The 144,179-nt window shown below is 38.8% G+C and overlaps 2 protein-coding genes across 5 annotated transcripts; one reads left to right on the top strand and one right to left on the bottom strand.

The window, feature by feature from the left end:
• Positions 1 to 37,914: 37,914 nt before the first annotated feature.
• Positions 37,915 to 126,949, bottom strand: LOC124288543 (dual 3',5'-cyclic-AMP and -GMP phosphodiesterase 11A-like). Of its 4 annotated transcripts, none has more exons than XM_046725087.1 (20): positions 126,026 to 126,949; positions 73,726 to 73,884; positions 71,238 to 71,327; positions 69,298 to 69,447; positions 66,586 to 66,647; positions 63,505 to 63,561; positions 61,253 to 61,367; positions 57,989 to 58,064; positions 57,404 to 57,471; positions 56,689 to 56,781; positions 55,712 to 55,762; positions 55,195 to 55,341; positions 52,672 to 52,779; positions 49,593 to 49,702; positions 49,018 to 49,108; positions 48,370 to 48,470; positions 45,415 to 45,559; positions 41,677 to 41,751; positions 40,339 to 40,422; positions 37,915 to 39,875 (listed from the first exon to the last, which is right to left on the bottom strand). In XM_046725087.1, exons 1-20 carry the CDS (start codon positions 126,833 to 126,835, stop codon positions 39,750 to 39,752), a joined length of 2,718 nt encoding a protein of 905 aa, XP_046581043.1. In that variant the 5' UTR covers positions 126,836 to 126,949; the 3' UTR covers positions 37,915 to 39,749. The 4 variants fall into 4 exon arrangements, with proteins under 4 accessions (XP_046581043.1, XP_046581045.1, XP_046581046.1 ...); XM_046725089.1 differs by having other exon boundaries at positions 69,310 to 69,447; XM_046725090.1 differs by lacking the exon at positions 63,505 to 63,561.
• Positions 83,096 to 84,642, top strand: LOC124288544. Its single transcript, XM_046725092.1, has 2 exons — positions 83,096 to 83,146; positions 83,888 to 84,642. The coding sequence occupies exon 2, from the start codon at positions 84,155 to 84,157 to the stop codon at positions 84,491 to 84,493; it is 339 nt and encodes a 112-aa protein (XP_046581048.1). The 5' UTR covers positions 83,096 to 83,146; positions 83,888 to 84,154; the 3' UTR covers positions 84,494 to 84,642.
• Positions 126,950 to 144,179: the final 17,230 nt, after the last annotated feature.

The following is a 144,179-nucleotide window of genomic DNA, read 5'->3' as shown; positions in this document are numbered from 1 at the left end:
TTTAAGATGAAGTTTTTATTAATTTGACACATTTAGGTTTCTAACGATGTAAAATATCAAAAGAACTGGGACGCCAGTATAACTGTGAGAACGAAGTTTTTTTATTGCGATGAAAAAAATAATTTCATAAAAATCGAAATATGACTTTAAAGCACTGTATACAAAACAATGTTCATTATTTCACCCACTTTCAGTTGCTTCAAGTTGACATTTAAAGACATGTGTCTCTTTCATGTCTATTTCAACCACCAGCAATACATTTTCAGACAAAAAGATGCAAGAGAAAGGATTATATAAAGAGGCCTCGTTATGATCGGAAGCTCATTATCTAACGGAAACCAAAATGGATGTTCAAGTCACTGCAAAATATAGAACCTCAAATGCTTGTTGCAAATGCAGAGGTTTATATAAAGGTCACTTATCAAAACATATCTCTGATGACAATCGTTTGTAAATTAATTACAGTTAAACTGTTTTGATGTTGACAGTCACCTGGAAGAATTATAAAAACATGCATATCCTTTAGTGTGAGGGCAACCTAAGCCACGAAGAAATTTGTAAAATGAACTCATTTTCAAATATGTATATAATTCTTAAAAATAAGTTTAAAAATTGGAGTGTTTAATTGTGTGATCTGTAATCATATTAATATTAATGTAAGATAAACCTTTGGAGAGGAAACATCAAATTATGTCCTCGTTCAGGTCTTCATACTTCCCTATATTCCCATCAACATGTACTGAAACATCACAGTGATTGGTGAAACAATACGTGGTTTGGACGCCATGAAATATACATGCATAAATCATCACGACAGGACTTGATGTCCGTGATCATGAGGATATTGCTCGAGCAACACGCAATGGCGACTCACACACTATTAAACGCTGCTAAGAGTTTGTCATATGTTTTCAGATACTCAATAAAATGTAACTTAAGTTAGAGATGCGTGTTAAGTTAGAGACCATACTCGTAAAATCTTGTCGGTTCCTGTTGGCAGTTCCTATTCACTAACCAACAAATACTCATATATTCTCCTTGAAATAACATACATCCAGTAACAATATCCAAATACTTGAAGATAAATTTGGATTGACCGTGCAGAAAACAACTCTGTTTCTTTCCTCTACTTGTTCTGAAACGAAAACGGAAGACGTTATGTTAGCCGGATAAGTGTACGATCCATTTATCTTGCACGTATCGACAAGCACGCCACTGTCAAAACGATTTACTTTCGGATCGCCGGTATTTCGAGACCTGGCCAAGTGGATAACGCTGACAGTTTCAAGATAATCACACGTATTCTCCTCTATTCACAACACACGCGTCGTATGCGCAGCTTCGTAAGCCTACAGTAGGGGATTTTCTTGACAGAAATTTCCGAGCTCATTTCTTGCTAAGATATGTAACATTTTACAAAAAGGCTGATAATGATTTAGAATCCTTTGCGTTTGTTCGTGTTTCCAGTTGGGTTGGACCTAGTTCCGGCGCCATGGCAGTTCTTTTGGGTAATTTGAAACTATTATCGACAGAGCTTTACACTGGATCCAACATCATCAATGTCCTTCAGAGATGGCTTTGTCTTTAGTAACGTTGATTCACTGTATTCTCTCTCTCCCTCTATCTCTCCCTCTGAGTATGTGTGTGCGTGCGTGAGCACGCGTGTGTGTGTGTGTGTTTGCCACGTGCATATGAAATGCATAAATATGGGAGATAGAGATATGGCACAGGTAGGTAAATTATAGATGCTGTCGGAGGCGATCGTCTCAGAGATTTTGTCATACAAAGCAAGACGGGCATCTGAGATGTAGGTAACTGTAAGAGACATTTGTTTCTAGTTATAGCGTTATGATAATAATAATTCTGAACACATTACAACCTGTAGTGATGTATGACAGTAGATTTGGGTAAGATTGGATATTTTCAGTAATGCTTAATACCATCAAGACTTGTCAAACAGCAATTCACTCTTCCAAACATACTGCGTATCCCAATGGGGATCTGAGGAGGTCTGTCTCACTCCTCTTGAAGCGCCTGGCGAAGTTCAGCCATAACTGACAAGCCTATTCAGTCCAAGATCTGTTCAATGGGGGAAAGGTTGTGGTCATGGCATTCTGTGGATGTATTCTTCAAACTCCGTTAGTCATATTGATGTTCAACGCCTATCAAGGAACTAAAAAGCTCACCAGGAATCATCTGAAAATATGAAACATAACCGGCGAATATTACCCTAATTTCGAGGTATTGTACGCCCAAATGTCCTTTTGCAATGTATAGATTTCTAAGGGGCGACACAACATCGTCGAGCTCAGGGATCAGCTGCATGTGGACAGTTTCTGACTAAATGAAAGTTTGCAGCAATTTGATTTCTTAGATACTGGATTCGAATGAATCGATCCTGTCGTGTGGAGCCGATTGTCAACATTCTGGATTTTTTTTGTATTGCTAATTGCGTGATGTACTGACCAAGCCAATAGCCCGCAGACGTGGCAGGGACGGTGGGGTAGCCTTGTGGCTAAAGCGTTCGCTCGTCACGCCAAAGACACGGGTTCGATTCCCTACATGGGCACAATGTGTGAAGTACATTTCTGGTGTTCCCAGCCTTGATAGTGCTGGAATATTGCTCAAAACGGCTCAATTTGAAATCAATCAAAGGATGGTAAGCGGGATCTTCAAGATGGACAGAAAGGATGGTCAACAGAAATTAATCGTCCTTGAAAGTGCCAAAATCGGGAATACCACCTTACGCCTGAGTGTGAAGCTTCTGCGTGTGGCAAGTGCAAATCATGGGAAATGTTGAGGTGTTACGTTTTGCAGACATACATTCTTGCAAAGAATGACTTTCGTCTATACTTAACTCTGTTCTAGTAATTGCTAGAATTTATATTTCAAGATCCCTTACTTTTTGGAAGAGTATATTATACCCAGAATAATTAATTTGCCTAAACTTGCAAACAATGTGGACCCTCTATTTCCGTTTCATCTTGTGACCTTTAAAATGCCTTAACAAAACTCTACCAGTTCTTACGTTCACAACAAATTTAAGAATTTGGTTTTTGAAATCGATCCTTAAAAACATGAACTCTGATCATTTTCCTTACGTCATGTCTAATTTCCTTTTCTCCTCCTTTTAGAGTTTCTTCTTACTTCTCAAGGCCTGTCCATTTCCAGCATTCACTGATAGTTCATTATAGCCAGACGTTCAATTCCCCAGATACGCCTTCCTGTGTCGCCACAGAGGATATGTAAGGTTCCACAGATAAAAGAGGTGAACCCCGTAACATCAGTCCCTTTCAACACTTCATACGTGTCAAGTAACCTTATAATATGGATTAGATGATTAGTGACGCTGTGCTGGATTAGGCCGGACATATTCTCTCACAATGCGGGAAAAAGCTGCACGGTCTTCAAAAACCCAGCATGATATATTTCTCAGAAACTTCTTTGAAAGTGTACTTGTGACCCGATAGGCGCCTTTAGAGATAAGAGAAACAGCACGTTGGCTGTGTGCTTTAATGTTGTCAAATAGTTTCTTTCATCAAAGTTGATATTTTTTTAAACATTTCATATAAATATTGATCATGACAATATACTACAGATCAATCTCTCAAGGAGGAGCTTGTCACGACTCAGAAAAGATATGTGAACTGTGCAAGCCACTCAACGTCGATAAATCCTCGAATAACAATGGTAAAGCTTTGAACTATAAATATATCCCTCTTTTGGTTATGGGAATGTCTTTTGTCACTTTCAGTTTATTATGATTTAAAACAGAATATTTAAGTGTCAAAGTTTGGACATAAAACAGAATGAAAACATGAAAATGGAGCCACATTGAAAACATGCTTGGGAAAATAATAAGAAATGTTTCAAGATTTTCTTTGGAGGAAATTGTGCAAATGGATCAATATGGATCAATATTCAACATTGGTCTTGGCTTAAATTACACAGAGATATTAAAGTTAGATGGAAATATGGACATATGTGAAGGAAACGATTTCGACATTACGAGAGGAGCATTCACTGTGAAGAAGGCAATGATTAAAATTTAAACTCTTCACGAGTCCATGTTTTTACTTTGTGCGATATTTTTGATTTACCATATATACATTATTAAGTGTGAAAATTATTACAGTGTTAATGATGCATGATGCACGAATAACACACTATACAGGAAGTAAATAATTGTCACAAAGCCCATTCCATAATCAGTAAATATCTACTGCAAAGTAGTACAACTATATCATAGGCATGTATTTCATGAATCTCTGTCATATAGTGGCGAAAGGATAAGCGTAATCTGCCCCACCGGTGGCACCCTTATAAACACATGCAAAGGCAAGTCAGCTGTTCTGACGCAATGTGAGTTTATTGCTTGAAACCGTATCTTACCAGATCTTTCAAAAGGCAATCATATTGGCCGGTAACGTATATCTTATACATAATCATAAATATATTACACAACTTACTTGTGAAGATCTAGGTCAATCAGGGGGTCAGAAAACGACGATCGTTGGTTTGAATCCCAGAGCTCGCAACTTGGTTTGTGTACACCATACCAAGGGGGGTTCCAAGGAGGCGGTAGACGATTTATGTCGTTGGGCTGCCATGCAGCAGCATGCTGAGTTAACGATATATAACTGACACATTGGGACTGTTCAAAGCTGCATAACAACAAACTCACTCACTCACTTCTGAGTAAAAGATGAAACCATTTGTTGATATTTATTGTCCATACAAAAGGTGGATGTTGCCAATGAACATTACCCAAACTCAGGGAAGTGAAAATGTGTATGATAATAATTGAGTGAATGTATGGTACATGTTGTCTTTAGCAATATTCCCTCAATATCACGACGAGGACACCAGAAATGGGCTTCACACATGATGCTTCTATGGTGAAAAGAACCCAGGCCTTCGGTGTGACGAGCGAACGCTTTAACCACTAGGCTACCCCACCGCCCCGGTACGCATTGATGATGCTGTAAGACTTTAACCTTATTCTTAACATATTTTATTCATGAAGAAGTGAAACAAATGCCGACTGCAATCACTCATACATATCTGAACATACGAAACTTCAGCATAACAGCTGCTCGGTCATATTCTTTTGAAAGCTATACGCATACCGCTTTTCATAGATGCATGCAAGCAATACATGTATACACACATTTGAATTTTAATGAGACAGCTCTTGAATTTCCAAAAAGGGAAAAAAAGTATTTGAATGAAATAATAATTTTTTGGATGTAAATCTCCTTACCATAAAACATTTGAATGAAATACTAGCAGTGTATCATAAATCACATTTTTCTCAGGACAAAGAGATATATGTATGGACGTCCAATGGGCTTCTACATGCTTATAATCCGGTCTGATAATCGATTTACATGCTTATAATGAGGTCCGATATATAATCCACACTGTTTTCCGCATTGTGTTGTACACGTTGCAGCAGTTTTCTCAACAATACTCCAAAACAGTAAAGTATTTGAAATGTACCCCAAAAGCTATGCAGTCATTCAGTGAGTTTTGTCCATCACTGCAGAGATACCCTTATGAATATGGCATCAATACCCATACAGATATCTGAGATGTGACCGGCTGAAAATGAAATCTTGCACGTTGCAACTGTATATAAGATAGTGTATTACCCCAAAACCTATACAACCTTACAACTCATAAAGGACTAATTTGACCAAAATATGGAACGAAATAACTTTAGTAGTTATGGAGACACTTTAGTATTTGAGACCTTTGAGAGACAATTATATTCCTTTGATGATACCGGACGTTTACTATCCATATGCCCATAAAAAGTATGTATTCATTATCATATGTGATGAAATACAACATTTATTTGAAAATAAAAAATGAATATTTAATACCATACTTTTCGGGTTCAAATCATGAGTATGTTTTTACGCCGCATTTGTCAATATTCAGTCATCATCACAGCAGATGACACAAAATTTGGAATAATGTACTCCTGAACATAGTATGGGTCTTCCTCGTGAGGAGCGAAGACTTTAATCATGGAGTTGCCTCCGACGTATTATGAAGATCCACTACGATATTCACACTAAGAACATTACTCATATCTTTGAAGAATGACTCATATCCTCCATATCCATGTGTGATCCAACAACAGATGAATTTAATCTACTCACGTCATATCACATATGTACCTTTCCTTTAATGTTCATATGGATTGTGAAATGCAAGCATTCGGAAAACTCAAACTCAGTATATGACATTTTGATACATCAGAGGTCGACTTCTCACAAATCACAGATCCTTCATGTTTGAACTTCAAGCGCGCTTTGTTTGAAGTATTAGTAACATATCGTGTTGAAAGGCATGTGCCAAAACAGGAAAACAAGAATAAAGAAAATCATTCCTTTCAATGTGCACGCTGTATCACGCGTCTGCCTCGACCTGTATTTAGTACTTGTCTTCATTTCCCACAACCGGGGTAAAAATAGATGCCCAGCAATTATGTTTTTCGTAAGAAGGGTCTAACTGAATTGGATGATCAGCCTCGTTGACTTGGCTGATGCATCTCATCGCATGCCAAGTATTTCCCAGCGTACCCTGTTTGCAAGAACCCCGTCTACCATTTCTTGGAACATCGGGCCCAACCTAGCCAAATGCTGAAACAGACAGATCGCAGATATATTGAACAAGTTATAATCTGCCTCAGCAACCATCAAATGAACTTTTTTACAAGAGAGAAAAATCAAACAAAATACACTTCTTTGAAATGGGCGTATACATTAAAAGCGACAAAAAATGGTATATGCCACAAAAAATCTCTGTTAAAAGCAGAATCAATTGTACGATTCCAACTATATCATGGGCATGTATGTATGAATCTCTATAAAATAGTGATGATATTGGGTGTTTCTATAATAAAGCTAAATCCTCAATGAAATACAACGTCACGTTTTAACATAACCAATCACACTGCATAAAATATAACAGTTTCATTGAGGTCACTAATGTTTTTACTTCTGCCTATAGATTCTTTTAGAAATACAGTCAAAATAAGTTACAGTTGTTGTTTTAGTATCAATTTTTGATAGTGATAAAGTCTGAATAATTGACAAGAAACAAATAATAACAAAGTCATATATTCATTATATTTAAACGGTGTAGAATCTTAAAGGGGAATACTAGTCAATTGCAATAATTTGCTGGGTGAAAGATAAAGTCATCAGTAACATGTACTCCAATTGTTAATTCAAACATATGGTTATTTATGTTTTAATCGCGAAAATAGTGTCTGTTATCTGAGCTTCGGCCATTATGCATATTCCGCTGGAACTCACGTGACCTTTCCGCGCGTGATCATGACGTCATAATGCCAAACACCCAGCGCTATAGTAATACAAATCGTGTTGTTTTTGTAAATGGTACGATGTACTGTATTGCGTTGCCTTGGGATGCACGGCATCATCGAACAATGGAAAGAGCCACCATTTCTTCCGTTTTCCAAGTAAAAAGACAGATTTAGGCAGGGGAAATGTTCCGATGGAGTCGTGCGCATATAAAAGCGACATACACACATGGGGTATGAAAATCTAAAAGCAAGGCTGAAGAAGGAAGCAGTACCCACGACATTCATTTATACTACATCATTCCATGTTACAAGTTACTATCATTGGTATTATTTAACATAGATTAAATCAGGTCCGATTGTGATGAAATACCCCAGCAAATTTGATCAAATCGCCCGGGATTTCTGGCCAAATTGCCTCATGGTGATAGTCAAAATGCCCAATTTATATAAAAGGATTAAATATATAAAAGGATTAAATATATGCCATACATGCATAGTTTCAACTTTGATATTATATTCTTCATATAAAAGTTATATATATTATATATATAGTTATGAGTTTACTAATGGAACATTTATTAGAAATGTTGCTTCCTAATTACCTCTATGACAAGTTTTGTTTTCGTTCGTATTCTCCTTTAATGGCAATCGTTTGTATAGAATTACAATTGAAAAGTAATAAACTATAAGTTACTTATTCAGTTTATTAAATAATAGATATATCAAAGATTTCCTTACATGTAATTTAATACAATTACGTAGAAGATTAATGTGTTTGCAGATTAAATATAATATTACATACATGCATACATACATACATACATACATACATACATACATACATACATACATACATACATACATACATACATACATACATACATACATACATACATACATACATACATACATACATACATACATTAATTAGCTATAATGAGTGAAACAATTATTGACACATCTGTAGATATTCTTACTCGCGCACGTGCTTGTGTATTTATAGCACAAGCCAGAATTTTATCCACTTTAATACAGAGCACAAGACAGGGTAAGAACAAGTACTATTTTGACGTCTTTTGGACTAAAACAACAACACCAGGCAGAGGAAAATGTATTGATGTTTTTATCGATAAGGAAACAGAATTCCCTTTTAAGTGTGTTAGTATATGATAACGTTGTTTTCATAGCACTTCAATAATCAATGTTTGAAATCTGGAGCCAACGATATAATACATTATATAATACTACTGTCATTGTACACGTTTGAAAGACACTTGAATAGGCAACATCAACAAATATTTACCCTTTAGATCTGTCTCAAAATTAAACATCCACAAACAAACACACCGCGAACGTAATTCCATAAATCGAACGTGTATCCGAGCTGTAATGGCACAATGCTACAGTAAGGAAACTGATCCTTCTTCGGCCAGTGACATAATCCATTTGTTGAACGTTTCCAAGAACACCAACGAAGGAATTACATCGTCCGTTATTACTGTCAGTGAGTATAAAATTGAATACAGCTGATCGCTTGTATTCGCATGTCAATGTAATGAAAACAAGATAACCTATTTTTTACCCTTCACATTCCAGTATCTATTCGCACTATTCATATTTATTACAAGAACACACTGACCTCAAACAGAATGGGACATTGACATAATATGATTTGAGAAATTGGTTACCAGACCCATGATCACGATTACTTTTTTTGTCAACGAAAATACATCATACCGGTATAAAGTGGATTGAAAGGAAAATCATAAGGTAATGAACAGTGAAATGTATGTTTCAGAATCATATGATTTACATGAGTGAGTGAGCTGGCTTTAATGCCGCTTTGTACAACATCCCAGTTGTATCATGGCCTGACAGCTTGATGTGAGTTGAAAGCATGACGCGATGAAGGTCTTGAACATTTGCCACTTTGGTAAAACCAACAACCGTGGGTAAGCAGGTCACAAACCTTGGAACACAATCGGGCTTCCCAGTATTCCCATATTCCCACGATCATAGGTTTCTGACATTCCCAAGGAAAGCAACTGCCGCATTAGACGATTGGATCAACTAAGTCTGAGCAAGGACCTTTCCAGCTTAGTCTAATCCAGAAGATAATGAAAAGATCCCAAACAGTTACACAATATTATGAAAGGCGCGCTTTTGCCTCGGTCATCTAATATTTAATATCACAGTACAAGAAGACCCGCACTTGCAGCAAGATGAAAATTAGCATCACTTTGTCGTTATAATTGCATTGTTATTTTATCTGTAGTGCTACTGAATTTCTTCCTCTGATGCTATATTATTGCCATTGTAAATCCTTTTAAGTGACTTGTATTGATCTGTAAACTTTGTTGCATTTAGATCATAGTAGATAATTATATGATATTTCGTTGATTTCCTTATTGTTTCATCTTGGGAATCAACAGATAACAAACGGACCCCAGTCCGTACTGAACGGTCAGTGATAACGTTTGTTTGCTTGGGTGTTGTTTAACACCGAACTCAGTAATATTCCAATTATATTCCAGCAAATAAACGTGTCTGAACTTGGCAATCCTGTGACTGACATCGTCATCATTGATCTACACCACTGGAATACGATGACATGCATCAGCCGCGTCAGCGAGTCTGACTACCCGATAACGGTAAGCACCTTATATCTTGGACGTTAGACATCCTTTACCATACACTTATGATAAAAAAGTTTTTGACAAAAGGTTCCTTCAAGGGAAGAACAAAATACATGCGTTATTTATTGTTTATTTCTTGATCTCAGTTCTATTCTTGTGAAAGAGATCTGCTCACAAACTTCTAAAGTTATTGACACCTTAGAATATTGATCCAGAATATTATCCTTTGATGGCGATGATTGGAATTGACGCTATTTGACAACGTTATAGAATCGATTGTGTTAATGGCTACTTTGATATAAATGTTATCTACTTACATCTGACATTTTAAGCATCGATTAATCATTCAAACATATATGACAGGTTCGCGACAGCCATATTATATAACAGAACGCAAACAGACGGATGGGTGGTCCACCGTCCAGTGATCCTCTTCTGCTTTGACATTGTAATACGTTTTTCTTGGAAATGTATACTTCTCCTCTTTTACGTAAGGATAATATTATATCATCGTTAGCAAAACAATCAAATACAAAATATAAATAGTGTCAAACAATTCATATAGTGAGTTTACACTAACGCCACCGTACAGTAATTCAGTTTTATAATGGCTTAATGTGGATGGAAAGTCATGAGTTGCTCAGAAGTCTACATCTTGATTTGGTGCTAATGAACCTAAGAACATAATTCGAGATTCCTACCCACTATGATAGGTTTCTAGCCGTCTCAGGGACGCAAAGACGAAATGCAATGCCATAGCTGATTAGGACATACTTGCCCATGAAAGCAAAGGAAGGTGTTTGCTCGATTCAATATATTTATCAATGCCTTACTTCACAACTATAACTGGCGCTGGTAGTGCCTTAGAGCATTTCTCACCTAGAACATGGTACGCCTGGCAGAGAATCCGAGTTAGAATAGACCCCCGTACCCCATTTGTGTCCTACGCGCGACTTCAATTGGGTATTGTAAAGCAAAGTAACCTGCATGATTCCGTGTCATTATACGGCGACATCATGGGGCGTTTGATATGCTGCTAAACACTGGTTTTAAGATCAATCAATTTCAGACGACTGACTAAAATGATTAAATAAGAAGTTTACAAATTTACTTCAAGACAATTTTAAGTCCGGCACATCAAACTTCGACACAATGGTGTTTGACTGCATCTACGTTAACATTACAATATTTCAGTCTGGGGAACAAAACAACATGGAAACATGACACTGAAGTGCAAATTGTTCTCTTCATTCACATTTGCCATAGAACTTTGGTTTCGATGAAGTTTGTAACGTACCCTTCTCTGAACATCCCAGGGCTTGGAAATGGCGGCGATATCACAGCATGTCATCAGTATGCTCCGTAATATTTCCTTAGATTCTCTGTTATCCCAGGCTTGGTCACCTTTGTTCACCATAGTGAAGAATTTGTCCCGCACCCTCCTGTGAAGCAGACACAGGGGTTAGTTGATCATACACTGAGATTACGACATGGACCTTTGGTAACGACATCATTGTTAAGATTGTAAGATAATAACAGATAGATGCTCTGACACATGGCTTGTATGTGACCTCACATCACATTAACTTCTTTGAGAGACATTTAGAAGTTGGATCAATAAGGAAGAATGGCAATATATGGATGAACAACTTCTCGCTGTAATGAAGAATTGGTTCATCCATATATTGTCATCCTGCCTCACATGACTTTATATTACTTATGCAGAAGCTGACAGGTTACGGTCTTTCCAATGTACATAATACAGCGTCGTTGTGCTCTCATTCTCAAGAGTCCACAAGACTAATATAGCTTTACCTTGGAGTGATTCAGTCAGGATTTTGTCAGGTGACATTTTGAATTGTCTCCTTGCAACCATGGAGGAGAGGAATCAAGAGTGTTCAGTTGATGATAAATGGGGAAGTTTTAATCCTTTCACCATTTGTTATTTGTGTTTTTTCATTGTCGATAAACAGGTTACAGCAAAAACAAAAATGTTTAGCAAACTAGGTAAGATGTTTAATCGTGTAAGATGTAACAGTGTAATGAGTTTGAAATCGGGAATGAGCGGTTCTTATGTATGTTTCAACGATTTAAGGCCTTCGTTCAGTTCTGTAACTTAGATATACACATCATCCTATTCCAGTGTTGTAGTCAGTGCAAAGTGGATATCACAAGTGCCGCTGCTAGCTTTGTCATAATGATATACTTTTCGAATAATATATTTGACTGGAATATGAATGTTTTTACCTTCGTTAATTTCAGCATTTTCTTTACAAAACACAATAGATCATGGCAATACGATACTATGTTTCGTTTCTCGTTTCCCCGTGTATGCAACAACATGTAAAAAGAATTCAGAATGTAAACTTTAATCATTATAGCCATGCTTTGATAGTATCATTTGTAAATCTCTGGCGCCGATACTCCTTTCTCATCATGTTGTGGAGCACAGTCACATGTACAGGTCATAATGTGATATAATACCCCAGCAGGCGGAAGCTCATTATGCGTCGACGAGACGTATGCCTCTGAGCAGACCACCTGTTTTCTTTTACCGTAATAAATTGGATGGCTGGAAATAAGGGTTTGAGGAACTTATATGACAGCGTCTCCTGTATTCGCAGAAACCTATCCGCCACAGAGCAGTTCAATGCAGACTCATTAGGAAAGACACATGAAATGTGCACATGATATGATTGGACGTAATGTCAGAACTCGTCCTCTGTAGGCAAACTATACTAAAGGTTATGCCCGTCTGGCAGTTACCGTAATGGTCAGTGGTCTAATTAAGGTTAGGAGGATCTGATGATAGATGGAGGATGTCATTGATTTAAATGTGACTTCAACAGGGACAGAACGTCCCTTTTAACATGGCCTTGTCACTTGATTTTCAGTCAACGTGATAATCAATGCTGCCAGGGTTATCGACTTTGAGATTCAGATTTCAGGTCAATGGGCGTATATAAAGTTTTCAAAGAAATTACTCAGAAACTCTTTGTCTCCTAATACTGATAATATAATTTTAAAATGGGTGTTACATTATGTAGTATGGTAATCAATATGGGAGGCAACTCATGTAGGCTTAAGAATGAACTTTACTACATCAAGGGTTATCTCCCCTGGTGTAGCAGACAGCTTCCTTTGTTCACTCGGCAGATTTGACAGCAGAAGAGAAACGAAAGCAGGTTCTAGATGATTTTAAAAGGAAGTGACTAATGCAAAAGAGTCAGCTGGTAGACATGACATTCCTCTGTCTACAGTATACGGAACTTTAAAGAATATTCAGTCAGGAGTTTGGACTGAGCACAAGACAGGGACAGGGAAGAACCACCACCTACTTTAAACACTGGTAATCCAGCGTCCTGCAGTTATCGAGGTACTTAGGAGGTGAAGAACCACTGATGTCTATCAGTGGTATACGTACTTCAGTATCACATTGGATACCATGGACGTTAAGTATATATGTGCATCTTAGTGCAGTGAATAGGTGCGTGATTTAGTAATATCGTGTTATGTCTCTTTCAGCAACATACCATCAGGCGGACTCCACGCACTGTATCCATGTGTTGAGTCGAATATGCACAATGGCGCAATGAGCAATCACTTTAACAAGTTGGCTACCCTTTAATTTCTAATAGCAAAGCTGCATGAGGATTCTGACATGCACACGTGCATGTGTGGCATTCCCGACAGTCACATACCTACAATGGAGTTGATAAAACTCTTTCCAAATCCATAAGAAATCTCTGCTAAAAGCAGAGTCGCTTATCAGTTGTGACTATATCATGAGTATATATTTGTTTCAGCAGTATTGCATCTGTACGATGTTGTTTGTGAACAAATCGAGTCTGCACCAGACAAATATGAATATCAATATAAAACTGATCTTTATTAGTATCCTTGCGGCTTCGAAGGTACTGAATCCCTTGCCAGTGACATCCGTTCATCTGTCACTCATTCCATTTCTGTCCGGGATGTGACAACCTCAATCACGTTTATTGTTACCATGTAATTATTCCAGAGCAACATGTCTTATTCTTGCTTGATAAATGTGTTAGTAGAATCTACACCGAAAAGTCGTTTCTGTTGTAATAAGGAAGTTGTTTATCCAGAAAAAAACATTTCAAGGCCTTGTTCTTGCCACGTCTAGTTCTGTTCATAATTGGATACAAAGGAAAAACACTCTTTGATTTCGAATGTATTCATTATTTGTTTGAAGATATGTAATTGGTAAAAAGGGATGATGACGTTATGTGACAGATGGTAACTCAAGGTTAACCTGTCTAAGGCATGGTAGTTTGTCTAAGATGAAGTTTTTATTAATTTGACACATTTAGGTTTCTAACGATTTAAAATATCAAAGAATTGGGACGTCATTATTACTGTGAGAATGAAGTTTTTCTATAACGATGAAAATAATAATTTCAAAATGATCGAAACATGACTTTAAAGAACTGTATACAACATTTTCTTGGGTTCATTATTTCACCCACCTTAAGTTGCTTCAAGATGACATTTAAAAACACTTGTCCCTTTCATGTTTATTTCCACCATCAGAAAAAAAAGATGCAAGAGAAGGTATTATATGAAGAGGCCTCATTAAAATCGCCAGCTCATGATCTAACGGAAACCGAAATGGATGTTCAAGTCACTGCAAAACATGGAACTTCAAATGCTTGTTGCAAATGCAGACGGTTTTACAATTGAAAGGTCACTTATCAAAACATATCTCTGATGACAATGACTTGTTCAAACTATCTGACATATTTTATGAAGGGACTATTGTTTGTAAATTAATTACAGTTAAACTGTTTTGATGTTGACAGTCACCTGGATGATTTACAATTTTGTCGGAAAACCATGCATATCCTATAGTGTGAGGGCAACCTAAGCCACGAAGAAAGTGGCGAAATGAACTCATTTTCAAATATGTATATCATTCATAAAAAATACGTAAAATGGTGTATACTGGAGTGTTTAATTGTGTGATCTATAATCATATTAATATTAACGTAAGTAAAACCTTTGGAGAGAAAAATTTAATCATTCCCTCGTTCAGGTCTTCATACTTCCCTATATTCCCATCAACATGTACTGAAACATCACAGTGATTGGTGAAACAATACATTGTTTGGACGCCATTAAATATACATGCATAAATCATCACGACGCAATAGCGACTCACACACTTTTAAACGCTGCGAAGAGTTTGTTATATGTTTTCAGCTTCTCAAAAAAAAAATGTTTTGTGTAAGTACAAGAGCAGGGATGTAATTTAAGTTAGAGATGCATGTAAAGTAAGAGACCATACTCGTAAAGTCTTGTCGGTTCGTGATGGCAATTGCAGTTCACTAACCAACAAATACTCATATATTCTCCTTATCCAATGACAATATCCAAATACATGAAGATACATTTGGATTGACCGTGCAGAAACCAACTCTGTTTCTTTCCTCTACTTGTTCTAAAACGAAAGACGTTGTATTAGCCGGATGAGTGTACGATCCATTTATCTTGCACGTATCGACAAGCACGCCACTGTCAAAACGATTTACTTTTGGATCGCCGGTATTCCGAGACCTGGCCTAGTGGATAACGCTGACATTTTGAAGATAATCACACGTATTCTCCTCTATTCACGACACACGCGTCGCATGCGCTGCTTCGTAAGCCTACAATAGGGGATTTTCTTGACAGCAATTTCCGAGCTCATTTCTTGCTAAGATATGTAACATTTTGCAAAAAGGCTGATAATGATTCTAGAATCCTTTGCGTTTGTTCGTGTTTCGAGTGGCGTTGGACCTAGTTCCGGCGCCATGGCAGTTCTTTTGGGTAATTTGAAACTATTATTGAGAGAGCTTTACACTGGATCCAACATCATCAATGTCCTCCAGAGATGGCTTTGTCATTCGTAACGTAGATGCACCGTATTCTCTCTCTCTCTCCCACTCTCTCTCTCCCTCTATGTGTGGGTTAGTGAGTGAGTGTGAGTGCGAGTGAGTGAGTGAGTGTGAGTGAGTGAGTGAGTGTGAGTGAGTGAGTGAGTGAGTGAGTGTGTGTGTGTGTGTGTGTGTATGTGTGCGCGCGTGCGCGTGCGTGCGTGTGACATTCAATAAATATGGGAAATAGTGACATGGCATTTTATAGATGCCGCCAGAGGCGATCGTTTCAAAGATTTTGGCATACAGAACATGACGGGCAGCTGAGATGTAGGTAACTGTAAGAGATATTTTTTTCTAGTCATAGTGTTATGATAATAATAATTCTGAACACATTACAACCTGTAGTGATGTATGACAGTAGATTGTGGTAAGATTGGATATTTTCAGTAATGCTTAATACCATCACGATTTGTCAAACAGCCATCCACTCTTCCAAACATACTGCGTATCCCAAAGGGGATCTGAGGAAGTCTGTCTCACTTCTCTTGAAGCGCCTGGCCAAGTTCAGTCATAACTCACAGGCCTTTTACGTCCAAGATCTGTTCAATGGGGGGAAGGTTGTGGTCATGGCATTCTGTGGATGTATTCTTCAAACTCCGCCAGTCATGTTGATGTTCAACGCATATCAAGGAAGTTAAAAGTGTACCAGGAATCACCTGAAAATATGAAACTTAACCGGCGAATATTACTCTAATTTCGAGGTATTGTACACCATATGTCCTTTTGCAATATGAAGATTTGTAATGGGCGACACAACATCGTCGAGCGCAGGGATGAGTTGCATGTGGACAATTTCTGACTAGAAGGTCTGCAGCAATTTGATTCGACGTTTGAGATCGATTTCTTAGATACTGGATTCGGATCAATCGATCATGTCAACATTCTGGGTTTGTTTGTATTGTTAATCGCATGATGACCAAGCCAATAGCCCGTGAAGCGTTCGCTCGTCACGCCGAAGACCCGTGTTCGATTACCGGGTAAAATGTGTAAAGTCCATTTCTCGTGTCCCCCGCCGTGATAGTGCTCAAATATTGTTCAAAACGGCGTAAAACCAAACTCACTCCGTGCGTGGCAGACGCGAAATCGCTCTTTCATAGTGCACTGAGAACACATAGTACACTTCTGCGTGCGGCAAGTGCAAACCCTAGGAAATGTTCTGTCTTACGTTTTACAGACACACGTTCTTGCAAAGAATGACTTTTGTCTATACTTAACTCTGTTCTAGTAATTGCTAGAATTTATATTTCAAGATCCCTTACTTTTTGGAAGAGTATATTATACCCAGAATAATTAATTTGCCTAAACTTGCAAACGATGTGGACCCTCTATTTCCGTTTCATCTTGTGACCTTTAAAACGCCTTAACAAAACTCTACCAGTTCTTACGTTCACAACAAATTTAAGGATTTGGTTTTTGAAATCAATCCTTAAAAACATGAACTCTGATCTTTTCCTTACGTCATGTCTAATTTCCTTTCCTCCTCCTTTTTAGAGTTTCTTCTTACTTCGCAAGGTCTGTCCATTCCAGCATTCACTGATACAGTTCATTATAGCCAGACGTTCAATTCCCCAGATACGCCTTCCGTGTCGCCACAGAGGATATGTAAGGTTCCACAGATAAAAGAGGAGAACCCCGTAGCATCAGTCTCTTTCAACACTTCATGCGTGTCAAGTAACCTTATAATATGGATTAGATGATTAGTGACGCTGTGCCGAATTAGGTCGGACATATTCTCTCACAATGCGGAAAAAAACTGCACGGTCTTCAAAACCCAGCATGATATATTTCTCAGAAACATCTTTGAAAGTGTTCTTGTGACCCGACTGGCACCTTTAGAGATAAGAGAAACAGCACGCTGGCTGTGTGCTTTAATGTTGTCAAATAGTTTCTTTCATCAAAGTTGATATTTTTTTTAAACATTTCATATAAATATTGATCATGACAATATACTACAGATCAATCTTTCAAGGAGGAACTTGTCATGACATATGTGAACTGTGCAAGACACTCAACGTCGATAAATCGTAGAACGACAATGGTAAAGCTTTGAACTTTCAAGACATCCTCCTTTTGGTTATAGAAATGTCTTTTTGTCCCTTTCAGTTATTATGATTTAAAACAGAAAATTTAAATGTCAAAGTTTGGACATAAAAGAGCATGAAAACATGATAATGGAGCCACATTAAACACATGCATGGGGAAATGATAACAAATGTTTCAAGATTTTCTTTGGAGGAATAGTACAAATGGATCAATATGGATCAATATTCAACATTGTTCTTGGCTTAAATTACACAGAGACATTAAAGTAAGATGGAAATATGGACATATGTGAAGGAAACGTTTTCGGCATGCATGCAAGCAATACATGTATAAACACATTTGAATTGTGATGAGACATCTCTTGAACCTCAAAAACAGGGAAAAAGCATTTGAATGAAATAATAGTTGTTTGGTTGTAAGTCTCCTTACCATAAACCATTTGAATGAAATAAGAATTGTTTGTATGTGATACTAGCATTTCTCTCCTTTTACAAGCTTATAATCCGGTCTGATAATCCACACTGTTTTCCGCATTTTGTTGTACACGTTGCAGCAGTTGTCTCAACAATACCCCTAAACGGTAAAATATTTGAACTGTACCCCAAACGCTTTACAGTCATTCTGTGAGTTTGGTCCGTCACTGCAGAGAAACTCATTAATACCTATACAGATATGTTTCTTAATATCTGAGATGTGGGAGGCCTAAAATGAAATCTTGCACCTTGCAACGGTTAATAAGACGGTTCAAATCATGATTATTGTTTTACGCCGCTTTTATCAATATTCAAATATCATCACAGATCAAAATCACGAACATTGCTCATATCTTCGAGAAATGACTTATATCATCCATATTCATGTGCAATAGAACAACAGCTCAATTAAATCAACTCGTGTCATATCACATATATACCTTTCCTTTACAGTTCATATGGATAGTGAAATGCAAGCATTCGGAAAACTCCAACTCAGAATATGACATTTGGTACATCAGAGGTCTACTTCTCACAAGTCACAGATCCTTCATGTTCGAACTTCAAGTGCGCTTCGTATGGAGTATTCGCAATAATCGTGTTCAAAGGCATGTAAACAAATACGAAAAATTAGCAAGAAAATCATTCTTTTCAATGTGCACATAGCATCATGTTTCGGCATCGACCTGTATTTAGCACTTGTCTACATTTCTCCCCATGAAGATAGGGATTAAAATTGGTGTACAGCAATTCTGTTTATCGTAAGAAGGGATCAGTTGATCAGCCTCGCTGAGAGACAATAAACAACAAGAAAACAAACATCTCCAATTTGAAGTAGGTTTGTAGGCCCCATGACAGTTCCCACGATGTAAAGAAGTGATTAGAATGTTCGTATTTAAGTCTTACATTTCCGTTGATGAAAATCACTCGGTGTTCCGCTCACTTTGTGAAGCAGAACACTGGTCCTTGAAATCTAGTTCCGCATCACGAAGGATAATGGCAGTGACTGAGTGCGTAAGCGATTACTCTCCAGTTTCCAATATTGCCGTCTTTGACAAACATTCAGCATCAAGGATTTTCCAGCGTGCCCTGTTTGCAAAGAACCCCGTCTACCAATTCTTGGCACATCGGGTCCATCCTAACCCAATGCTGAAATAGACAGATCGCAGATATATTGAACAAGGTTTAACCTGCACTAGCAACCATTAAAATTAACTGTATATAAGTGAGAAAAATCGAGCAAATCACACTTCTGTGAAAAGAGCGAATGCATTAAAAGCGACGAAAAAAGTGCAATGCCACAAACAAATTTGTGTTAAAATCCATTGTAGGATTCCGATCGACTCTATCATGAACGTGACATTGTATTTAGGAGACTCATCTGACTGTAGATTTTTGCAGGAACAGAGCCAAAAAAAATTACAGCTGTTTTAATAAATTATTATTAATGTTTGATAAAGATAAATTTGAATAATTAACACGAATGAAAGAATAGGATATATTTAACATATTTACACTTCAATGACTCTCGTTTGAATAGATTCACAATTAAACAGCAAAAAACTTTAAGTTACTTATTGACTTTGGAAAATGAAGTTTAAATAATCGATAAACCATTTTAATAAAATTACGTAGAAGATTATTGTGTCTGCAGATTCACCTTTCACTTGATAAATGAGCACGAACTGGCTTTGAAATGTGAGAATAAAAAGATCTTGTAATCCACAAAAAGTGTCATGTATTATATTGGTCCAACTTCAAAATGCCTTTCAAGAACTTCAAGCACAATTTAAGACCAATACCTTATACAGGGGAAGGCAAATTCCGTCAATCCAGCCTAGCTGCAGCTTGGCAATCTCATCTTGTTTTACTCTGTCCATGCATGCCTTAAATGTAGAACTAAGATGATCTCGTTGTAAGAAATTGTACAGTACAACCAGAAATTATTGAGAATTGAAAGATTGTAAATTGTTTATTTTTTTCACTCATTTCTCACGTATTAAATGTGAATATTAGCAGAACATAACTCCAGATTCAAAGACAGGTAAACAGTTAGTATTTTGTCAAGTCACCATGGGCAGCAATGCAGGCTTCAATGCGGCGGGGCATACTACGGATCAAAGAAGTTAGAAAGTCGTGTTCCATGCTGTTCCAATATCGGACCACCTCTTCTTTCATTTCAGCAATATTTGTCAGATTTTTCTTATTGACACTTTCCTTGGATTTAGGTCAGGGCTATAGCTTGGCCAATCTAATACTGTCATATTTTGGGTCCGAAACCAGGCCTGTGAAAGCTTTGAACGATGTTTTGGGTCGTTGTCCTGCTGGAAAATCCAAAAATTTCCATAGAACACGTGAGCAGATGGAAGTAAATGTCCTTCGAGAATATCTGTGTAGTGCTCACTGTTCATATTCCCTTCAAATACACAGAGGGGCGTTGCCCCTAACACAGATATGCCACCCCACACGTTCAATTTCGGACTGTACATTGGGCACTGATACAAAGGTTTTTCAGTTTGTTTGGTCCAGAATTTCAGTGTATCCCTAGGAAGCAGCAACACAGAACTTTCATCTGAGAAAATCACATTGTCCCAGTTAAAATTTCTATACTGTAAGCACCAGTTCAACCTTCGCTCCTTTTGTTCAGGTTTCATGATCGGTGATGGAATTCCTCGACTTTTCTACCAACCCATTGCATGCAGCTCAGTTCTAATTGTCTCCTTACAGACGGCCACAGTTCCTCTATCAGTCATATCCAGCCTTAAGTTTTCTAAACTCCTTTCTTTTGTTTTTAGAAACAAGAATACCAAGCCGCCTCCTGTCACCGACAGTCAATTTTCTGGGCCTACCTGCGCCTCCCTGGTGCTCAATGCCATATCCATTTGCAATTTCCTCTTCTCTAATCATCCATACTGAGGATCACTGAAAATGTCGTCTGCTAGCAAGTAAACAAAGGGGGATAACTCTTCACAAACTAATGAAACAGGTTTAACGGAGTTGTCTCTCTTGAATGAAACCAAGCACTTGATAGCTGGTCAGGGTTGTTTATACTAGAAATCCAATTAAACATAATCCTACAATTCTCAATAATTTCTGGTCATACTATACATTTCTTTGTCACTGATAAGCCTTGTGGTTCCTTTGTTATTGATTCACAGTAAATCGAAAAGGAAAACATACATACATACATACATACACACACACACACACATACACACACACACACACACACACACACACACACACACACTCTCTCTCTCTCTCACACACACACACAGAGACACATACATACATACATACATACATACATACATACATACATACATACATACATACATACATACATACATACATACATACATACATACATACATACATACATACATACATACATACATACATACACACACACACATACATATACACGCTGTACTCACTCCGAGACGACCAGTCTATATGTTATCCCTTTAATACCAAGCACAAGACAGGGTAAGAACAAGTACTATTTTGACGTCTCTTTGACTAAAGCAACAACACCAGGCAGAAGAAAATGTATTGATTTTTTCATCGATAAGGAAACAGAATTGCAAATTATATAACCTAGCTACCTGTTGTGACAGTTCAATGGTAATTATCAAATATGCTTTCTACCTGTGGCTGTATTTTGAGTTCATTCCGCTCTTTGTCTCCTTGGTCAAAGAATTCTGTCATCACAAGTTCCGCATTCTGTTGGAAAGAAAATAAGAAGCTGTACAGACACATAAACGCATAATCAATCATTTCACAAGAATCCAACTAAAGCACATCTAATAAGATTCGACCCAAAACGAGACTTTGCAATGGTCCGATGCATAAATGAACAAAACACCTTAATATAAAGTGAAAATTTTGGAAATTATTACAAATCAATGAATATGCCTTTCAAAGCGTGTCAGTATATGATAGTTGTTTTCATAGCACTTCAATAATCATGTTTGAGAGATACTTGAAAATACACTATCAACAAATATTTACCCTTTATATCTGTCTTAACATTAAACATCCAATAACAAACACACTGCGCATGTAATTCCATAAATCGAACGTGTATCCGAGCTGTAATGACACAATACTACAGTGATCCTTCTTCGGCCAGTGACATAACCCATTAGTTGAACGTTTCCAAGAACACCAACGAAGGAATTACATCGTCCATTATTACTGTCAGTAAGTTTGAAATTGAATTACAGCTGGCCGCTTTTATTTGTTTGTGGCATGTCAGTGTAATGAAAACAAGATAATCTAAGTTTTACCCATCACATGTAAGTATATATGCGCGCCATTCATTTATGTATATATTACAAGAACATACTGACCTCAAACTGAATGGAACATTGACATAACATCCTTTGAAAAATTGGTTACCAGACCCATGATCACGATTACTTTATTCTTAAATATATCATGCCGGTATCAATTGGATTGAAAGCAAAATCATAATGTAATGAACTGTAAAATGTATGCTTCAGAATCATATTATTTTAGTTATTGAGTGAGATGGCTTTGATGTACAACATCCCAGTTATATCATTGTGTGTTAGCTTGATGTGGGTAGAAAGCATGACGCGATGAAGGTCTTCAACATTTATCATCCAAAACTGTGTTCCACAGGAGATATCGCTTGTGTGAGATCAGACGATATCTCCTAGTATAGGAGATATTGTTTTGACAGTAGATTTTGCACAATGCCCTGACAATGCCATGACGTCATGAACTTGATGTCACGGGTCGTAGATGACCATTATATCTTGGACGTTAGACATACATTATTTGTACACTTACGCTTAAAATATTTTTGACAAAAGGTTCCTTTAGGGGAAGAACAGATTTGTGGAGCCGTGATGAGATTTTACGGTGTGCCTGTGGCAGATCCGACCACTTAGGAACTACTCTCTTTGATTCAAGTCCCAAGGATACATTTCCCACTTCAACCCTGTGAATTACACAACATTTTGAAAATGTCAAATCGTTTTAGAGAGAATTATTGAAATTTACTCTCATAGGTATCATTGTCCTCCTTCAATACGTGTATTCGCGTTATTTATTGGTTATTTCTTCTTCTCATTGTTATGCTTGTGATAGAGATATGCTCGCAAACTTATAAATTCATCGACATTTTGGAATATAGATCCACACGGTGTATCCTTTCATATAAATGTTATGTACTTACATCTGACATTTTAAGCATCGATTAATCATTCAAAAATATATGAGAGGTTCGCGACAGCCATAACATGTAACAGAACGCGAACAGACAGAGAGATGGTCCACCGTCTAGTGATGCTTTCCTTATTCGACATTGCAGTAAGTTTTTTGTTGGAAATGAATACTTCTCCCCTTTTATGTAAGGATAATACCTCATCGTTAGCAAAACAATCAGGTTATGGTGCTAGAAAAGGCATTTACAGAGAATTCTGTCGAACTCCCAGCTAAAATCCCCATCAAATTATTGCTATCGTAAAGTGATACAGGTTTTGAATCCCACTAGTATCTAATTTTCATTCAATTTCCAACAGAAATGAGTGAGAAAAGGACTATTAACTTCACATGTAGAAATTTCAAACAGCGGCTAGTAATGGCTGACGGTATTTTGCTCAGTTTAATTGACATTTAGGGGGCCTAATCGAATTTAGGCTCAAGAACAATTCGGTGTGTCATTGTTGTTCGAACAAGTGTGTAAATTTTTATCTTCACTGGTTTCTGAGAAGAAGATGTACACGACGCATGACGCACGACAGCACGACGGACGCTGGAAGACAGACGCTGTAGAAACAGACTGCGACATAAGCTCGCTTGACTTTCGGACAGGTGAGATAATGATAGGGAAACAATGCATACAGTGAGTTTAGACTAACGCCACCTTACGGTAATTCAGTTTTATAATGGATTAATTTGGATGGAAAGTCAGAAGTGGTGCAGACGTTTACGTCTTTGTTGAACATTTAATGACTCTCTGGGGGCAACTTGTGACCCGTGAAATGTGCACGCACCACCATCTCATTTACCAACAATATGTGTAATTATTGTTATATCTACAACATCTGATATTTGACATGACTCCATCACTAACAAATGTCAACATCAAGTTTCCCCTATTGTTCTTCCTGTGCCATTAATATACTCATGCCAATAATGGTTGTCACCTCCTTCAATTTATTTTTATTGGAGAGGGGGTGTGGGTGTGGGGTGTGTGTGGGGTTGGTGTGGGGAGGTGGGTGACAACCATTATTGGCATGAGTATATAATAGTTACACCCATATCGATGATGTCATCGCACCCGATTTCAACAATTTCAACTCCGTTTTCACCACTTCACATTTATGTCAACATAGTCTCCTATTGTATCCTACTGATCACGAGAATACAGGTGCATTTACGATTAATTAAGTTGTCCGCACAAGGTAATAATATTAGAATGTGTATGTGTATGGGGTGCGTTCAACGCATCTTTGGATTCTGTTCCACTGCGTGTCAGCTTGAGTGATGCTGGTCTTAGACATTTACCATTTTCTCGCAACCCACGGGTATGGTGCTGACCAACCTGGAAACATAATCAGGGAGAACCTGGATATGAACCAACAATCAGAGCTTTCACGTGTACCAAAGGGACGCAACTTTGCATAACGAATCACGACACCTTTGACGATTGAGCCATCCGTGCCCGAATAGTGTGTAAAGATGGTTTTACGCCCCTTTAGCACTATTCCAGCAATATCACGGGGCACCAGAAATGGGCTTTGAACACACATTACACCCGTGTAGGAAATCAAAACCGGGTTTTGGCGTGAGGAGAGAACGCATTAACAATTAGACTACCACACCGACCCGTGCCCGAATAACTTAAGATTAATTATGTTTTAGGCATATTGTGGAAAGACATGTGAGGGAAAGAAAATGAATCGGCCGACAAGTCATGACCGACTAAATGAAACAAAGTTTTTTCTCAGTTACACAGATTCGAGGCATTCTAACAAATGGTTGTTTACAATTTCTGCATCGTTATGTTCGAAGAGATTGAAAACTAACCAAGCAGCCAAAGTCCTGGTTGGTTGGTGGTCTGGTTTGTTGTTTAACGTCGCACTTAGCAATATTCCAGCTATATGTCGGCGGTCCTCAAATAATCGAGTCTGGATCAGACAATCCAGTGATCAACAACACGGCATCGATCTACTTAATTGGGATACGATGACAGGTGTCAACCAAGTCAGCTATCCTGACCACCCTATCCCGTTAGTCGTCCCTTACGACAAGCATGGGTTACTGAAGACCAATTCTTCACGGGTATGTACGCATTGAGCTGTACACATGTACATGTACGTAGCCGTCTGTGTTTTCGGTATTTCGAACACCGTGTTATATGGATACAAACCACTACATCACATAACTATTTACAACAAATTGAGAAGGGTGCAGAATGTTTCTGCTATTTTCTGTTGGCAAATATTGCACATTATGTATTTCTGATATTAATACACACATTCGCTCGGAACTCTGGACCTTTTTGGATTTGTAATAATCTCCACATAGACCCGAATGTGTGCAGAAAAATCCCCTGCTCATCATCTGCTGAAACTATCACAAGAAAACCAAGATGCCTGTCATGACGACGTTAATAGACAGGGTGCTTTAGCAATATTCAGAACCGTTTCTCGAAACGAACGAAATTAATTGAAGAAAGTTCCTCAAATCGCGGTATTATAGTGTTATTTCTTGGTGTAAATTGAATGTGACATTACTGATCTTACAAAAACACAATATCTAAAATATCGATCTGGGTCTCCTTTCACGAAGCAACCTTTACTAAGATTAACCTTAACTCCCATTCTTCAACATTGCATTAAGGTTACCTTAGAGACTTACGATCATCTTAGTGCTTTGTGAAAGGAGGCCCTGGACCATTTCTTATCTTCCCTGATCATATTCCCAGTGATCTGTATGAGTGGTCATGTCGTTATTCAAATTGCAATCAGTGTGCGTATTCTTGTCAGTCTTCAGCCCAGGTCGTCCAGGCCACTTGCTCTTCAGCAACGTCATCTTCAATTTCTGCCTTGTCGGTTCCTCTGGAACAAATGGCAGACGGTTGTTAGGGTGGCTGAAAATGTCATCTTAATTGGCAGGTCTTGAAGTGTAATACGACACATCTACACAGATGCGACAGTCTCAAGGCGTCATTAGCTATGACCAAAATTAAGATACCATACTTTCTTCAAACAAGCAGGTTTGATGTTTTGATATGTAATTGGTTATTTCCATGTTTGCCGAAATTACATGCAATTAAATGTTGCAATATTGCCAAGACCCTTGCATAAACGTCGTGTTTATAGTATTGATTTGCCTTTCAGTGATTTGGCGTTCTGTTAATGGAGAACTTGTGTTGTTTAATTGTTGCTTGCATGTGTTTTCAGAATTAACAGCGCATGTTACCTATGTTGTCTACAGCACATGCCATGCTTCACGGGAAGTACATGAGTAATAAGAAAAGACAATTTATAATCACATAAATTTTGAGTTATTTGTGGCTGTGTTGTTGGCAGAAATATTTAAGATTTATCTTGGCGACCTGTAAATAACTAGTCCAGGTTACTCGACAGCTTGATCTACGTTCTGTGCCACTGATATCTATGTTAACATGATTCTGTTTAATAAATCTGATTTATATTACTGTGTAGTGCAGGATATGCTACCTTTCATATTTTCGCTAACACATGGAGTTTTAACTATTTGACAACGATTCCTAAAGCTGGTTATGATGTAGTTGGGATTGTACAACGGAATAGTAATAGATATTGCTTGTCTTGATTATGGAATGGGTTAGTAATGGTATATATGGTATGATCCGTTTTCCCCTTGTCCATGTGATCTTCACGTTCGATCATCATGTAGATTCGATTCCCCAAGCAGAAAAACGTACAATTTGGCTTTCGACGCCAACATGGAGCCATTATGTCTGTATTCACGCTCATGGAAAGTATTCAATTTTATATGCATAGAGATTCTGCTGTTTTCTCTGCCTTTCTTGACAACGAAAAAGCCTTTGACAGAATCTGGCACGATGGATTGTTTTATAAATTACATGAAATTGGTATAAGTGGTAATACCTGGAATCTTTTATATCACTGTTATACTCATAGCGAATCCTTTGTTTGTTACCAGGTTGAGAGATCAGACAAATATTGTGTCAAGCAAGGTGTTGGCCAAGGAAGAGTTATTTCAGCTTGGTTCTTCCTTATTTTTATAAATGACCTTATCACTGCTCTCAGAGAAGCCAGTTGTGGTATTTGTGTATACGGTATGCATGTTCCTGCAGTCTTGCTTGCTGACGATACCACGCTTATTAGTGCATCACCTAAAGGTTTACAATCATCATTAGACATCGTGTCGTCATATGCCTCCAAATGGCGTTTGACCTACAACCCAGCTAAAAGTACCATAGTCTTCAGCAAAAGAAAATCCGTATATTCTAACTTCCAGTATCGCCTTGGTGATACGCCTATCCCCCAGTCTGAATCAACTACCTACGGAGGTGTTCTCCTAACTGATAATCTCCCAACAAAAACAAGAATCGTTAGGTATTGTCAGAAAGCAAGACAAAACATAAATTCCCTAAGATCTGCGGGACTTCATCACTCTCAACTCCACCCATTCACATGCGTCAAAATCTGGGTGAGAATTATACTTACAACAAGCCTCTATGGCTGTGAAATATTACCTAACATTAGAGGTCAACAAGCCGATGCACTTGAACTTACACAACGATATTTTGCTCGTATTGTGCAGGGGCTTGATAAAAGATCACCAACAGACTCTACTATTGCAAATTTGGGATTGTGGACACTCATTGGTTACATCGACAAATGTAAACTCATTTTTCTTGGACGTCTATGCAAAATCTCTTGTAATAATTTTGCCAAAAACATATTTTGTGCAGCAATAACCACATCTACAAAACCCCCTTCAATCTGTGATGATCTGCTATCAGTACTCTACAAAGATAATTTACATGCACACATAGAAAAATATATTAAAGAAGGTGTATTCCCTCCAAAGTACGAATGCCGAAAAATTGTAAATACATCCGTACATAGCTATGAAGAACACAGATGGGTTATGCAAACCTCAAGTAATACAAACATGACGCTTTATGCACGGGTCCATTCCAAGTTAAACTATCATATCCTCTGGCAATTGGCATACTTGCATCCCAATTATAAATCTGCCCTCCAAATATGTATTAAAATCCCATCACGTGGCAAAATATCTAAAGAATGTAACCTTTGCAACAAATATACTTACGATTATGATTTTCATATACTCCTACACTGTGAACAACTTCACACTGAGAAAAACGAATTTTTTTGTGTTTATAATTGACATTCTTGATGTGGAAACCTATGTTGCCTTTGAATCACAGGATGAACTCGATATGCTCTCTTTTCTATTTGGAGGTGAAACTGTTTTTAATGATAATTAAATGTTGATCAAAGGACATGGGAAACAATCATTTTACGATTTTCTTTATACATTTACCGAATAAGACGACATCTCCTACAATGTTACACTGATTGATCTCTGCAGATTTATAATGATGTATGTCCACTTTCGGAAGTTTCTTGTATAAATTAATTGTATACACTTATACATGTATGTTCTTATGTAAATTGTAGCTTTAGGTATTCATCTTGATTAATATAATTGTATATACATCTATATCAATTTTGTAACTTTGCCCCCCTTTCTTGTATCTATCTGTATATAATATGTTTGATCTTCGGATGATCGTCTGGAGGAAATAAAGACTCTCTCAAGAGAGCACATTAGATGTAAACGTTTGCAGATGGGATCGAATCAACATTACATAAAGACAACATAAGGACGTCGGATTAAGAGGCAGATCTTGTGCGGTCTAATAATGCTTGTTATAGGGTATAATAGAGGGCACAGGGCTAGTTTTAATGATAGACACCAGAGACGATTTCGATTTTCCAATAGTGAATGTTTCCTTCGTGTCTAGCAGTGCACAATTATCGCTCGCTCATGTTTGGTTTTGCTTTATTAGTTTTGAGAAATGCGTTTTCTTTAAATGTCACAGAAGGACACAGTTTGCTGAAATCTGAGATCGTGAATGTTTCACTGTGAAATATTGGTGAAGTCCTCCCTGAAACGTACTGGTGAACATGTATAGGAATTTGATAATTTGACAGTTGTTCTTTGATAAGACTCTTACACTATTTAAACACTAGTACATGTACCTTACTACGCGTGAAGATGCGGGTTACAATTAGTCTTCAGCAACCCATGCTTCTCGTTAGCCTGGACTAACGAGATAAGGTGGTTATTCTCACTGACTTGGTTGACACATCATCGTATCCCAATTGCATAAAACGATATTCATGATACTGATCACTGGCTCGTCTGGTCCAGACTCGAATCATATAGCTGGGATATATATAGTTCGGCGTTAAACAAACAAACTAGCACTTTACGTCTTTGACAGTCATTGAGCGAAGGCAAGAATTTATGGATGTCAGCTTCTTTATTTAATAGACACACCGTTTCGGAGTATATTCTTATTCTTTCATCACCTGATGAAACGCCCATCAATCAATTTAAAAGAAGTTGACATCCATAACTTCTTGCCTTTATGTGTATCACTTCTAAATACCGTTCACAGAGTCATTGAGTCATTTTTAGTTATCCAGTGTCATGGAACTGTGCTTTTGAGTTCACTGTGTCATCAAATTAGAATAAAGTAACACTGAGAACAAAGCTCACAGTTTTGCTATCAGCAGCTAAATGTAACTTAATAACACGCGATATAAAAGATTAGTCCGCTATCAACTATGAGAAGGATCACGGATTAACCATTAGGAAATATACAATCAGTATGATGAGTCAGCAAAGACAGCTGGCAGCTGATCGGATGTGACAAATTTCACGCGGGAGAACTAAACACCCCATAGAGTGAGAAGCGTAGACTGTTTTACGTATGAACCAGCAACTCGAGGGAACAACCAATCCCAAAGAGACCCCGTCTGGTTTAAAAGCGTTAACCATTTGCAGTATTGATAACATTTGTTTCATTTTTGTTTCAAAATATAACACAACTGCAACGTCACATCGCTGTTTGTTTTGTCAGCGAACCAAGAGCAACACTTATCCTTTCAGCACGCCTTCAAGCCGTTATTGTACAGTCCGTGTATATACCATATATACTATCCCAAAAAAGAAACGCATAGGGGTTTTGTATTTCTAAAAAATCTGTTAATTACCTATTGTATTCAGACAATCGTCAAAATATGTAACAAAAGTGTTGATAAGATGATTTTACACAATTGCACAAGTAAAAAATCGACTTTACCTGAAAATGTTGATTTTGATGAGATTTCCTTCTTCTACACTGATGTAAAATTCATGTACTAAAGTCTAATTGTAGACGAGTTAAAAATGTTTGAAAATACAACATTTTCGCAACGGATTTCTGGGTTGTGCGTTTCTTTTTTTGCAATAGTATATATTATCAGTATCCCCATCATATCTGGAGATTCATACGGTGCAATACATTGAAAGTTGAACATATCTATTCAAATCTTAAAACACGAACTCCGAATATCACAAATTGTGAATAAGAAAGTTTTCTTTTGCATTACAATGTGTCATTAAGGCAGTGGGCACTCATCCATTTGACACATCATAATTCATCTGGATGTAACTTTTATGAGTTCTTTATCAGTAGTTGTCAATGAATACACAGTTCATTATGGATCAACGATTGCCCATTCACGTTGATAAAGTAAAAGACAATACTTTTGCATCAATCTTTCCTTGTTATTATCGTTTGAATTAATATATAACCGCGCACCTGTTCCTCGTCCCAATGAAGTTTCAAGGATTCGATATGTTAAGACAGACGGTGATTTTCACAAAGATGTAACGTGTTCGTCTAAGCCAATATTAATGCAGATAGTTTATTTAGTATTCCATCTCGTTGAGACTAGCACTCTCTGCTATCCGTATCTTGCATTATATCTCAATAATATATTTTGCTGAAAATGTCTTTTAGTAAATAATTCATAAATACAAACAGCCACAAGAGGTTGCGTTCCTTCGTTATGTCATGATCCGCTGAACACAGGTTTGAAGCCAAGTGGGGCTTTGATCATGAGTATCGTCATTAGTTTGAGATCCCCACACAAGTGCAATAGTGCCTACCCTGTGCTATACTGTATGTGCAGTGTCAGATAACCAACCAGCACTTCTCTGTAAATGCCTTGAGTGATAGCTGCCCTATTTGCAAACACCTGGTGTCATCTTTAATTTGTAATTCACAGAATTTTCAGAACTATTTATGCCTCTTGCGCCTAACTGAATCTGTTTCTAATACTCGACTCGATTTGTATGTCCCTTTGACTTTTCATTTTTAGTTGGGCACTCCTCTCACAAGACCTACCGTGACACACGAATTAAGGTTGTCTTCGGTATTTACTAAATGTCAACACCAATCACACCACTCGGTGTGTGTCATATAATAGGGTGGGGAAATTGTTAGAAGCACTTATGATTGAAGTACTCATTTTAGACAAACGAGAAAAACATTTCAAGGCCTTGTAATGACATGGCACTGTCTCCATTAGAACGCCTGAGGAGCCACCAACCTTTGGCACTTTAAATAGGGATGATCCGGCATCCTGCATTTATGGACATATTCGATATGGGAATTTGATACATTAGGTATTATGAATGTGTATCTAACTGCTAAGTAAGTGAGTGATTTAGTAAGTACCATTTTACGTCTCTTTCAGCTACATACCATCAGTAAGACTCAACGCACTGTATCCATGTGTTGAGTCGAATCCGCACCATCGGCGTAACGAGCAAACGCTTTAACAACTTGGCTACCCTTTAGCTTCTAATAGCAAAGCTGCATGATGATTTTAATATAAACATATACATGTGTGGCAATCCCAACAGTCACAAAGCTACGACGACGCTAAACACAATAGAAGCGACAAAACCCTTTCCAAATCCATAAACAAATCTCTATTGTCACTTGTGACTATATCTTGAGTACATATTTGTTTCAGCAGTATTACAGCTGTACGATGTTGTTTGTGAACAAATCGAGTCTGGACCAGACAAATAACGTGACTATGAAACATAAGTGATACTGCGTACCGGAAGAACGTCACATCTCTATGTAATAAGAAACTGATCGGTCGTAGTATCCTTGCGGCTTCGTAGGTACTGAATCCCTTGCTAGTGACATCCGTTCATCTGTCACTCATTCCATTTCTGTCTGGGATGTGACAACCTCAATCACGTTTATTGTTACTATGTAATTATTCTATAACAGCATGTCTTATTCTTGTTTGATAAATGTGTTAGTAGAATCTACGCCGAAAAGTCGTTTCTGTTGTAATATGGAAGTTCCTTATCCAGAAAATAACATTTCAAGGCCTTGAAAGACTTCTTACCACGTTTAGTTCTGTTCATAATTCAATACTAAGGAATAACACTCTTTCATAAAGATCGATATATGACCAAACAACGGTATACAACACTTTCGTTGGTTCATTATTTCACCCGCCTTCAGTTGCTTCAAGATGACATTTAAAAACACTTGTCCCTTTCATGTTTATTTCCACCACCAGCAATACGTTTTCAGGAAAAAAGATGCATGAGAAGGGATCATATAAAGAGGCATCGTTAAGATCGGCAGCTCATTATCTAACGGAAACCAAAATGGATGTTCAAGTTACTGCAAAATGTGGAACCTCAAATGCAGAGGTATTTACAAAGGTCACTTATCAAAACATATCTCGGTTGGCAAACTTGTTCAAACTATCTGAAATATTTTATGAAGGGACTATTGTATGTAAATTAATTACAGTTAAACTGTTTTGATGTTGACAGTCACCTGGATGATTTACAATTTTGTCGGAAAAAGATGTATAACCTTTAGTATGAGGGGAACTTAGCCATGAAGATATTGATGAAAAAAACTTTAAATAAATATTTTCAAATGTGTATATAATCCATAAAAAATAAGTAATATGGCGTATACTGGAGTGTTTAATTGTGTGATCTATAATCATATTCATATTAATGTAAGTCAAACCTTTGGAGAGAAAAATTAATCATTCCCTCTTTCAGGGCTTTATAATTCCTTTTATTCCCATCAGCGGGTACTGAAACATCCAAGTGATTGGTGAAACAATACGTGGTTTGGACGCCATGAAATAGCGAAGAACCATGCATATATATGCATAAATCATCACGACAGGACTTGATGTCCGTGATCATGAGGATATTGCCCGAGCAACACGCAATGGCGACTCACACACTATTAGACGCTGCTAAAGGTTTGCTATAGTTTTTCAGAAAGTCAAAAAAGCGTTTTGTCAAAGAACAAGAACAGGTATGTAATTTAAGTTTGAGATGCGTGTTAACTTAGAGGACATACATTGTCGGCAATTCCTTTCACTGACCAACAAATACTCATATATTCACCTTGAATTAACCCACATCCAGTAACAATATCCAAATACTTGCAGATGCATTTGGATTGACCGTGCAGAAACCAAATCTGTTTCTTTCCTCCACACGCGTCGTATGCGCTGCATCGTAAGCCTATAATAGGGGATTTTCTTGACAGCAATTTCCGAGCACATTTCTTGCTAAAATATGTAACATTTGACAAAAAGATAATGATTCTAGAATCCTTTGCGTTTGTTCGTGTTTCCAGTGGCGTTGGACCTAGTTCCGGCGCCTTGGCAGTTTCTTTGGGTAAATTGAAACTATTATTGAGAGAGCTTTACACTGGATCCAACATCATCAATGTCCTTCAGAGGTGGCTTTGACATCAGTAACGTTGATACACTGCATCCTCTCTCCCTCCCCTCTCTATCTGTCATTCGTAACGATTCTGACATCATCAATGTCCTTCAGAGATGGCTTTGTCATTCGTAACGTTGATACACTGTATTCTCTCTCTCCCTCTCCCTCTGTGTGTGCGACTATGTGTGTGCATGCGTGCGTGCGTGCGTGCGTGCGTATGTATGTGTCTTTGTCACGTGCATATGAAATCCACGAATATGGCAGATACTGATATGGTACAGTTAGGTAAATTATGGATGCCGTCAGAGGCGATCGTCTCAAAGATTTTGGCATACAGAGCATCTGAGAAGTAGGTAACTGTAAGAGATATTGGTTTCTAGTCATAGCGTTATGATAATAATAATGTAATTCTGAACACATTACAACCTGTAGTGATGTATGACAGTAGATTGGGGTAAGATTGGATATATTTTCAGTAATGCTTAATACCATCAAGATTTGTTTAACAGTCATTCACTCTTCCAAACATACTGTGTATCCCATTGGGAATCTGAGGAGCTCTGTCTCACTCCTCTTGAAGCGCCCGGCTAAGTTCAGCCATGATTCACAAGCCTGTCAAGTCTAAGATCTGTTCAATGGGGGAAAGGTTGTGGTCATGGCATTCTGTGGATGTATTCTTCAAACTCATATGATGTTCAACGCCTATCAAGGAAGTGACAAGTGCACCAGGAATCATCTGAAAACATGAAACATAACCGGCGAATATTACCCTAATTTCGAGGTATTGTACACCATATGTCCTTTTGCAATTTGAAGATTTGTAATGGGCGACACAACATCGTCGAACACAGGGATGAGTTGCATGTGGACAGTTTCTGACTAAATGAAAGTTTGCAGCAATTTGATTCGACGTTTAGATCGATTTCTTAGATACTGGATTTGTATCAAACGATCATGTCGAGTGGAGCCGATTCTCAACATTCTGTATTTGTGTGTGTATTGTTAATCGCAAGATGTACTGGCCAAACCAATAGCCCGTAGACGTTCCATGCGTGGTAGGGGCGGTGGGGTAGCCTTGTGGTTAAATCGTTCTCTCGTCACGCCGAAGACCCGGGATCGAATCCCCATATGGGTGAATTGTGTGAAGTCCATTTCTAGTGTCTCCCGCCGTGATATTGCTGAAATATTGCTCAAAACGGCGTAAAACGAAACTTAATCACTCACTCCATGTGTGGCAGATGCGAAATCGCTCTTTCATAGTACACTAAGAACGATTGAAATCAAACAAGGAATGGTAAGCAGAATCGCAAAGATGGACAGAAATGATGGTCAACTGAATTAATCGTCCTTGAAAGTTCCAAAATCAGGAATGACTCCCGTGTGTGAAGCTTCTGCGTGCAGCAAGTGCAAACCATAGGAAATGTTTGGGTGAAAAGAAAGCTTTACTTAACCCTGTTCTAGTAATTGCTAGAATTTATATTTTAAGATCGATTACTCTTTGGGAGAGTATATTATGCCCAGAGTAATTAATTTACCTAAACATGCAAACAACGTGGAGCCTCTATTTCCGTTTCATCTTGTGACTTTTAAAATGCCTTAACAAAATACTACCAGTTCTTACGTTCACAACAAATTTAAGGATTTGGTTTTTGAAATCGATCCTTAAAAACATGAACTCTGATCTTTTCCTTACGTCATGTCTAATTTCCTTTCCTCCTCCTTTTTTAGAGTTTCTTTTTACTTCGCAAGGCCTGTCCATTTCCAGCATTCACTGATACAGTTCATTATAGCCAGACGTTCAATTCCCCAGATACGCCCTCCATGTCGCCACAGAGGATATGTAAGGTTCCAAAAATAAAAGAGGAGAACCCCTTAACATTAGTCCCTTTCAACACTTCATACGTGTGAAGTAACCTTATAATATGGATTAGATGATTAGTGACGCTGTGCTGAATTAGGCCGGACATATTCTCTCACAATGCGGAAAAAAGCTGCACGGTCTTCAAAAACCCAGCATGATATATTTTTCAGAAACATCTTTGAAAGTGTTCTTGTGACCCGATAGGCGCCTTTAGAGATAAGAGAACAGCACGTTGGCTGTGTGCTTTAATGTTGTCAAATATTTTCTTTCTCTCAAAGTTGTTATTTTTTTTAAACATTTCACATAAATATTGATCATGACAATATAGTACAGATCAATCTCTCAAGGAGGAACTTGTCATGACTCAGAAAAGATATGTGAACTGTGCAAGACACTCAACGTCGATAAATCGTAGAACGACAATGGTAAAGCTTTGAACTTTCAAGACATCCTCCTTTTTGTCACTTCCAGTTTATTATGATTTAAAACAGAATATTTAAATGTCCAGGTTTGGACATAGAATAGCATGAAAACATAAAAATTGAGCCACATTGAAAACATGCCTGGGGAAATAGTAACAAATGTTTCAAGATTTTCTTTTGGGGAAACTGTGCAAATGGATCAATATGGATCAATATCCAACATTGTTCTTGGCTTAAATTACACAGAGACATTAAAGTTAGATGGAAATATGGACATATGCGAAGGAAACGTTTTCGACATTACGAGAGGAGCATTCACTGTGAAGAAGGCAATGATTTAAATATAAACTCTATTCACGACTCCATGTTTTACTTTGTGCGATATTTTTGATTTATCATATATACATTATCAAGTGCGAAAATTATTACAGTGTTAATGATGCATGATGCACGAATAACACACTATACAGGAAGTAAATAATTGTCACAAAGCCCATTCAATAAACAGTAAATATCTACTGCAAAGTAGTACAACTAAATCATGGGCATGTATTTCATGAATCTCTGTCATATAGTGGCGAAAGGATAAGCGTATTCTGCCCCACCAGTGGCACCCTTATAAACACATGCAAAGGCAAGTCAACTATTCTGACGCAATGTGAGTTTATTGCTTGAATCCGTATCTTACCAGATCTGTCAAAAGGCAATTGCTTGAAACCGTATCGTAGCAGATCTGTCAAAAGGCAATCATATTGGCTGGTAACGTATATCTCATACATAATCATAAATATATTATCCAGCTTATATTATACATCTAGGTCCACCAGGCGCCAGAAAACGACGATCGTTGGTTTGAATCCCAGATTTCGAAACTTGGTTTGTCTACACCATACCAAGGGGGTTCCAAGGAGGCGGTAGACGATTTATATCGTTGGGCTGTCATGCAGCGTCATGCTGATTTAACGATATATAACTGACACATTGCGACTGTTCAAAGCCGCATGACAACAAACTCACTCACTCACTTCTGAGTAAAAGATGAAACCATTTGTTGATATTTATTGTCCATACAAAAGGTGGATGTTGCCAATGAAGATTACCCAAACTCAGGGAAGTGAATATGTGCATGATAATAATTGAGTGAGCGTATGGTTTCATGTTGTCTTTAGCAATATTCCCTCAACAGGAAATGGGCTTCACACATAGTGCTCCTGTGGTGAAACGAACCCAGGCCTTCGGTGTGACGAGCGAACGCTTTAACCACTAGGCTGCCTCACCGCCCCTGTACACATTGATGACGCTGTAAGACTTTAACCTTATTCTTAACATATTTTATTCATGAAGAAACGAAACAAATGCCGACTGCAATCACTCATACATGTCTGAACATACAAAACTTCAGCATAACAGCTCCTTGGTCATATTCTTTTGAAATGCTAAATGCATACCTCTTTTCATAGATGCATGCAAGCAATACATGTATAAACACATTTGAATTGTAATGAGACAACTCTTGAATCTCCAAAAAGGGACAAAACATTTGAATGAAATATAATTGTTTGGTTGTAAGTCTCCTTACCATAAAACATTTGAATGAAATAAGTTTTATTTGTATGTGATACTAGCAGTGCATTATATCACATATTTTCTCAGGACAAAGAGATATATGTATGGGCGTCCAATGGGATTTCTCTTCTTTTACATGCTTACAATCCGGTCTGATAATCAATTTACATGCTTATAATCAGGTCTTATAATCCACACTGTTTTCCGCATTTTGTTGTACACGTTGCAGCAGTTGTCTCAACAATACCCCAAACAGTAAAATATTTGAAAGGTACCCCAAAAATTTTACAGTCATTCAGTGAGTTTTGTCCATCACTGCAGAGATACCCTTATGAATATGCCATCAATACCCATACAAATATGTGTCTTAATATCTGAGATGTGACTGGCTGAAAATGAAATCTTGCACCTTGCAACGGTTAAGATAATGTATTACCTGAAAACCTAAACAACCTTACAACTCATAAATGAATTAATTTGAATTGAATAAGGAAAAAACACATAGTAGTTATGGAGACACCTTAGTATTTGAGACTTTTGAGAGACAATTCTATTCCTTTGTTAATACCGGACATTTACTATCCATATGAGCCTAAAAAGTATGCATTCATTACCATAATTATATGAATGAATGTGTTATACTATACTTTTCGGGTTCAAATCATCATTATTGTTTTACGCCGCCTTTATCAATATTCAAATATCATCACAGCAGGGGACACAAAATCCTCGTGAGGAGTGAAGACTTTAACCATGGAGTTGCCTCTGAAGTATCATCACGAACATTGCTCATATCTTCGGGAAATGACTTGTAGCATCCATATTCATGTGTGATATAACAACAGGTGAATTTTATCAACTCACATCATATCACATATGTACCTTTCCTTTAATGTTCATATGGATAGTGAAATGCAAGCATTCGGAAAACTCCAACTCAGTATATGACATTTAGATACATCAGAGGTCGACTTCTCACAAATCACAGATCCTTCATGTTTGAACTTCAAGCGCGCTTCGTATGAAGTATTCGCAATAATCGTGTTCAAAGGCATGTAATAAAATACGAAAAAAAAATCAATAAAATCATTCTTTTCAATGTGCACATAGTATCATGAGTCCGCATCGATCTGTATTTAGCACTTGTCTTCATTTCTCCCCATGAAGATAGGGATTAGAATTGGTGTACAACAATTCTGTTTATCGTAAGAAGGGATCAGTTGATCAGCCTCGCTGACTTGGTTGATGCATGTCATCGCATGCCAGTTGCGTAGATCGATGCTCATGATGTCAATCACAGGATGATCAGTTCCAGACCGGATTTATTTACAGACCGCCGTCACACAGCTGGAATATTGGCGTGAGGCAATAAACAACATGAAAACAAACATCTCCAATTTGAAGTAGGTTTGTAGGCCCCATGACAGTTGCCACGATGTAAAGAAGTGATTAGAATGTTCGTATTTAAGTGTTACATTTCCGTTGACGAAAATCACTCGGTGTTCCGCTCACTTTGTGAAGCAGAACACTGGTCCTTGAAATCCAGTTCCTCATCACGAAGGATAATGGCAACGACTGAGTGCATAAGCGATTACACTCCAGTTTCCAATATTGCTGTCTTTGACAAACGTTCAGCATCAAGTATTTCCCAGCGTGCCCTGTTTCCAAGAACCCCGTCTACCATCTCTTGGAACATCGGGTCCATCCTAGCCAAATGCTGAAATAGACAGATCGCAGATATATTGAGAAAGGTTTAACCTGCATCAGCAAGCATTAAAATTAACTAAATACAAGTGGGAGAAATCAAACAAATTACACTTCTGTGAAAAGGGCTAATGCATTAAAAGCGACGAAAAAATGTCCAATGACACAAACAAATCTCTGTTAAGAGCAGAATCCATTGTACGATTCCGACTATATCATGAACATGACATTGTATTTATGAGACTCTATAAAACAGTGATGATATTGGGTGTTTATATAATAAAGCTAAAACCTCTGTCAAATAAAATGTCTGCAGATTAAATATATATATTTTTCACTTGATGAATGAGCAAGAATTGGCTTTGAAATGTAAGAATAAAAAGAAGTTGTAATCCACAAAATGTGTCATGTATTCATGTTGGCCCAACTTCAAAATGTCTTTTAAGAATTTCAAGCACAGTTTGCAAGACCAATACCTTATACAGGGGAAGGCAAATTCCGTCAATCCAGCCTAGCTGCAGCTTGGCAATCTCATCTTGTTTTTCTCTGTCCATGCATGCCTTAAACATAGAAATAAGATGATCTCGTTGTAAGAAATTCATATTTCTTTGTCACCGATAAGCCGTGTGGTTCCTTTGCTATTGATTCACAGTAAACAAAGAACTTTAACAAATGGAAAAGGAAAACTCTCCACGGAACGTATTCAGGCGTTGTTGTCAAATAACATGGCAGTTCCATCTAGTTAATGTCAAATAGATGTTTCGTATAAGAAATTCATTTTCTCATTCACCATACGGGATAATGATGTCATTTGAAAATGTGAGTATTGAATATTCTGTTTCACCTAAAACTGATTACTATCCATTTGAAACGTTTTCTCCTAATGCTCAAGTGACTGTTACAAACATACATAGATGCATGCATGCATGCATGCATACATACATACATACATACATACATACATACATACATACATACATACATACATACATACATACATACATACATACATACACACACACATACATACATATATATATACATCCAAAACATACATACATACATATATACATACATACATACAAACATACAAACAAACATACATACATACATACATACATACAAACACACATACATACAAACATGCATGCATGCAAGCAAATAATACATACATACATGCATGCATACATACATACATACATAATACAAACAAACAAACATACATACATACATACATACATACATACATACATACATACATACATACATACATACATACATACATACATACATACATACATACATACATACATATATACATTAATAAGCTATAATTAGTGAAACAATTATTGACACATCTGTAGATATTCTTACTCGCGCACGTGCTTGTGTATGTATAGCACAAACCAGAATGTTATCCACTTTAATACAGAGCACAAGACAGGGTAAGAACAAGTACTATTTTGACGTCTTTTTAACTAAAACAACAACACCAGGCAGAGGAAATGTATTGATCTTTTTTGTCGATAAGGAAACAGAATTGCAAATTATATAACCTAGATATCTGTTGTGACGCTTCAAGGTTAATTATCAAATATGCATTCTACTAGTCTCTCGTACAGACACTGAAGCAAATATATCCAAGAAAGCCCACACAAGTCTAGAAAATGTGTCAAGTCTAGATTTCCACCGCTTCAGGAAAATGAAGAAAATCTCAGAGCTCCTTTTCATTATATTTTATTTTATTTTACTATGAACTTTTTTTCAGTAAAATATGTTCATTTCAGAGACTAGTTGTTAGTCTAGCATTCTACCTGTGGCTGTATTTTGAGTTCATTGCGCTCTTTGTCTCCTTGGTCAAAGAATTCTGTCATCACAAGTTCCGCATTCTGTTGGAAAGAAAATAAGAAGCTGTACAGACACATAAACGCATAATCAGTCATTTTACAAGAATCCAACTAAAGCACATCTAATTAGATTCTAACCAGAACAAGGCATTGTAATGTTCCCATGGGTAAATGCAAAAAACAACTTAATTTATGGGGCCATTGTGCCAATATTACAAATCAATGAATATGCCTTTCAAAGTGTGTCGGTATATGATAGTTGTTTTCATAGCAGTTCAGTAATCAATGTTTGAAATCTGGAGCAAACGATATGAAACAGTATATAATAATGTTTGCACATGTTTGAGAGACACTTGAATAGGTATTGTAAACCAAAAGTCACCGAGTTCTTTAATCGGATTGGTTGAAAAACATGATCGAATGGTATTCAATTCGCGGAAAATTCAAGACTATTCGCTCCGTATTGACACGTACAAATTAGAGGATAAACAATTGGGAGACAAACATTGGGAAAACAAATTAGTAGGTAAAATGACGATGCAACAATACCATTGTGTGCGATATTATTGTGATGATATATTATCATCTGTAGTGCCACTGAATTTATTTTGTAACGCTTTATCACTGCCATTGTAAATCCTTTGAAGTGACTTGTATTGATCTATAAACTTCGTTACATTTAGTTTATAGTAGACAAGTATATCACATTTCGTTGATGTGGGTTGGTTTCGGAGAAATATATTTTACCAACTGATTTTCTTATTGTTTCATTTTGGAATCAACAAGTAACAAACGGAACCCAGTCCGTTTTGAACAGTCAGTGATAACATTTCTTTCCTTGGGTGTTCTTAAACTCCGGCGCATCCGATTATATTCAAGCAATTAATCGTGTCTGAGTCAGACAATCCAGTGATTGACATCATCAACATCGATCTACACAATTGAATACGATAACATGTATCACCCAAGTCAGCGAGTCTGACTACGGTAACGGTAAGCGCCTTTTAGGACAAGCGGATCTTCACAGGTCTTTTACGGATCTTCACACATCTTTTGTGGATCTTCACGGTGGTTAGTGACCGTTAGTGATCTTGGACGTTAGGCATACTTTATCCGTACACTTACGCTAAAAAGATTTTTTTGACAAAAGGTTCCTTCAGGGGAAGAACAAATTTGTGGAGCTGATATCTGAACACTGATGAAGGCTTTGTACGTTTTATGTGGTGAGCATAAATGGTATAAATCTGTTCTTCCATGATGAGATTTTACAGTGTGCCTGTGGCAGATCCGACCACTTAGGAACTACTCTCTTTGATTCAAGTCCCAAGGATACATTTCCCACTTCAACCCGGTGAATTACACAACATTTTGAAAATGTCAAATCGTTTTAGAGAGAATTATTGACATTTACTCTCATAGGTATCGTGGTCTTCCTTCAAGACGTGTTCAACTCGTGTATTCGCGTTATTTTTATTTATTTTTTCTTGATCTCATTTTTATTCTTATGAAAGAGATATGCTCACACACTTATAAATTCATCGACATTTTAGAATATAGATCCTCGCGGTGTATCCTTCAATATAAATATTATCCTTTGATGACGATGATTGGAATTGACGTTATTGACAAAATCGATTGTGTTAATGGCTCCTTTGATATAAATGTTATCTACTTACATCTGACATTTTAAGTATCGATTAATCGTTCAAACACATATGAGAGGTTCGCGACAGCCATAACATGTAAAATAACGCGAACAGAGAGAGAGAGAAAGAGATGGTCCATCGTCTAGTGATCCTTTCTTGCTTCGACATTGCAAAAGAAGCTTTCTTGGAAATTTATACTTCTCCTCTTTTACGTAAAGGTAGTATATCATCGTTAGCAATACAATCAAATGCAATATATAAATATTGTCGTGGGCAATGTAGCTCACCTACATATGTTGTAAATAGTTCCGATAATCACCGGAGGACACGTAAACAGATTTACAGTGATATATTTTCCGTAGAAATACCAGGGACCAAATAAACACAAACAGAAAAATGCTTGTGAAAAATAGTTTTATCATAAAACGAAACATACGGGTTTAGCTGCCTCGATCTGTAAATTGAAAAGGAGAGAGTGGGTGAGTGAGTTGGGTTTAAGCTTCTAGCTATATCATGGTGTGTCGTTATATAGCGAAAACCCGGAGAGATGTGAGCAGGTGTCCACCGTTTATTACAACGAGGACAGCATTTAAAAATGGACGATATACGTTTTAAAAACACATTACTTTTATACCACAATTTGGTCCCAGTTCTTACTCAAATGAATAAGTGATGGCAACTTAAAATATCGTGAAAAGAGAAGAGTACTTGTTGATCCCCTGCACTAACTACACTTATATTCAATTGTATTACGTTTCGCATAGAAATGGTTGAATAATGACCCTACGAAGATCAGTATAATGTGTTTAAAATGCCTTGGTAATGTCCCAAAGTATTTTTTTTCGAGCTGAATTTGAACATCTTGCAAAATGCAGGTACTTTCTGCGGTAGATGTGAAGCATGTGAAGTTTTAGCATTCTAAGAGTTCTGATGAGCTGGTTTTTATAGTGCCGGGAATTGCGTTTCTAGAGAATTCAGTCGAACTCCAAGCTAAAACTCCCCTCAAAGTTGTGCTAACGTACAGTAATAAAGGTTTTGTGAGTCCCTAAAATATGCCATTTTCATTCGCTTTTCAATAAAGTTATTGACGAAAGGCCTATCAACTTCACATTTACATATTTCAAAACAACGGCTAGTAACGGTTGAGGGTATTGTGCTAAATTTAATTGATATTTTTGCGGCATAATCGAATTTTAGCCTCAAGAACAAGTCGGTGTGTCATTATTGTTGGAAACAAGTGTGTAAAGCTTTATCGTCATTGGTTTCTGAGAAGAAGATGTACACGATACCCGAAGGACTATGGAAGACACTGTATAAACAGACATACATAAGCTCATAAGCTCATCTGACTTTGGGATAAGTGAGATATTAATAGACAAAACATTCATACGGTGAGTTTAGACTAACGCCACCTTACAACAATTAAATTTGATAGTGGCTTAATTGGGATTGAAAGTCAGAAGTGGTGCAGAGACGTTTCCCTCTTTGGTGAACCACTCGCACACGGGTGTGGTACTGTTGAACCTAAGAACAGGCGTTTCTTGGCCGTCTCAGGCACGCAAAGACGAAATGCAATACCTTAGCTGACTGGGACATCCTTGCTCACGAAATCGAAAGGAAGATGTTTCCTCAAATCAATAGATTTATCAATGTCTTACTTCACAGCAATGACTGGCTCTAGTAGTACTTAGACCAACCAGGTCCCCATTTGTGCCCAACGCGCGACTTAAATTGGGCCTTGTAAAGAAGCAATGTAGCCTGTATGATTCCGAGTCATCGTACGGCGACATCATGGGACGTTTAATATGTCGCCAACCATTGGTTTTAAGACCAACACTCGATTTCAGGCAACTGACTAAAATGACTAAATGAGAAGTTTGCAAATTTACAAACTCACTTCAAGTCCGCACAGTGGTGTTTGACTGCATCTACGTTAACATTACAATATTTCAGTCTATAGAACAAAACAACATGGAAACATAACACTGAAGTGCAAATTGTTCTCTTCATTCACATTTGCTATTATAGAACTTTGGTTTCGATGAAGTTCGTAACGTACCCTTCTCTGAACATCCCAGGGCTTGGAAATGGCAGCGATATCACAGCATGTCATCAGTATGCTCCGTAATATTTCCTTAGATTCTCTGTCATCCCAGGCTTGGTCACCTTGGTTCACCATAGTGAAGAATTTGTCCCGCACCCTCCTGTGAAGCAGACACAGAGGTTGCTTAATAATACATTGAGATTACGACATGGACCTGTTATAACGACAACATTGCCAAGGTTGTAAGATTATAGCAGACAGATGCTCTGACACATGGCTTGGATGTAACCTCCCATCACTTTAACTTCTTTGAGAGACATTTAGAAGTTGGATCAATATGGAAGGATGACAATATATGGATAAACAACTTCTTTATTACAGTGAGAGCGACGTTTCGGTGTAGGTTCTAACACCCTTATCATTATGCTTATTTAATAACGGTGTTGGAACCTACACCGAAACGTTGCTCTCACTGTAATACAGACGTTGTTCATCCATACATTGTCATCATTCCTCGCATCACTTATGTAGAAGCTGACAGGTTACAGTCTTTTCAATGTACATAATTAAGTGTCGTGCAGCCCTCGTTCTCTGACTTCTCAAGACCAATATAGCTTTCATTTGGAGTGAGCCAGTCAGGATTGTGTTAGGTGACATTTTGAATTGTCTCCTTGTAACCATGGAGGAGAGGACTCAAGAATGTCCAGTTGATGATAAATGAGGAAGGACTTTTCTCTTTTCTCCATTTGTTATGCTTGTTATTTTCTGTTGCTAACGGGTTACAACAAAAGCTGCAACCTATTTTGTAAACTTGGTAAGATGTTTAATTGTGTAAAACGGAGTAATGAGTTTGACAATGGGAATGATCGGTCCTTGTTAAAGTTCTTGTCTTATGTATGTCAACGATTTATGGCCTTCGTTGTGTAACTTCGATATACACGTCATGAAATTCCATTGTTATGATAACATATATATTTATATAGCGCTAGTTCCACATCACTGAGGGACATGCTCAAAGCGCATCAAGACAGACAACAGTAAAGACAATTAGTGGTAGAATTGGAAGAGGTATTGTTTTAGTCCAGATCTAAACACAGATAGCGTTGGTGCCCTCTTGAAGTTCAGTGGGAGAGAGTTCCATTATGAAGCAACTGCATGAGAGAAGGATCGAGCACCAAAAGTGTTGAAGTCAGTGCAAAGTGGAATCACAAGAGACGCTGCTCGCCTTTTCGTAATTATATAATTTTAAAATAACATATTTGACTGTGATATGAATGTTCATCCTTCGTCATTTTCAGCATTTCATCTATTGTGCAAATGCCGTCGATGACAATCCGATGCTACGTTTCCGCAAGCTTTCGTATCTCGTTACCCCCTTGTATGCAACACTTGTGACAAGTGTGCAAGGTATAGGTTTGCTACGTTTAAACATTCATAATTCAGAATCAAAATGTGAACTTTAATCATTATATCCATGGTTCGATAGTATCATTTGCAAATCTCTGGCGCCGATACTATGTTTCGTTTCTCGTTTTCCCGTGTATGCAACATGTTAAAAGTGTTTGCACCTTTTAAACATTCCTAATTCAGAATGTGAACTTTAATCATTATAGCCATGCTTTGATAGTATCATTTCAAAATCTCTGGCGCCGGTACTCCTTTCTTATCATGTTTTGGAAAACAGTCAAATGGACACATCATAATGTGATATAATACCCCAGCAGGCGGAGGCCCATTATGCGTCGACGAGACGTATGCCTCTGAGCAGACCACCTGTTTGCTTTTACCGTAATAAATTGGATGGCTGGAAATAAGGATTTGAGGAACTTATATGATAGCATCTCCTGTATTCGCAGAAACCTATCCGCCACAGAGCAGTTCAATGCAGACTCATTAGGAAAGGCAAAAGAAATGTGCACATGATATGATTGGACGTTATGTCTTCCTGTCAGAACCCTTCCTCTGTAGGCAAACTATACTAAAGGTTGTGTCTGCCTGGCAGTTACCGTAATGGTCAGTGGTTTAATTAAGGTTAGGAGGATCTGATGATAGATGGAGGATGTCATTAATTTAGATGTGACTTCAACCGGGACAGAACGTCCCTTTTAACATGGCCTTTCCACCAAAGGATTTTCAGTCACTTTGATTACCATGATAATCAATGTTGCCAGGGTTATCGACTTTTAGGTTCAGTTTTCAGGTCACTGGGCGCAAGGAGTATATATTTAACTTCAGTTATTTAGCGATGGATTCGGTCATTTATAATACTAGACATTCACATTTGTGATAACAAACTGAAAAAAATTTTGTGCACTCACATACATATACATATAAACATTTTTGCACAGGCAGCTCCACTAACTCACAGGTACAACACACACACACACACACACACACACACACATGTGGACAAGGCGTGATTTCGTTGACACTTATGGTAACATATGAGCTTTGGATTTTCAGTAGCCCATTACCTGAGCTTCCAAATATTACACTCTGCATGTTTTTAGCAATATGTATTTTTGGGGACAGAGTGGAGTAGTCGAATGGTTCACCCACAGGATACCAATTGAACAGCCTAAGCTGATTTAGATCGCTGCGAACAGAGACAGTCAGGTTCAGATTGAAATTTCTTATGACTATGGAAATGTTGACTTTCAAAGTATTCCAGTTTTACATCACCAGAGGGTATTAATGTCAGTTTATTTTTGGTGCCCTCTTTGTGTTATTGCAAAAACTTTGCTTAAACCGACATGACATCATACTCGCTCATCTATCCAAATTACGCGATTTCAACTCAGAAACATATGCCATACACGTTAATGTGAAACGTCGTAAATGTCACATTTACGTGACACTGTACATATCCCAGACACGCCATCCTGCTCGGTGTACTTTTCGAGACATTGTATAATGAATCTACAACAGGCTGTCTGTCAGCGTGTCACTCTCGGCGGGCAATATACTCACTGTATATGGAGGGACAGATCTGTGGCTAGGATTGCATGCTTCAGAATATTAACGACTTCGCTGTATTCTTCTGAACTAAAGTTGGAAAAAATGTTATGACCCTGAAAGGTAAGGACAAAACATGAAATACAACAATACTTGCATTACGTATTGTATTTGTGACGAAGTAGATTCTATTTTATTCTATTTCTGGTGTATTTTATGGGGATAGCCCGATGCAAGATATGGGGAATTTTGGTGCAAAACGCCTGAATGTTTGTTTGTCTGCAATATTCGATCCTACCTTTGAACGTATATACCTTGGCACAAAATGGAAGTAGGGTGGGTAAAGCTTTAGTTATTAACGTGTGAATCCCAATGGGTACAATGAGCACAAACGATGACACCCATTTCAGATGACCCTTAGTGGCTAATAGCGGCGTAAAACAATACTCATTCACTCACTGTAACTGGAGGTTAGACAGTGGAATTAGGTCATCCGTAAAGGCTCAAACAGTTCCAAATGAAATCACCAGTGTACATTTGACACATTACTCTGTATGAAGCACAGGAAGTTTCAGATGTCGCGAAAGAACCAACTCGATACATACAACTTCATGTACGCATTTGAGCATGATGTGATAACCATTTGTTTAAAATAGAACTTACATCGCTGTTGAGGATCATGATGGCGTGGTTGAAGTGGTGGTGCTCCAACGTTGCCTTTGTTCCATACAGTTGGGCCAAGGCAGAACTCGATCTGGTAACACATATAACAATTGCAATAATGAAATAAAAAATCTCTATTTTTACACCAGAACGCTATAATGCTAAATTTGATGTTCATACATTCCTTCGGATTCTCACGTAACAAACATTGAGTGTCATCATGCAACTCATGAATATTTTGTAATTTGTCGAACATTAAAACAGCGTCATAATTCGTTACAGACCGATAAGAGTTCGGTTAGCTTTGCATATGTTACTGTGAAAAAGATAACGTTCTACTAAAGAATAATGTTCAACTAAGCATGACGTTTATGCAAACTGAACTGTTGTAATGTCGCAGAACATGATACTCATTTAATGTGCTGCATGCATCAGACCAAGTTACTTACAAAGTGCCATGTGGAAGAAAATGCTTCCGTCGAGAATCAACATAAATGTACGTATACTTTCTGCGCGAAGACCGTCAGTCCATTGTTTAATGATTTTATGAATGATGCTACTACAAACTAACTTACTTCTGTTGGAAAGCATTATTCGTTCCTCTGTGGTCCAGATCGTGGCACAGACAGGCCACAATCAGAGCAAGACACTCCTTGTCACTCAGGTTCTTACGGATGTTGCATTTCTGATAGAAAAAGTTTCATGTTGTGAATACGATCTTTAAAGTCTGACTGTTCATTTCCCCAAATACGGTATATCCCAGAAATAACACGTCCAACGAAAGTACGTACGCGTTACATATACATATTACAAAATTTAGTTTTAGTTCATACAAGTTACATCTAAGGTCAGTTGGAGGTGCTGAAAAGGTGAAGCCCTTGAAGTGATAAAGTGAGATTGTTTGATGTGTTTATTGAAAGACGATACAATCACGGGATATCATGGTATCATTCATTGTGACGTAATAGGCCAGACAATGAACTTTGACATTTAATAAGGAGTAACGACAAAATCTTCTACAGTTTACAGAGAACAAAAAAGAGGTTCTGATTACCCAAAATCAATAATATTTTCTACGAAATCATTCTATTTTAGCCACCTTCAACCATTGCCAAATAGCACACATTCGGGTTGGCGTTTTGTTATCTCAAAATATGCTTCTTTCTCGTCAAAAAAGCATTTTGAACATATTTCCCAGGGCAGAAACGAAATCAGACCATCAATAAAGAGCAGTTACAAAGAAACACGGCAAACCTCTTAATCGTTTTTTTAGAACTTCTTAAATTGAATCCTCAACTTCGTTCAAAGTGTGTTTATTGACACTCTCGGAAATGTCAAGATAATCGTTACAACACTTTAATCCGCACTTGCTGACACTTTTCGTCAATATTCCAATCGCCTTTTACCTCGCCGTTAATACTATTGACCAAAGGCTTTACAACCTGAGGTTATATTTTGTGCTTAATTATTTTCCGTCGTCGGCCGTTTATATGGCTGAAATAACACATTATTCATACATAAACTGGCTTCTACTTTCACCCATTCATTTGACTGGATGAGTTTAAACTGAGGGGATTACTTTATAAACAATCTATATATTGATACGTCACTTGCGTCACCCAGCGTTTCAAATGGAATTGCACTTTTGGAATCGATCTTTGAGTTTGCAGGGTACTTGAAACATCATATCCTTGGAATATAAATTTATATACATGGCAATAACCAGTCTCACTGATCTGTCGACACACATTCTGCTTCTATGACAAAGCGTTCGCGATAAGGGTAAAACACATTTCAAATATGTAGAAATGTAACGATCAATAATTAAAATTGCGTACAATATGACATATAATGAAAATACATGAAAAGGTTCAGTCCTCGTGTCATTACTTCTAAATCAATGTTAATTAATTAATTGCTAATTTCATGCAACATGCACGTAAAATTGAGTACTACGACCATTAGATGTCTTCACAGATTTAATTTCAAAATAACTTCATTTCTTTAGAGGTTACTATATATACTCTCCCAAAAAAGAAACGCATCATGAAAAAAGCAATTTCATGCAGCAATGAATTAAAACGTGATTCATTTTACAAAAGGTTTTGCTCTGTTTATGAGTCCTGTAGTGATTATGTTTTGAAACATCACAACAAAACGCACCATCCGTAAAATACCTGTATTTAACAGCATGATTTTCAATTTCGGCGTGTAGTGTCACATAATACACAATTCACATGCGATGCACGTGAAAGTTTGGGATCAGAGAGTCTCAATGATGGGTATAAAAGGTTGATCGCTGTCTGTCGATTATTCACTGTATTTGGAACATTGTTGACGAACGCAAAATGCCACGTCTAAGTGAAGCCAACCCTCATATCGCCATTGGTTTGCTTGAAGCTGGACAGTATCAACGTGCAGTTGCCCGACGCATGAATGTTCACCAAAGCACCATTTCACGGCTCTGGGAGATATATCGCCGGCAGAATGCGGTAGCAGATGCCCCTCGTAGTGGGTGACCTCGAGCGACCACTGCGGCGCAGGATCGCTACATCCGGGTACATCACCAGCGTCATCGAACAGCTACGGCGACCAGTACCGCTCGACAAATACCCGGATTGAGGAGGCTTTCTGCACAGACCGTCAGGAACAGGTTGAGAGAGGCTGGTTTACGTGCCAGAAGAGCTTATTTTAGCCCTGTGCTTCGACAACAACTTCGTCGACATCGAGTTCAATGGTGCACCAACGTTCAGGCCTGGAACCTACCGAATTGGCGTAGAATCTGGTTCAGTGATGAATTACGATTTCTATTGGAACGACGCGATGGAAGAATGCGGGTGTACAGACGTCGACGTGAACGTTTCGCCGACGCTTGCGTTCCCCAGGTGGACAGATTCGGCCGGGGAAGTGTTATGATGTGGGGAGCGATCACCTGCCGTAGATCACAATGCCAGGCCCCACACAGCACGTCACACTAGAGACTTCCTCCAGAACCACAACATCAATGTGCTCCCCTGGCCTCAAGATCACCGGAATTAAACCCGATCGAACATCTGTGGGATGCCCTGGACAGACGGGTGCGACGCCGTAACCCTCAGCCCCAGACACTTCAGCAACTCGCACAGGCACTACAGGCAGAGTGGGCTGCGATTGGGCAACACGAGATTCTGAGACTTATTCGTTCGATGCCTAGGCGATGCCGTGCAGTTCTGGATGCCCACGGTGGTCACACGAGGTATTGACTTCAGCGCCACCACACGTCTCCATGTGACACTCAAACTGACTTTCCTCGAGTTGGTGCCAAAGACGGATAAGTCTTCATTCCCAGCGTGCAATTTCGATATAATTCATTAACTCATAAAGCCTACAAGATGTTTCAAAATAAACATAAAAATCCAGTTGAAATTCCTATATGCGTTTCTTTTTTGGGAGAGTATATAAATCACAGTTACTCTTTTCCCTTACATACACATTCATAAACAGGTTTGATAAAGTACTTATAGATTATTAATGGGGCGTTTATTCAATTCATGATTCAGTTCCATCCTTCAGTTCACAGACTGCGCTCTTACATGTATTGCTGCGAGCAACGTAAAAACTGATTCACTCGCTCTCTCCTTTGTTCCCTTGGTACTACTCAGCTGTTCTACTTACACTCATTAACGCAAACATAACCTGGCACACATTAAATGCATGCCTCCAGTTGTGGTAGGCCACCACCCTGTAGTTCTTCTTCACAGTCAGCAGCCAACGGTACAGTGTCTGGCGAACACAAGAAACATGACGGTTACTTCACAGAAAAACGTCAATCCGCATCGTCCTTATCTGACAGGCCCATAATGGTGTATAAATGTTCTGAAAGAGAGGTTGTCCATTTCATGTCAAATACATATTTTTCTTCCTCTGACCTGCTTTTGTTATTTGCATTTATTTGACAGAATGGTTTGTTAGATGCGAATGTAATATAACCCGTGAAGATCCGCATTATAATCGATCTTCAGTAACCCATGCTTGTCGTAAGAGGAAACTAACACGATCGAGTGGTCAGGCTCGCTGACTTGGTTAACACATGTCATCGTGTCCCAATTGCGTAGATCGATGCTCATGCTGTTGATCACTGGATTGTCTGGTCCAGACTCGGTTATTTACAGACCGACGCCATATAGCTGGAATATTGCTTAGTGCGGCGTAAAATAAAACTCGCTCACTCTCTAGATGCGAATCACATTTATATCACACAGTACGTCAGCACAGGGAGTATTTTCTCGACAGTATTCTGTGGAACAAGACGAACAAATTACAGCTGAACATCGTCTGGAGCCAGCTAGATATCCTTGGCCGCCGGGTCATTCCGGGACTCACGCTTGTTCCAGTTCCATAGCAAGTACATGCATTAATATATCATGTCTATTCTAGACATGCACTAAGGACTTAATGCTACGTTCCCTACTGTATTACACTATACATTATTTATCTGTTTGACTGCAACATTTATAAAAGGCACACTCATATCAATGTGAAACAATTAATTCTGCCATATTAGTCACTAAGATATTTATATCATTACGACTCAATGCAACATTCAGATAACACAGGCTTTATGCGGAGGAATGGAGGATGGTGCCATCAAATCGAATTTTCCCGCCTATTAGTAAGCTACTTTTCAAATGGTAATAAATATTTCGAAACTTGTTACTAACGTTTTAGTGGCCATGTGAGTATTGGTAAAAAAGGCACATTTAGCATTCACATAAGCATTCACATTTACCCAGTTTGATACACTAAACTGTGTTTGAAACTGTTTCAAAGTGTTTCAAACGGGGACAAAACATTGCTTGATTGATAATGGGGTTTGACGAGCGAAACATCGTATTCACGTTTATAAAGGAGTTGAATTTTCAAAGTAACATAATTCTTAGCTACCATGCAGAGGTTGGATATTGCACAAATGGTCCAAGTGATTGGATTCAATCTTTATGTCTATGGGGTTGAGCATAGTTTGTTTGTTCATTGAATTTCTGTACGTTGTCCACAATATTTATCTGCTATAAATCAGTATTCTTCAATCGCGGCTTCCTTGCATGGAAACTCGTCTCCCTATCGATGAAAGCTACGTGCCATAAATCAATCAAAATGGGCGTGAAATTTCAAAAGCTTCGGTGAGTATCCTTCAGGAATATTTTACCCACCTTGTGTCTACACAACTACTCAGGATACAATCAACATCGTTCAGTAATACTGTATATCAGCTTACGTGGCGTAAAAACATCTGTAATATATATGATCTGTCAGAGAAATGTACGTTGGAATTAGTCCCACGAGTTGACAGTGCTTTCAGCTCTGCCCATTTGTGCTTAGACGGAACCCAGTTGTAAATATGTCAACGACAATGGGAGCTGCTATGGGGCTGGTCCCGGAATATTACGAGTTGGTCACGAATGATATCTTAGCTGGAGCAATGATTACTTTGTATTCAGTGCTATTTGTGCGACATGGGGGATGGAACGATGGCGACCTTTAGCTGTAGACTTTTAGAAGCACAACCTTGAACAATAAGCTGTGAAGCCAAATGACGTAGCAACACATGAATGACATGGTGGGTGTGCGTTTGGTTTGTAAAGTTTAAAATGTCAACGGTTCTGCAAACATAACTATTAAAGCAAAGTCATGCTTTGGATGTTTCGAAAAACAAGGCTACATTCCAATTCTTTTAAATGTAATATTTTTCCAAATCCTCTTTTTTCATAAAGCGAACTTGTATTTTGTGACATGTGACATGTTTTATTTGACATTTATGACTGTAGAATGCGACGCAATTATTTTTTTCGGAATCGCTGATAACATTTAAAAGCAAAATAACGCTCTGTAATCTCGAAAATGTCATGTCATTGTAACTGCTGTGTAAGTAGGCTTAGAATTTCCTTTCGTGTCAAGATCTCATTACACAGAAATGCACAGTATGCAAAATCTTTAAGTGTTTCATAATATGGACTATATAAAAATAATTTAAGATCGATATAAATATGGGAGGCTCATTGTTGTATTGTTCATGGAGGCAGAAGCAAGAGTTTGACACATGCAAAAGCTTGCTGCATTATGGGCGGAGTCGATACAGACATCAACAACGTATGTCACGTTTACGACAAACGACAATGGGCGGTGCGCAGTGGGTCTTACATCGTATTCCATCCGGAACTTCCGGATCAGCCCAAGGTCATGGAACATCCGCACAGCTGCCAGTACCATCTCATCCCGGTTGAGGGAGAAGTCATTGAAGTTTAGATCCCCAAGCCGCCATTCAAATTCCTCTGGTATTTTCTGTGCCTTATTAGTACATAAAACATATTTTAATTGAGTCATCAAATTGCATTTGTATTCGAACATATTGGCGTTTAATATTTCTTTCCAGATGTATCTACATCAATACTCAACGATGTGTAAGACTTAAGTAAGTGAGTGAGTATAGTTTTACGCCGGTTTCAGCAATATTCCAGCAATATCACGGCGGGGGACACCGCAAATGGGCTTCACATATTGTACCAATGAAAGGAATCGAACCGGGGTCTTCGGCGTGACGAACGAACGCTTTAACCACAAGGCTACCCCATCGCGGACAAATTGTTACATCGCTGAACACTGTCGCAGTTTAGTGTTAAATATATTCACTCATGTTCTTGCAACTATAATTACTTACTTTGATTTCAGTGACTTCATCTGATGATACGCCAGCATGGTAGGACAATGTCTGAAAGCCAAATAGGCGGGGTAAACGTTTACAAGTCAACACAGCACATTCAATAACAAAATAAAAAATGAATATTTAAATAGAACAATATCCAAGGCCTGTAAGTGTTGTAATCGTGCTACAACATTGTTACATACGTCAATGAATCAGTGTATACACGAGGGGGGATATTCTGCATTATTCCCATTTTATATCATTACAAATGTCATAATGGTATTTGGGTCCGCGAGAACAAATTGACATTAAATTGACAAATTCTGTTTGACAATTGTTAGCACACACGTGTCATTTTAAATTGTACCATGTCATGGCAGAATATATACATGCTTATACACTTCTTCCCAGAGTGGTTTTACTGTTAAAGGAATCAGTACAGCATCTGACACCTTTTGCTTAATCTCTCACAAAAGTAAAACAGAATTTAACTTGTCAGAACTCAATAAAGACGTCACCGTAATATTTCATAAAGTGAGATAAGAAATAGACAACACTCGAACTTCATTCTCATATGTCTGTCAAGTATAGAACAACTGCTTCTGAAGCGCCAGATCATTAACAGTTACAATACGATACCATCTAGATTTGTTCCTATTGCCTTACGATTAATGGGGCAACGCTACACCAAAGTGGACAACTCATCAAAACTTGTGGCTTAAGGACCAGTTTTAATTAAGACATGACAATATAGTTTTATTACCGTAAGAAGCACTACTAACATATTCATTTACCATTGTATTAGTCATTAAACCAAAAAGGTATTATGAAACGTAAATTAGCATATTGGTATACTTTGATCTTGAATCATGAAACTGTGGCTGTGATACAAACGTAATCTTCAAGCACTTTACTTATACAAATGGCACAACTTCAAGGTTATACATGGCTGTGCCACTAACATAAACTTCAAGTATCGTACAAAGACATACCTCCAGGGCAACTGCTTGTCTGGCAGCTGATAAGGACACCTCCTCGTACAGCAAGCAGTTATGGATTCCCAGACCACAGAAAATGGAGAAAGCCTGAGGAAAACATTTAGTCGTCTCAAACATAATTAGTATTGTTTGCATAAAATACATATAAATTCCAACGGTGAAGAGGGAAGTTGTTTGAATCTATTAATGATATCTTCGTGCAGTACATGCGAGATAGTACAGACGTATTGCCATGTTGGAAATATCAACACAGAAAACTGATGTCTGCCATTTGTAACGCTTGAAGGATTTGTCTAGCAATATGTCGAATAGACATTCGACGTTGTCGTTATTAGATGTGGAAAATTCGCCATATCCGGACAGATAGAACAAGGGATGCAGGTGTATATTTGACGCATCGCGGACAGATGTATAAATATATCTAAATATGACTGTCCATACAAATTGGAAAAGTCTCATAGGACTGGTTATACACAGAGAGTTCATATTGTATAAACAGTCAAACACCGAAAATTGATGTGTCAATATTATGGTTTTCTCTTTAGTCTGTGTTTTTATTTAGTTATCATTTTCGGTTCTGTCGAAGTATTAAGGTCCTTTGAGCTTCGACACAGCCGTGTGTGACTGTACATATATGTACACATAGTGTCACACACTTCTGTTACATATTTAATGAAGAACTCAAAAAGTTTCGCATGCATGTACAAACCTCAAACAGTTGATCATCAGGGTCGTCAAAAGGCAGTCCATCTGTTCTGTTGACAACTTGAGCTACACCTGTGTAGACATCAAATGGTCATAATAGTGTAAGTGCAATGGGTCATATCATCATGGTTGGCAGTTAAATAGTAGTAAGCAGCAGTCAGTGCAATGACCCATGTAATCAGATACAATACAGATTGATAGTACCATTAGAGCTATGACCATTTCTATTAGCATTCACCCATATAGATAACAGCAGTCGAAATATTTTCGATGATCATAAGAAATCTATTGAAAACATAGCCCACTGTACGTTTTGATTATACCATACGCCTATGGTTACCAATTACAAAGAGTGGTGAGGGGAATCCTGTCCATCGTTGTAGCCATCACAAACACATGCAAATGCAAGGCAATTTTACGCTTAATAACACGTGTAACAAATCAAAGCAGAGAAATGCATCTGATATAATTTTTGTGACTAATGCGTCCAATTTGGATAAGTGCAATAACCAAACCCCATTTAACATCCCCAGATAATAACATTATACAGATCGAGTATCCTTTTACAACGAGGAAAATATAACGTTACCTATGATTTGATAGTTTTTGTCTCTGATCGGCTTACACAAAATACTTCTTGTGTGGAAGCCACTCACTTTGTCAATCTGAAAAGAAATACAATGATCATTTTCGACTAACGGCTAAATGAGCTATGCAATATATAAAGCTTTAAAATGAAACACAAGAACATTATTTATCACAATCGATCGATTGTTCATTACGAATGCTCATGGACTACATGCTGGCATAGACACATCGGCGTAAAGTGATATTATAAAACCCACGAGGTTTGATAAATACTTCACATAACTATTACTCACACTGACATATATAGGCTAGAAGCCTTGAGAAGTATGGCAAAAGCAATGATAAAAGCTTTCAGATTCGTGAGGAGCAAAAATTCGTTCTGATATATGCTCACGGCCACTCAGATACTTCAATAACCTGGTGAAAGAAAGGACACTTAGTGAGATAACTCTGCCGTAAATTATTTGTTTCGGGATTTATAGACTTTACATTTTTTGGTAATAATTTGTGAGGAAAATATGCCAACACGAGGGAGGATATTCTGTATTATCCCTATTTTATGTTATTAAAAATGTCATAATAGAATTTGGGTCCGGAGACCAAATCATCTTAATTGACAAATTCTGTCGTAGTTTTATAACAGTTTTAGGACATACGTGTCACTTTGAATTGTACCATTTCACGGCAGTATTTATACGTGGTTATACACTTCTTGCCAGAGTGGTTTTACTGTTACAGGGATCATCCCAGCATCTGACATCATTTGCTGATTCTCCCACAAAAGTCAAAGCAAATTTAACTTGACAGAACTCAATAAAGACGTCGCCCTAATATTTCATAGAAGGGAATAAGAATTAGACAACACCGACATTCTGATACCGATCATCTCTTTTCTGCAAGGCAGCGTGTTCTATCCTATCAACATGTCTGTCGACTTTCATTGTCTTTCACAGTGGACATTACGCTAATGGAACTGATTTGTTTTACACAATACATGGCCAGGTTGGTTATAAATAAATTATGTGTGGGCGTCTGGCATTTGACATGTAGTGATCGGTAATGTAGGTGCCATGAACATGATAGGTGAAATGAGCATTTGTACGACACAAATATGTGATCGTATGTTTATAGTTTAGTTTAGTAGTTTATTACAGTGTCATGTGTTACATGGTACAAGACATGCACAGTGATACTATATACTTTCAAGTGTTACACACACAATATGCTAAAACAAAGCGCCTTTGAGCAGCTGAGCTGAGCTGGATATCGGCGCTATACAAATGTTAGTATGTATGTATGTATGTATGTATGTATGTATGTATGTATGTATGTATGTATGTATGTATGTATGTATGTATGTATGTATGTATGTATGTATGTATACAAACATACATACACACACACACACACACACACACACACACGCACACATACACACACACACACACACATACATACATACATACATACATACATACATACATACATACATACATACATACATACATACATACATACATACATACATACATATATTACAATATAAAAAACATGTTTTATAATTACTGGATACCTTGCAGCCTTTTATTATACATCTTATGGATGCATCTTGCCAGTTCAGATTGGATGCATTCAGTGACCATCAACCATTTATATTTATCATTCTCAGATAAACCACAAAAATTGGTGAAATAAGTATTACATATATCAAATAAATAATTCCTTAAACAGTAGTAGTAAGATGATCATAGTTTTCTCCTCAATAGCTTGTGTAAGTGTTCGCAACAGGCCGGAGGGTTAAACATGGAGGGAGGCGGGGACAACCCAACAATGTAATGTACATATATGAAGTATGTTTCCATATATGAGAGTACACTGAGGCCAAAAACACGACCAGACTCCAATGTTGTACATTGCTATAACACCCCGTGATCCGGGTTAGAATAAGTCTTCAGGAACCCATGTCTGTCGTAAGAAGCGACTAACGGGATCGGGTGATCAGGCTCGCTGACTTTATGGTTACATGTTATCTTATCCCAATTGCGTAGATTGATCATTGGGATGTGACTCAACGATTTATATGATTAAGATTCGATTATATACAGACCTCAAATGGTAGGATTATTGCTAAAGGCGGTGTTACAAAACACAAAGAAACTATAGATACAAAAAGACAAACAGGTATATAGATCACAATAACCTTATATAATACGAATTAGTGAAAAATGAAATAGAGTGATGTGATAACTTTGCTTTTTTAATCTATGATGTTAACTTTGCTTTGAACATAGCGCAATTTAAACACAGGGCGAAACACATTGGGGGATTTACGCAGAACAACGCAATGTAAACACAGGGAGAAACACACTGAGGGATTTACGCAGAACAGCGCAATTCAACACAGGGAGAAACACACTGAGGATTTATGCAAGAGCAGCGCAATTAACACAGGGAGAAAACACAGCGCAATTCAACACAGGGAGAGACACACTGGGATTTACATAGAACAGCGCAATTAACACAGGGAGAAACAACACACTGGGAATATTACACAGAACAGCGCAAATAACTCAGAGGGAGAAACACTGGGGTATTACGCAGAACAGCGCAAATAACTCAGAGGGAGAAACACACCGGGGTATTACGCAGAACAGCACAAATAACACAGGGAGAAACACACTGGAGGTATTACGTTGAACAGCACAAATAACACAGGGAGAAACACACTGGAGGTATTACGTTGAACAGCACAAATAACACAGGGAGAAACACACTGGAGGTATTACGTTGAACAGCACAAATAACACAGGGAGAAACCCACTGGAGGTATTACGTTGAACAGCACAAATAACACAGGGAGAAACACACTGGAGGTATTACGTTGAACAGCACAAATAACACAGGGAAAAACACTGGAGGTATTACGTTGAACAGCACAAATAACACAGGGAGAAACACACTGGGGTATTACGCAGAACAGTGCAATTAACACAGGGAGAAACACATGTTTATACAATCGAAACATGTACAGGATCTACATGATGTATTTGTTTAATGTTAACAGCAAGTTGGGTAATGCCCATTATTATGATATGGGTGGTAGAACTGGCCATTATAATTATTGTAGGCGATATGAGGTGTAGGCGATATGAGGGCAAACCCTGGGGATTTACGTAGAACAGCGCAGTTAACACAGGGAGAAACACAGTGGGAGTATTACGCAGAACACACTTCAATCTCTCGTTGTACAAACTCATCATCATACCTCTGGATCAAATCGAGCGTCTTGGTAGGCGTCAGCAATGTTGATTGTGTCGCCAGTAATGAGAACCAGTTCAGCGATCTTGTTTCCGAGTTTGAGATCAGAACAGCTTTCAGCACTGAAATATAGGTGGAAATGCTGACTTATTTGATGTCTTGAAGGATGACAGTATTGATTATTAAACTGGACCGACGGGTTAATTTCGGACAACACTTAGTTATTTATAGTTGTGGTAATGTCTGTACATGACATGCAAAGGCAGTCGATAGACCGCGCGGAGGAAGATCAAGTTCTAATTATTTTCTAACTATTTTCTTGTCATACAAGCATAGGTACCTATCACAAGACATGTACCTCCTCACCACGCTCATGCACATGGGGTCATACACAAAACCATCCCCAAAGTTAATCACGGTGCGAGTGTCTGTGCGTGTGTAGACCGCCTCCGTGGTGTAGTGGTTCGATCCCCGACCGCGTCATATCAAAAGACGTTAAAATATGGTACTTGTTGGTCCCTGCCTGGCGCTTGGCATTAATGGGTACAACAAGGACTGGTCGGCTCGGAGTCAGTATAATGTGTCTGAGTGGGGTATTCATGCTTCACTGCGGCATGGTATCTCACTGGGCTAGCACTATAAAACCAACTTCAGTCTGGGCTAGTACAAGCAACCGCACATACACATACACACGCATGCACGTCGTCATATGAGCGACATATTCTCAAGCACGACGTTAAACCCAATTTCACCTCACCTCACCTGTTCGTGTGTGCCTGTGTGTTGGCGCAGTGTTTCAACTCTATGAGGTCGACACATAATCAAGCCTGGACTACCCAATGGTTGATATTATGAGCAACGATCCATGAAGTCGGGGTACGACGACACACTATCGCTTAAACCATCGACCCTGACTACCTGAGCCATGTAGTCGTTTGATGCAACCAGCATAAGTTGAGGACCCAGCAAACCCGGAATCCCTAACGCGAATTTCAAGGTGGCATATGACGAAAGGTAATAGTCAATGTTTTATGTTCACAGACAAATAAATTGAAAGGCATATGTTAAAATTGAAAATAACAACAGTTAAGAAACACCACATGCAGTTGTACTTTAAAGGTCCCAAAACAGGAAAGATTGTGATACAGCGAAGCAAGCTGATGGTGATGGACAAGACATACATGTATAATCACAAGCAGGGCTTCATGGTCCTGAAATGTAGTTCAGCGGCATCGGGACTCCGTTTGATAAAGCGATTGTACCGTTAGGACTGTCGGAACAGATCTGACTTGCAATTGGTTCGTTTACAGAGCGGTCGCAGGGTTACTGCTGACGTAAGTGTTTTAACCGAGATTCGAATGGGCTCCTTTTGACAAGGAGGTCGAAATGCTATGGCTGGTGTAACACCCACGCTCTAACATAAACTTGCGGTAGCCGTGACCACGAGTGGTTTCCGATACGATCTTACCGATGCTGGTGGCCCGCCTGTATCTAAGGCTTACGATAGTCTTCAAGTTAACATTATTTCATATAAAGGATCGATTGCTATGACGGTTGTCTCATCTACTATAACTCATAAAAGTTCTAATTAATTGTGTGGGGCGGTGGGGTAGCGTAGTGGTTAAAGCGTTCGTTCGTCACGCCGAAGACCCGGGTTCGATTCCCCACATGGGTACAATATGTGAAGCCCATTTGTGGTGTCCCCTCCGTGATATAGCTGGAATATTGCTAAAAGCGGCGTACAACTAAACTCACTCACTCACTCTAATTAATTGTGGTAAGTGGCATTTATGGAGTAGATGCCTCGTAAAATCGGTTTCACTAGACTACTGCATTTTATCCGTAAAACACATTTTATCAGTGTAAGGTGAAACAGTTATGAACTAACATTGCCGCTTGGCAGCTTTTCACATAATTACAGACTCGGATATGTCAAGAATATTCACTAATAAAGTTGCATGCTTCATAGCCCCGTTCCACAAAGCGACACCTAAACAGAAACTACAACTCTGGGATGGCTCCTTCAGCCTGTGTCACCTTGGCTTGTGTGACCAATCGAAATAAACTCACATTCACAAATTACTTGTTACAGTCTGGGATAGGGCTGCAGTACCACAACGAACAATTTGTGAAACAAGTCCCTGTGTCATGAATGGAGAGCGAGCGCACAATCCATGAGATAAGTCCATCGATAACTGTTCGCTTTGCAGAACAGGGCCATGAAGGATTAGAGTGATATACATCACCGAATCTCTTTACCTGGAGAAGGTATTTGCTTGACTGTCTCCGCTGTTGGGCTTTAGGAACATCTTGCGTCTGAGGGTGCAACCACAGGAAGATGTGCAGATAGAACAGAGCCATTTAGTGCATACATGACGTCAAACACGAGAAGTAGTTTTACAGTTACAATCATCATTCGCGCACATGTCTTACTTAGGCATACAGATTTAACACACACATAAATCGCACAACACTCAACGAGGAAACAGGCAAGCGTCGTTTGGGGTAATGGAAAGCAAGAGTTGAAAATGATACCTTTGAGAATGATATTAAAGTGTGTGTAATGTTTTAAATACACTTGAGGTAAGACAGAACCTTATTATATCAGGGCGTATTTGAACGTATTCAAAGGTGATGCATAATGCATATATTACACAATTAACTGACAATTTGATATTGGACATATTGTTTCACAATATTCATAGATATGTTAATTACAATGTTCGCCATAGAATAGTCAATCGCGATTATCTTCAGAATCCATTGGCTGTGTAGGACAATAAAACAGAAGAATATTATATGAATAGTTTACTGATCAGTGATAAGGTAACGGGTTATTTCACCCCAAACACGTTGACCCCTGCACAGTTTCACCCCAGGCTGTCTTACCCGGGTTGTTTCCCCCCACTAAGAGGCTGTGTCACCCCAGCATATAATAATTATTATTATCACCTATAAAATTGTTTCAATATTTTATTCATCTATGTATAGTGTCGAAATAGCATATTCAGATTGTTTGAATAATTGTATCAGTTCATATTGGCTGTGTTGGATCGGCTGAAGTCCTTCACTTACTCTCTTTTGCAGCTGAGACAGATCTCCAAACATGCAGTCGCCAATGCAAGTGTAATATCTAACTCAATGTTGACTTACCTAAATGTTCAGTTAGGTTTTAAGCGTGATGAAAAAAGATGAGAAGAGATGAGATGAGATGAGATGAGATGAGATGAGATGAGATGAGATATAAGCAAAAGTCCTATGTGCCATCTCAACAAGGACACAGTAGCAGAACTTACCTGATTGTTGTAAAAACAATGGCTTATTAGGAATAACAGATTTAAGCATTAATACCATACTCCGTGTATACTCAGTTAGTTGGGTGAAACAACTCTTGATTAGGGGTGAAACAGCTTCTAATATGGGATGAAGTGACCCAGTTTTGATTTGGATGAAACAAGGTCGGTGAAAAAACCCGTGTGAAACTACTTGTGGTGAAACGACCTGGAACCAGTGATAATACCAGGTGTTCGTGACAAGGGTAAGTATGTGCCATTCTACTGGAAGAACCAGTCGCACAATTTGCGTTTGTTTGTTGCCTGCCCTTGAACTCAGAAATGGTCATGTCATACGATGGCGGCCTGTGGTAACAATGCTTGCACCAGCGTCTACAGAATCACCCAATTTTGATGGATGTGACAACCATTACAATTTAAAATACAAAATGCTTCCCGTTCATTCAGAGGAAACGTTCTGATGTTGAAAGCGGCACAATTCGTCGTATACAGTTGCCTCCCTTATATGTACCAGAATCTGTTGCCCGATCGTACATTCGCCCTGATGAAAATCTCAGGTTTCTCGAATCGTGGCTATCCTTCAACATTCAAACATTCAGCTGATTGAACCGAAATACTCTTCCAATGCTTCATTTAGCCCTTGTCATTCTTTTTCATTCGTAATTTACTTCTAACCTCCCATTAATACAATGAAAGGGCATCACTCCACGATTTATTCCCTTCTCTTTTGCGTCATCAATGCAACATCGATGGACTTCTCATTTCACCACGTCCAATGCATTATTGAGAGTTTAACGTTTAGCGACAGTATGAACGTCAAATGACGTCAAATCGTTGATTAGCTATACCAAAATATGGCCGCAGATGACCTTGATCATTGTTTACTGCTGGAGTCAGCTGATAATAATAAAATGAAAATCTGTATATGAGGCCACCATTGATTTCATTCTGTTTTAGTGTCACCAAAGTTGATTCGTGACACTGCACTGTCAAATCGGTTAACTAAAAACATATACAGTTGATCGTTGATTAGCTATACCAAAATATGGCCGCAGATGACCTTGATCATTGTTTACTGCTGGAGTCAGCTGATAATAATAAAATGAAAATCTGTATATGAGGCCACCATTGATTTCATTCTGTTTTAGTGTCACCAAAGTTGATTCGTGTTCAATACCATGGATGTCTAATTTTATCACATACACTGCACTGTATCATTCAGAGTTTAACCGTCCAAACTACATCGCAACGTTTTCATGATGAGAAATCGTCGGTTAACTAAAACATATACATCAAACATGGTTGTGTCGAAGTTGAATACTTCGAGTTTACCTAGGTTCGACACTAACGCAAACTGATGACTAAAGGGAAAACGTTGGTGCCAAACTCTTACAACCTTAAGTTCAACTCACCAACGTTTGACACAACGGGGTTTGAATATACAACAAACTACGGTTATAACGAACTCAAAGGGGTCAACAATTATAGATCGTTATAACGGTAGTTCTCTATGTACATTTCTACTTAACTATGAAGCGAGCGGCCTGGACTGATAAACAGTTCGTAATATTGGTCAGTTCGTTATAAGGGTGTTCGTTATAACTGTAGTTCTCTATGTACATTTCTACTAAACTATGAAGCGAGCGGCCGGGACTGATAAACAGTTCGTAATATCCGTCAGTTCGTTATAAGAGTGTTCGTTATAACGTAGTCTACTGTAGATCACGTTGAACATTATTGAGAAAATGACCGCGTCACTATCACCGAAATGTCAGAGCTGTCTGTCCAGTACCATCAACAGATTGCGTTTGTTTCACCCAGACTATCGCCTCGGTCCTAGCAGCCTAATAAATGATCCCATCTCTCTAACTCACGTACACCATGACCTTGCTGGTGAGGTCATGTGGAGATCAGTCAAAGCAAAGCTTTACAAGAACCAGAGCGATAGAGCTTGAATTATATGCCCAGGAGTGATCTTGTTCAAGAAATTAAATTTCCCAAGGCAGTGTCTATTGAACCGTCACCATATCCCATTTGGCATCCTCACCTTATTGCTGAGTGTCCGTTTCTGAATGGGCAGGCCAAATCGAAGACCTTGTTGAAAGATGTCTGAAAAGATAAGACCCAGAGGGGAAGGTACAACTGATTGGCCTCTCAAATGATTATATCACTGAACAGCTAGACTAGAAAAAAACTAAAATTACATATCCTTTGTTTAATTGAATTGCTCCACAACATACAATTAGGTGTTACCGCAAGCCAAACCGACGTGAACTGATATACCACAGTAACCAGATTCTAATAAAAAAATTAAATAAAAAGAAGTGGCTACATTAAACATGCCTTAGGGACATTTCGGGTCAGCATCACTGGCATCAAACTGAATACATAATTATAAAAGTTTATGTGTTATGGGTTCATTCGCCATTGAACGCCTAACGCCTTTTTAAGTGACATAGCAAATGCACTTGAATCTCTCATCATTGTCAATTTTAATAGAAAAATAAATTCATGTATGATGTTATCTTTGAAGTTAAAAGGCCACAACCCGTATTGAAATTGATGTTTCATGGGAATTATCATTGCAAATATGAAAATGGATAATACAGCCCACTGGACCTGTTACAGTAGCGGAATACTTGTAATAATGGTATTACATGTGGAAGACATGTTCAGATGGGTGACAAGTCTTTCCTATATTTGGAAACTATTCTTCTGGCACTTTCAGACAACGGAATGACTAAAATGAGCCAAAAAGGACAATTGGGTAAGATTCTTGCTAGGTTATTGTTTATGTTTTGCTTGTTTACCAAATTAATCACTCGCGGTCACTTGTGCTTTATTTTCTTGTGTACTATTTTTGGATTTGTCAGTTTAGCAAAGATACACTGACACGACCTATAAATCTTCCCAATTTATATGTATTATGTTTGAAATTAATTGCATATACGTGAACCAGCTATGATTGATCTGTCATATTTCTCAAAACCTGTTTTGGAGAATTTCTTTGCAACATTTTCGTTTGCACAACTCCATAATCAAATGTTTATTTTTATACGTCCCGCAAATGACGCTCATCTGCATTTATTCATGTTCTAACGGAGCCATCGGGGAATAAATGTAAATCACAATTGCAGCTGGCGTAACCGCAATGAATGTTTAATAAACATTTCACTTTAGTTATAGTGCTCCGTAGAGAACCATAATGTGCGTTACGGGGTGTTACGCGGATCAAAAAGCGTCAGCGTATATTATTTACATGACAATTCGGTTACATATTGTTTATCAAAGTTTCCTTAACTGACATTGCGTCCGTGAGTTTCAGTGTTGCTTACTGTGATTATAAAGGTAGAGTAAACCTGAACGTGCATACTATGTAGTCTTGCATGACAGTGGATATGTGAGTGAGTGAGTTTAGTTTTACGCCGCATTCAGCAATATTCCAGCTATATGGCGGCGGTCTGTACATAATCGAGTCTGGACCAGACAGTCCAGTGCTGAACCGCATGAGCATCGATCTACGCAATTGGAACCGATGACATGTGTCAACCAAGTCAGCGAGCTTGACTACCCGATCCCGCTAGTCACCTCTTACGACAAACATGGGTTACTGAAGATTAATTCTAACCCGGATCTTCACGGGTGATGTGTATATGTGACACGTGATGAGTGAGTATGGTTTTAAGCTGCTTTTAGCAATAGTCCAGATTGTACCCACGAGGTGAATCACCCCGGTGTTCGGCGTGACGGGAGAACGCTTTAACTCTCAGGCTAACCGCCCTGACATATGATGATGATTATTATGATTCTGCTATGTTAGAAGCAAATGAGGATGAAATCCTAAATAGTGTGGCCCAAGATACGTCTAAGGTAACGATTATCATCCAAATCCATCGTCACTTGGGGTGTTTTTTCCGTATTAAACTGACTCACAGTGATGTCACTAGAATACTGACACATTGCCGCTAACACATTCTAAAGTACATGCACAACGTAAACAAGGTGTATACACAACGTATGAACATTCCAGTCATTCAGCAAGGCTAACAATACTCGGAAAGAATAGGAAAAGATGCATTTGTCTAAACATCTAATATACACATAAACAGGGGAAAAGTCAGAAATGTGCTCCCAATGGAAAAGATTACTGTCAAAACCTTCACTACGTATTTTTACATCATACTATTATGTATTTATCACTGAACCCCAAATCAGTGTGTTTTCAAATACAATGTCCATGGAGAAACCATTTGAGAACTTCTGAATGTTTATAAAAGCGTTCATAGCAGGAAGAATAAGATGTTAACAAATGTTATCAAGATTATGGTTGATGGATTCTCTTTATGTCTTCCCCAAATCGTCCGTGTTGCCTAATGAGCTATGAGCAACGTATTAGCAATATTGCAGCGGCCATACCAGCCATGGGCTTCACACATTGTACCCATCTGGAGAATCGAATCCGATCTTCGGCGTGACGAGCGAATACTTTAACCTTTAACCAATCCTTCGCCCCATTTTCCTTTATGAACTCTGAATATATAACATATACTTGCTTCCAAATACCACCCAAACAAGAAATGCACCATAGATGCAACGTAAACCTCAGTAGCATTCTGAAATCCTCAATTAAATACGCTTGTGGGTGCTAATTAAAGGGGCACTGTGGTGAAATATCTACCGACCAGGAGTTACCAGGTTCCAATAATAAGCTATGACCAAATGAAGCATAGGTGAAGAGAATGCAGAAAGTCGGACATACGGAAGAACCGACCTCGGTAGTTCCATCCCTGAGCAGCACCGAACATCTCTCACATTTTAGCAGTGTTTGTGCCCTCTGCATAATCTTCAGAATGACGTTCTCGAGGGAGGTTTGGTCTTCGCAGAGAGCGTGGACTACTTCCAGCAGTGCCTAGGAATATGAAAAACAGAGTAATCAATAGCCCCAGCATACCGTCCGGCATACAAAGATTCAGATAAATAAAATGTTAAATATTTTAACGAAGGAGGGGTGTAACACGAAGCGTATGGGTGTAATTACAAATGTAACTTCAATGATGATATAACCTATATAACCTATAACGGTGTCCCCATATGTTACAAGGGAGCTGTTATGACACTGACATACCTATACTGAACACTAAAATAAACGCGAAACATCCTCATTCTTTGTTGCAGACATTCAGCATGCCTTTAAACTAATTATGGCCTCCAGGAAAGGTGTTACGCAACATATAGCTCCAACGAGACCCCACGCAGTGAACGAGCGAAGTTAGCACGTAAACATCGGCAAATGCATCGTTGCCACCTACGAGGACGCCAATAATCATTTCAACCAAACACCGTGATGCGTCGTTTTACAGACAGGGCGCCCATCAAGAAATCCAGTGTAGACTTAACGTCATTTTTATCAATGAGCTCAAACCAAATCAAATGGCGTCAACAAATATTTGTTTATACTATGTGCGGTTCTTTTACATTTATGGTGGTCTGTTGCATGTAGGTTCATTGTTCCACATTAGGTTCCGTGAAAGATCACCACGGCCTGAAAGAGTTCGAACCTGGATCGGACAAACCATGGTAATGTACCATTCACAATCAGATGCACCTGTGATCATTACTGTTCTTACTTTTCACAGCTGTTACGGCAAGTATATATTTGGTACCTCCTTTGGTATTATGTACATTCTGTGGTTACAATAACACCTAAAGCGAAGTGCCCGCTGAATGCAGTGAACCTATGCAGGTAAATACGAATAAATGATATTAATGCATGACACTTGAATGAATGAGTGAGTGAGTATGGTTTTGCGCCGCTTTTAGCAATATTCCAGCAATATCACGGCGGGGACATCAGAAATGGGCTTCACACATTGTAATGGGGAATCGAACCCGGGTCTTCGGTGTGACGAGCGGACGCTTCAACCATTAGGCCACCCCACCGCCCCTATGATACTAGAAAAGTATGCGACTATTGGATTACGGAACGACCATTACAGGAATCGATTGTGGTATTACGCCGCAGACAGTACATCAATATATTACGAGGGTAAATAATAGAATCTGAGCGAACAGTCAGTGAATGGCAATAAATGTATGATAGAAAGCAATATCAAGGTCACTCATTGTAAGAGTCAGGGTCGATATCCATTAAGTGAGTGAGTTGAGTTTAGTTTTACGCCTCACTCAGCAATATTCCAGCTATATGGTTGCAGTCCGTAAATAATCGAGTCTGGACCAGACATTTCAGTGATCAACAGCATGAGCATTGATCTGCGCAACTGGGAACCGATGACATGTGTCAACCAAGCCAGCGAGCCTGACCACCCTGAAGATCAATTCTAATCCGGACCTTCACTGGTCCATTTGCACTAAAAGTTCGTAGCTTTACGACCCATCGTAACTCAATATTTTATCGTTGGCTTACTAATGGCGTGGTGCGTACGCTTTGTGGACATGATCCCTGGTCCCCCATTTTACATGGTTCCTACTATCGCTGGAACCAGGAACCATTTCACCAATAGAGAGAATCTAGTAAAAATCAGCTTGTTCAGCATTTAACATTCCGTCTCAGAGATTGATAATACGATGTTTCGTTGAGATTGACATCCAATGATCGAGGATAAAAATACTAGAGCCTTGAGCATGCACTAGTTGCCTGGATATGTGCGCTATATAAATAGCCTATAATAATAATAATACCTTATTTCGCTCATATTCCTTGGAGTATGCCTCAAATATTTGAGCGTTGTGAATGCCTATTCCACAAAACGTCAGGTACGTTGCCAGCAACTGAAATAAAAATAATGTCCTCATTTAATACCACGCGAACATGATTGTAAACTGACGTTCTAAAAGAAAGTACACACCCGATTCTTTGGTAAAATATTTTCTTTAAAACAGCATTAATATTTAAAAAGTGTTTTGATTTTGCCTGGTCACAAACATTGTGCAAGTGTTTCCAAAACACCACTGATATTGTACCCAATTACAACATTGGTAGCAAAATATTTATGGTTTTAATGGGAATAGTCCCAAAACACAAGGTGTGTACTTTCTTATGTACGTCAGTATATAGCATTACAATTATAGCTGGAAAAACAAAAGACATATTTCGTCGAGCTTCCCAAATTGCACATACGTCTGTGTAAATATTTGATGGCCCACAATCTGGTAATGGAGGCACATATAGTTTATAGTGAAATGGTTAGTCATATTAAGTATCTACTAAACCAACTTGTATGAAATTAAGGAATGCGATATCCCCAAAGAACGGTTGAACTAAAGCGTATACCAGATAATGATTTCATAAGTGACCTGAGTGCTTCTTTAAAGAACTAAACTCAACGCATCGCTGAGGAAATCGTCCCAAGGGTGACGAAGGAAGATTTAAGCAGCGTAGCACTTCAGCCAGTTGACAGTCTCATCTTCATTTCGCCAAATCCCGCGACAATCCCGCGTTGAACACCGACTTTGTGCAGGAAGACGAATTGAGACACAACGATAGCATTTATTCATGAGACTAGGTGATAAGTGGATATTCCCAGGGAACCACATCCATGGCATCTTGAGCGACGTTTACACACGGAGGTTTTGGAGTAATTTGCTTCGGGAAATAACCAAGCCACGAAATCAGGTTTGGAGACTCGCGGTATGCTCAAGAGTACATAGTTATTATTTTCTCTTTTTTTAAAAAACCCAGTGCGAAGATAATGACTCCATGGTGCATTATATTCTATTTCCATGACCTAACTGTACTCTTTCCAATACGCATTTGCTCTAACACATTGCGAAAATAATGACTCCGTGGTACATTATATTCTATTTCCATGACCTAACTGTACTCTTTCCAATACGCATTTGCTCTAACACATTGCGAAAATAATGACTCCGTGGTACATTATATTCTATTTCCATGACCTAACTGTACTCTTTCCAATACGCATTTGCTCTAACACATTGCGAAGATAATGACTCCGTGGTACATTATATTCTATTTCCATGACCTAACTGTACTCTTTCCAATACGCATTTGCTCTAACACATTGCGAAGATAATGACTCCGTGGTACATTATATTCTATTTCCATGACCTAACTGTACTTTAACACATTGCGAAGATAATGACTCCGTACGCATGACCTAACTGTACTCTTTCCAATACGCATTTGCTCTATTGCGAAGATAATATACACTATTTGCGAAGATAACTGACTCCGTGGTACATTATATTCTATTTCCTATGACCTAACTGTACTCTATTTCCAATACTGTACTCTTTCCAATACGCATTTGCTCTAACACATTGCGAAGATAATGACTCCGTGGTACATTATATTCTATTTCCATGACCTAACTGTACTCTTTCCAATACGCATTTGCTCTAACACATTGCGAAGATAATGACTCCGTGGTACATTATATTCTATTTCCATGACCTAACTGTACTCTTTCCAATACGCATTTGCTCTAACACATTGCGAAGATAATGACTCCGTGGTACATTATATTCTATTTCCATGACCTAACTGTACTCTTTCCAATACGCATTTGCATTTGCTCTAACACATTGCGAAGATAATGACTCCGTGGTACATTATATTCTATTTCCATGACCTAACTGTACTCTTTCCAATACGCATTTGCTCTAACACATTGCGAAGATAATGACTCCGTGGTACATTATATTCTATTTCCATGACCTAACTGTACTCTTTCCAATACGCATTTGCTCTAACACATTGCGAAGATAATGACTCCGTGGTACATTATATTCTATTTCCATGACCTAACTGTACCCTTTCCAATACGCATTTGCTCTAACACATTTTAGTATAATCTAAATAGACAGGTCATTTTGTTTAGCTCATGGCTATGTGCTCCTACATGAAAAAGTATCATAGTCTTACAGTCACAGCAATTCGCGAGTACTGTTATGTTATGGCATACATCAATGATATTTGCGTTCAACAGTATTGGTTTAACAGAATCATGTTTTAGTAATCACATTGAGTTCATAGGTAGGAAGATGATTGTGTATACAATACCGCGAAATGTAATTAAGAATAAAATCACAAATAGAAAAGATATTTTGGCGAGCATTGAAGCTTCCCATTTCGACGAAAGTGCTATTAATTGACCGTGTTTTGATATTGTAGTTATTGTCTATGTGAAAGAGAGGCTCATCTTACATTCTCGTCATCTTTGGTGAAGACCTTCTCACTTCCTGTTTTGTTGAGGACCTGAGCCACACCCACGATTTCGTCATCTGCATTTTTGATTGGCTGACACAACAAGGCCTCCGCCCTGTAACCAGTAATTCTTCCGATTTCATCGTTGTAGCGAGGGTCCTGAAACAACAGTTCCATGGCAAATTAGAACAAGAGAATGTGAAACATACTTGAATACAGCAACGCAGATAGTACATGTACCTGTTGAGCATGATGTGATCCCCAATTGCATAGCTTTTGATCTCGCTGTTGGTTATCAGTGGTATGTAATGGTGAAGATCCTTGAGATGAGACAGAACGTGTAACAGTTATACCTAGAATTTCAAAGGTCGGAAAGTCACCGTCAATCTGGGACATTTTCATGCCAGCCATTATAACAAAATCCATCTGTTGTTATGATCAACTTAGTTGAAACCATATAAAGCGTTGTTATAGCACGTTAAAGGTATTGTCCAAATGCATCTCCATATATGACTGACTGACTGACTGAGTTTGGTTTTTACGCCGCTTTTAGCAATATTCCAGCAACATCACGGCGGGGGACACCAGAAAGCATCTCCATATGAAGACACATGTGATCGTTTCCTGTTTCTAATACGATGGAGAAACCATCAAGACACTTCTGCTTGACAATGACAGAGGGACCAACAGCTCAAGTTCCAAACCTCAGACCCGTCAACACCAGACTCAAAGAACACTAGATCCGTCAACAAACTCGACGAGAAATCCTTCATTTCCAAACACAACAGCAAGTACCAAGACCACACTATCACGTGGGTAACTACTAAAGTCCTGTCCGCCAACGACATCAACTGGCGTCAAAGGAAGCCACAAGAGGCCATACACATAGCTAAATTACACCCCTTAAACGCATCATTACCAATCATTGTTAATTAACAAGTGGATTCCCTTGTTAAGTGCCCACCTCTGTTAACTAATTATTTTTGTTGTTTCCACATGTGCATATGTAGCTATCTGCTTCCCAATTTTCATCTAACTGATGAAGGCGTCGGAATGTACCTCAAAACATCGTGTTCGTCATATAACAGAAGCTGACATCCACTAAATTCAACTTCATTTCTAAATGCCATTAAAAGACTTAGCGAGGTTCATGTCGTGTTCTGCTCCTTTGCTTCCAGGTAAACCCCGCTATAATGCATTCCCCCTATATCAGCGAGTAAACAGTCGAGTCTGGACCAGGTAATCTAGTGACTGATGACACGCAAATGAAGTCACCAACCTGACCACTCTCTGTTGCTGGGGACAGTTTCGATCCTATATTGCCAATGGACATATTCAATATCTTTTCATATGCATATCGGGATGTATGTTCTTAGGAACTATTTGAAAAAATATTATTTTGCTTATTTTCCATTTGGGGTATTGTCCCAAATTATCACTGGACTAAAGAGTACATACGTTCATATTTTGTCCCCGAACCTTCCTGTCAAAGCTGAAGTGATTCACGGATGGTACTGTCGTCAAAGGCGCCGATCAGGAATGTTTTTCATGGGCGTCCCAGGAAGCAATGATTGTGGGTTCGAATCCCGGTTTGCCCTTATTATGTTTTTGTTTATGGTTTGTCAGCACCATACCCGTTTACCAAAGTAAATCACGTCTGAATTCTGCATCACTTGAAGTTTTCCTCCCTATCTATGTTGACACATCGATATATACCTGGAATTCCGTTGAAAGTGGTGCTAAACGCAATTCAATCACTCACTCAAACGTTGAAAAAATATACAATTGAACAAATATATTCACTGTTTGTTTGCCCATCTTTGGTTTAAGTTCCTGATATAACAGTTTTGTCTCAATGTAACATGAAAACCCTTGTGTAGATGCAGTCTGCTCGAAAAGTTTCAAAACCAATAAAGCTATGTTAATGATAAGACTTGTTTTCCGAGGTACATCCTTGACCAAACGATGTTGCATTGAACAAATATATTGTGGCAAAAAAGGCCCATTCCACTTACCATTGTGAGTTGAACGAGTTTTTTTTCAATTACATGGTAAAACAATTTTCACGACAAAGGACAATATTTGATCAGCTTTGGGTTACACAGAACCGAAAGTGTCCTCAAGACGTTGTTACTTACTTCTGACAAACAGAGGGTCGATACACAATTCAGCGGATCTGAAACATCACCAGACAATTGAAGTCGTTGAAGGAGAGTTTTAGAACTTTCGTGCTCCCGATAATGTAAATGTGGCTCACGGCAAATAGATATTGACCTTTTTTGAAGTGCAATGCATTTGTCCTTCCGCATTCGTGGTCTTTCAATTAGAAGTTGAACGATGAGTTTGTTGTACCATAAGGCATGTAATCATTGTGTACCCTTAATATCTTTACGTGAAGCAGGAACAGAAGAACCATAATACTTATTGGGGATTCACTTGCGACTACCTCACCGCGAAATATGTTTTCAAAACTAATTCCTTATAATGTACTCTTTAATCCTGTTTGATCATCATAAATTGTGTTCACAAGCTTCTCTTCTTTAAACATTGATTTCATGCAATTTTCACTGATGGCAACTTCTACTTTAATATAATGGTTGCCACTTGCTTTCAGATAAGATTGTTCAACAGCAACTAACCAACACGTGGCATCTCTCATCATGTACCATAGTCTATTGTGAAGCATCTAAAATCACTCAGAGTAAACTGAAATATGCACGCATTTATATGTTGTTATTTTCAGTTAGCAAGCAATCACATAGCACAACCGTTCATGTACATCCAATCGACCAGAACTTGCCTAAAACAACAAATTACAGACTATAATAATGTTGGATTTTCATTCGCGAGTTCAAACTAATATTTAGTACAGGGTCGTTTGCAGGTCAATAACTGTACAACAAAATTAGGGACTTTCAAAACTCTTTAGATCTTATGAGCAGGTGACGGATGTCACATTCAATAGGTTAACGCCGTTTTGTAAAGGGCAAGAAGTGTAATGACGCCTAAAGTGTTGCACAGTGTTGACTTTTACGACATTGGTGAAACTGACAAGCACGAGATAATTGGAGGATCATAGTAAGGTCGAATCTTGGATACGAACCACCAAATCACCCAATCAATGGTGCCACTGACCTGAAAGTGACAAAGAAACACTTTCTTCAATGAAAAGCATGGGTACTTGTATGTTAAGGAACGAGCTACCTTTATTATACAGGTAGTATATATTGTGCATATGAAGATTGCATGGTCGTGCCGATTGATCTGCTTTCATTTTCCTATCGATATGCTTTCATCATTCTCTCGGAAAGTAATCTGAGATCTTCTCTAAGAGTTTTGTGCTTAACTTATGCTTTTGTATTACCTTGATGTGAAGCCCACACATTGAAAGGACAAAATATGAACTTTGTTTTCACACATTGTTCTTCATTTCATATCAAGGCACACTTCCAGAATAGGATACCAACTTACTCAAAAGAAAATGTGGGATATTGTTAATTATGTAACGTAATTCATAATAAATCATATAAATCGCTTCGGATGTCCTTTAGTGGGACTTCTACCCAAAGCGGGTAAGGTCGATAGTACGATCCCCTGTCGCGTTATATCTACAGACGTTAAATGATGGTACTTTTTGTTTCCCTGCATCGGCTTAAAGGGAATAAAACAAGGACTCGTCGACTGTGTCTTATATACACTGAGTCGGTATACTATGTCTCTATGGGTTATCTATGTAATGCTGCTGTATTGTATCGCAGTGGGTAATATCTAACCGGCTTTAGAAAATTAAACGGGAAGTTAAACACCATGTGGCCCACCTAACCTATAATATAAAACCAGGACACGCCCAACATAAACTAAAAAAAGCACATATCCATACACTCTGACTGAAAATATATCCTTACTTCTTTTTCTTCCGTAGACAAAATCGAAAAGAGCGTGATCGAAACAGCAAATTAGAGACCAAAAACGATAACCAATTTTCATTCGGCTTATAAGATGTCCTTAGTGGACATTTCTGCAGAATCATTTCCAATACAATCGATGCACGTGGTATATGTATGTATCAAGTACATAATTTGTACATCATTATTACCATTCCAATTCATAGCAACTAATTATCATCATTCTAATTCTTAGCTACTAATGATCATCATTCCCATTCTTAGCAACTAATGATAATCATTCCAATTCCTAGCAACTAATGATCATCTGTCTTCTTTAGAACGTGAGTGAATTTGTGGAGTTTTACGTTGCTTTGAAAAGAATTTCTGTTAGGTAATAACATGTCGGCCAAATGTGTGAAAAAAGCCTGAAGGTTGGCTGATCTTAGTCTTTACGACCGTTGTGAAATCCAAGAGTATGGATTTAGTGCTGGCAAACCCACAATTAGTGAGAATCTGGAATTCGAATAAACAATCACGGGATCGTTGCGCGTCTGCGAGACGCAGCTGTACAGCAGGATTGGATATTCCTTCGGCGACTGGTTCCTCTGTGTCCTCGACACAACAGTGTTAAAAATACTGACAGTCGACGTTTACAATTATTGTGTCTTATGGACACAGTGGACCTGGAATTCACGTAAAGTCAGCATGACCTTTTGTTGCCATGAAGGAGATTGGTGTTTACTGCAATGGCTAAACACCCTACGTTATATATTATCAGTTTAACCTTTGCTGGTATTTCTTTAAAACGCAATTGTAATGCACTGAAGGTCATAATGTCAGTATATTTTACAACCAACCAACCAAAGCGTTTTATCGACCTCCTTGCAGTAGATTGACGTTCACTTAACTTGGAAACATTTTCCTGAGAAACAATATGACGAGCAGTATTATGAGAGGGGGGAGGGTAGCCAAGGGTTCGTTCGTCACGTCGACGGTACAGGTTCGGTTCTCTACATGATATCGCCGTAGTAATGCTAAAGTATTGCTAAAAGCGGTGTACAACATCGCCCACGATATGTGTAGAACAAAGTATTACTTAATAGGTACACCAGATCAGACGGATGAGTATTGCCGACAATGCGTATTTCTGACATACATTTGTATTGCTAAAATCGAGGTATAAGCATGGACACTCATGTAAGATATTAATCCACATATCTCCCCCAACCCCATCCCCCACATTGTTATAATAGTTTCAGCTGATAGCTGACACTAGATTCACCACTGTGGACATTAGTATCTTATTTTAAATTAGTATTCTAACTTCAAGTGGACGACATACGACCAGCATAAGCTGGTTTTCCCCTGCATCAATAGCCTTGCCTTCATTGAACTGAAATATTGTTTTCTAACTTGGAGATTGTAAGAGACAGGAACCAATTACATGTATAAAACCGTTAAGTAAAAGTATCAGTCATGGCACACAAATTGCTGACCAGTGGATCGAGATGAATCTGTTTCAATGGTCTATCATATACGCTTTGGCCGAGTAGGTCAATTGAAAGGTATTAGCTTATACTGTTGTATTCCGGTTCTGTTCCCCTTTACAGTTTACGTAAGTCTCCATGGTCCCTAGTATGGTGTTCTACCTTCAGTTGTTGGCGATCTATAGCCTATTTTATATTGTGTTGTCCCCTATAGTTAAATGTTTTAAATTTAATTACTAGTTTTACATGTATATCTGTGATATTCTAGTTGTTTTACTGTCCTTCGTCGGCAGGTTTTTATAATCTATTTCTTCCATTTCAATGTCAAATGTTCTCGTCACGATATGGCTGAAATACTGCCGATGTGACGTTAAATATTAACTCACTCACAAACTCACTCACTCACTTTACAGTTTACATTCTACCAATGCCATGCTCTGGTCTAGCCCATTTTCAATAAGACATTCATACATAATTCATATATAGCTACACATCTACGTACATTTCGTCCTCGTATCTTCCAGTTTCCTTGAACCTTAATGATAATAGCAAACACTCCCAATTGCTATAACTGATGAATTGAGGAACACATAGATACACTGTTCAACTGTAACATATTGATTATAACGTGTTAGGATGTCATTCACCCGATGCAAACCTGTTTGTTAAAACACCTTTATGCAACATGAGCGCTATGTTTACATAACGTTCTTGAAAATGTATTATGTAACATATAGGCTATGTAGAGGCATGTATATTGCGTAGGTGTGGTACAGTTTTGTATTTTAACAATATATTTCAATAGGGAATGAGAAGGCATCATAAGTAATGTTTCAAACTCATGAATACATTGATAATATTCATGCACTCAGACTGTGATTTCACTCTGCCTTCACGTGTATTACAAAGAGGTACTTGTTCGGGAAGAAGAGTTGTTAGTGTGTGACTGTGAGTGTATACAATTCTTGGTAAAGAGGTGAATGAGTGAGTGTGTTAATATTTATCGTCACATCGGCAATATTTCAACCATATCGTGACGTGGAAAAGAGGTAGTTGTACGCGAGGAAAGGTTGTGAGTGTGTGCTCGTAAGTGTACACAAGTCTTGGTAAAAAGGTAGTTTTACGTGAAGAAGACTAGTGAGTGTGTGCTCTTGAGTATGTACAATTCTTGGTATACATTACAAAACTGTGAACGTCATGCAAAAATATGAAAAGTCATTACATATATCATTTTCATATTTCATTTAGCCCCAGAAGATACATAGCCATTTGACCTCTCTGATAGTACACAGGGACAATTAAAGCACCTGTTGAAACACAGCTGCAACCAATATGCGATCACTAACGCTATACACAGTCAAACATTACAGACTAGCCCATTGTCATTTACCATTCCCTACATGAAATGTACGCGTGCATGCTTACCACCTACGTCATTATATTGCAGCAATGTACAACGTCACTTACAACATATGTGTGAATGCTATGTAACAGCTGCTTCTATAACACAGCTGGTATTTCGATGTTTTGCACTTGGTGACGCCAGAACGTGTAGAACGTGTGCTACGACCCCTGGCAACTGAGTTAAGGTTCATTGCGTGTTAATACAAAATAAAAGCAACACAGCTCTTCCATCATCCTCAGTCTATTATACGATATTATACAATGTCATTTGCCTGGATTTATGAATCTCTGTGAAATTATCCCGCTTTACGGATGGCTCCGTCAAAAACACAAACACATTTTTGGAAATATGGAACTGAAACATCTAGAATATTAATTAGAAAATTAGCATCTAGAAGGATAACATCGATATGTTTCCATAAGGTCCGGTAATAACAAATTGGTAACGGTAATACCGGATCTACAGGTAGCTCTTCTGGTTTATAAGCAAGCCTTTGCAAGTTTCAATGTCTTATTAACATTCTTTTCGATAAGGCCACCCAATTTCAGTTTTGAAAAGATGTTTAGGCTGAAAGCGGAAAGCCGCCCGAGGTGTTGCACATTGTTGACTTTTACGACATTTGTGAATCCAAGACTGGTGGAGGATCATAGTTAGGTCGAATGAGAAAGCCTTTGCAAAGTCCCAGCTGTATTGCACAGAAATGTTTTCTTACTAATATAAAATACAGACATGAAATAGCATGGCGAAGAATGGTTACTAGCTTTGCAATCTGGCAAGCACGAATGTACTGAAGGCTATGTTGTCATAGTCGATTGCCACCTTTGTATATCCAGATGTAGTACATGAGTAAAAGCTGAAAGGACTACGAACAGGCACTGCCTGGGGCAGTAGGACCAGCTGGGCGAGGTTATTGACTTGAAGCGTATTTACTGACATGTGTGTTAACAATACATATCTTCCATATGCCGCCCATGCCAGGTTTCAATTTCCCTCCCGAATGAGGTAATTGATTTTGCAGGGATATATTCAATTATGATGCGTGATGATATCAATATGTGGACAGAATCGATACTGTTTTTTGATTGGTTGATTTTCAGCTTTTGCCAATTTTTATCATCTTTGCATGGTGACAGCATGTGGATATGCCATGGGTTGATGATGTGGGAAGGAAGACACATTCATCAAGATCAGCTAATCTTCAATTCAGTCGTAAGAAGGTTATCATGCAGATCGAAAATGGACTTTAGAATCTGTTTTAGAATCTTTATTAAAGAACTTCTGTCACATCTTCTTGATAAGGATATATTTTTGGTCATTTGAATGTCCGTCATATTATGTACATGTGATGGTGCATGCTTTGTTCAACGCTGGCGACAAACACTTCATATGCATACATGTAATTTACGTTCAGTGTTTTGTATTGTTACTGATTAATGCTTAAACTTGTGATATCAACTATACTATTCACAGTTTGCTAAGGATCAAATCATGGATTCAACAGAAAACTATTATGTGGGGTCAAGTTTGGTTTAAATACCTAAGCTTATTGTTAGCATGTGTCCTAGGTTTCAGTATGTCATTGCATGTTGTGGATCCCATACCTGCTGTTGAGATGTGTTGTTTATTTGTCAATGACTCGTTCCATGATTTGCAAAATTGCTGATTGGTGCCATCAAAACCATTTTTATTGTTACTCATATATCAAGTGCATAAGTTTAAATTAAAGTGGTTGTTTGCCTAAAGAGGGGTTACCATATCATTATTTATCCAGTTTTACATATATATAATTTCAAATTATAAATCTACGTTTAAGTAAAGTTGTGAGTTTTTGTGATCCTTATCAAAGTGTGAGTAGTATATATGTGTTGTTGCAATGTTCTGATTGCTAAACAATAACAATAAATGTAATCGATGAGTCTTTATCATCAATGTGTGAGGTCAGTAATAAATTGAATTAATATATGCTGCAATATCATATCGTACTTTCACCTGATGTGCCCTGATTTACCGGGTCATTTGGCATTGGCTGACTAACCGTGGACTGTCCGTTAGGACTGATCACCAGCATCCTAGCCTGGCAACATGGCGTGTAACGTACCCGATAAGGTGGATCCACGAGTCTAGGGCTAATATGTCACTGGATTGTCTGATCCATAGTCGATTAATTATATGCAGCCAGAAAATGCTTAGTGTGGTACTATAGATCTGTGATCTAGTTGAATTAATTCGTCATTTCCTGTTTTTGCCATCGGTTTGAACAACATACTTTCACCTTTTCGCCAACCGTGTGACCGTTTGACAATGAGTGAGTGAGGAAGTATAGTTTTACGCCGCACTATTCCAGGGATATGGCTGCGGTCTGTAAATAATCTAGTCTGGTCCAGACAATCCAGTGATCAACAGCATGATCTACGCAAATGGGATACGATGACATGTGTCAACCAAGTCAGCGAGCCTGACCACCCGACCCCGTTAGTGACCTCTTACGACAAGCATGGGGTACTATACACAAAGAACTTAATTAAGCACCCCCTGTATTTTTTAATTTGCAATGATAGGTTTTTAACATGTACATGAACAATTTAATGGCCGCCGGGTGCAGACAGGGTGTGCTGAGCTCCGCATTGAAACGCTGAACACTGGTTTATTATGCTAACACGGAAAGCATACTTATGAGGAATACAGACACAGGAATGTGAAGAATGGGTGTGGACATTAATTCGTGGAGAATACGCATAGGTTTGCACAAACAACCGCAGTCTTGGCGTGTTGTTAGTCTGGACAGGTACGACCCCATGTCAACATGGTCGCCAACAAACGATGTCATGTTTCGTCTAACTGCAACTTGCGGTGTTCTTTTGCTTCTTGGAGTGGTCGGTTATCTGATGACAGAGGTAGGTGAACGATTAGGCATATTGGAAACGCTGAATGTTGTGTACGAAAAGTGCCTTCTTGGCAATATGTCGAGTATTGATGACGTCACAGTAAACAACTCTGCCTCCCTGTACCGCGGAACACTGTATACAAACACAGAGTTTGGTCTAGAACCGGATAATGTGAACCAAATGCTGTTACTAAAGGCGGGAGACATTGAAATGAACCCAGGGCCGTTTGATTCTGGAACTGAAGCTGTTCTAGACCAAATGAAGAAGATAAACAAGAGGTTTGTAATCAAGTGAGTCAACTGAAGAGTGCGGTTCAACATATGCAACAAACATACATACAACTGGATCAGAAATGTGATGAAATCAAAAAAGGACATTTCAGAAACTCTAAGTGTGATTCGGAACGATTTATCTTCAATTAAAGATACACAGGCACAAATGAAACTTGACATTGATAATGTTTCTAAGAAAACAAGTCATCTGGAGAATGAAGTACAGCTCATTCATAAAGCGGCCAACATAGCTCACGACACGCACGAGCAGCTCGAGCAGTTGAAGGACGAAGTTGATAGGCTGGAAGCGATAAGTAGGCGGGACAATTTACTCATATATGGCATACCTGAGTCACGTGACGAAGGTGGTGACGCATGTAAACAAAAAGTTGTAGACACTCTGAATACGGTAAGATCTAATGATCCAGTTGTGCTACAAGACATTACCAGAGCTCACAGGATAGGGAAACCCGTCCCTGGAAAAGCTAGAACCATGATCGCTAAGTTTGTGGACAGTATGAAGAAGATCGCAGTACTGAAGGACCGGCCTGAACTTGGTAAACACAACATTGGAGTAGCTAACGACCTGACCAAGCGACAACGTCAGACACTGAGCCAACTACGATCGGAGAACAAACGGGGGTTCTACAAGAATGGAAGGCTGGTTGTGGAGGATCTAGCACCCTCTGAGAGTCCTGAGGTGACCAAGAGTCCGCCGTCTGCTGAGCGTACGGATGAAAGAGGATCACACGCTTTGTCTGGTACATCTACACATGACCGTGACCGCGTGCTCAGGTCAATGTCGAAGGTCAAGTCCACCTCGAGAAAATAGCAGGGAGGCCAGGGCTTAACAGACAATTACTTATCAATTCTCTCGTGGAATATTGGCGGCTTATCAAACAAATTACATGATAATGACTTTATTCGCTTTATACTATCAAATGATATTGTTGCTTTTTATGAGACATGGACAACTGATACAGACTTAAGTTTGTATTTTCCAGGTTATAGATATTTTTGTTTACCAGCAACAAAGCTTGCCAATTTTGGAAGACACTCTGGAGGAATATTAGTTATGATAAAATGTTTTTATGTTAAGTATATTATTGATGTGGTTTATGGCGAAAATGCTATTTTGATATCGTTTGACAAGGAAATGTTTGGATTTGACACAGATATTATTTGTGTTTTTAGTTATGTCCATCCACAAGGTTCAAGCTGGTATGCTGACAAGGATGCGAGGAATGGGGTGGAAATTTTGCTTAATTTTATACTGAAAGTGGTAGAAACACACTCTGTTTTCTCAGTCCTTGTTTTCGGGGATATGAACAGCAGGACTGGCATTTCGCCTGACTATATGGAAGATTCAATTATCCAACATGTTGAGGGTAAAGATTTTGTAAGTGAATTTTTCACAGAATTTGAGATGGTAAGATATTCATGTGACAAGACTGTGAACAGTTTTGGGCAAACATTACTGAATTTGTGCACAATACTGAATATACATATCGTAAACGGGAGATGTGGAAGTGATTCCGGCATTGGTGATTTTACCTTCTTAGGTCATCTAGGATGTAGTGTGATTGATTATATTCTTGCGTCCACGGATATGTTCCCTTTAATCGCCAACTTTCACATCGTGTCACGGTCTGAATCCCAGCATCTTCCCATACAGCTAGAGGTGAATATACCCGGTAGCTCTTTGCCGAACCCGACCTCTACCCATATAGATCAGTGCAGGTACATATGGAAGGAGTCGTGTAAACTCAACTTTCTTCATCATATGGAATCCTCGGAGACTTTAGCATAACTCGAACAAGCAGCCATGTGTTCATTGACTAATGTAGCAGAAGCAGTCTCGATATTCACGGACGCCATCCTTTCAGCTGCCTCCATGTTTAAACGACCAGAAAGTCACAAAAGCAGCACTTCACCATGGTACGATAGTGAATGCCTCTCTAAAAAAGCATGAACGATGTCAGTTTCTAAATGCTTTTAGAAAATCAAAAGACAAATCTTTCTTGTTGAAATATAAGAAAACATGCAGTGAATACAAGTCCTTATGTCGAACAAAGAAAGAAGAATATATTCAACGCCAGAGAGATGATTTGGAGACCTCGACAACTGACTCGAAACGTTTTTGGGGTACAATAAAACGTTTATCAGGTCGTAAACTGCGCCCAAACCCCATAGATATTGGAGACTGGGTGGATTATTTCTCTACCCTCTACGACAGTCCAGATAATTTAGAATGTATAAATGACGATATACATGATATAGAAGATCCCCCAGAGTAATCACTGAAGATATTCTGGATTTCCCCTTAACAAGATTGGAGATCATTCGCAGTCTCGAGGCGCTAAAGAACAACAAATCTCCAGGACTTGATGACATATTGAGTGAATATCTTAAACATTCCTCCCATGTAATCGTTCCATACCTCGAGATAATATTCAATAGTATGTACCAAAAAGGGTAAATTCCCAGAGACCTGGTCTACAGGAATAATTATTCCTTTTCATAAGAAAGGTGACACTTCTATCCCCGACAACTACAGAGCAATAAGCCTCCTGAGTATCCTCAGCAAAGTCTTCACGTACATCCTGAATCAGCGATTAGTGTGCTGGGCTGATGTGTTGAGTAAAATTTCTGAGTGTCAATCAGGTTTTCGAAAAGGTTATTCAGTGGTTGACAATTGTTTTGTTCTGAATTCTATTATCGAGCGTTATCTTTCCGGCAAAGGTGGTAAATTCTACGTACCTTTGTTGATTTCTCGAAAGCTTTCGATTCTGTTCAAAGACATTTTCTTTGGAAGTTATTATATAAACACGGTCTGAGTCGTAAAATGGGTAAAATGTTAGAGTCTATTTATAATAGTGTAAAATTTTGTGTTCGCTCAAATAGTAGTTTATCTCGTGTATTTGATTGCCCAATGGGAGTCAGACAAGGGTGTATGCTCAGCCCCTTTTTGTTTCAGTTTTATATAAATGAATTAGTTAATGTAATTGAAACTGAATGTCGGTTTGGTGTCCAGCTACATCCAGATGTTACTCATATTTTCCTTCTTTTATTTGCGGATGACCTTATTTTGTTCGGGAACAGCGTGAGAAGTCTGCAGTTTAAACTAAATGTTCTTAATAGGTACTGTTCAGAATAGAAATTGTCAGTCAACATGCATAAAACTAAAATTGTTGTTTTTAAGAAAGGAGGTGGTTTATCTCGGTATGAAAAATGGTTTTATAATGGTAGTGTTGTTGAAGTTGTTTCAGGATATTGTTATCTCGGATTGTATTTTAGTAATAGGTTACAGTGGTCAAAAGCGTTTGACAATATTTCTATTCAAGCCAGAAAAATGTTGTCATTACTTCTTAGTAGTATACATTGTTTGAAACCACACTCGCCTCATCTGTACTTCAAATTATTCAATACAAAGATAACACCCATTCTCCTCTATGGGGCTGAAATTTGGGGGCTTAATAATATTGAAGAACTGGAAAAAGTACATTTATATGCCTGCAAACGTTTTCTAAACGTTAAGTTATCAACGTCCAATAATGGAGTATTAGCCGAGTGTGGTAGATATCCTGTCCAACTATCTGCTGTTTTAAAATGTATTAAATATTGGTAAAATCTTATTAACATGCCTGGATGCCGTTTGCCTCGAAAATGTTACAATATGATGCGTATGTATGATGAGCAAGGCTATGAGAACTGGGTTACCAAGGTTAGAAATATCATATTTAAATTAGGTTTTGGTGATGTTTGGGTATCACACACTTACGGAGATAAAAACGTTTTTGTTAAAATGTTTTTTCAACGACTGAAAGATAATTTTCGGCAAGTTTGCCATAGTGATTTATCTGAGAGCCCCAAAATGTTTACGTATTGTAATTTTAAATTAACGATTTCTTGTGAAACATACTTAACTCATATTACTGTATCCAAATATAGATCTTGTTTATCACGATTTAGGTTAAGTTCCCATAGTTTAGAAATTGAAAGAGGACGTTACTATAACATTCCCCCGGGAACAAAGAACATGCAAAATGTGTAACTTAAACGTAATTGAAAATGAATATCACTTCTTACTTATCTGTCCAGCCTACATTGAATTAAGACGTAAATATCTTTTGTCGCAATTCTATGTTTTCCCCAGTATACTAAAATTCAATTCGTTGTTATCATCCAAAAATAACGACATTTCCTTGAATACTGCTAAATATCTGTTTTATGCATTCGAAAAAAGGAAATCAATCTTGTCATATTAAGATTGTATATATTATACATGCTTTCATTGTTAACATTTTATTTCAAGTCTGCACCGATGAGGTGTTTTTGTACTCATAGGCCCGTGGCCTCATAGTATCAGAAATAAAGATTTGAACATGTACATAAAACTTCTCGTGGTGACCACGATGGATAAACATAAGTTTTTTATGACAAGCCAGCACTCTCCTCCTCATGCCCCCTGTCAAGCTCCTGATTCTCTGAAGGGGGCAGTCCACGCCATTACTCGTGTAAAACAGCTTCGTATTGGGCCAGGTTCCGTACAGTAGGATTCCTTTATTGTAAACTGCGACCAATCATGTCCCAGATATGCTCCAAAAGGTTATGGTCGGAGCACATTCAATCGTGAGATATGTCAGGGAGTGTTTAACTAAGTTCTTTGTGTGTATATAATTCTAACCGGGATCTTCACAGGTTCACCGTTTGACAGTGATTTATAGACACATGCTAAAGGAACATTCGGAATCGCATGACTGTTCCTATTTACGCAGAATTTTGTTTATGGTAATGGAAGGGATTTGTTGCTTGAAATGCCAGCTGCTGCTCTGAAGAAACTGTACGGCCACATTCACACATATGTCCCAAATCACGTCGGTTTATCTGACGTCCTGGTCATGATTAGATGTATCAGCTCGTGATAATGGAAGTCGGAAATGTGTATATGGGTTAGAGGATGTACACACAGTAATATTACCCAATCACGACATGTGTGCATTACCACACCTGCTCTATTGACGAGTTACTTGGTTAAGATGTAAGATACAGTTCAATGAACTCTATAAGATTTCAATATTGATTTTACGGAATTGTCAATGACATACTTTTGTATAAGAATGGCTTCACAATACCGTAACATGTCGCTTGCACAGAACGGGTGTAGATGATAATAACGTACATCAACAGAATTGCCTAGTACAGTAAAGACATTGTCTTGAAGCAGCTGTGAACTTGAGTTTGCATGAACTTTCACAGCGACTGAAATTAGATAAAACAGTTATATACTTGCACACAGGCCATTGAAAGATAACTTCTTTGAGTGGCATTTTAGAAGTTGGGATGTATAATATTGAACAGACTTCAAGGAAAACAACTTCGTATATTTTGTGAGTGCGACGTTTCGATACAGATTATGTACCGTAATGGTACAAGATTCTGTATCGGAACGTTGCACTCACGAAATAAAAGAAGTTGTTATCCATAAAGTTTGTTCAACATTGAAAGATGGTACACACTTAGTGCAGGAATCTGTGAAAAATCCTCAAGGAGTTTGACAAGGGTTTGGGTTGTGGTCAGTCTATGAGGCGTTGTACTGATATTAACAGGAGCTATCAGACATATAAGCCGTCTTCCAGTGCAAGAATGGAAGAAATCCGAAGTGAAGCCTAACCTAATACAATATTTTCAAAAAGTCAGATTTATAGGAATTGCTATAAATAAATGGGCGTTTCACAATCCAGTTTCCATAAAATATGTTGGGCCTTCAAGTATGTAGTGTAAAAAGTCAATAACAGATAGAGATTTGTGTTCATTTTAGTCCCTCTAATTTCGTTGGTAGGGATAATTGATGGTAAGGCGATTAGAGATCACGAAATACATCAGAGGCGATTGAGTCGAGTTATATTCATTGGCACGAAAATCGATTACAGAACATGAGACCATTTAGTACAAAGTAATTATAATTAAAAGAGAGTAAGTTAAAATATAATGTCGCATCGGCAGTATTTCAGCCGTAAGGCGACGAGATCAAGCTTACACCCACACCCCCACACACACCCACACACACACCCACACACACCGATGTGCGTTTTGGTAAAAATATATATAGAAAAGACCTACAGCAAATATGAATTTTGACGGTAATTTTATAAAATCAATATTAATTCTTCTATAAAAATGTGATCATCACCTTCAGATGTCAATGCCGTATGAAGAAGCTTCTCATGCAAACAGGTGATTACAAATATCAAAAACTTTGGAGACACTTGTTTGCATGGTTTACTTTAGTAAACAAATTGAACAATCTATTTTCCCCCAACGAATCGCTGAGACAAATATATCACTGTATACCCAGGGACACCAAGAATATGTCTGTATTCATGTATTTGTTTAACCTGATTATGAAGCTACCCTGAGTAGACATGTTTAATGCAAAATATAAATTGCATTATTAAGGTAAGATTAACACTGTGTCTACAAGATCAAGTGCTATAATCTTTTCCCTTTGCCCTTTTCCTTGGTATATAACCAAATAAATCTCACGAGAAAGAATCCCCATTCAGTCATTTTATTAAAACGAAGCTGTTGTTATCGATATACTTCGGAATATCTTTCAGCTGTCAGCTCAAACCCCAACATATATTCCTATTGACCATTAGCAATTTTCTGGGATGATCTCCTGAACACAAACTATGACACGAAATGCCCTGCCTTTCATATAATGCGGAGAGAGAAACGTGATATGAAATAAGCGACAATGAAGCACCTCAATCCATGCTCATGTACAAGCCATTACAGTAATTGGAACCTACGAGCTGTGGTCTTTAATATTCATTTTCAGATAGTCACCTGATACCAGACTTAAGGGCATCGCGGCGTTCCCCTGTGTCTCGTAACACATGCACTAGGACAATGTCCGGGACGCCCTAGTAACAAGCATTATCATTCATGGGCTTTTAGCTACATGGAATTAATCGACTTCAGGCACAGTCAGTGGTTCAAATTCCCTGAGGTAGATTTCTGTTAGAAAGCTATGTCAAGAAGATAGGTCTCTTTAGTGAGAAAACAGATCAGATAGCCTAAATAATTAGGCCATTTCGGATGTGTACTTCAATTTCAAGACGTGGGAGTATTTTGAAAGGCTTGGAAGTCGTAGAACATCCGGGAGAAAATACAGTGGTCAGAGGCGACTAAATGGGTCAGTGGTCGGAGGCGACTAAAGGGTCGGTGGTCAGAGGCAACTAAATGGGTCGGTGGTCAGGTTCGGCGACTTAGTTGATAAAATGTCATCTTTTGCAAATGGCATGGGTGCTGATGATGTCAATCTCTAGATTTTCATGTCAAGATTCTATGTCAGTCGTAACACCTAGATTATTGCACTATAAAAATACACTATTTGTACTATAACAAAGCAAAGACATTTCATCTATTAAAGCAGACAAGACACAATAGGACATGTGGTCAAAGATGGCGGAAGGTATCCGGTATTCCGTAGTCTTACCTTGTTATTTTCCTGGGTCGAATCCAAAATTCAATCATTATTTGTAACGTCAGCACCATATCTATGCTTCCTTATTCAACTCAGAGCAGCGACGTATACGTTCTCTCTCTCTCTATATATATGTATATATATATTTATTGCCTTTATTAATCATTAGCTTTAAGAACATAAAAGAAACATTTTGTCTGCTTACAAACCTGATAGAACCTGCCGAGAAGCAGGAACACGCTATAATGTTATAACACTACAGGGCTGTTTATCGGTTAATATTGGACATGTATCCTGGTTCAGGTGACACTGTTGGCAACAAGGACGTAAAACGGGTCCAAAACACGATTCCTGTCTGACTGTCCGTGATTTACACTGTCCCCTGTGTTCAGGAAAGGACAATATATTCCATGAAAGCTCGGGCAAATAATGGCCTCCGTCACGAACAGCCAGCAACATATGTCATGTGTTATCTTGTTTGACGGAAATGACGTCAAGCTCTAGTGTGCGCCAGAGTTGCTATTGTCTTGTCTGAACATAGCAAGTCACTCACATAGTTGTTTAAGTATGGTAATGTAGACCGTAGATACTCTCTATGCTATATTATATTAGATATTTGCTTACTTGTTGTTTAGCGCTGCACTCAGCAATATTCCAGCCATGTGACCAAGGGCTGCAAATAATGGAGTCTTGACCAGACAATGCAGAGATTGACAACAAGAGCATCGATCTATGTAACTGGGATACGATGACATGCGCCAGCCGAATCTGTGTGCACGAACTTAAAAGAAGCATGGATTCCTAAAGTTCAATTCTTACCCGGATCTCCACTGGTACTAGATATCTTATAAGGATGCAACTGCACAAAATATACATTGTTATCAGATCAAGAAAAGTCGTACAACCACAGACGTGACACAAAGTCACACATTATTTCACACTTAGTTGACAACGGTATGCTGGTTTGTTGTTTAACCCTGCACTCAACAATATTCCAGCTATATGGTGGCGGTCTGTAATTAATCGAATCTGGACCAGACAATACAGTGATCAACAGCATGAGCATCAATCTACACAACTGAGATATGATGACATGGAATGGTCCGTTCCATGCAGGGATGCACTACAAGGTATTTAGCTCTGGTTTTGTATGTCTGCTTGTTATTTATCGCCTCATCCAGCAATATTCCAGCTATATGGCTTCTGTCTGTAGATAATCGAGTCTGGACCACATAATCCAGTGATCAACATTATGATCATCGATCTACGCGAATGGGATATGGTATGTGACAACCAAGTCTGCGAGCCTGACCACCTGATCCCGTTAGTCGCCTCTTATGACAAGCATGGGTTACTGAAGACCAATCCTAACACGGATCTTTACGGGTAGACAACGGTAAGTTTGAACATATAATGCAACATGTCCTGTGTCTACTGTCATAAAAATCCAGTAACACTTTCTAAGTTTCTCTGTGCCACCATCTTCAGAAACTTTATACAGAAATCTTGAATCTTAACTAACAAGTTTGAAGAACCAATCAAAACGAGCACAACAATGTAAATGTAGTTGCTGCAACAACACGAGTGGGTGTTTAGCCTATCGAGAAGACAGATATAGGTGAAACAAAGAAACAGGAAAACCACTGGAATAAAACATGTTATGACTTACGAAGAGCTGCATAAAACTCTAAGTAATCGATAAACAAATTCAGTGTATCGGGGAGACAAGATTGTGCAATATATGGGTAAAACAGTTTGGTATTGGATTTGCATCACTTTTTCTCCTTTTCTTGTCATATATTTATGTATGAACGTGAACTGGAATTTATGCTCGGATTGGCAAAATCGAAACAACGTTGTTGGACCATGAAACTTAACGTTTTAAGTTTCATCATAGTGATGGTCTGGTTTTGTAAATATACACAAAATAGCTATATTTTGCTTCCACTGATTTACCCTTCTGAACGAGAAATTAACGGGATCAGTGAAACGGCCTCGGTGCAATTTCTGGATAAAACAGTTTGGCGAGAAGTAGGCATCCCAATTTGCAGTGGATGTTCTCCTCTTCTTGCTCATCAAATATTTATGAATGTTAACTGGAATTTAAGCTCGGGTGGGCAGAGTCAAAACAAAGTTGTTGGGCAATGAGATTTAACTTTATTTTATGATTCATCATATTGATGGTCTTATTTCGTTCAATAAACCCAAATATCCTTCAAATTCCTCCCACTGATTTACCCATTTGAATAAAACGCGACCAGGTGAAACACCATCGTCGGGTTAAATTTTCGACGTAAGCATACAGATTCAATCTATGACAAAAATCTTTTTACACCTCAACGGTTGACTTCCACTTTCCAAAAGGGAACTTTTCCTTTATGGATTCTCTTCTATCAGAGCCAGCCTTTAGTGTGAACATTTTACAACTTGTGAAGTAAAATCGAGTGTGATCTTTCTACCATTTTCTATTGTTTGGGGCAAACAGTTGTTTGATCAAGGTTACAAAATTCAGGGCCACAGGGCCACAGGGCCTTTACATTTTGTGTGTAGAATACGGTCTGTAGGATACGCTCACCTTTTCACATCATCACATACAAACATACTAACATTTGTATAGCGCCGATATCCAGCTCAGCTGCTCAAAGGCGCTTTGTTTTTTTTTCCTAGATCACTGGATGTCAGTCTCAAATGGCACAATGTATTATCAATCTCAGCTCCCTGGGGAGTATACAACTCTTGCAACCAATTGGCGCACGGAGTTAGTGTGGCTTTCCCATCCTTACGAGGTACCCATTCACAGCTGGGTGGACTGGGACACATAGTCACAGTACTTGTGGCCACCATCTGGTCATATACCAACGGATTCGTGGTTTCTCTTAAGTGCACAGGGTTGTGTACTGTACACTAGGGGTTGTGACAACATTGAAAGAGTCTGCACACAAAGTTGCCTCCAAGGTTTTTTACACCCGGTCACAGGTGGGCTCGATCCCGTCACCGTGTGGTGTCACAACCCTTTGATATTGATTCACATACACAAGCTCATGATATGGTCGGGACCGTACAATAGGCTCTACTTTAAGAAGGGATTTCTCAAAGGGCTTATCGTGTTCTTCTTTTGATACAGTCGGAATCATAAATTCACTCTACCTCCGGTAGGAATATGCTATGATTATGCAAAGGGTTTTGTTGATTTCAGTTCCTTGTGTATAATGCCCTTCGAGGGCTTTGTTTAAATGCATATACCAAGATTTAAGTGGTATATTGAATTACAGAAACATCACAGACACATACTGATGACAGTCAGTCGGAGACGTGCCATGTGGTAATAATACAGTCATCTGATTAAACAGAACCAGTTCTTTGAAACTGGTGGAATGTTCAAAGACTTCGGGGGAGGGCAACAACCTGCCCAAGGCTTCCCAGGGTACGTCCATTGTCCCTCGTGTCATTTCTAACAGGGCAGATATCAAATAATCTGATGTATAAATGTTCAACATGCTGACAGTCTTTTGAGGTCTAAAATAATGTAACAGTATCATATATTAATATTACTGTGCAAATACACAACCAAAAGCAAGAATGTTTCAGCAAGAGTGTGTTTCAGAAAGCAATCAGGAGAGCAGTCAAACATCCCTGCGTCGACGCTGCTGAGACACGTACCTAAGGTTCGGTATAACTGCAAAATGATATCTAAATGTGGAATAGGCAGGGTAGAAGCCTCTACGTCGAGACAACCATAGGCTCGAGACATCAGAGTTTCACACAACAGTGTTGGGTTCTATCATGACAATGAAACGGGTCAATAGCATATGGAAATGTTTGTGAGGTGGGTCCAAGCTCAATCAGCTGTATCACGGAACACCATATCTTTATTGTAGTTGCTTCGTACGACAAGCGTAGGAACAAAGGAACTAATCTTGCTCTACAACCGCATTGGATAATCGTACAAAAACATGGCTGTAATAAAAAGATGGACTGCTATGAAAATATGTGACAATCCCTTGTAGGATCCCAACTATTGCAGAAGCATGTTGGAAATGCATTTCACACTTTTTCATTGAGTGAATTTAGGTTTATGACGCTTTTAGCAATATTCCAGCAACATCACGCAAGAGGACACCAGAAATGGGCTTCAGACACTGTACACATATGGGGAATCGAACCGGCGTGACGAGCTGATGTTTTAACCATTAGGTTACCCCAACGCCCCAAATGTGCCCAGTGTTAGGCATGACATGTATCACTATTGCCATGTATGTCATCCGCGTCATCAGATCCACTGAGTATTTATCTAGTACGTGCCAATAAGAGCCATAAATCTCTATAAATGGACACAGATTCGTCATTCCTATAAGTCTCTAATCACCCATTTCCATCGCGTCCTGCCGTGCAAGTAGCCCCAAGAAAATAATTATTGGAGCTGGACTATTAACTGCGTCTCTTAGATTGTTCCGTGTTGGTCCCAGCGGCCTCGTGAACTCTCCCCCAACGGGACTAGTTCAGGCTGGTTAGACATAAGTAAATGTAGATGATAAAATACCGTTAAATCGTTGGAACCTGGCTTTTGGTAAGTTCAAGTCCCAAGGCTGGTCAGTGGTGGATTGTCATTTCCAGCACTCAGCCTAAGAAGATTACATCTCACGAAATGCTTGCCTGATTACCTTAGTACTTTGTTAGGAATAAGGAGGTTATCTATCATGTTGTGGGGGAGGATGATTGGATGGTTGATATAGGAATACGAATAATTACAATTAAGCTCAGTTAATTTGTAAGTAACCTTCGTAAATGATCGTGGTTTAAGACCAGTGTCATTAGCATCGAGCTCGATGTCGTTGGTGTAGAGGCTACTGCAAAGTATACGTGAAGACGTTTTATAAGCTATTCGTGAAATCATTAACATGCTCGTGATGTTTGTTATAAATGCATTTGTACATTTCTTCCTTGACCCACGTTTTGGATGGAAGATACTGTGAAGAAATTTCCCGTATAAGAGGATATATATTGAGGGCGTATGATACACACAACACATATCAAGTATGCATGTGAATGCTTTGTGATTATCTGCCATATTATTTTCAATGTGAGTCTGTTCGATGCGGATTGTAAAGTATACGATCACTTACTGCAGTACTGATGACACTTTAAGACAAGTTTTAAAATGCATGGCTGTCCCCTGTCGATCCTCAGAAGATACTGCGTGGGGGTCTTTTTGTTTTTTCAAATGTGTAACCGGTTGTAGATGTGTAAACTAAAGGGCCGTCATTGTTATTGTTTTTCCCATGACACAATGGTCTCGGACGGTGCTGCTGACGTGGCGTGTTGGGTTCAACATTTAACAGAATATATTTCAATTTTCAAGTGGAAACGGAAATATATCAGCACAGGCTTTAAAAAATAGATGGATTCTGTATTTGTATTGGTGTTATCGGCATTCTGATTATTACACCTCCAATGGATTTGTCTTTTTTCTATTGCAGCACTCGTCTGACAAACTCACATTAATAAATGATAGCTCACACAAACAGGTGTCAATGGATGCAGTCTTTCTACATTCGATATTAAACATCAAAAACACAATTCCGATGCATATTTTATTACTCGCCATAGCTGTTCCAGATGCTGTCTCTGTGTATTGGATCCAAAGTTTCAAATGTTCATCTCGTTATTATATTTTGTCTGTTTGATTGTTTAAAGTAATGTTAGACATTTATTGACTGAAAGCGATCTTGCTTTTAACTGTTTGCTCTCGCAAAAGTGGGAAATGTGAAACATTGTAACAGTGATCGGTGTCCATGACAGATATCTCGAAAACTGCTTTTTATATTTGCCATTAAAATAGCGACAATATGAAGGGACATGTCAACGATCACATTAACATGACAGCCGTTGATGCAAACCGTCTTCAACATGACAGTCATATACAAAGACAGACAGTGCCAGTTATGAGATTACACGAGAGTAAAAGGTCAAGATGAAGACACTGTCAACGATGATATAAGTGAACAACGTCGTGAATTTGTCGTGTCATCATGAGACCTGAGAATATCAGGGTTAGAAATGATCTCCAGTAATCCACGTTTGTCGTAAGAGGTGACTAACGGGATCGGGTGGTCAGGCTCGCTGACTTGGTTGACACATGTCATCGTATCCCAATTGCGTAGATCGATGCTCATGATGTTGATCACTGGATTGTCTGGTCCATACTCGATTATTTACAGACCGTGTGGCGTTAAACAACAAATCGACCAACCAGCCATGTCATCTTAATAGTTAGTTTAAGGACGAGAGGTTAATTCAGTTTATAGAAACATTAATCATATGAATGCAATGAACCCGGAAATAGATTCATTGGTAAGAAATGAAACTATCTATATATATTTAAGTTTACATATATTTAAACTCTGTTTTGTAGATACGTCACGTACATGTACAGCTATCATTTGAATGAATGTATATCAACATCGTATCCAATGACTGCTTCGTTCATCACTCAACAACTGTTATTGTCTTATATAGAATGTATTAAACTGGCGTACAAATTAAGTACACCCGCGGTACTTTTGATCATTTAAAAATACAACGTTGTCAATATTTTCAAAAGTGTTTTGATTGTGACTTACAAGTCCCAAACATTGTGTTGTCGAAACACCACAGATATATAAAACCGTGCCCACATGCAACGTTGCCAGCGCCTCATAGACCATTCAGTCGAATCTAATGGGTTCATAACATTCCTCGAAATAGTCGATAGGCACGCAGGAGTCTCATTGCTGTGTGTTGATGCTGAAACGTTACTGTGACGTTACTGGCCATTCTCGTTCTTCCAGTTCTGTGACTGCCAGATGTTGGGCCATTCTGGTTGACGCGTTTCATTAGTCTGACGACGGTGTTCCTTGAACAGCCCAATGTTCTGCCGATATAGCTGTTTGAAGTCAGGAAAACAGGCGTGTTTTCATGTGATCGTGTTCTTCTTGTGGTCATTGACGTTCTTAGCAACATGGGAGACTGTTGGACACGTCAAGTCTTTAGTTATTTCTTCTCTGGTGGGGAATATCTTCAGCTAAAGACTTAGTAGTGTGTTAAAGTTGTAACTTCTTACATTTTGGAGATCGGGACAAACGATGACCATTTTCTTTTTCGTCTGTTTAGAAACGATGTGAAACATTCCTCCAACCACAAGTCATGAATAATGAATAACTCCCTACCAGGTCTGTACCGAGACCAAAGAAGATGTACACGAAGCCGCTTTATTGGACACGCAAGACACTTACATCCCACAGATAGATGACCTGTCCTATAGCATTCTTTGTATCAGTGTCTGTATTGTAAGGCCACGTGAATTATTAACGATATAAACATTCCACCCCAGCAACATCTCATGATGGCTTCGGGCACGAATAGCGTGATAATCCCACGTAATATTCGCAAATCTTTCACTCATGACGTCAAACTTCAGTCACATCCTGTTTTCCTGGTTGGAAAACTAAATATATTCTGTTGAATGCGAAACCCAACACGCTACGTCAGCAGCCCCGCCATAGAAAATTGTGTAATACGAAACCAATAACACTAATGACAGTTTATTTTACACATTAACAGGCGGTTATCATTTGGAACACTTAAACACGCTCAAGATCAGCATTACGCTGACGCCACATCCTGGTAATATGAGAATATCACAACTGCTCTGAATGAAAGCTGGCATCAAATCCGAAGTAGAAGATATCACAGGTGCTTTCAATTAGTAACTGAATTTTTTGTCAAGGATGATTTACCTTGACATAAATCTTAGACCTTTGTATGGTCCCAGAAGCAGTAGCGCGGTTCATATAGTTTCAGCAAACTGTCGGTTATGTAGAGTTTATGGAACCATTCGGGAATCAAACCAAATTCCTAACTAGGCAGCATATTCCCACAGTCATTAAAGTTACTGTGTGAACTTGATAAGGCCCTTCATTTGCCTCTGTTGAGAGATGGCCAGCGGAATTCAGTGGAGGAAGAAATAGTTAGATGATCCAACATCAGGAATAACTTCAACCAACACCACAAAGGAATATTTTGATAGCAAAGATGATCTGATGCAGTAGGTATCCGCTGTGGGAGAGATGGGCAGTCCCTGAGGAATGAACTCTGCATGACAAAGGTTTCAGCATGTTAAGCTGGTACGCTCCTGACTCCTGACTCCTGATCAGGTTCAAGTTCTTTGAGGTTCATCACTTGGAAGAGTTCACGTCTTTTTGAATGAAACAGCCGATTTTGTTGACCGATGTTGAACAATAGATGAGTTTTGGGTTCACGGTTAGTCAGAGACTAAACAGCAGCTAAAGAACTGACAACATATCTGACTCATCCTCTTCCGAGGAAGGAACAGTCTGACAATGTATTGGCTTCAGATTCCTGTGTTTCCAAATCAACTGAACACCCTCCCGAATGGTAATACCACAAATGGGCAATATTATGTTAATATGCTTGGGTGAGAATACCAAAGGTTAAGGGTCGTACAAACACTCACTGCAGGTGAGTACAGTTCACCCTTGCATACACGACTGTGGTTACTATGGAAGCTTTGCATACCTGTGACTTTGATCTCATTGAACATTACCTGTGTTCGTCAGTTTCAGTACTGTCGGGTTTCAGTATATTCCAAAATTAAAGACAGAACAATCTGGCCTGCGTTATGTCAATAATGATGTCATTTCTTCAGTGGAGGACGTTTGGAAACAACAGAAGGAAGCCATGGACACTAGTGAGATCCAAGCACTCTAGCGTCGTTTGCGGGAGGGGATTATCTTCAGCAAATACATCTTTACTAATCAACTGAATCAATTCAGTCCATCACGGTTAAGCTCCAAGCGTTTCAGCCCCCCATCGCAATCGATATTTGAGATGCATCTCATTTTAGTTTGGGCGGACCGTCCCATGATCTTAAAGTTACTAATGTCTTCCAGCCACACCTGGAGCAAACCCTGTGTAAATTTATTGGGATCGGCAGTCAATAGTTTATGGAGACATTACATCGATGTATGGAGCCTAAACCTAGTTCCGGCTAGATGGCCTTATTTGCATAATTGCCTTAATCTATTAATCGGGTAATATTTCCGTCTTGATTTGGACGATTAGTGAGACAGTAAACTGTCCAAAATTGAACTTCCTACATTCATTTGAATTGATTGCAATTAAATCAATTTATTGCCCGAGGCAAATCACAGGAACAGCATCGATGTTCATCTTGCCGTATAACTGTCTCCAGGAGGACGTCTGATTTATTTACTACCCTTGATATGACGCACTGCCTTCAAGTAAATGCGCCAAATCCACATTTTCTTTCCAAATACGAGTAAAGATGAAAGGCATTAATGTTCAAATTATTGCCTTTATTTTCATTCAAAATAAAGAGAAATTAATTGATTGGTTATATTTTCATCATCCTCACGACGAGTGTTGTTTATCAAGCAACGGCACTACAGTCTTCTCATAACCTGTTAGGGCTGGCAACTCAACTCACCTACAGCACTCTATTCATTGTGTAAATCGACTTCTTGTGTTCAACGTTAATGATTGCATACAAATCAAAACCACTCTGGGCTTACCATTGTTCATCTGGAGTCCCACTGCTGTCTGTGACTTTTACTTAGAGGCTTAGACCCTCCAACTTTTGTGTCTTGTGGACAGATGGTTCTAAACGCTGGCCTATTGAATCGATAAACAAGTACGCCAAGTGTTCAAGTCTACTGAGGCCGACGATGGTATTGTAATGTTAACTTGCTCTGTTGCATTGACAGCTGCTGAGGCAGAAAAATGAATCATATTAGAATATTTATAAGTGTTTCAGTAGAATTATTTTCATAACCAATAACAGTTCTTTTGTGATTTGAAGACTGGTATGATCCGTGATAATAACATAACAATGTGAAACTAAAAAAATAATGAATAATCTATTTTCTCCAATTTGATCTGAAAATCGCGGAACTTCTGAATCTGACTCTGGTTCAGAGTATTTGTTCAGTTTCCACTTCGTAAAGAATGCATGATCATCAATGTGCATAAGTTATTATTTCGTACAACAAATGGGGGAATTTAACCTAGTTGAAATGAATAGGAAAAAGGTGTTATCATGGCAGAAGTGAGATTGCAGTTTGCACCAGTACACCGGATCGTATCATAGTTGTGTTTCTATTTCCATTTATTAGCCCTGCAAGTAAGAATATCTACAGATGTGACCATAATTGTTTCTCTAATTATAGCAAATTGAATGGGAGGTGAGTCGGCTGGAACGTCAGTGTCTCCAATGTCAATTGTTGTCTGGGGCAATTGCAGCTACGTAATTAAATAACTGAGGTATCGACCTCACTCCCACCTCCAGCCAATGTGTTTTGACGACGTCCGTGACACTCAATAAATATGGAATCTAATCTAAATGCGTATGTATGTATGTATGTATGTATGTATGTATGTATGTATGTATGTATGTATGTATGTATGTATGTATGTATGTATGTATGTATGTATGTATGTGTGTGTGTGTGTGTGTGTGTGTGTGTGTGTGTGTGTGTGTGTGTACATGTATGTATGTGCATGCGTGTGTTCGTATTTAGAATTACTTTCATATTTTAGTGAACATTGCTGAAACAACTTTTGTTCATCAGAAAGAGCACCATTACACTCTATGTCGTGCACTAAAGTAAAGAGTACTGTATTGAAACAGATGTTACGCCCATCTGAAATTGGACGCAGCATCGATATTCACAGTTCAAATGAGTGAGTGTGTTTTATGGGTTGGGATCGAAAATCACACTAAACTAAAACAAAGTCAGCTTATTGTTCGTTGAAGATTGGTCAAGCATATTCATGATAAAAGCTTCCAGTAGTCTAAAAGGTAAACAGTAGCCCTCCACTTGTTTTCAACTAAACTTCATTCTCCAATATTGTGATTGTCCTGCAAAGAATAGTCATGTTCATGTCATAATTGATTATTCGGTATTCGTCCGCAGAAATACATATTTCAGGCAAGAGTAAGTGAGTGAATTTAGGTTTACACCGCTTTTAGCAATATTCCAGCAATATTACGGAGGGGGACACCAGAAATGGGTTCCACACATTAAACCCAAGTGGGGAATTGAACCTGAGTCTTCGGCGTGACGAGGTAACGCTTTAACCACTAGCCTACCCCAAAAGCTCCGTCTCAAAAGCTGTCCTTGAGAAGAAAATAACACTTGACAATAGTTGTCAAAGTTTACAACGATTGTGAAAAATGCACAGACAAAACATGACTTTCCCTTGTCTCCTTAGGTTACGACAATCGTAATTTTAGATTAAATCTGTGAGTTACGACACTCGAAAGGATCATTTAACAATAATTTCTTTACTAGGAACCTTTCAACAGTCCTTTAATGTTGTTTTATTGAAAGGCCGAACGCATAATGCCTTCATGAGTGATGCTAAGGTATTTGTCATCCGTGCTATCAAGACAGCTTAAAAGGTTCAAACTGCTTCAATTATATAACGGATATTTTTCGAAGATTTCAAAGGGATGATTTTTGTAACACAGCTTTATAGCAGTGATAGAAATATTTTGACTTCTTTTCCAATGCTGTAACACAATTCTCTACAGGGTGACATTCTGGATTTGTCAACTGATATGTCCGATGATGCAACGATTAAATCGTTAGGAATCAGGTTAATGTTCTTGTCTTTCTTGACGAGCCTATTGGGGATGAATTATCTTCCGATGCTGTGGTTGTCAGATACCTGACACTACTAAAATACAGATGTCTAAGGGGACTTCAATTGGAAACAGTTCCCAGCAATGTCACTTTATCTGACTTGTTCATAAAGACCGAATGGGACTTGCATGACACACGACGCTTGAAACCTAACCATGAAAACTCGGTTCCCTTCAACACTTTACATTCAATTTCATGATTGAATGCAACTTTATTTTGAAGCCACAAGTCATTTCAGCCTTGGTAAGCTGGGTATATAATCTTGATAACCTGCATAGTCCCCCATCACCTTGGGTAAGTCGTTTCCTCATCTGGGTGAGACAGGATACGGTTGTTAAGCTGAGTTCTTGATATCATGTATAATCTAGGTGTTTATTTTGACAACCTCTATCTGGCTTTGCACGTCAATGTCCGGCAATGGTAAGGTTTGAATACACAATGCCATTTAGAAAGTGGTCAAATGTAACACGTGTTATATTTGGGATTACATTTTCTCAGTAAAGTACAGATTCTAGTACTTTTGTTGGGTTGAGTTCCATCCGGGCCCCCGCATCCTCCGAATCAGGCATCATATTGCCAGCACACAAAGTCAGCAGCCTAACCAACTCGGCCACTGTGGCTTCCACAAAAAAGGAAGTCGGACACTTGTGTTATCCAGATTGGATTATTGCAACATTATGCTCGGAAATATCTCCCAAGACAGTTTGACAGACTTTAGCGTGTGCAAAATACTGCTCCACGTACAAGACTAAGACGTCTTCACACATTACACTAGTCCTTATATCACTGCATTGGCTTCCCGTACAACCAGGAGTCCAATTCAAAATTGTGACACTTGTCTACAAATGCTATCATCAGTCAGCTTCTCCATATTTTAATGATCTCATTCGCAAATATGTACAATTGAGATCACTTCGATTTGCCGACCAGCATCTACTTGAAGTACCGAAGTACAATCTGAAAAAGTTTGGATATAGATCCTTTGCCTACTTGGCTGCCACTTTATGGACCCCATTACTTCTTCAAATCAATGTGGACGTATGAAAAAAAACGCTTATGACTTTGTGCAGTGACATTTTTTGTAAGCAAACTCTATGCCAGGGCCTAGATTTTCGAAGCTCTCTTAGCGCTAGGATAGTCGTAAGTACTATACATCAACATTAACTTACGACTATCTTAGCGCTAAGAGAGCTTCCAAAATCTAGGCCATGTAGTTTGGCGCAGTATATTTTTAACTGGTAGTCTGGACCACGGACTTTGCGTTCTGGTCCAAGTAAGGTTCACAAAAAGATCACGCATGTGGTACGCATACCTTTTTCTTCCCGTAATATATACACGGTCTCATTTCAGAGCAGACAAAACGTGTGTCAACGTTGCCACCTTGTTGACATACAACTAGAAAACACCGGTTGTCTCACGATATTGGTAATTAGGCTCAAGGACCCCATTAGCATTAGATCGTGGTAGCTGCCATATTCCACAAACCAAATGAGCAAACACATTAAAATACCTCCATTATGTTACTCAAATGACTGTAATGGCTGTGCGTTTATTCACGTAAAGAGGATCCGATGACGCACAAAGACTTCCTCAAACGTATCCTGATATGACAGCAAGGCACCAATCACCGACCATTTGTAATAACGAAACCCACTGGCCGTGCACGTATTAATATATACACAGGTCATCTAGAATCAATAGGGATCAATAAATCATCTACAATACCAGCCAGATTTCGGGGTTCTTGAGAGGCATATAGAAGTTGGTGAATGAGGGGCAAGGAATAGCCCATAAACGTTGTGTATACAATAAAGAAGAAGTTGACATCTATCATATTTCGTCTTACTCTAGATTACGAGTATTCATAATTATTACGAGTGTTCCATTTGTAAGACTGAAACAAACTGTTCGATTGACTTGACATCTAGATGGCTCTAATCGAAAATAGTTACGAGAATCATCTCAGAACAACATATACCCTTTTTACGACCTTTTCATACACCGACATCGAGTTCCTGATACTGATCTTCAAACTGGAACCGTCTAGTTTATCATGTTTGATGTTTCTAGCTTCAAAGTATTCCAGATTACGTTTGATGATGAGAGACTCCGTGGGGATTCCGACTTACAATTTGTTCCTAGCAACCGATGCTGATCGTAATTAAGAGGCGACCAAAGGATCGGGTGGGGAGCCTCGGAAACTTGATTATCGTACATCGTCGTTGTTTGAAATGTCAATCACAGGATTGTTTTGTCCAGACTCGATTATTTACAATAGTACTGTAAAATTGCTGAGAAAGAAAGAGTGCGTGGCATTAGTTTTACGCCACACGCCACACATATTCCAGCTACATGGCGGCGGTCTGTAAATAATCGAGTCTGGACCAGACAATCAGTGATCAACAGCATGAGCATCGGTCTGAACAATTGGGAACCGATGACATATGTCAACCAAGTCAGCAAGCCTGACACCCGATCACGTTAGAGCATGGGTTACTGAAGATCAAATTAATCAAACAACATATGGGATGAGAAAAGTTTAAAATCATAACAAGACGTTTCACTGCCCCCCCCCAAGCTCAAACAACAACAACAACAACAAACAAAACAAAGCAAAAAACAAACAAAACAAAACAAAAACAAACAAAAAACAAACAAACCCAAAACCCAAAACAAAACAAAACAAAACAACAAAAACAATAAGAACAAAAAAATTACCCCAAAAAACAAACAAACCCGAAACCATATGATAACAGACTACAAATAATTAGGCATGCCGGATGTTTCAAAGGTTCTCCGAACTGAACACCACTACTGGATATAGCTGCATTTGTCTTCCTGTATTTAAATGTATACAATGATTCGTAATGATAAGGTAGGAAGACGCTTTTGACAGGTAACAGCTGCCTGTGACTGATTTATGTCACATTGTACAACTGGTGGGGAATTTAACATATACCCTCCCTTGGGAACATAACAATTCGTTCACAAAGCCTCTACAGCACGTATTGATATATCGGTTGACATATTGCACATCCGTTGGCTTTGATGTCCACCAAGGCCGAAAACTAGAAGTATCTAACGGGTATCCGGACTGATAGGGTATTTTAAACTATATTTTATCGTGGGTCAATTTACACGATACTCTGCCGATTTAACTTGGGATATAAGTAAAAATGATACATCCACGCTGATAGGGGTTCAGTGCTGTGATGCTGAAACACCGAAGGTCTTAACCTGGGAGACTGTCATGTTTGAAACAAAGGGATAGTGTCACACCTACGGCATGAAACTCACAATTCATTGGGGGAAATGAGACGATGCACTGCCCGGGCTGGCAAATATTGTTTAGAACAACTTTACAGTAAAATGTACCTTCGTGTGAGCATGATGCCAAGGCTTTAAAAATAACCCTTTCCACTTTCATCACATTCAAAGAAAAGATTTTCCATGCCCTCCACTCAACATCTAACAATACGTAAACAAGCTATTTCTGCCATTTGCTTTTCGCACGAAGTATTTAAATATTGATCAGCAGTGACAGCAATGAATGATTGCTACGGCATAAATGGTTGCTCATGCTATTGACCATTTGTGTACTTAGTAATTTATTTCGCACTCAAGGACATTTGTATTAGTTTACTTCTTTTACCCCAAACTCCCGTAGCATGACTGGAAGGAAAGTCTAATTTGTATTTAACTCTTTGAAGTCGAAGATATCAAGCATGTGCAGTTTTCCTACCCGCGCAGGAGGTAGATTAACGCTTAGTCTCTGAATATAATCATATAATTCTGGTAGAAACAAATAATTTCTATTTAACTGAAATGGAGTATCGTGAGTTGGGATTAAGCATTGCAAGAAGGGCTTGACGGAAGCGAAAATAATGTGGTCCAGAGACTGTGAGGTCACAATAGCTTCAGTGCATGGAACAGATTAACCATGTTTATGGATACACATACCTCTGAAAATGCAATTCAACTGATTACGTTATGACTTTAATAATGTCAGTATCATGATTAATATGTATCTTGTATGCCGTTACCGCAAATTAAACATCCCGGTTTTTTTTGCAATGCAGTAAATGCATTAACATCCGTTCCTTTCACAAAATCAATAATTTAATGATATTCATGAATTCTATTGAAGTTTTAAAAAAAACCTATCCGTTAAATTCAAACCGACAAGAACTTCAAAGTGAACATTCATACGTTGCTGCAAGACATGAAGAGATGCTGGACGAGGCAGCCAAAGCTCATTGATTTGCACTGCCACGCTTAATGAAGTCAGGTAATTCAGTATTGTCAGTCCTCGTGACATTTTCCAAGGAAACGGCCTGACAGTGCTCTCAAACAGATAATTACGAGATCCGCTAAGCTGGATGACGGGTTTTATACCGTATTAATATTCGCAGGCATGTTTTGGGTTCACGACAGTGTCAACCGCGGATAAGAGCAGTTTGACTCACGTCATAAATGAATTATCGAGTTAGTCATAAACACTGCTTTCTCTTTGCATATGCACAGTTTAATGCAGTTATCTTCATTCATCGTTCGAAGCGTATTTAAAATTAATTTCATTTGAATTGTAAAAAGCATTCCGAGGTATTTGTGACAAATGATGAATAGGCAATAATCTTACTGAAGAAGATCAGTTCCTTCCATCGATATACGATACTCTTAAATCACTGAAAGGGTTTAAAGTTTAATACAAACTCTCAATACTTGTGCGAGAGTATTAGATAAAGTATGGACACAAACATCCTATGCAGATACGTTTGTTTCTGTATAATATAATGTAAAACACATCCACTTCCTTGAAGGTGTCGAACACAGTAGCAACACACGTGAGTACATGCTAGGCGTAATTCCTGATTTCTATGGATTATTGCATGCTGTTCTTGGCCAGACGGAACGACGTTTCCTCAAACTGGTCTTGGGGGACTGTTTGAAATAATGTTTGTCAAAAGGCGACGACATAACGCACTACGGATCAAATGGTAAATTCTGATAATTTCATTCCCTATCATTCCTCAAGAGACCCATGAAGATCCGGGTAAGAATTGATCTTCAGTAAGCCATGCCTGTCGTTGGAGGCGACTAACGGGATGGTCTGGCTCGCTGTCTTGGTTGACACATGTCATCGCATCCTAATTGTGCAGATCGATGCTCATGCTATTGATGACTGGATTGTCTGGCCCAGATTCCCACCATATAGCTGGAATATTGCTGAATATTGCCCAGACCGCCGCCATATAGCTGGAATATTGCTGAATGCGGGGTAAACCTAAACTCACTCACTCACTCAAGATCGTTTGTGGTCACAACACCCACTGACATGCTTCACAGCCGGTCGTAATGTGTTTTTAATGCGTTCAGTGTTAACTAACATTACCGCAACCTCATACTGATAATAGTTTTAGACGTTTTAACTTAATTAACTTTGATTGTAGAGTATATTATAATATAACTTAAATGTAAAATAATAACTTACTAAATGAAGAGATAATCTTATTTATGTTAACGTCTTTGTACAATAGAAGCAGCGAGATATTTTGGGGGGAGATGTGTCGGTATATTAAATCAGGCATAGTGATCGGGCTATTGACAAATTTATTATTCACATAACAATGTTCTACACGTTTGTTAAGCATAATAATGAAATCAAAAGACGCTCATGCTGTTAGGCCTGTATTATTTATAGCCACAGTATCGGTCATACGTCAGACTGTCTATTTAAGTCTTAATGGTAATTGATTGACAATATGTACCTTAATCTCACGTACAGGGCCAGGGAACGCACATTGTGTTTTAATTTGCTTTTCCCTAAAGCAATAATTCTCGGAGGTACGGTGAGATATGACTTAAGGAAAGGAAAATCAATAGAGTGCTATTAACAGATCATGCTCTGGTCCTTGGCTGGTGTTGGAGTGTATTAGACATAACAAGTACGTCAGCACCTATAATGGACCTAACTGTTAACGTTCAGGAGTCTGCCCTTCCATTAACATGTCGTTTAATGCTAATTTTTGTGCTCTTAAAATAGTCTCAGGTTAACAGTGACCTGGTCTCACTTTGTCTACGATGACACTGTCGGTAAGTGTGTGAGAAGCTTTATATATGTATCGTATAATGTAACAACAGTAATTTATTTCATAGTCATTTAGCAGAGTCCTTCCTACTGTTATGACTACATGACAAGGATTTCGTTACGATTCATTATGAAATGATGATGTTAAGATGTGTGGGCGAGACGGTGTGCGTATCATGCCCCAAGAAGATGTCATAACACATGTGAAGGCAAGTCAAATGTTTATCTGATCAAACACGGTTTGGGTTTGGTTGTTGTTTAACGCCGTACTCAGCAATATTCCAGCTATAGGTCTGTAAATAATCAAGTCGGGACCAGACAATCCAGTGATCAACAGCATGAGCATCGATCTACGCAATTGGATGCGATGACATGTGTCAACCAAGTCAGAGAGCCTGACAACCCGATCCCGTTGGTTGCCTCTTACGACAAGCATGGGTTGCTGAAGACCAAATCTAATCCGGATCTTCACGGGTTGACCAAAAACGGTAACGTATGGAACAAATCAATATAGAGAATATCATCGGATATCTTTTGGACACCAGTGCGTCAAATATGGCAATGCCCAATCAAACCGTCTGAAATAATGAAAGTCTGACTAATATAAGCCCTGGTCAAAAACCGATACACATGTAAAGTCATGAATGAGACAGTATGAAATTTATAATACGTTTCAATGAGCGACTGAAATAAATTTTGAGAATGCAACGCAATAGCTGTCTCGCTGTGGAACAGACGCTTCAAAATGTTGGGTGCGGACATTTCGTAATCTCTGCAACTCAACGCAATCTTAATATATTTTTAACGTCCCATGGGGCGCTTCAGAAGTATAATTACTGTCCACGATCCAAACGCCAACCTTCGCACACTTGCACCATCGAGTGACAGCGCCATGGGTATTATGTACACATAAAGGAAAACAAATTGAATCAATCCTCATGACCTCAAAGTAATGTTCACAACTTCAAGGGCTTCACAACTCAATATTGTCTTTGGGGTATTGTATTGATTTCATGTTGAGCTCGTAAAACATATAGATGTCGTTATAAGTTTATCACACAATAAAATGACTTCCACAAGTATCACCTTCGGCAATATCAATTCCTATTTATGTACCTACAGCACAAGTAATCAAACCTAACTTTTTAAATATCCCAGGGACAGGAAATAAATGAAAACCCTGAAAAGGTCAAGTTTAGTACAGCAGCCCTGTGAATACACTGCATAGCTCTTACGTCCATCCCAAGACTGCCTTTCACGACAGGGAAGACCACTTTGAAGTGCAAAATAGCAACGTCAACATGCTTCCTCCCTCCCCATTCAATCAAGTACCGTTGCCAAGAATTGATTGTGAAAAGTTTAAAGGAAACTGTCTGTAAGAGAACGTCAACTTTCCAACGGTCATTTATAAGTAAAGAATTGATAGATGAAGGATTTTTGCTCTATGGAACGGACTGTTTTGACCTCCCTACTGAACCGATAATAGCCATGGATGTGCAGCAAGACATCTGCTTTACACAAAGACGATGAACGTAATTGTTTTGAATGAGGCAGGTGATGGGTAAGGTGTCTTAGCTTTGGGTCAAAGTTATTCCAACAATTACAACAACGAATCTGTTCTTAATAACTGTTCTTTGCGCCTTATGAATTAGCGCAATAATATTTGTTTGAAGGAGGCCAACAAACTCTTTGTATCCTTATGGACTCTTTGTATGGCGTCAGTATTAGGAAACACTATGGCAGAGATCCCTCTCTCAGACAAGATGGTGAATGTCCAGGGTACCTGTCTTTCAGCTTTTCAAATCATACACTGAGGTTTAAACATGATTTGTCAAAGATTTACTCCAGGTGACATTCACACCCTTAATTCCTCATTTGTTTTGGCACGAAAGAGATCACCCTGTTCACATATTCGATTTTGATGCTGATGATTGTAAACTAGGAGCACATATATACATGTAGATGCGTATAGGTACCTACAGCATAAGGTATTTTGAGTAATGGGGCGTTCTGTATCGCTTCATCATATCGTGGTTATGGAAACCAGACTTACGAAGACAGACGTGAGAAACAGTGTATGGTGAGTTAACACATTATATGGTAAACACGTCGCATTACCAGAGCGCTTTTCACCCCATATGCTGGCATTGATTACATAAGGGCTTCATGGTAGTTCAAAGTAAGGGCAAGAAAAACCTCTCCAGAAAGTGCTTGAGGAAATTGATACTAACGAGCATCTCGCTCCCTGCTTAAGAACGACAGATTCGATTGAAAGTAAAAACGTCGCTGGTTGACCTTTCAACCGTTTTTATTCGCCGAGCAAAAATAAAAGACATTGTCGTGATAAATGCAACTACCAGGAGCCATATTGGATAGAGAAGATGGAAGAGGACATTTAAGTATGCGTTCAATATGTTGCCAAATCTCGTTGCCCACAGTACGATGTTGTAGTATGCTGTTGTTGACTGTAAATTGAAATGACAAATGTCTAAGGTCCATTATTAGTCTATTTCATTGATAATGTGTTCATTCCACTGAATATGTTCCTAGTATGATTTTTACATGGTATTGCATTCTATGAAAACAAAATTACAGATCATATCGTGTTGCAACGTTTAACACGTGTGCAGACATCGTCATATATACATCCTGCTTATTGCGTGGACTGAGTTGCTTCGTGACACAGACTTTCCTTACCCCTGAGATATAACTGTTGCATGTTACAGTCGTGTTACGTATTGGGTAATAACATGACGTGATGACGACCCGTGGGAATTCTGGATTACAATTTGACCCCAGCAGCCTTTGCTTCGTTGAATGAGACGACGTTTAAGTGAGTTAGCAATATTCAGTTATATGGATGGCAGCGGTCTGTAAATAATTGAGTCTGGAACAGACAATCCAGTGATCAACATGATGAGCTTCGATTTACGCAAATGGGAACCGATGACATGTGTCAACCAAATCAGCGAGCCTGACCACCCGATCCCGTTAGTTGTCCCATACGACAAGCATGGGTTACTGAAGACCAGTTCTAACCCGGATCTTCACAGGTCCGAGACGACGTAAAGGATCGGATGGTCAGGTTGGGTTTTGGTGGCACTAAAGTGCATACAAACTACTGTCATTCAGAACGCGTGTAACACGCATGTGACTCAGGTGTGCAACTGATGTGCAACGCGTTTGAGTTCCGTGTTACACAGTATGGTTCATCAGAACAACACAAATGGCAAATTGATGTCATTCGTTTCACATATTCTGAAGCCAAGGGTTGGATGCGCGAACCTTTCTCGTGGGTAGTTTCATTCAAATAAACCTTGGCGACAATTCCATATCGTGCGTGCTGAAAGTGATCTTGATCATAACTTAACCGGCACGTTACAATACTAGTATGCAGGCTTTTATCACTTGATCGGTTGCACTTCACATTCTAAGAGCGCGGCTCGATAACCTTCGACAAGCACACATTTCAAACTTTAAAAAAAACCCAGCTGTTCGATTTCCATCTTCTTTCCACGCCAGTTGTATTTACAAATGCTTCCCAAATCTAATTGACAAGCTTTCGCAGTGATTCTGCATGATAGATTAAAGGATTTACCGAATTTCTGGGAATTCTAGGAACCATTTGCAAATTCAAGTCACACGCAGAATCGGTGATCCTTCTAGCCGAGATACAGTCTGAAAACATGAAATTTCTTGAATAGGAACTGAACAATCAAACGTGTGGTGTTGCGCGGATCTAAATGTGTTACCTAGTTCCTTTTGGGGAATTTTGTATCATACATTTACACAATTATAATTCTACAATAATAGAGAAATGCGATGCCTTACACAACGACCCATGAAGATCCGGGTTAGAATTGTAACCCATGTTTGTCGTTATAGGCGACTAACGGGATCGGGTGGTCAGGCTCGCTGACTTGGTTGACACATGTCATCATATCCCAATTGCGTAGATCGATGCTCATGCTGTTGATCACTGGATTGTCTTGTCCAGACTCGATTAATCACAGACCGACGCCATATAGCTGGAATATTGCTGAGTGCTGCGGAAAACTAAACTCGCTCACTCACTCATTACACAACGCGTAATGCGGGAATCTATGAGCTTACTTTTGTGTTTCGAACTGTTTGATGATAATGATTATTATGTGCATATTGATGCTGCGTCAAATCCATACACTCAAGCATGTTCATAACTATACAATATTACTTCGAGCAATGGCTCAGCGTGCACCGGGTTTTAATGCTTGGCTTCCTGGGGAGGATACACACTGGGGAGGATAACACTCACATTAATATCATATCCTACCGGGTACCCATTCACTGTAGGAGAACAGAGGCATACTTCACTTAAAGCCGAATGCCCAAATGACATGTGCAGACGGGGAAGATACTTATTATTTAGAGCGTAACAAACTTCATGACCTTCCAAAGGACAAAATAAAATGGAAAAAAGTAAACAAAGGTCCACAGTATAACAAAGTTGAAAGAAAATGTATTCCATATAATATAACAGTAATACTGCAATACAACCACCCAGGAATTGAACATAAACTGCGACTGAAATAGAATGCAAATATCAAGTAATATTCAACACACATAAATCTATAGATTAGCAATTATGTAATAACAATATAACAGTATGCCAAACCACAATTGCATGAAACGAAACTAATCAAATAAATCCTCACACTTGGAATCAATTCCTTGACTACTATCAATAAACACCGCACCATCGGCTCTTGAACGCATTTGCTATCAACTCAACATGGGTTTTTGTAAATATTTTCACATCATTAATGCTTACGAGTGCCTTGTTACATTTCATACCTTCTTGCAGAAGGCACGTTCAAGAGATATCGATCAAGGAAACAAGGTAGTCTGTGTGTTCACGAAGCTTACGACCATGTTAAATGCCTGACCTTAATGACGACCGATGGACGCGTGTTGGTAATTAACTCAGCACTTGCTGTAGCGGAAAATCGAAATCTGAAAATATCAGCTTTCTCGAATGATCCTTGATTCCGATTTCTTTGGACATCCTGCATCAATAGATGTCTAAGCATATACGACCCTGTCATATATCAAAGTCCAACATACGTCAGATTACCAGACTGTTGGTTATAAAAGTTAACGTCAAGTACATGATTGAAGGTCGGATAATGGCCCGAGAAAGGTCAAAGATGTAAGACTTGCTTGTTTTTACTCTTATCTGAAATTTGATGTAATAGAAATTGTACAATCAACACCGGATTTCACTTAATGCCTAACCGCTCGTGATGAATAGTTATCCAAATGAATATTGCGGTGACCCGTCTCGCAATAGTGCAGGATTCGATTCTGCGGCCGACTGCGTGATGGCTATGGACGGGAAAACCAAACGGATTTCGAATAGTAAACACCGCTCTTATGTTTCATTATGTATGACATTGCACAGATTTGGAGGTAACCGAGCATGCTCATTCTACGAGTGAGTATGGTTTTATGCCGCTTTTAGCAATATTCCAATAATGTCACGGCGGGGGACACCAGACATGGGCTTCACACATTGAACCAATGTGGGGAATCGAACCCTGGTCATTGTCGTGACGAGTGAGCGCTTTAACCACTAGGCTACCGGTTCTGTATTTAAAGGTCGCCAATGTATATTGTGAACTGTGAAGTGGACAATTCTACCATTGCCTCCTTTTAACAGAAATGTTCCCGCTATATGGCGGCTGTCTTTAAACAGGACAAGACAATCCAATGTTTAAAATTATGAGCATCGGTCTACGCCTTTGGGATTGGATGAAATGTATCGGCCAAGTCAGCAAGCCTGACCCCGACAAGCACGGGTTGTTGATGATCTATTCAAACCCGGATGTTCACGGGTGGAAGTACTGCTGGGGCAATGATGTGTAGTAACATGTCATAAATCACACGCGAAGTTTCTTTGCAATAAAACTAATAATACTGTCACAGAAACCACATGCTTTGATGTCAATATTGATTGAATGTTGACTTTACTTTATTGTGGTTGTTTGCAGAACAATGGCACAAACCGTACACCCACTCATTGAAAGGACAATAACAGCCACTGCCCTTAGTGCCGGCTCACCTCAACAGTGTCATTTCACCTCAGAGAAACAGAGTGACAATCCACTAACGAAGGCCTGTATTGCTTCAACATATAAATCAAGCTCTTACCTTTCATAAAACTGACATTTATCTGTGTCATTTATTTAGTTTGGTATGACAATGTTATGTATGTGTTGTAGCGTGACTACCTTGACTATCTCTCTATATACGACCATATGTTGGTCGCGTTAAAACTGAGTGAAATTACAACTAAACCCTGTTCGAGTGAGTTTGGTTTTAGCTCCTTTTCAGAAATATTTCAGGACATTATGAAGGAAAACGCATGGTCTTGTATTGTTAATACTGAAAGGCCATATGTCCAAGGCACATATGCTGCTAATGAACAGATGTCTTTAGTTAAATAACGAGTGATTTTCCTGGACATGGGCTATACGGATAATGACCATATCCTTTAAATGAAAGACTTAATTTTCAAAACACTGGCAGCTGGCACGACTGATTTCATTTTTTGACCATGGGCATCTACTGAGCATATACCTTGACTCAACGGTTCTACTGACTTGACACACACACAAACGATTTGACTGAAAATAGGCATCTGCTCCTGATTATCGAACATGTGCTTTAAGCACAAGAAGTCATGAACACAAATTTCAAAAGATTAACAAGACATATTTCTAAATTAATACAATATTTACAACAAAGTGAGTGAGTGAGTTATGTTTTACGCCGCTTTTAGCAATATTCAAGCAACATCACGGCGGGGGGCACCAGAATTGAGCTTCACACAATGTACCCATGTGGGGATTCGAACCCGGGTCTTCGGCGTGACGAGCGAACGCTTTAACCACTAGGCTACCCCACCGCCCCTTTACAACATATGTATCACATCATTCCCGTTCTTTTGTAAACGTTAAACATATATTTTATACCACAATGTACGATAGGTCACTGTCATGTACTGAAATGCAACGGGGCTGCTCCTTTGCGTTCCTCTGCATTTACGAAAACGAGAATGGAGATACCATCACTTAGATTTTTCATGGCGTGAATGTTACGAGTTTGAAAACAAATTCAGAACCGAAAAACACCAAGCGGACAAAAGAGAGCCCACGTGGTGGATGAAGACATCAGTTGAACTGATGGTAGTGACATCTTCAAGCCTTCTGAACCATCACTCAGATTTTTCATGGCGTGAACGTTACGATTTTGAAAACAAATTCAGAACCGAAAAACACCAAGCGGACAAAAGAGAGCCCACGTGGTGGATGAAGACATCAGTTGATGGCAGTGACATCTTCAAGCCTTCTGAACAATGGACTCATCAACAGTCGCATGATTGAATGCATTCTCTCGTATGGTCTGAGGTGTTTCACTTCTAGGCCACTAGAAGCCCTTAAATTACGTCCTTGTCTGTCCTATAGCATCGTGTAATTAGAACAGTGCTAGGCGTGTTGAGTCTTCAAGTCAGGCTCTGGTCGCTGACCGATGACATTGTCAGAGCCCACGCCACAACAGAATCTCGTCATGACGACCATCGGGAACGTGTGTTCATTTATACGAGCTGGATACGAACTAAGATGGCTTTAGGAATGGAATCTAGGTCCCAGGCGGAGCTGCTCAGATCATTGTAATCCCAACAATTTAAAATAGATTGGCGCCAGTCGTCGCGTTGACATCGGTCCTGAAACCGGCACAGATAATGATAGACGTTGAAGATGGTATGTACTACATTCTGCCTGTGAATTCATGAAGGCTACAGAATAGTTAGACCTACTCAGGTCATCAAAAAGCAAGCGTATCACGTAACAACTGAATATATAAAACAAGAAACATTATACATCTGTGCATTTATATGTACCGTAGACTACGTTCATAACTCTTTCTGTGTTGTCACAACCCCAAGTGTACAGTACACGACCCTGTGCACTTAAAAGAACCCACGAATCCGTTGGTAAGTGACCAGATGGTGGCCAAATGAATACGTGCAAACACCTTGTTGCGGGTACAGTAACGTGCAGTGAACTTGGACAAAGTACTGTGACTATGTATCCCAGTCCACCCAGCTGCGAATGGGTACCTCGTTAGGATGAGAAAGCCACAATAACTCGGTGCGCCTAGTGGCAGCAAGAGTTGTATACTCCCCAGGGAGTGGTGCTTGATAATACGATGTGCCGTTGAGATTGACATCCAATGATCGAGGGAAAAATACCAGCGCCTTGAGCATGCACTAGCTGTGGCGATATGTGCGCTAAATAGATATCCTATAATAATAATAACGAGCTGACGAATACATTTTTGGCAAGGCTACTTACTGTATATGTTAGTCAATATGGGTAAAACTAACTTTTGTTACAACGAACTAAATTAGTTGTCCCTTTGAGTTCGTTAAAAACCTAGTTAACTGTATGTACTTTATATCTCTCAATTATCAATTTTGAGGTGTAATAAGTTTTAACTTATTTTTTACTTTTAAATTGAGCTCTAAACATAATGTGAAGTAGTAGTAAATATAGTCAGAGTTTGCCCAAAGAGAACTAGTGGAACATAACCGGAGAGTCGATACATCCGATATAAAGGTGTTCGACTGTACTACACTCAAACGTTAGCAGGGCGTTTGTACTGCTTCCCTCCTTGTTGAACAACTCACATTCCAAGTTAGGGTTACACAATCATCAGAAAGCGATTTAGACCTTTGTTGGCTCGTCACGTTTCACGAACACCGTCATGATGTCATCACCAGCAAAGGATGAATAGGCTAATCATAGAAATATTTGAATGTTTGAAATACATATCAAGCTGCTCTTTACACCTCATGCTATTGGAAGCAGGTAGAAAGTACTGTAACAACGTAATGTATACGTGGAATCTAGGACAGAGAGAAACCTGACAAGACAAAGCTCTGGGTTTGCTGAGTGCTTTATCTGTCCAGTAGATATTCATAAGGTTACATCTATTTCAATAAGACTAAGAAACTTCACGACCTAATAACTTCTGAAGCGAGGACAATATTTGTCAGAATGTCTCATATCTGACAGAATTAATCAATCTAGTCTGTGGGGTTAATATTGTTGAGGATAAAGGCAATTTTGATTCTTCCACAATAAAGTTGATTTCATACATAATAATGCGAAGTAACACAAACATTAAAGAAAACGTCAATACACTGGCTACTGTATATTGTTTGATACCCTAATTGATACAAAATTAACGTTATAAGATATTCATTCGTTTACATTTGTGTTAAAAGGAAATGTAATCTAAAACGAACAACAGATACATCTCATCAACGCCTTATCAACAACAGTGCTATATTAATGTGGACATCTTTGACAGGAATATCCATGTAATCTATTTCCGTCACGGCATAACAGTTTCTGATACAGAACGTGATAAGGGCTTTCTATTTCTGTTTCGAGATGCGGACGCGATGATGTACCATAGATGAGCTTAATTAGGTAACATGAGGTGAAAGGTCGCGTACGAGATTATTTTACTTACATATCGGCGTACATATCTGGTATTTGTGGCTGCATGATCATGTAATTGTCCAGATTAATGCCTGGTTCATGGTACCAGCAATGAAATTACCTTGCCACAGTTTAACATAGATACCCTACTTTGACACATGATAGCGAATCTAAGCCGACAAGTCCGTGTTTTATACCCTAAATATAGAACAGCTGGTCCAATTTAAACATGCACAAGTACTGTGATTAACTCGGGCAATGGGCACATGTCTTGGGAAAGGTCAAGGTAACTTTCACGGAAGAGTTTGCCTGGAGACATATTATGGCCGAAAAAGTCAAGGAAGTAGTTCTTTCTCAAGTAATTTGAGAAGCATGACATTTACAATGCGTGGAATGTTATAGGGTTCTATTGCCAGGTGTACCTTTGGGCTTCGGGTGATGGAGAGTAGTTCTCAAGACGAGGTCACACATAGTTTTAGCCACTTCACGGTACCCATAAAGGTTACACCACTTATAGTAACCAAAGGAAACCAATACAGATGGAATCGATCTTCAGTATCCATGCTTGTCGAAAGAGGCGACTAACGGGATCGGGTGGTCTGGCTCGTTGATCCATGGACTGCCTGACCACCATCATTAGCGGTAATATTGGTGAGTGCGGTGTTTAACAACAAACAGACAAACAAACAAACAAAGTGAATAAACAAAAAAATAAATAAATATATATATATATATATATATGGCCCCTGAACCTGGATCATGCAGAACAATATTTCAAACATATGAGTGCTTCCTCAGTTGCTGCTCAAAGCGATGAGTTCTAAAGGTCGATTGTAATCAAATATCATGGTTGAATACGGAATGCAATGGAAGTAATCGATATGAAACACATATTGATGTCCACGTAACATTTGAAGCGTTGTCACAATGGCACTGGATGTGCAACTGCATTCAACTGCAACTGCAATTTCTCACGCTCTATTTGAGTAAATAAATATGGTTTTATGCCGCTTTAAGCATTATTCCTGCAATATCACGACGGGGAACAACTGAAATGGGTTTCACAGATCATATCAATGTCGGAAATCAAACCCGGCCTGACGCTTTAACCACTAGGCTACCCCACAAGCATATAATATAGCTGATATGCATTGTGGATAAAAATGTAAATGTTATGCAGTTGGATTAATAAATAATTTGTGCATTGTTCACAACGTTAGTTTTACGGTATAGAAAGCATGCATGAGTGAGTGAGTTAAAATTTAACGTCGCCGCGGCAATATTTCAACCACATAGGTAGGTAAGCATGCATGAAGTCGTGAAATATGAAGAAAAATAAATAAATTAGATGTGATATATTCCTCACGATGCATGTCGTCTTGGTGTATATTGTTTAATGTTGCGTCAGTGATATTTGTGCTATATTTATCGGGGACAGTAAAAGTCGTGATCACACCAGTGGTTGATATCACGAGCCTTGCTCACTTTCATTATGTCACCGATCCCGGCAACCCATCCAATATTGTGTATTGTGCGATACATGGTTTTGTTTTTTTAATTACATTTTTGGGTAGGGTTGGTTGGTCTTTCGACATAACATTATGACCTATTTTGAATAAAGCTCTATAATTTGACCGTGTTTACGTGTAAAAGAGGATACAGTGCGCATGGATATATGATAAGAATTTCTGTAAATCCACAACCACACATCATTGGATTACTGCTAAAATCAGCGTGAAAGAACCACGCGCTTGCACGCACGCACACACACACGGACGCCCACATTATTCTCGAACAGACAGCTGAAACTTAATTACAGTCATCAATAATTGATACAATCGTTGTTTCAGACGTCCACAATCAAGCGTCATATTATCGCAACACATTAACCATGAACGGCCTTTAGCACCGACATCACTTCTCTCCCTTTAGGACAGATACATATGGGATGAGCCTGTGGAGACAAATGATGAATTATATACCATAAGTTGGTGACAACGCTTGAATCAGTAATGCGCACAGATAATACCCTGTGAACCCACGGGACCTATCAATAATGTATACCTGCCATGCTGATATAACTCGTCTCGGAATGAAATATGCTGATGTTGCCATGAGTGATGCAATAAAGTGCAATATTGAGTCAATAGTTTAACGGGTGTAATGGCCCACATAGATATGTCTAATTTGTTTGTTGGATACGTGGTATCATGAATCATAATTCATCTTTAGATGCTAGTGTTGATGGCAAACATACCATTTGTATTAATCAAGCATTTCAAGATAGTTACCGTTGACTTCGTTTTGCTATCTATGTATTTTATAGAGGAAGATCGGCTCCTCTGCTTTTGGGTGTTTCTCAGGTCCTCTATTTCCAATAATTTGGAATCTCCGTATTCAGTATCACTACGTTGATTATAGAATGCATTAGAGCAGATCATAATGAGCGAGTGAGTTAACATTACATCGGCAGTATGAAATGACTAAAACGTTTTTCATACACACAAAATAATTTTTGTTATTATGAAACCCTGGTAATGATAAACATACTTTGAATGATGTGCTCTTAAGTACCCTCTCCGGAGGACAATTATTGCACACTAATTCAACCACTTTTGAGGGTCCAGCCACTGACATTCATAGTTATGTATTCATTCGACCAAATTTTTAATCCACGTATTAATTACATTACATAATCAAAATTTACATTAAATCAATTTGTTTTAAAAATCCCAGTATAAAATGACAACTAATATCAGTTAAATGATCCTTCAATGAGGTGTTTAATCTAACCGTGATATACATAATGTACATTATTTACAATTATATTGCACGTTTATCAGGTTTAATGGAATGCGGGGAATCTAATAGGTTGCTGAAAATGACTGTTATTTCGAAACTATAACTGTGACAGATTTACGCAGACTTTCACCCTGTTTGACGTATGGGTTCGCCGTCGTGATCAGGACACAAAGTAGCCTTAGGTGTGATAGTGCTAACATATATTGATGGTATCAATTTCAAACTGCAATGGTTGGTCTTGCAACTACAATCGAATAGACCATAACATTTAAATTAACATATCCAGATAAATTTGTCAATCGTCAACACTCATTTCACCCAAAAAGCCAGTTTTAAAACATGGACTGAATGTCACAGAGTACATTGCGTAAGCCAATTGAACTATTATACATTATATATGCAATTATATTTAGACATGGCATTACAAAAGGGCAAAATGAGCCTGAAGATATTAATATATTCTATATCCACGCTATGCATTTGCTTTGTGCTTACGAAAATTCAGGATTGGGGTATGTAACACACACATGCACACGCACGTACGCACTCCCCTCAGACACACACACACACACTCACATACACACAGGCTCACACAGATACAAACTGGATGAAAACAGTGTGATACCAACAGAAGAACAAACGCACGCACAGACAAAGACAGACAGGCAGACAGGCAGATATAATATAAAGAAACCTACATAGGGACACACACAGTCACACACACGTGCATACACAGATGCATACTTACAGATACCCACATTAGGACACACAAATACACACACGCACGCATGCATACGCATACACAGACACAAACATGCACTGCCCATTGAACTAAGCAGAAGTGATCGATCACGAAAACATATTCAATATAAATACAAATCATCTCCATACTTCAAACATACTTTCAGGGAGGCTGTCCATGTCTGTAAGAAAGCACATCCTCAGGCATGAGTCCAGATTGCGTGAGAGGTTAATTATGTCTGGACTGACATCCTCCTGCCTCAGGCTGCGAGGAGCTATATATACTATTACGTGGGTTAAGGAATATTTACATCATCGTGGAAACATTAATACAAATCCCTTTTTATGCCATTTTTTTGTATTTAGTATTTATTGTGTTTATGATGACATGCCATCGACATGATAATCAATAGTCACAACGCCCTATACTGCATGCCGATTGTTCTGAAGTTGGCTTTGTCACATTGTCATGAACGTTTGTTTGTTTGATTGTTTAATGCTGCAATTTTTCAGCTATATGACTGCGGTCTAAGAATTATCGAGTTTGGGCCAAATGAACCAATGATTGATATCAATAAGCATCGATCTACGCAAACAGGTATTACTATGATATGCATAATACAGGTCAGTAAGCCTGACCACCCTATCCCGTTAGTCGCCTCTTTCGATAAGAATGGGTTGCTGAAGACCAATTCCCCAATTAACAATTTTATGTTGTCACAACGTTGTGCTTTCGATGTTACAACGTTATCCTGTGGACTCCCATTTACGTTGTCACAACGTTGTGGCCTGACGTTGTGATACGTCATTTTTACGTCGCCACAAGGCAAAGTTCTTTGATGCTAACGTATTTTAGGTTGTCTTAACGTTCTATTTAACGTTAATAGTTGAATAGTTTTCCCAGTAGTGAACAGTACTTAAGAAACAAAGCAGATATTCACTTCAATGTTTATTCGTCAATTTACATGTTATTTTGGTCGTGTGTTTTCTGAAGCTGCAGCTGAAGAGTGAAGAAAGAATCTCAAAATGAAAAACTTTACAGAAAACTCTTTGACACCAAGTTATAAGAAACGTTGTTATAACGTTGTGAGGAGCCCAAAGCATAACGTTTCCTCAACGTAAATTTGCAACGTTGTTATTACGTTGTGACATAACGCTGTAAAATGACGTAATACTAACGTTGTGTCATATCGTTACCAATCTACAACCTTCCCACAACGTTGAGTGTTAGCTGTGTTAAACCAGGACCTTCACGGGTGTCATGAACGTATAGCTTTTCTTCAAGACGTTTATACGCGTCATGGCACCTAGCGGTGGGGAACCATCAGATCAAGCTCATTACACTTGACTAGTTAGTCCCGTAGATAGATATAGGAAGCATACAAGCCATGGCAAATTCATTTGCTGTAAGTGTTGAATGTAGAGTGATAAAACGACAATGTAGCTTCCTCAGATACACAAGGCAACTACGGTTTTCTGCTCAGGTAAAATGTATTGGGTTTACGACCTGAGTAAGGACTGTTGTAGTCGAAATAACAAAACTACCTGAGAGTTGGTTGCGATATCAAAGTGAAACCGAACTATCCCTCTGGCATTGAAGTTGAAAGGACCAAAAGGTCACACAAAGTGCATACGACGTCAACATAAAGTATACAAAGAGAACGTGTGACCAAAGCCGTTTGATAATGGCAGCTTTTATCGTCGAAGTCGTACATGCACAAAAGTTTAGACGAGAAGGCAATATCCACGTAAACGCTTTCAGAATCGCATCTATTAGAAGAGATTAGATTCAACATAACACACTTGCAAACACGCCAACAAAACTGTTCATACACATAGATATGGCACATAAGTTTGATTTCTTGCACAAACAAGTTCCCATGATATTTGTCTACACATAACTTCATTCCTGGTATGATCCATGTAAACATCTGCGTGTGTATCCACGCATAGCCTTTGAAGCCCACCGTACGTTGAACAATCAATAACGTTCTTTTCATACACAGTCTGTCTGACACCGACATGTTTAATGCATTGAGGAACAGCAAACAGTACATGCAATCATACTATCAACGTCAATCCCTGTCTTACAGGAACATCGTCTTTGATTTAGAGAGGGGAAATTAATATCCGCATTGAGTGATGGTTTGTTTGCAGGCAACTGCTCTCTTGACAATACCAACTGAATAGTGCTTCCTTTAAGTCCAGATGCACTCGACGATAATGACATTGCGCCGATGTGTTCAGCAATAATAGTTGCTGAGTGTCATTAAAAAATGAATGAGCCAGTTGGATTTAACACCGCCTTTAATATTAGTTCAGTTACATCACAGCGGTTTACAGCTTGATGTGTGGGGGAAGCCTGCAGTGATGCAAATCTGATACCTTTACCACCCTCGTTAAATCCACATTGTTGTGACAAACTTAAACACATTATCAGAGCAAACAGGGACTCGAACCCACGATCAGGCTTCTGGCAGGCCACTGCACACCGCATCGGCCCACCCATGACCCCCTCATTCCAAAGAACATCGATGGTGGCTGGTAATCATCAACCAGATCCTTTCATACAATTTCAGAAACAAGGGTTTCTCCTTCATTTACAAAACCGTCTACATTTAGAACAGCGAAAGTTTGTCTGTCATCGGACAATGCATGTCCATGTTCTCAAATAAGAATGACCCTTGATGACATTTCATAAGTAGACATCAAAGGGCTTCCACAAAACCTACAAAAGGCAGTTCAAATTTTGAAGGAAAATCTTCTACTCGTTTTGATGGCATATAACTGTTCAGAACCGGTTGAAGAACTACAAGTATGAATGCCTCATTTGCTCCGACCTCACTGAAAGAATCGTTGCCGTCATATACGTTGCCAGTGAACGTCTCTTCGGCTCTGTGGTATTTATGCGTGTTAGCGCATTAGTTACGGCATCAGCGGGTCAAATAGAAACGCGCCAGGAAAACAGATGCTTCATTAAGCATTTCTATTCCGATGATTTCAGATTAATAGGAAGATTGATCTTACCCTAGGCCCGAGACTATGGGTAAAAAATGCCTCAGTCCCCTAAAATAGAGTGTCCGGTCATTTTCCAAAGCGTTTTACTTATTCTAAATCTCTTGTAAAATATTATATATTATGACACAGTGATGTTTCTTTTCACCATGCTGTGACACACATTCATGACATACGTCATTCGCACAGATGCTTCACTACTTCAGTGGCTGCTATGTTACAAGCAATGGTTTTATAACATCGTGTAGTCTTTAGGACAATCAATTACCCTGTATAAGTCAACAATGCAATTATACCTCTACAATCGTATGGACACAGTGGGTGTTGGTTCACGTTTCGTCATAACCATGCGATTGTAGCAACGGTAAAATAATGTACCATGTCTTTGTTATTAGATGAAATACAACGTCAAGGACGAAGCAACTGACATATACAATAACAGATATATTGGCATCTATGAACCGATGCGCTAAAACCAACAATAATAAGATATTATGAATACAGTCAATATAGTGAAATATTTTCTGTTTGTTTCATTATCAGCTTATATCGCATAGATTTAGCACTTACAAAGGATCAGCAAAATATAGAACATTACATCGACACATATGTGTGAAACACTGGACCTGGGATGCTGAAGATAGAAATAGGCGCATGTGTGTAGTATTGCCCACATAAGGCTGGAATATATATGCAATATATATTATGACATTAAATGGATTCTCTTCTTTCGTTTTACTTATTAAATGACGACTGACTGAAAACAGCATTTTGTTACACACTGACACAGACGTATACATCAGGAGTTCATTTCTACGTCAAATGAATGTTTAACCATAGATTTGTCATCATATACACAATCTCGATATCAGCATGACTACAACAAAGATACAACTAGAGCAGTTATCAGCAGCTGTTCAGCGCATACATCAAGTCAATAAATGCTCCCTACCTCACTTGCATTTTCAAGGTTGACGGTGTGTCCAGTTTCAGCCACGTAACCTATAATCCCTTTTCCCCATGGTATTCGTATATCTCCAGTGCTTGATGGCATGATATTTGTCCCAGAGTGAACGTCGAATATTTTTGACACAAGGTTGTGTCTTCCAGATGCTTTTCCCTCCACAAAGAAAAGGGAACATTTTTCCGCATCGACAAGTAAGCAAACATTTGCAACGATCTTGGAACTAAGACTCCTTAGATCGAGATCATTGGATATATCCTTGACAATTTCCAGAAAGAATTCCCGTTCGTTGGAGTGCCTTAATTCTCTTTTCAAATCTATGTCTTTGCTTGGATAGCGTGGTAATCTCACTTTGGACTGAATTAATAAACTGAGCATGTTTACAGAGTTTGGGGGAAGGGAACGGAACTGTCGCATTTCTTTCAAACTACTTCTTCTGGCTTCTGTTGCAGATTCAGGGCTTGACGTCGGTTCATAAGTTCTGAACATATTCCGCATCTTAGATCTGGCATAGTCATGCCGCAGGTGTTTCTTTGAGTTGGATCTGTGATGCCTAGAATCAAAGAATCCTGAATCTCCACACTTGAGATCTATAGGGGAACTTGGGCTGCTTCCTTCATTGGAGGCAGAGTTGTGTCTTGCAGGTAAGCTGTACTCCTGTAGGGCGCTAAATCCGTGCTGTACAAGCCATTTATTTACAAGGACGATGTCCGCTTTGCGAAGAAAGTACTCGCTCATGGCATCTGGATTGGAGTCCAGCCATTCCTCGATCACCGTTACGTGGTGTGTTGAGGACATGTTTATCTTTTCCAAGAACTGATCATGTCAACATTGTCCCACCTGAAATGAAGCCTGTTCCGCTACACCACATGGTCTACTACGATCCGTGGCCACGGATACAACTGTGGCCCAGTCGAGTTTATCAACTGAGCGTATTGAGAAAAATCAATAATAAAGCGTACGTCAGCGCCCATAGAAAGCAGTGAGAGTATAGCTGGACTCTACAGTAGGAACGACCTGCTGTTGATCTAAGGTTCCGCATGCAAGCCAGCGTAGTAACCTGACTATAATAATTGATAACAATCTGATGTGTTGGTTCGTTAATTTGGAGGTTAACTTACATCATCAGAGTTGGGCAGTCTATCAATAAAGATGTCGATTACCAAAACGTTTGCAATTTGTAGCGATTTGGTTGGTGTGTTTCGATTAATTTCTATACTTTAAAGATGCACACGCCTGTATTGGGTGGTCGACAGGTGTTCAGATTGATAGTTGAAATAATTGAACAAAAATCGATATCAACACAGTGTTTCTCACACATCACAGCTGCTGTTAACTTTATGAAGACATATGTGCGATAACGTAAACTACATATACAGAAACTTAAAAAACCTAAATAGGAAAGGAAATAAATGTGTTCCCCACACTGTATTAGATGTAGTGCTATTGGTAATTTCAATATATTATTTCTCATGATACATCATGGATAAATCCCCATTTCTTGACTTTTCAGTGTTTTCTGGAATAAAGACCAACTTCATAGACTACTAAACATCCGAATTCATGACTATAAAACTACAGAATAAAGACCCGAATGCATATAATAGCATCATACACTACCAACAAATACCTTGATATAGATGTGTATGCTCCATTAATAAAAACAACAGTGTCAGAATTTAAAGATAATCAATAGCCAAAGGGTGTCACCGTTCTGAATGTCTTGCCCTCTGTCCTGGAACCTACTTCATTGTGCTCATGGACCATTTGTGTCAGGAATTAGTCACGGGCACCCACACGAAATGAAAGCAAGATGATGTTATTACATGATGTATTGCCAATCGTGCAATGAGTATATATGGTTTTAGAAACTAATTAGTAAGTAATTGTTTTTGCTGGTGGCATGAAACATACAAATTTATTATACAATAAAATGTATTATGTACAATACCTTGCGTTTCAAGACGAAGTACATAAGTATGTTTATACATTATTATGTTTCATTGGTGTGTGAGCGCATTTGTAAGTGTTTGTGATGTTTATGTTTTTGCTTTATGAGTTTGGGTTTGAGTGTGTTCGTGTAGATGTGTATGTATGTATGTATGTATGTATGTATGTATGTATGTGTGTGTGTGTGTGTGTGTGTGTATGTATGTATGTATGTATGTATGTATGTATGTATGTATGTATGTATGTATGTATGTATGTATGTATGTATGTATGTATGTATGTATGTATGTATGTATGTATGTATGTATGTGTGTGTGTGTGTGTGTGTGTGTGTGTGTATGTATGTATGTATGTATGTATGTATGTGTGTGTATATATGTAATGGGTGTGTATGTATGTATGTATGTATGTATGTATGTATGTATGTATGTATGTATGTATGTATGTATGTATGTATGTATGTATGTATGTATGTATATATGTATGTATGTATGTTTGTATGTATGTATGTGTGCGTGTGTGTGGTATGCGTGTGTGTACATTTACGATCTGAAACAGCGCACCACGGTCAAATTGACAACCGTTTTCATAAAATGAGGTAGAACTATAACAATTTCTGCATAGACAGACAGGCCCGGTAAGGATATATTGACCTATGGTTGGTGTGCTGGAAGCTGCAGGATCAGATCAATAGACAGTACAGTCCCCCACACATTAGAGTAGTTATGAACAATATATCTCTCACATAAATGAAAATATTGCCAAGGATACCCTCTGGGGTTCCTTGGTCCTTCCTCCAAGTTAGAAGGTCACACAGCATGGCTTTAGTTTTTGCTCTTTTTCTCGCTGGGACATGAGGACTAAAATGTGAAATCGTCGTTAGTCTAAACTATGCATATTTTATGCTACATGTGCTGTACAAGTCTGTTTATCTGACGCCTATTAAATGAATATGGTTATTGACTTTATTAACATAAAATCATTGAAACAAACTGCATTTGATTTCTTTAAACATGAGAAACATGTGGCAGATGTGATACATACCGTAACGTATACCTGCAGTTGACGAAACATCAAACTACTTGGCATAATCTACTTGTTTGTTGTTGCACGCCAAGAAAGACATATTACGGCAATATGTAAATGACAGATGGAACAAGCAATCCAGGGGCTGATAATATTAACATTAGAACGAAGTTTAGAAATATTGTACACGTTATCTGGTACTTTATATTGTAAATATTCTAGACTACGTTCCGCCATCTTAAACCTGGTAAGGGTCACCTTGACAAAACTCAAATCGTATGCCCCGCGATATTTCGATTTTCAGTTCTCTCCAACATCTCCAAATACAAACCTATCCAAGCTGTTGCAGCGAGTGAGGTCAGATTTATTACTGTCACGCCCACATCGCTGTCAATAATATGAAACGATTGTAGCTGATCTCCCTGATAAAGCCTAAAATATATTATACTGACTGACTGACTGAGTTTGGTTTTACGCCGCTTTAGCAATATTCCAGCAACATCACGGCGGGGGACACCAGAAATGGGCTTCACACATTGTACCCATGTGGGGATTCGAACCCGGGTGTTCGGCGTGACGAGCGAACGCTTTGACCACTAGGCTACCCCACCGCCATAAAATGCATTATATATTATATGTATAAGCAGTATGTATAATTATGTTCCCATGATTTTCCAAGGGCCGAGTGATTTTGCTGAGGAAGGGTACGTTCACAAATACTGTTGGCTTGTGATCTCTGAACACATACTCATGGCCTTTAACAGACGTGTCATAATAAAGAAACAGCCATCAACATCACGTAATGGTCCTGCTAGTTACAAAATTGACGATTTCAGATTGTTTTGTTGTGTCATTCCATGGATTCCGAACATACCAATTACATGTCTTCAAGTCTGTAAAGAATGCAATGTTTCTGTCTCTTTTTATTTGATGTTGGTTTGCGCAGTTTCTTGTCAAGCCGAGTACTTTGTTTTTGACCCTGCTGCGAGAAGCTGAGGATTATGTCCAGTATCCAATAGCAAAAATAGATTGAAAAATGTCGGCTCCACGCCCACTGTGATCTCTTTTCATATCGGATTTTCTAACAGCACAGGATTAGGAGATTAGGCTGTACCGCCAGCAGAAAGTGATCATTGAAAAAGTACTTTTAACAACATATACAGATGTAACTCATTAAACAGGAATCCATCAGGCGATTATTTGTGTATGAATATCTTTGAATATATTAATACTTTCATGAATGCAGTATATATATACTAGCCACATAAAGAAACTGTGCATTGTCAAAATATGATCCCAGTTGATAAGTACGATAACAATGTCAAAGGTACATATAAACTTTAATGGAGGGATCATGAGACCATAACAAGTCGGGAGAATTTCAATTGAAAAGTCAATCACAATGACGTGACGAGTCCACAAGCGGGACAGGGGTCAAACGACCATGTCACAAGCTCAATAACGGGTATGTCCACCATCGGCATTGAGAACAGCAGTGCATCGACGACGCATAGAGCCTATCAAACGTGCAAGGAAGGCTTGTGGGATGTCACGCCAGATTCTCTCAAGTTCTGTTGCAAGGTCAAGGACGTTATCTGGCGGATGAGGAAGACGGCGTAGACGTCGATCCATCTCGTCCCAAACATGCTCTATCGGGGAGAGATCCGGTGAATTTGCAGGCCAAGGCAGTAAGTCAACGTTGTTGTGTTGCAAGAAATCCATAGCAACCTTTGCCGTATGAGGGCGGGCATTGTCCTGTTGGAATGTTAACCCAGGGCCATGACGTTGCAGAAAAGGAATTGCCACAGGTCGAAGAATCTGATCCCTGTAGCCCACACCAGTTAAGTTGCCCTGAACAATCACCAAAGGAGTTCTTTGGCGTGCTGTTATTCCAACCCAAATCATCACGGAACCACCACCAAAGCGATTCCTCTCCAAGACACAGGCCTGTGCATAACGTTCTCCAACGCGTCTATAGGCACGTTGACGTCCATCACTATGGGAAATGTTAAACCTGGACTCATCTGTAAAAACAACATTTTCCACCAAAACAAGGGTCTGCGGACATGATTTCGGCACCACATTCGGCGAGCTTGTCGATGACGTTGTGTCAGGATAGGCCGTAGGGCGGGACGTCGTGGTCTGATCCCGTGATGAGTGAGTGAGTGAGTTTAGTTTTACGCCGCACTCAGCAATATTCCAGCTATATGGCGGCGGTCTGTAAATAATCGAGTCTGGACCAGACAATCCAGTGATCAACAGCATGAGCATCGATCTGCGCAACTGGGAACCGATGACATGTGTCAACCAAGTCAGCGAAACTGACCACCCGATCCCGTTAGTCGCCTCTTACGACAAGATAGTCGCCTTTTTATGGCAAGCACATGGGTTGCTGAAGACCTATTCTACCCCGGATCTTCACGGGTCGATCCCGTGATGACGTAAACGTTGTCGAACTGTGTTGCGGTGGATACGGCGAAGTCCTGGGATGGTTGGGGCAGTCACCACTGCAGTCTGAAACCTGTCGCGAAGATGGGTCACCCTTATCCATCTGTTCTGTCTTGGCGTTGTTACACGTGGACGTCCAGAACGTGGCCGATCGATGACGTCATTTGTGTTCTGGTAGCGTCTCACCAGTGCAGAAATGGTGTTCCGGTGGCAGTGGAAATGTGCAGCCACTTGTCGTTGAGACATTCCCCACGGACCATCCCAATGGTCTCATGACGTTGTGCAGACGTGAGCCTTGGCATGCTATGCGTTTCAGTAGCCGTTTAATATTTTTAACTATCGCAAGGGCAGGGGTTGAGCTTTCCAAAGTGACAGTATTGTGTGGCATTCATTTGCTCTGTTTCTCTTTCCCGGAATGCACGTGCAACAACGTATTGCATGTCTCAAGGACGAACCCACTGACGTCACGGAACGTGGCACGTGCATGCATGTTGGATACATGTCACTAATCTCTGAGTTTAAATCCTTATGTGTCTACACAGGTTTGATAAATTTAGATTTTAAATTTTTGTATGCACAGTTTCTTTATGTGCCTAGTATACTATGGATATCAGCATTATTTTGCTTTTTGAAACATATGGTAATAATAATGACTTACTTACAGTGCAGCAACGTGGACATTGTGGGTGGATACCAAGTGTTACGGTTGGTAAGGGGATTTAGATACAGGCAAACCTTTTGTTGGTATTTGCTCTTTTTGTTCAAATTCCTTTCAGTGACCAACCCAATGAACTCTCCTGCATTTGAAGTGAGACATACGATCACATGTTTTAATAGACAAATAAGGAAAATCTAAATGCTTGCTAAATTCAAATTGACGTTTGTTTCCTGGAATAGAAATGTATTTCCTCGATCGTATGATGTTATCGATTTATTCGTCAGTTAAATCAGAAGTTAGGTTTGACAGGTTGACAGCCGGATATGTGCATGCATGACGGCAATGCAAATGTACCACAGGGCTGTGTGTTGAGGATGTCTTTTGTTTTACTTATTTATAGTATGACCAGAAATTATTGAGAATTTTAGGAATATGTTTAATTGGATTTCTAGTATATACAGCCTTGACCAGCTAGCAAGTGCTTGGTTTCATTCAAGAGAGACAACTCCGTTAATCCTTTTTCATTAGTTTCTGAAGAGTTATCCCCCTTTGTTTACTTGCTAGCAGACGACATTTTCAGTGATCCTCAGTATGGATGATTTAGAGAAGAGGAAGTTGATTTTAGAGTATTATAGCAAGGACATCAGATCAGCTAAAGTGATTTCAAGTAGAACAGGCATCCCTTTGTCCACTGTTTATCGTGTTTTGAAAACTATTGCAAATGGATATGGCATTTAGCACCAGGGAGGCGCAGGTAGGCCCAGAAGATTGACTGTTGGTGACAGGAGGCCGCTTGGTATTCTTGTTTCTAAAAACAAACGAAGGAGTTTAGAAAACGTAAGGCTGGATACGATTGATAGAGGAACTGTGGCTGTCTGTAAGTGACAATTAGAACTTAGCTGCATGCAGTGGGTTGGCAGAAAAGTCGAGGAATTCCATCACCGATCATGAAACCTGAACAAAAGGAACGAAGGTTGAACTGGTGCTTACAGCATAGAAATTATAACTGGGACAATGTGATTTTCTCAGAAGAAAGTTCTGTGTGGCTGTTTCCTAATACACTGAAATTCTGGACCAAACAAACTGAAAAAACTTTGTATCAGCGCCCAAAGTACAGTCCGAAATTTAACGTGTGGGGTGGCATATCTGTGTTAGGGGCAACGCCCCTCTGTGTATTTGAAGGGAATATGAACAGTGAGCGGTACACAGATCTTCTCGAGGGACATTTACTTCATCTGCTCACGTGTTCTATGGAAATGTTGGGATTTTCCAGCAGGACAACGACCCAAAACATCGTTCAAAGCATTCACAGGCCTGGTTTCGGACCGGAAATATGACATTATTAGATTGGCCAAGCTATAGCCCTGACCTAAATCCAATAGAAAATGTTTGGGGACTTATGAAGGAAAGTGTCAATAAGAAAAATCTGACAAATATTGCTGAAATGAAAGAAGAGGTGGTCCGATATTGGGACAGCATGGACCACGACTTTCTCACTTCTTTGATCAGTAGTATTCCCCGCCGCATCGAAGCCTGCATTGCTGCCCATGGTGACTTGACAAAATAATAACTGTTCACCTGTCTTTGAATCTGGAGTTATGTTCTGCTAATATTCACTATTAATACGTGAGTAATGAGTGAAAAAAATATAAAAAATTACAATCTTTAAATTCTCAATAATTTCTGGTTGTACTGTATATATAATTTGGCTGATTATATCATTTTGGTACATGGGTATTCAGCGGAATCCTGAATAACGTCATCTTTTTCTTTTGATAATATCAAAATTGTTTCTCATTGAAAATATCTTTGCGGAAAACATTTAGACAAGAAATAGGAATCCCCAAGGACACTAACTGAGTTTCCGTCCTTGTGAATCTGCTCTTTGAAAATTATACAAATGTATGTGAAGGCCAAGAAAAGTAACTTGAGCTTCAGGTATATCGATGATACCTTTCAAGAACTGTCAAATAGACAAATCTCTTCTAAATATTTACCCACCTGGGCCCTTATTCTCGAAACGTTCGTAGCCCTAAGAATTCTTAACTTTGATCGTCGCCAATGTGTTAAGAACGGGCTTACGAAGTTCCTAGGGCTACGAACGTTTCGAGAATAGCTAGCCTGAACTTTAAATAAATGTGTGTTTCATATTTAGATCTAAGCATAAAGATGCAGAGTGACAAAATGATAACACTTTGCAATAGTCAACTTTCCTTTTATGTCGAGCAATATTCAAGAGGCTCCATATGTTACAACTTTTTAGGTACACTCTTTTTTCAAGATATCATAAAATGCTCAGAAGTTGTTCGATCCAGATCTCGGAAAGGGTTTCGAAACGTTTTCAGTTTACAAATACAAATAATGAATGTAATCTTAGTGTCAGTATAGATGTACGTGAGGTTGTTGTCTTAAAATATGGATGCTTCCTATCTAAATGTGAGAAATGGTATTTTAGAAGAAAAGTGTTACTAAACGTGTTATATGAATTTAGGAACAACCTTCTTAAGTAATATGTCTAGGAATAGACACTTCGATGCATTTTGCAAACCAAAAGGACATTACGTGGCATTTTTTAAATTTCGTTACTAATAAAACCTTTGCCAGCATATGTTTTCTTCAAGGTTATTGGTAACAAAGTATTGCAAGTTATACTGTGTAAAGTGATCCTTGAAGAGACAAAAGCTTACTACCGTAACCTCTGAAAGAGGTCAATAAGCTGATGATTCTGTATCTCACGAATGGATTTTTACGCCTATGAAATGTATTAACCTCCCAGATGACTTGTTTCATTCAACCAATGAATTGATGAAACCGGAGATGCATTTGCAGGGGTAGGCGCTAAAGAGGAATAGTTCAGAGAAGAGGGTGATTTCAGGGCGATTCATTCAGCATTTCTTTATTTTTGCATCTGTAATGCATTTTGCTTAACAATGAACAATGGTTATAATTCTAGACCTCGTCAGCATAAATCCTCACCCCTCTTACACACCTCGTTTACCTTTTATGACCTTGATGCTCGAGACCAGTCTCTTCAGATTGGATACCACCACTTTGTGATTTTGCACCCACCTGTAAATATGAACTGTTGATTATTCAGTGATTTTAGCGAGACATTATGGCGTGGCTCGATCCTTGTATTACCGTCTTCGACATGCTTGTGATTTTGATTTTGATTTTGAGGAGGCCCATCCGTGGTGCGTACAACCCAGCATATTTTGGGAGCATGTGCCAAAACATCCTCGTATAAGTTTCCTTGAAAACCAGTAACGACCTCTCGTCAAGAACGATGGATGCGAACCATATGGAAAAATCGTCTGGATTTTCATCGACGTTTAGGGGCCTCAACGAGGAGACAAGACACAGTCGCTATTTACCGTGTGAGCTTACTTGTAAATTTCTACTTATGTTCGTATGTTGATCGTTGGCTGTTGATCGGTCCCATACCTTGAAACATTTGTATTTCCATTGGCTGCATTGCTCCATTGCAGATAAAAAATACTAATCTCCGGCACTGCCTTAGAGAATCATGAACCTTTTTTCGAGTAATTACCTGAAACAGTTTCACTCTAAACCACTGTGAGTCTTTTCCAATCGCTATTCTTATCACCCTTTACGATTCACTCACTCACTAGAGTTATCAATCACTGACTCCAAGACGAGCCGACAAGAGAGAATACTTAATGTAGCCGCTGATTTACGGCAGAATATTAATGACATACAGGAACTTCTCGTTAAGCCAAATATCGTGCCTTGGGCACTGACTTCCCGAGCAATTTAGATATATTACTCGATGTTACAATCCGGGTGCCAGTTAATCCACAGGAAAAATGCGCAAACACAAACTGAGCATGATGTTGGACCAAAGCTTGAAACACAGACTTGGCTATTGTGACGTATTGTCGTTCTAGCAACGGTGCGAGCCATGCGGCGTTAAAGGAAAAATGTGTGTCAAATAACAAACCTTAAATAACTTTTCAAAATATTTAATTCAGCCGCCGTCAACCTTAATCAGTTACCACGATGTTTGGCCACTGACAGTGTGGTTTACTAAATAATGAAACTTAAAGGTTCAAAGTATAAAACTTGTCATTAAACATCACGTTTGTGTTTACGAACGATATTGAAAATGACATTCTGAGCAAGGTTTTAATTACAGGAAATAATGAGTTTTTAGCTCTTGAGCGTTTTAAAGTTCCTGATATAAATCAAATCCAGAGCGTGCGAGTGAGCGAGTTTGGTTTTACGCCGTTTTTGGCAATATTCCAGCAACATCACGGCGGGGGACACCAGAAATGGGCTTCACACATTGTACCCAAGTGGGGAATCGAACCCGGGTCTTCGGCGTGACGAGCCAACGCTTTACCCACTTGACTACCTCACCGCCCCTCAAATCCAGAAGCGGACAATACCTTTCAGTTGGTTTAATCATTTAAGTTACAGATAATTGAAAATATAATAAGTTAGCGAGCACATGAAATCTAAACTGAATTGGCAGTTAGTCAGCACTTCTTTGTTGCACTTAATTCTTTCATAATGTAATTTGATTGTTTTTAAAAATAAACATTTGCAAAATATTACACAGCCGCAGATGAATGTCTAAAACACTCTTTGAAAATCAACAATTTGGGATGTATTTTCACCACGGATTTTCACGTGAAACATGCTCGGGGATAATGTCGTTGCAATTCATTTTTTTGCCTCAATTTTGAACCAATTATATTTTACACACGACAACCCAGAAATTTGCAGGAATTAAATAGACATAATCGAATTGAACATTATTTCTTTCATTTGTCAATAATATAATAATTATAAAAGAATTTTGTTATAACTTCTGCTCCGGTGTTTATGAATGGACAACTACAGTATTAATTTGTAGACTTGAAGGTTTCCTGTTGAAGTTGCATATGTTTGAACTGCTTCGTCTAGTGTTGTATCGTGTATCATTGTAGTGTGCCGGGATTTACGAGCAGAGTGGTATTGTAGTCTGCCAGATCTTTATTTATCAAAGGATTTCACAACTTACAAGGACTTACCATTTGTGAAATGTGGCAAATGTATTTATCTGGAAATCACTATCTGGTGACCGAAAATTCGAACAGAGGGATTGTGACGTGACAAGTGACTGACATGATTGGACATTCTTACAATACGCTGGTAAATCAGATTCCTGGATATGTTTGCCAAACATGATGCAATTATTTTATTGTTATTTAAAATCAACCACACTTTATACTCTTCTCAAGAGAAGGACACAATAATAACTATAACGTTGTAATTTTAGCTACAAATCTACATGTAATGAACACAATTCTATCTTGTTATTTTCTATAATCTGTCTACCTTCGGATATGTGAAGGTCATTTGTGAGAACCACGCATTTGTCATAAGGAGAAGAAAAGATGATCTGCAAGTCCTTAAACATTTGATGGAAGATGAAATTTGTTTACCGTCAAGTTCTTGATTAGTTTACATGTGCATCAGGTGTTATGGCTGCTTGCTCGTGACCGGACGTATGCCGGATTTATAGTACGAACCCGTTGAGATAGCAGGCCGAAGTTTAACAGATACCCCACTCAGACACAGAATGGCAGGGGACCGAAATACATTTACCAAACTTCCGTTCTCCGGACAGACACTACACCATAGATGTTGACTCCATGGACAACGGAAATGAGATCCATGGAGATACCATACTAGCTCCAGACCTCAATTATTTTCCTTCTTTGCTATCTGCAGTCGTATGCCAGTACATCATTATTAATATCTGCCGTAGTCTGTTCTCCTGTTGCATGACGAGCACCCTGCCATTTGTTAGTTAAGCCGCAAAATATAGGGTTGGATCCACTGTCAACAATTGTCACCGGAAGTTTCAAACCGAAAAACACACAAAGCAGCCTTGTACTTGAGGTCAAAACATGGGAAGCTGGAGTCAATACCATATGCAAAACAAAAACAAAACAACAACAACAACAACAACAACAACAACAACAACAACCACAAAAACACCCCCCAAAAATAAAAAATACAATGTCTGATCTAAAAAAACGTTGGCACTGAGTGAACAGCTCTTTTTAATAGGGCACTATATTCGCCTATTTTCCTTCCGGGTCAAAGCCTAAGTATAGTAACTGCGGTTTAGGGTCATATTTCACATGCGTCATTGATATGTGCCGGCATACATACCCATTCTTGTCTGATGTTTTCGTTGGATCTGTTCCCCGGATCAATATATTTTTGTTCATTCCAGTATCCGAGCTCGCGATATATAGGACATCCAATCCAATCGCCCTGCTTGTTGTCCATGAAACAGACGTCATGTCGCTTTCTCGCATCTTACTCTACGGGGAACATGCTTTATTTCTATGTACCTTACTTAACTTGAAACAGAACACAAGAAGTACGCATGCAGACTTCCGTTAATTCATAAAGGACCAAGGTTATTCTGATAGACACAGACGTTTATGTATTTTTTAATCCCAATGGAACCGAATTATAAACATGTTAAGTTCAAACCTTGAACACAATATTTAATCTGGAATAATGAAGTCTCTTCAGAAGTGCATTATACAATGGAAAGAAGAACGAATATTACACTAAATAAAAAGATCATAAGATATTTCATCTCATTTTGCAAATTGAGGTAAGAATCTGAAGGAAAATACATCATAAACGACAGTGTCTCGTCAGTATGCCTGCGTTTTGCATATCGTGAAAATTAATAATACATCACATAGTTCTATATTAAAACAGAACGAATAAGAACACATTATCTTTTATTGGTGCAAAGTCGTTATTCATATACCAAAGGCGATGTATTCTACGTGCACTCTCTTGAGTGGTAAGCGCTCAGTGGATCACTACATAATGCTAGTTTAACGTTGAATAATATAGTGTATGCACTATTACAGATATGACAACTTAAAGAGAAAGATAACAGCGAGCACAGAACTCGACTTTATAAAGAAAAACTCCGTATCGATTTGCTCTGAATCAATGAAAGAGACTTTCACGTATTCCGGATTTGTGGACTATGTTTGTCAGAGTTTCAAGTGCAGCGATGTTAACGTGCATTTTTTCTTGGGTCTCTGAGATTGCCTGTGGCGTTATCGTAATACCTCATGAGAGCACATTCATTAGAATCTGAGCATATTTTGCCCAAGGTAGTGTGGGGATTATTTTCGTTATCAGTTCTTAAAATAAATTTTAACTTTAATTCAACGATGATAATGGATCATTTTCTACCTAACGTTTAATTCACAAAACATAATGATGAACTTACTTGGATTTAATGAAAATGGATGAGACGCCAAATGTGATATTTGAATCAAGTAATATCTTTATCCTCAAATATCTGTTATTTGAGTAACTGTTGTGTCAGTTTCATGTGAAGGATAGCCCTTAGTTGTGAAACTGCGTTTATGGTGCTGACAAGCCATGAAACGAAATCAGGGAGAATCGGATATTCGAACCGACGATCAATAATAAGAAATCAGCTCGTGAAATAATGTTCAAGACGGTTGGCGTTTATGTGCCCTGTAATCGTTCAAGAAGTTTGAAACTTCTGTGGTGTGTATAACTGGGCTTTAAGCCGTCATATGTCTCTTTGTATGAACCACACAACAAAATATATCACAAGTGACTTTACAGAACCATCAGGTCATCAGAATCAGAGAATGAGTTGGTGGGAAAAGTTCCCACCAACCCACCTCCACCAATGCCACGCACTGCAAATCCCTACCACCACCTCAGCTCCTCAAGCGCTCCCACCAACTCATCTCCACCAATTAATCCCATCCCTAACATCACACACCTGCTAATCCCAACATTCCCTCATCCACTACGTTCCACTATATAAGCTTCACGACTGAATTATCACATTTCTTAATAAGACCCAACTTGGCATTTCCCTGAAAGGCGACGAGCATTTACCACTGATTCTCACCCATTACGGTAACTCTTTCATGACTCTCACCCGATACTTATCCCTTCATTTATGAAACAAGTGCACTTGAAACAATGATTACATACGGGTCTGGTCTCGTTCCTTAATAGTGCCCTTCCCACGACTCTATCTGTTATACAAAAGGGTGAATTGATTGCCTGTGCCAATGGACAGTTATGTATCGAAAATCAAATGCACATTTATTCTTGACACGCTAGTAGAAATTTGAGGCCAGTTTACACAGTTTCACCTCTCATCCATATTGCTTCGCCCCAAGCATTAACATGCTAACAGCGGATGTTATGAGCAGTTTGAAAACCATGACTTTAAATATCGTTTTCAAAGATCACGAATGCCCCATGAAGCCACCAAGTTAGAAACTTCATGAGTTCGTAAGAGGCAACTAACGGGATAGGGTGTTCATGCCAGCTGACCTGGTTGATGGGTGTCATTGTACCCCAATTTCGTAGACAAATGAACATATATACAATCACTGGGTTGTCTGATCCAGATTATTTACAGACTGCTCTCATATAGCTGGAACATTAAAAGACAAACAAAAATACCTTACGGAATATCAGGGTGTTGGTGGATTGGCTGAGTTGATCTGTATAACTGCAACAATTATAATACACATGGTGCGTTGTCAGATAGAAACATTTTCTTAAGAGTATGAAACATATTCGTTTGCTGGCAACTTCCAGCAGCCACATTCCACCCCACAACCAGTGGGGATCCAGAGGTCTAATATGCTGAAAACAGTTGCGTCTCTCGAGTCTGGACCAGAAAATCCAGTGATCAAACGCATGAGCATGGATCTACGCAATTGGGATACGATGACATGTGTCAACTAAGTCAGCGAGCCTGACCACCCGATCCCATTAGTCGCCTTTTACGACACTCATTGGTTACTGAAGATCAGTTCTTACCCGGATCTTCACAGGTCTGTCCTCCTACACTCCACTCTCACACCTGAATACTGTTTAAAACGTCAATTCCAACTCAAACACTCCAGCCATAGTCATGTAGTCATGATGGTAATTTGTTTGATACGTCAATTCCAACTCAAACACTCCAGCCATAGTCATGTAGTCATGATGATAATTTGTTTGAAACGTCAATTCCAACTCAAACACTCCAGCCATAGTCATGTAGTCATGATGGTAATTAGTTTGAAACGTCAAATCCAACTCAAACACTCCAGCCATAGTCATGTAGTCATGATGGTAATTAGTTTGAAACGTCAAATCCAACTCAAACACTCCAGCCATAGTCATGTAGTCATGATGGTAATTAGTTTGAAACGTCAAATCCAACTCAAACACTCCAGCCATAGTCATGTAGTCATGATGATAATTTGTTTGTAACGTCAATCCCAACTCACCCACTCCAGCCATAGTCATGTAGTCATGATGGTAATTAGTTTGAAACGTCAAATCCAACTCAAACACTCCAGCCATAGTCATGTAGTCATGATGATAATTTGTTTGTAACGTCAATCCCAACTCACCCACTCCAGCCATAGTCATGTAGTCATGATGATAATTTGTTTGTAACGTCAATCCCAACTCACCCACTCCAGCCATAGTCATGTAGTCATGATGGTTATTAGTTTGAAACGTCAAATCCATCTCAAACACTCCAGCCATAGTCATGTAGTCATGATGATAATTTGTTTGTAACGTCAATCCCAACTCACCCACTCCAGCCATAGTCATGTAGTCATGATGATAATTTGTTTGTAACGTCAATCCCAACTCACCCACTCCAGCCAGTACGGTGGTCGAAAGACTAACATCCTACCAAACAAAGTATCTGTGACGTCGTACGATTAAAATACATGGCAAGGTTCAGTTTCTTCATTTTGGCAATTTCAGATTACAAGGAGGGCGGTGATGTAGCCTCTTGGTTAAAGCGTCCGCTCGTCACGCCGAAGACCCGGGTTCGATTCCCCGCATGGGTACAATGTGTGAAGCTCATTCTGGTGTCCCCCGCCGTAGTATTGCTGGAATATAGCTAAAAGCGGCCTAAAACTAAACATACTCACAAACAGCTTACAGATACAATATGCGCAAACATTGCTAGCAGTAAACGAAAATGGCTGTGTTATGGCCCGAATAAGGTTTTTCAACATGATTACCATCACTGGAGACAATTTCGGTCAGGTGAGCTTAATATACACGAGAGGTGTATGCGGGGTTCTATAGTCCAACACCAGTCCCTTCTCAAAAAGGCAACAAAGTACTGAGGAAATGTAAACCAGATTGTAACTGTAGCTGTTATTATAACCCTGATACATACAGCCGGACATCACGGACACCGTTACAATCTGACGTCCTTATTAACGTAAAATCTGACGCAAATAACACAAATAACGTTGAAGCCATTCTTGAATTCTTGAAGTATAGCTGTTCTTGTCTAATTTTTAAATGCGTCCTGATGAATTTCTCACTCCTTCCTCTATTCAGCTATGACAGAGCAATAGGTTTATTTGTATATCCGTTATCAGTAACTTTTTCAATGCCTGTTACAAAACATGCATATTAAGTGAGTGAGTGAGTTAATATTAAGCGTCACATCGGCAATATTTCAGCCGTATCGTGACGAGAATAATTTAATTGACATCAATATTAAAATCAATAAAATTTAGAACGTAAAAACTTGTCGTCGAAGGACAGTACAACTACTACAGTATCACAGCTAATAATTCAAAACTAGTACGCTATCATAAAAATATATTACTATAGACAGTGTAAAAACGGGCTACAGATCACCAGCAACTGAAGACTGATCACCATACTAGGGATCACGGGGACTTAAAGTAACTTTGCTACCTGCACGGACCCAAGACGGATTTATATCACCCCTTCAGCAGATGGCGATTGTAGTCAAATTTAGCCAAAATTAAAATGACACAAATTCTACATTTAAAAACTCGTGAATTAAAATTTTCTTTGAATGTTTCGGGACTTACATACCCTCTCAGGAGGACAATGATTTTACAATACTTTAACCCCCATGCATATTAAGACTACGCTTAGTGATAAAGAATTATTTTCTTGCTCCTATAAACCAAACAAATGGGGCGCGGTGGGCGAGCTGGCTAAGGTGCCAGGCCAGTGATCCAGCGAGGTTGAGGTGTCGGGATCGAGCCCTCCTGTGACCGGGTATAAAAACCTTGGAGTCAACTTTGTTTGTAGACTCTTTCAGTGTTGTCACAACCCCTAGTGTACAGTACGCAACCCTGTGCACTTAAACGAACCCACGAATCCGTTGGTATATGACCAGGTGGTTGCCACATGAATACGTGCAAACACCTTGTTGCGGGTATAACAACGTGAAGTGAACTTGGATAAGGTACTGTGACTATGTGTCCCAGTCCACCCAGCTGTGAATGGGTACCTCGTTAGGATGAGAAAGCCACAATTATTCGTGCCCCTTGTGGCTGCAAGAGTTGTATACTCCCCAGGGAGTTGAGATTGATAATACGATGTGCCGTTAAGATTGACATCCAATGATCGAGGGAAAAAATACCAGCGCCTTGAGCATGCACTAGCTGTGGCGATATGTGCGCTAAATAGATATCCTATAATAATAATAACGAGCTGACGAATACATTTTTGGCAAGGCTACTTACTGTATATGTTAGTCAATATGGGTAAAACTAACTTTTGTTACAACGAACTAAATTAGTTGTCCCTTTGAGTTCGTTAAAAACCTAGTTAACTGTATGTACTTTATATCTCTCAATTATCAATTTTGAGGTGTAATAAGTTTTAACTTATTTTTTACTTTTAAATTGAGCTCTAAACATAATGTGAAGTAGTAGTAAATATAGTCAGAGTTTGCCCAAAGAGAACTAGTGGAACATAACCGGAGAGTCGATACATCCGATATAAAGGTGTTCGACTGTATGGATATGTGCGCTATATAAATATCCCATAATAAACAGTTTGGCGTGGTTTTAAATTGATTTGCAATGGGGCTTTACTTCGCGTTAGAATTTTTGTGGCTACGTACATGCTTGCGTGGGTGTGTGTATGCGTAAGTGAGTGTAATACTCACATCTAGGTTCAGTAGTGTTTGAGACGTTTATCGACCCGTGTCAATATATT

The sequence above is a fragment of the Haliotis rubra genome, unplaced genomic scaffold (genome assembly GCF_003918875.1).
Source record: "Haliotis rubra isolate DU_JTF1 unplaced genomic scaffold, ASM391887v1 Scf42, whole genome shotgun sequence".
Taxonomy (NCBI): domain Eukaryota; kingdom Metazoa; phylum Mollusca; class Gastropoda; order Lepetellida; family Haliotidae; genus Haliotis; species Haliotis rubra.
Note: the sequence above shows the minus strand (reverse complement) of the source record. Positions and strands in the feature narration are given on the sequence as shown.

Coding starts and splice junctions, on each gene's coding strand:
- LOC124288544 (XM_046725092.1), top strand. CDS start 84,155: ATGATCGCTAAGTTTGTGGACAGTATGAAGAAGATCGCAGTACTGAAG.
- LOC124288543 (XM_046725087.1), bottom strand. CDS start 126,835: ATGTCCTCAACACACCACGTAACGGTGATCGAGGAATGGCTGGACTCC. Junction 66,648..69,297: donor CTACCGAGGTCGGTTCTTCC/GTATGTCCGACT, acceptor TTATCTTTTCAG/ACATCTTTCAACAAGGTCTT. Junction 39,876..40,338: donor TTTGCCTTCCCCTGTATAAG/GTATTGGTCTTG, acceptor TGTCTATTTCAG/CATTTGGCTAGGATGGACCC.